This window comes from Lygodium microphyllum, unplaced genomic scaffold (genome assembly GCF_053477565.2).
Source record: "Lygodium microphyllum isolate KBCC unplaced genomic scaffold, Lygodium_microphyllum_v1.1.10 scaffold_131, whole genome shotgun sequence".
In the NCBI taxonomy this organism is placed as follows: domain Eukaryota; kingdom Viridiplantae; phylum Streptophyta; class Polypodiopsida; order Schizaeales; family Lygodiaceae; genus Lygodium; species Lygodium microphyllum.
The window spans coordinates 54,959-187,500 of record NW_028229614.1 but is presented as its reverse complement, the minus strand read 5'-3'; the positions used below and the strand labels follow the sequence as shown (position 1 = coordinate 187,500).

The following is a 132,542-nucleotide window of genomic DNA, read 5'->3' as shown; positions in this document are numbered from 1 at the left end:
AAACTATGTTTATGGTGCTCATGAAATAGTTCCATGCCCCTAATGCATGAAATTCATTTTTTGTATGCATGTAAATGCCAAGCACAAAGCTTTCTACATTCGGATGATGATTTCTAAGTCAATTATTCAAGAAATCTATGCATTAGAGCAAGGTAAAACCTCAACTTATGCCCAATCATGCACGCAAGCTTTTCTTTTCATGCAAGCTTCTAATAACTCTCCATTCATGAGGTACATTAATGACATATTTGAGCTTGCAACATGCCTTCTCAAATCCATACTCTTAATAATTTAAGCTCATAATATTAAGCAACCATTTGATATGTCTCATACACTATGAGAAACACCACAAGTGAAAAGATGAAAGTAGAATGAAGTAAGCAAGCATATAATGAGTTTGACCACTCTCAAGAGGTAATAAACTCATTATATGAACCTTATAAGTTGATCCATGGGATATGTCCAAGTAGACCACTACATACCTTGCAACTAGAAAGATAGGAATGAATAAAGCAAGCATGGAATGAGTTTAGGTAACTTTTAATGGCAATAAACTTTTTTTCTCTCAAGAGAGGTCTGATTTTCTAATTACTTGGTTCTTCCATATTTTGATAAGCTCATAATGCATCAACTAAAATATTGTGCTCCATGAGCTTAATAGTGGGATATTAATAGAATGCTCTTATCCTTTCAAGAAATTGCTCATTCTTAGCACATTTTCCTCTCATAAGGATGACTTTTGCTTTCCCTCTCCCTCTCTATTACTTGCTTACATTATTCATTCTTTCATAAATGCAAACAATTAAGAAAAACAAACAAGAGATGTGAGAAATACTCACTAATATCTCTCCATCTTCATTGCAATACAATTTCCAAAGGTGAAGCCTTTATACTCGCTTGATCCAAGGTGCAGAAACAATGGAAACTGGTGTCACTTGTACTCCTCCTTGATATATTCTTCCTTGCTTTCATGGATGAAAGCAAAGAAGAAAAATAAGAAGAGAAGAGAAAAATCAAGAATCATGAAAATTGCTTATCTCTTTCTCCCTCTCACTTTCTTATGCTCTAATTTACTCCCTCAAGCTCACACATACACATACAAAAGCTATGAAGTTGGAAAGAAGAAGAATGTAAGATAAGAAGGGCTCTCTAAAGTTTACACAACTAATAACAAGTTTCTTTTTGTTTTTTGAACTTTTAATATACTAGGTTCCACTGCATCCACTTGGAACCATTTTCTCTCTTGCCTTGCTCATCACAATATCTATAGGCCTTCACGGCTTGTTTGGGGGATTTAGATTTAGAGTATATGGCTATCTTGACATTCATAGACTTACCTTGCTATCCAAGAGATTAAGGAAGAAAGAATTCTCTAGTTCTTGATGAATCTTGATGACATGGTCAAATGTTGTTAGATATTTGATGTTGAGGTTGAGGTCTAATCCCATGAGTGGAGAAATGCCAAAAGATCCTTCTAATCTTCAAAATCATGATAAAGAAGGAGTACTAACCTATTTTCCATAACAAGATTTGTGAAGAACTTCAAATAATTGAAGACAATACTTCAATCTTTGACTATTGTTGTGTATTGAAGCTTCAAGTGCATTTCCAGGAGGAGATTGAGTCAAAAGCCCCTTCAAATGACAAATATTAAGGGGAAGAATGCTTGTTGTCTTGCACCTCCATAGCTAGGGTTTTGGAACTCTATAGCTTGTATAGGCTCTAAAATAGAGCTCAATGGCTAATATTTAAGCAAGAATAAAATATATGCTACTATCTTGTTGGTGGTTTGGGTAGCATGGTTGATGCTTGTAGGCTAAAAACATTCATGATGGGGGGAAATGTTGGTTGTATCCTAGGCACAAGGGGCATTCCAATCATAGTTTACCTTTTTATGGTTTGTCTTTTCTTGGAATGAAGGCTATTGTCATGAGCCACCCAACGAAAGCATGTTTTTTCCTTAGTTGTGGGCTACTAAGAGTCTATCATGGGCTTTATCCTTAGTTGTGGGCTACTAAGAGTCAATCATGGGCTTTATCATGCAATCATAGTTAAGGTAATGGGTAGCCTCTCTATCTTGTAGCCATGGGCCACTATAGCATCCTTATTTGCTTCAAGCACTTAGTTAATATTTCAAGGACATTAATCATTAATCTCAACTAATCTCATGCTAGTAACCCACTATTTTTCATCTCCAAATGTACCCAAACTATCAAGCCACCAATGCAGTAGAAGCCCAAGGCCAAACCCATCCTCAAAGAACACTCTAAATAGTCAACAACAAAGACTACAACTATGAGACCCAAAGCAACCCCTCAAAAGCCCATGTTTATAAAGTGTGTAGTGGTATACAAGCACAAAGAGCTTTTCATCATGCAACTAAAGCTATCTAGCCCCCATTAATTTCTCAAAATATGTAGCCTAAGTTGAATGACCAAATCAATAAGGGTGTTAAATCTATAACCCAATATCCACAGTAATAACAATCCTTATCTATTGCTCAAGCTACTCCATTACAAAAAAATGAGTTAACCATGCATAAGATAATAGTGTGTAGAAAAATTTTGGACCCATGATCAAAATAGCACTAGTTATTGTTGATTGTGGGGACACCCAATAGTCAAAGCAAGATAAATTAGCCAAGTTAAAGTAGAGTTTGGATACTGATTTGGGGTAAAGGACCAAACCCACCATCAAATTAGTCTTTCTAAACCACAACCCCTAGTTAGGGCAAAACCCAATTGTGTTTTATGCTCAATTTGCAAGTGGCAAAATAAAATTCACAGTATACAGAGCTCATTCGTGATTGAATGCTTTATCTAACTCAGCATGATAGTTAGAACTCTAGCAAGAGCCTACAAAATGATTGACACAGATATTGTCGATGACAATGTTGTCGAGGTCATGTCCCCACTAGCATGCACTTGGAAAGGCCACAAGCACATCTTTCTAAAAAGCATGTTGATCCAAGTAGATTTGGTTCTTAAATACCCTAATAAAGGAGGAAGCAAGGACCTTTTGGTACATACCACCTTACAAGATTAAGAATGAGTTTGAAATCAAGGAATTAAAGCAGAAATCTTATTAAAAAAGCCCCTTCCCCCAATAGACGAGTACAAATATCAAGTTGAAATTGCTTGCAATGGTCTATGCTCAAATAAGATGCTACACATTACAAATAATGCTTTGGATTTGATTGTTCTTTATCACAATCTAAACTCTCCATCAAAACTTCAACACTATCCTTTACTAAACAAGGTTCCGTGAAAGAAGAGATTCATGTGGCAAGTCACTTTGGTACACCTAGTTTACTATTTGACATCATAACCTATCTTTGCCTATTAGCATGTTGACCATCCAATCTAAACTCCTTATCAAAACTACAATATAACCCACATGTCTATGATTAGGTTAATGCTTAAGGTCCACGTTGAAACATTTACTTGTGTAATAAAAGCATTAATTTCATAATAGATAAATGAATTTGCACCAATGAACAAAGCATACTAACACTACAAGGAAGCACTCAAGCCATCAATTCTAATGTAACCTTGGGTGATTTTACAGTTTGCATGGGAGTGAGCCCATCTCTTACTTACTTCTTACAAAAGACAAAATATTTCTTCAACCGTAATTAATAAGTAGGAAAAATTTATAAGTGTGCCTTACAAATGAGTGGTGTCTAAAATAGTATATTAAGTTCTTTAGATTTTACATGGCATTGAAAAATAAAATTTGGCACTTTTGATCAGTCTTCTTGCTCCTCAATTGTATCTTCCAACTTGCCTTAAGTAGATTTTCTCTAAGTGCTAACATTTTATTGCTACTAAAGCTTATGCACTTAATATTTTGCAAGTTTTATTTTATTTCATGAAAAGGACACCTATATACTCCCCTATACAACTAACAAAACACATTTGGTTCTAAGCCATTATTTACACAAGCTAACCATACCTCTTGATTCACTATAAGGTGCATCCACAAGAACAACCATAATTTAGCAAATCCAACATGATGCCAACCCACAATTCACCTCTTACAAAGCAAACAAGTGAGCTTTATATTTCCTAACAACTCATTTAGTAATGTCTCTTCTTCTATATGCATGTTCTTCTAATGTTCCATGGTATAAGGCTTATTCTTTGCACCATTGGCAAGATGGGATTAAGCCTCTTGATTCAACCCCTCATACGGAGTACAAGGGTTTGTTAAGACTTGCTATTGTCAAATCATTTTCTTGATGGAGAATTTGTTGCCAATGTAGATCTTTTCTAGCCTTCTTTTCTTTGTCTACTCTAACTTCTATGGACACCATGTTCTCTTTGTTTTGATCACTTGAAGATCTCCCTTGTGGGCTTGTTAGAGTTATTGACCTAAGGTCCTTTAATGCCATATTTTGCCTAAGGAGGTTACCTACATCAATTACCAAAAGTCACAATTAACCTTGCAATTTGTACTCATTATGTTATTCTCCTTGATTGGATCCTTCTTTGAGTTAGTCACCTCATCGTACTTTTTGGTACCATATTTCCTTACATGTATAAAACATATTAGGACAAGGAAAGAACCAGAATTTGCATGTATAGCACATAAAGTAAAGAACACAACTTCACACAAAAGCTCAAATAATCTCTCATCAAGGATCTCAAGAACTTGGGGAGTTCAATATATGTAAGTTCTTAGTATCACATGCATTCAATGCCTGATTTAAAAACCTATTAATCTAAGGTGCTTTGATGCCATATTTTTCCTAAAGAGGTTGCCTAAATTGACTACCTTGAAGTTCTCCAACCTTACAATATTTAATCTCACCATTAATCTTGCCATTTGTACCCCATTAGTTTATCCTCCTTAATTGGATCCTTCTTTGAGTTAGTGGCCTCCTCATACTTTTTGGTACTTTCTTAGCATATTATTAAGTAAAATGCCATAGTTTTTAAGGCAAGGAAAGAACCCAACTTTGCATGTATAATGCATATTAGGAAAAGAAAAGAACCCAACTTGACACACAATACCAAATCATCTCTCATCAAGGGCTTCTCAAGGACTTGCTCAAGGACTTTAGGGGGGACTCAACTTGTTGGTCACACAACATGGATGCTAGTTTGCGTATATTGGACCTTGCCCAAAACTACATAATTGCCACTTAGACTTTTCCCTCAAACAACATTTGTGAAACTAGGAATGGAACCAAAATAGAACATTTGCACAAGTGAGTGACATTGGGAGAGAAAATCCTATAGGCCCTATTACTATGCAATAGATTCGCTTTGCATCCCATTGAAGAACTATCAAGAATCAAATATCTTTCTCCCTATGAGTTGTTTAGAACCTAATAAAATCCTTTTCTCAAAAACTTGAAAGTATGGCAAACTACAATGGGACTAAAAGGGTATGAAAACCATGCAAAGAAATTTTCCATATGCACTCTAACCATGAAGTAGATGAAGAACCTTATAGTGGAAAACTCGTTATACAATTATCTAGCACCACTAGGTTACATAGGCAAGGCTAGCATGACCTTATATATACACCTCAGGGTAGATAGGAGTGCCACTCGTGAGACACATTAATTTGCATGTTTCACCACGAGGCACTTGCAAATCAACTTGCTTAGCTTTGATATAAGACACATAAAGAACAAAGGTCCATAGAAGCATTATCTTCGAGTATTTGTTGTTTTGATAGATTTTAGCCCTTTGTTGCTTTTGTAGATCAAGGGAGTGCTTTCCCTATATGTGTGCCTGGCATATATGGTAAGGCAGCATGAGGTGACATGAACATGACAAATGTTTCTTGCAAAGATTCAATGTGTGTGTTTGCCACCAAGTGCACTATTAGCAACTCCAATACTTTGTGTATGTGTGTGTGTGCATGTGCACGTGCACTACATGCACACACATGCACGTGTGCATGTGTGTTGCCCCCTTCTCTCTAGACATTATCTCCTATAAAATTGAAGTATTTATTGATGAATCTACCAATGTCACTTTGGCCCATTCTTTGCACGTGAGTAATAGTTTCATAAAAAAGTGCATAAAGTGAATAACATTTGAAGTAAAAAATTGGGTGGCACATACTGTAGTGGGATCATCACTCTAAGAGACTATTGATAGGCTAGATTTCATGAATGAACCATGCAATGCACCCAAATGTGGTGGACTATGTTGAGTGAGCTCTCATTAGATCTCAATCTCAACAAGTGTAAGCTTGATCTAGCCCCTTTTCTACTCCCAACAAACATAAATAAAAGTAGCTATATCATGTTTTGGGCTTGTCTAAGGTGATTTAAAAATCAATACCAAAACGAGTATCCCAAAACACATTGTTGATACCTTCCAAAGACCAAGTTACTTTTTCATACATTTACCTAGACAACATGGATGCCCTTTTTTGTATTTAAGTAAAATCTTGAAATCCCGTTACATCTACTTAAGTAGTAGATATGATTGTTAGTTTTGAATATCAAAACAAAAATATTATGAAACAGTTGTCATAGTCAAATTAACAATCTATATATTTTATTTCATTAATTTGTGACATCGGAAGGCTTCTCACATGCTTGTAAAATATCACAATGTTTAGAAAATACTCAAAGAGTTTGATTGGTCTAGCAAAGGTTCTAGACATAAGTGTTTTTTCTAGTAACATAGAGCGAAGTTCATCTTAATTTCTACATAGAGCCAATATTTATGTCATGGAACTTGGTAACTTTATTTGTTACGACCAATTTTCCATTGCCTAGGTAATTCTAAGCACACATATTAATTGTTATAAAGGCAAGCAAATTCCTCATACAAGCACAACATTCTATGCTAATCAATGTCAACATCAAAATTTCTTTTATATTGGTAATTATCAAGTATAAGTATCTAGTATGTGGATTAAAGTCATGCAATCAAAATATGACTATATATGAAAGCAAGACTTATTGGAAAAGATTTGAAAAAGTGAGTTTTTAAAATAAGGAAATGGATATGAAAGATGCACCTACTATATCCACCTTTGTTAGATATAATGAGATTCACATGAGCTTCATGAAATGCATGACCTTCACTTTCTCAAAGTCATAGATTTCTCACCTCGCCTTTGATGGTGCCTTTGTCAATGTAAGAAACAAAGAACTAGGCGGCCAATAGAAACATGGAATGCATGTCCGTAGAATGTATGTATATGGACCCAAATGTTTACTTATAAACTAAGTAGGTCATAAAATTTACTATTGAAGTGCTTATGCATTCTCGTACCAATTGTGTGAAAACATATGTAATAGTAGTATCAAATAACCTTATCAACATCATGTCATAGTTTTTCTTTGAAAATGATGATTATATTTCATTGTACTCTCTAAAATAGCATGTGCTTGCTTAGTAACATTATTAAAGATTTATTATTTTATCAAAGTGAAACTTTTGAAGTGAAATTCATTCTATCAAAGTATTAGTTTTTGTCACCTTCGACTTCTAATGATAGAGACCACATTGACTTTCTGATGCAAAAAAAAGGAAATATTGTATTAAAAGGTCATATGTGCATCAACACAAATCATAGTCTGAATGGCTTTGTTACAAGCAAAAAAGGATGTTTAGTTCTTAGTCAAACTTTGGTAATTTGTTTACAACTTAGGACTATGAATTGAACTAGCTAACTTCCAAGGAGTGTCTTTCATCAAGAGTTGATACATTAGCACTCAAATAGAGTAATACGATGTCCCACACACATATCCATAACTTGACAACCCTTCCTTTAGCCTATGAGGCTTTCTCTTATTATCAAAAAATTTATTTCATAATACCTTCAAGCACTCCGAATAGATAAAATGAACTTTCAGTCCACTTAATATAAAGGAGGCACATTGAGGTTTCTCCAGCCTATCCTTAGTGTTAACTAAAGTAGTCTTCATATTGACAAAATTAAGTTCTTGGTCAAGCTAGCATCCCATACCAATGTTGTCTAATCTATGCTTAATTTAAAGGCTTGTAGCCTCCATATTAACAAACATAATTTTGTTAGCTGTTGTAATCCCATACCATGGTAACATTTTATGCATTGATTCAAATATAAATTGCATCTCTTTCTTGCCAATGAAACTTTGACCTCTTGCATACTTGATCACCCAAACACATGACTAGTATAAATGGTTATCTATTGAAATTTGAGAATGTTTTGTGCTGGGTTCTAATACTTAGGATTGAAGCAAGCCAAGATTAGCCAAAACTCTAGTACACTCCTAATTCCTAAAACTACTTTTGTCTATAAGCTCCCTTTAAGACATATGATCTTACTAAAGTTCCGTGTATCTAATAATTTGCTCGAACCAATCTAGCTTTCTAAGGTCTTGTGTATCTAGGCATCTACCTTCTTATTCTAACCAACTAGTACCATTACCATTAGACATTATGAAGACCTTAGTCCCTTAACAATTTGCAGAGCAAGAAGTAATAGCATCATAAAAAACAAATTCATGTTGTTTTCGCCATTCATGAACTAAATTCTACTTTATCATCCTCAATAAACATTTTTTTCCATGCATGGGAATAAAATTGGGAGGAGCCTAAATTGGACATGTTATAATCCTCTCCAAAGAAGGTTTATTACAACTTATTGTTACAAATAAGGGAGGAGTTATATGGCACCCTTCCCCATCAAAGTTATAAGCTAAAGTCTTTTGTTGAAGATTACACTAAAACTGCAGCTAGTAAGATTGACCATCACAAAAGGCCATTGCGTTATACCATGCTTCTTTCATAGTTTGTGTTATTGAGCACAAACTTAATTATGAAACTAAGGCCATGCTTCATAGGGGGATGTTTAAAATCCTTTCCATTCATTTGTATGTCAATGGCTGACAAAGCATTCGTGAAATTGCCATTTTGTAGAATGTTAATGAGCAAAAACTTGCTAGCATGTTTGTTAACCTTAAGGGGAATGACAAAAACAAAGGATGCACAGTCAAAGTATCAAAAATTATTTTCGATAAGAGATTTTTTTTTTTCAAACTTCATTATATTAATTTAGGCGTTGCTCATCCTTAAGCTACATATGTAATTCGATCCCTCTACTACAAATGAGAGAGCATGAAGTGTTTGTAACATTTAGTGAGAGCCAGTGGGCTCACTCCCATGCAAATTGTAATATCACTCAAAGTTACAATTTAGAAGACCTACAATTGATGAGAATGTTGTAGGCAATCTTTATCCATTTTCCCTAAACTATGTCCACAAAATCCATAATGCATGCACAAGGGAAAAGGGCCACTCACAACATAAGTGGAAAAGGGTAGAGGGTACCCAACTTAAGTGAGAATTCCTAAATTTAACCATAATGTAGAAAATGTGAAATTTGAATAAAGATCCCATTCTTATGTGTGCAAGTTCGAGAGTTTCCACTCTTCTTGCTTCTTGTTTATCCTCTTGCACACTTTTGAGAGAGAGAGAGAGAGAGAGAGAGAGAGAGAGAGAGAGAGAGAGAGAGAGAGAGAGAGAGAGAGAGAGAGAGAGAGAGAGAGAGAGAGAGAGAGAGAGAGAGAGAGAGAGAGAGAGAGAGAGAGAGAGAGAGAGAGAGAGAGCTTGAGTTCCTCTCATGATGGAGCCATTGTGTATCAGATTGGATATAAGGTGAAAGTGGATCAAGGAGCACCACATGGATTGTGAGTCCGCCATCAAACTTTTGGTAGCTTTTAGACTACAATGCAACAAAGGTAAGTAGGCGAGTCTACTATACCTCTTAAATTATTATATTTTCTTGTTCGCATTAATGAAAGGAGTCTAATTAGAGAAGTAGATGGCTTGGAATTGCCAATTAGGTAAGGGATAGTTGAGTCTTGAATGAGTTGAGTTGAAAGAATAAGGGTCTCCAACAAAATCACACCGTTGAGAGCACTCTGAGAAGCCAACAATAACTTATATCATATCTCATAGGTATTTTGAAGCACTTTTATGGCTATACTTAGGGTTTGAAGCTTTTGTAGCTTTATACTGCTCATGAGGTGCTGAACTTGAATGATAGAAAGGGTCTTATGAAGTGAAGAATCTCTTTGAACCAATGGTTGTTGCCATAAGAAAAGAAACTTAACAACCCTTTGCAGATAACAATAGCTTATAAAAATCACTAAAGATGCTTGAACATTGCTTAACAAAATTCTTATGGTTTCTTCTATTGTTGTCATACTTCATTCCATTGGTGCCATAAAAACAAAAACATAGCAAATGTGTTTTTTAATTCTCACCTTCCTTCTTGTTTAAGTAAATTTATGGAAATTTCCATTTACCTTTAAATAATTTAAAGTTTACATGATCTATAAAAGATGTTAGGCAATACTTGGCTTGAGATTTGTAGATGAAAGTGATAGCTTTCTAAGTATTAATGTCGTCCTTTATATCTATTTTGAGAGAGAAGTGGGAAAGGCCAAGGGGCTATATCATCAAGGGGATCAGGGGGCACATGTGTATACATTGTTAAAGAACATTATATATGTGTGTACGCACATACATTCATACATCTATGTGTGTGTGTGTGCACGTGCATGCACCCATGCATGCGTGCACATGTGTATAACATAATGATATACATATACACATAGACATACACATAGAGGCATACATGCATACACAATTTAAAAATATTCAAAGTATTGGTACCTTTGGAAGGTGAATTTTAATAGAAAAATCTTCAATCAAAATGAATATCTATATATAGAGGAACAAGATTAGGCTTTCTTTAGATCCATCTTGAACTTCATCTCCAGGCATCCTTATATTGTAAATAATGGAAGATGAATGTTGACCTTTTCTCCATAGAAGTTGAAATAATCTATAGACATGTTCTTGAACCTTATGAGTCATGGGTTATTTTGTGCATCACTTTAGAACAAAGTGATCATTGCTCCATGAGTTGAACCATAATCACAATGATCATGAAGAGATTTAATTATGTGACAAAGGGCGTCTTTTATTAATCTTTTGGTGCCATCTCAACTATATTTAGTTGTGAATCAAGCTAAGAAGGGAATCCACACATGGTAAATTTTATAAGTTCATTTTAAAAGCATAAATAAACCTACTTTTGAATAAACTATTTAAATATGCGTTGCTAAGTTTTTTGTTGTGATTAAAGGATGTTTACTAGCATGGTCATTAAATGAAATTGTTTAAAAACTGATACATATAACCATGTACAATGGTAATTTTGGTCTATGCATGCATCCTACATGCTTTAACCTAAGACTATGGTACTTTGCATTACACGAGGAAGGGTGCATGTCTGTGTGCGTGCACACGGGGACATGCGCGTGCATGCTTGCGCGTGTGTGGAGAGAGAGAGAGAGAGAGAGAGAGAGAGAGGGAGAGAGAGGGAGAGAGAGGGAAAGAGAGGGGGGGGGAGAGAGAGAGAGAGAGAGAGAGAGAGAGAGAGAGAGAGAGAGAGAGAGAGAGAGAGAGAGAGAGAGAGAGAGAGAGAGAGAGAGAGAGAGAGAGAACCTTTACTACATCAAGAGTATTAGAAATGGAAGATAATGAATGTGCAAGAAAGATCAACATAGCACTTATATTTATGAATGTTTAGAATTGGCATCATTGATCATTTGATTATGATCCTTAACATGAGATTTGTGAAACTAGAGATCCTCGTAATATGTTGGGCTTTTAGGCAATGATGGGGTTCTTGAGGACCTATCTAATTATTGTACACAATTTTGTTGATTCATGTTCCATTAGGGATTCTCCATTTTCATCTCTTGTACCATCTAAACCCTATTATCACTCATACTTTCTTCCATTACAAGTCTAACAACAACAGATGAAATTCTACTTAAATTAATAGCTTTTTAGCATCCCTATTCCAAAAAGTGACTTACTAATTGAGATCTAATGGAAAAATTGTGCGATCAAGCATTTTGAGGTCAAGCAACCATTCATATGCTGTAGTCTAATTTTATGTATGCATGCAACCATAAACACACTATCCATGCTTGGTAGTGGCATATTAGGTTGTTCCAATAGATGCACATTACATTGCAAAACACTTTTCCATGCTCATGGATGAACCTCATTGGATTGGACTATCAGCTTGCTTTTATTCTCACGATATGTGTATTGTTAGGAAGCATTGATAGAAGTCTAGCTAGAGATATAGATAATTCTCGACTACAAAAAACACTAAATCAACCTCAACTAAATAAACCTCAACAATGTGCTAAGATTTCTTACAATTAATGCTTCCAAAAGGCTTTGTTGGCGAAGATAACAAAAGGATGTTTTCCAACTCATGTGTGGAGAAAAGTGCAATGGTGTAGTTTGATTTGAAAGCTAGGCTACGTCATTTGCAACTAGTGTGAACATTGAAATTTTGCAAGGGTAATTTCCAAGGCTTTATGTAGCTTCCATTGATGATGAGGAAAAAAAATTTATATTTCATAGCCATCTTCCTAAACCTTGTGAATCATGGTTTTTTTTTTTTTTTTTTTTTTTTTGCATCATTAAGAACAAGTGGTTGCTACTCCTTGAGCCGAACCATAATCATGATGATCTTGTAGTGCTTGATAACATGATAAAGGTGTCTTCTCTTAATCTTTTGGTGCCATGTCAACTTATTTTTTTGGTCATGAATCAAACTCAAAAGGGAAGCTACACATGGAGAAATTTATAGCTCATTTCAAAACATAATTAAACCTACTTCCAAACACATTGTTGCCAAGGTTTTTTGTGTTGTGATTGTAGGATGTTTACAAGCATGGTCGTTAAATGAAGTTGTTTAAAAAACTAATACCTTTAATCATGGACAAGTGTAATTTTGGTTTATGCATGCATGCATTCTATGCAATTTAATCTAACTATGGTACTTTGCATTGCATGGGGAAGGGCACACATGAGAGAGAGAGAGAGAGAGAGAGAGAGAGAGAGAGAGAGAGAGAGAGAGAGAGAGAGAGAGAGAGAGAGAGAGAGAGAGAGAGAGAGAGAGAGAGAGAGAGAGAGAGAGAGAGAGAGAGAGAGAGAGAGAGAGAGATCACGTGATTATGATCCTAAAAGTGAGATTTATCTCCATATAATATGTTTGGCTTTTAGGCAATGATGGGGTTCTTAATGACCATACATAGTTCTGTTTATGCATGTTCCATTAGGGATTATCCATTTTCATCTTTTGTACCGTCCAAACCCTAACCGCCTTTAAGAGAGATGAAAACCATGGTTTAATACTTGTAAATATCCAAAACTATTTTTGATGAGTTTACCGTTCACTTCATCTACAATATTTTTTATTTGCACTAATGTGACATTGTAAAATGGTTTCAATTCTAGTGTATGTACATCTAGCACGAAATCTACTACCATATTATTCCTATATATGATTAAGAAACTAAAGGCTAGAAATAATGCGTTAGGAATGACTTCTTCAAGTATATTCATGATTCCTTGATGTCAATATCAAATTTAACATTTATAAAGTGCATGTGTTTCTACTTATATTTCTTCCATTACAAATCTAACAATAAAGCCTGGAACTCTACACAAGCTAGTAGTTTTTTAGTATCCCTATACCAAAAAGTGACTTACTAATTGAGGCATTTCACATTCCTCCCATTTGGTCCTTTTGGGTGACGCCATGTTAAACAACCAACACATTACATTATAATGAGATGAAACCTAGGTGCCCTTAAGGAATCTTTACTTGCTCTGTCTACTTATACTCTAATTTTATGTATGCATGCAACCATAAACACACTATCCATGCTTGCTAGTGACATATTAGGTTGTTCCAATAGATGCATGTTACATCACATAACACTTTTCCATGCTCATGTATGAACCTCATTGGATTAGACTATGAGCTTGCTTTTATTCTCATGATATGTGTATTGTTAGGAAGCATTGATAGAAGTCTAGCTAGAGACATATTGTTCCTTGAATACCTATATATGGATATAAGGAGTTGTGTGAGGACAATCCATCATTAAGATTTTGCACCTTATTTTCTAGCAGCCTTCTACAAAATGAGGACCCCTTACATGTGTTGCCTGTTGAACAAATGAAAGCAAGGTCTAGATGGTGGCATTGTGTGTAGATGACAACATATGCCTTGAGTTTGAAGAGGAAGTGGATTATAGAAATAGCTAAAGCATCTCATAATTAATTGAGAGGTGGAGTACATGTAGCATAAAAAACAAGCTTGACTAAGAGACCTAAATCACACAACAACATCACTCTTTTTCTCTCAAACTCAATCTTCTTGCTAAAATGTTCTACTACCTTTCATTATTTGAGTGCATTACTATTGTGCCTAGATGACACCTCGGACTTCATCCCTTCCACTTGATTTTCTAATGGTTTTGATGTGTGCACATTACAAGACCCCAAACTTATTATTGCATTATGCCTCATGACTTATGGATTTGTACATAGGGTAGACTCGATTTGCTTTTGCATCAAGGGTGCTATATAGGTGGAAACTCTATGCTCTTTTAAATAGAAGAGTGACTTACATTGGGCACAAAATGGTAGCCCAAAATAAGTGCCCCTCGCAACAAACAAACCCCCCAAAAAACCATACACAACATGAGTGTTCAAGTATTCATATCGCAAAAGGCAAGGCTTCAACCTCAACAATGTGCCAAGTTTTCTTATAATTAACATTTCCATAATGGCTTTGTTGGCAAAAATAACAAAAAGATGTTTTTCCAACTCACGTGTGGAGAAAAGTGCAATGGCTAGACTATGTGGTTTACAACTAGTATGAACTTTGTAATCTCACAAGGGTAATTTCCAAGGCTTTCTATAATTTCCATTGATGATGAGTAAAAAATTTGTGTACTTCATGGCCATTATGTAGTGTAAGAGGGCAAACGACTACTACAAGTTTGGATATCTTCACTTAACAAATGATGTTTTCCAAGTCTTAATTCAATCCATGGATGTGTGCATCAATATAAAGAATTTGTAGCCCACTCTTAATGCACACGTCTGTGTTGATTTTGAACACTTATATGTAAGAAAATAAAAAGGGTTGAATTGAGAAATGTTGTAAAAGCTCATATGTGCTTTAGAAGAGTTACAATAATGCTCGTGGAAAAGGATATTACTAGTGTATCAAAAGCCATCATATTCACAAAACCTATCCTAATCACCCTCCCTAGGTGGGCCTTGCAACCCTACCTATCAACTGGAGCCTCCCCTTGATAGCCTTTCCCAATTTAAATATCTAGTTCACTTTCAACAACAAAACATCTGTTGTATTTAGCAATCAATTTTCCATATAAATGTACCTTTACTTTTTACACACTCATGCTAGGGTGGGGTTTTTTAAGGCTTTTGGGGAAGGGTGGAGTGTATAATGATATAAGTATTATGGAATTATATTTATCATTGTATTTTACTGAAACTGACTATGGAAATAAGTTAAATTTATTTTATTTATTGTGGATTTTGTTTATTTATCACATGGCCTATGACTTATTGCATGAGGCACATGTGTGATACTAGTCGTAGTATGCTTGGTGGATAAATTGAAGGATACTAATGTGCTTTGTGATGTAGTGAGTGGATTATTACATAAATAGTTTTTAAGTGAATTTATATAGTAAGCACAATGTATAATAATATGTATTTATATGATATTATTTATTATAAAAAATATTATTTCTTTGTAAGTTATAAGTTTAAGCTTTTTTAATTGTCATTTTAAATGAATCATTTGTCTTTACTATCAAAATTATTTGATTTAATATATTTAATATAAATAATATTTGAATAATAGATTTAATATATATTTTATTAAAATAAACTTTTTTCATGGAATATTTTGCTAGTTTCTTGATGTGATGCATTTTCAGAAAGCTTTCCTAGCTTTCTTTACAAAAGTCGTAGGATCGTGCATGAAACATGAGAACATGGTGAAACCTTAGTTTTGTTGTTTCTCCCTCATCTGAGTTAGAATTCAAAGCTTTTGAGTCATTTTTTGGGGGGGTTTGATGGCACATTCCAAACATGATGGTGATGTCAAAATGTAATGATTTAGCACATATCATTTTCTACATCAACCATAGCAAGATATATGAAATCTCTTAATATATAAAACTCTATACTTTGATTGATATTTGTATTTTCCTTATTTCATAATAGAGAATGACAAACCATGCCTTTTGTCATGGGGGAGGTTGGATCTTATCATGTGTTTTTCTCTTGTTTTTTGTAAATTTGTTAACTTATTCAAATTCTTTCATGTTTAACTCAATTGTTTATTTCTAAGATTTAAGATGCTAGATTCACCACCTAGTCCACTTTGCAATAATAACCATGAAGATATCGAGTATATCTCAAACGTGGTCAAGTAAATGGATCGTAGAATGCAATGTCTTTTTCCCCTAGATGCATTGCTATTTTATCGTATAGGTTTGGATACATGTTAGTCTACATGGACATAAGACCGTGTGTTTCTTTGAGTTGAAGTTTTCTTTCTTACATTCTCTTTGCATTCAATTAGTATATAAGATGGTTGTTTGTATATTTGTATAGGTCATTCTCCTGCAAATTACAACTTAGATCTTAGATCTCAACACAAAATGCACCATTGACATTGAGTTGAATCGACAACAATTTTTTAAAACTAAAACATATGTGTTGATGAAAATTACAATAGAGTTTTGATCAATGCATTACTTTAGTACAAAATGCTATACAATAGAATTATGAGTCTTGCATGGTTTGCTAGTAACAATAAGGCAAGGTTTTTCGTGGAGGTTGTTTAGAAGTAGATGGTTTTGTGACATGGGAGCAAGAAGTGATTTGGGCTTACTGGGCACATGAGATGGTGTCTCATTCGTAGATGGAAGAGCATTAAGAATGTCCCTCTCATCCAAGGTGATATCTCATCGATTGTAGATCTTGTTCTTGCAGGGATCAAACGCTTGTTAAGCTTTGCCTTTGTAGAGTAATCGACAAAATTGAGCAGCTTTGCTCTTGATGAGAGCCTCAATTGCTTGTCATCTGGAGTGTGAGTGTTAGCATGACAAGATCCCCTCAACCATTACCATAGCATATGCTTATGTGCAATTTTGAAAAAAGAACATCTGCATTCTATTACCTATCAAAAACGTTTTTGATCTCATGAATGATCATAGTTTAATAGGCTAGACATTGGACATGCACATATGTTTAAATATGCCATAAGAGATGTGCAGTCTCGGGGTTGAACTCACACACTAAGTGAATTGAACCCACACTCGAAACATGGAGCACAATTAATGCTGGAATTGTAAAGCATATTCCAATGTAAGTGGGAGGACCAACGAGGCTGTAGCCCAGTTGGTTGAGGTGGATGGGTGAGTTTCTCTTCGTTTGAGGGTTGATTCCTCGCTATTGGACACTCGGCTTGGCAATACTTGCTATCTCTTGGGATGGTTCACTTTAGGCCCAGATAGAGAGCCAAAAACTGCTCGCATTACAAAACATGTTAAGGTTTTTGACAAAGAGGAAAATACAAAGGCTATATGTCAGCAGTAGTGACACCGTGATTTTCTTTGTTCTTTGGTTGACACCAACAAATCTCACGCGCAGAGTTAAACCATTCGACGCCATAAACAATCACCATCGCGTTGGAGCTTGCCATTTATCGCCATAGCCCCGCCCCGCCCCGCCCCGCCCCGCCCGGCGAGCTTTCCCTCTCAGAGAGCCAGCAGGCTTCGATGGCGAGGGCTCCGAATGGCCGTACTTCGTCCTCCGTCGGGCCTCCTTACCCCAACCGCTTCCTCGCGGCGGCTGCCTACGCTGGGTTCAGCTCCCAAGCCTCGCCCTCGGCTCACCCCCCGCGCTTCTCAGACGAATCCACCGCCGTCCTCTACGCTCTTTACCAACAGGTACGCAGCTCCGAGCACTTCCCTCCATGCTTTCCCTCTTGAAACACATTCGACCAGAAACGCACATTTTAGGAGAATCCTGGTCGGATCGGATCGTTGCAGATCGCCTAAGGCTAGGGTTGTGGAAGATTAAATATCGCGAGTGTCAGTCAATTCGAGGTGCTTCCCGTATGGGATCTGTTTGGTTCGCTGCTACAGGATGATGAGGACTATCTCTGGATCGAGGTGTTTTCTTACTGAACAAGGTTCGAGAGATCATTGGTGGGTCAGATCTCGTAGTTATCAATAAGAAGGGTGTTCTCCAGGCAGGCACATGGATAAGCCATCAAGGAATTCGCGTTTTATGGTCCCAAGGGCAATGGATGAACGGACCACGATTGTCAAATCCTTAGGGGTGCTTCGTGGGAAAGTGCATTATTGGAAAAAATTCATCCCCAAGCTATACGAATGCTTTATGTTGCGATACTTTCGTAGATCTATGTAACCAAGGATTTGATACCGGGCAACTTTATAAGCCATTGATTTATGCTCAAAACAGAGGAGTTTGCAGTGGAGCTACAATCATGTGTGGTAAAACAGAGAACTTTTTGTGCTGAATAGGCAAGTACGACTGAGTTGGAACAGGCTTCAGCAGTATGCTTCATTGCTGAATAATCAGAGGAACGATCCAACAAATTAAGTTGCTGATTTGTGGATTTGGGCAGGCAAGGCTGTGTTATCACTATCTAAATACTGTCTTAACATACCTTTTTGACCTTGAAGAAATGCATGCACAAAGCTTGTTCAAAAGATTTCAAAGGAACACCGCTGACTATGTTATATGGGGAGATCACAGATTTGGTTCAGTGATGAGTTTTCAGAGTCACAGTTGCAAAGTTGCCCACCAAGAATCAAAAGGGTTGATCTAATTACATATGCTACTTATTGAATTCATAGATGGGGTCTCGTGCCTTTCCTTTTATCAATTCTGTCCAGTGGAAAAGCCTTTCTTATGAGTTCTATCAGTAGGCAAAGCCTTTGCTAAGACCTTAATTGAAATTTGTGTTATTGCAGGCAACAGTTGGACCCTGCAATGTACCTAAACCTCGGACTTGGAATAAACTTGAGCTGGAGAAATGGAGGAGGTTATTTATGATCCTTATTAGCTCTTAACATAAATATAGCTTGCATGCACATCCTTCAACCACTGGATGAAGCTAGTGATTGCAATTTTGTCCTGATGAAGGATTTCTGAGCACCTTTTTCACAGTACTAGTTAATGAAATATATTCTTTCAATTGGTATTAACGGTTCTGATTTTTGTAAAATCTGGATAGTTTTATGATAGAGATTTTAGAATGCTCTTTTCTTGTGAAATATTTATTGAACCAAAATGTACTTTGCAATCTTAATGCCCACACCGATTTGATGAGAGCACATTGAAAGCCAAAGAAGCCAAAATAAAGATACCATACTGCACAAGCTGATGTGACATTTATCACAAGAAGATTCCTCCTCTTTGGGGATTAAGATAACATGATATTATATAGGGTTTTCTTTCCAGGCCTGAAATATATTGACATATAAACCTAAGTGAGATACATGGTACAAAACTCATGATGCTTAATGTGCCACATGGTACATACATTCTAGGGTCTAGGAAGTTATGATCCTTGGACCCTTCCTTTGACAAGGTGTGTATTGACTAAGTATAGGAAAAGTTCAAACATCTACTATCGACATTAGAAACTCAATACAACTTGATAGAGAGGTAGTCTGCTGCCATTTCAAGCTATGAAGGTTCTGATCTTGTAGGAAATTGATTCACGGATGAAGTTTGTGTGTGTGGGACTATTGTGCACTACCTAATTGTGTAAAAAGGAGCGAATTGGGCTAAGTCCAAATCAAAGATAAGGGCTTAAAACCTTCCCGGAGTAGAGCAGAAGACTTGGAAAAATCTATTAGGGTCTTGTTAGTTGGTGCTTATAGATGCAATGGTGGAGAGGTCAAGTAGATGAAGGCCTCGCAAATACAAATTGAGATATAGTTACAACCTTCAAACTTTTATAGGGCACTTTTAGGACATTTGTGTTGGTCACGAGTACACTTCTTTGTGGAGTACTTGGTTCCTTCAAAATGTTATGATACACATGGAGGCGTCTCAAGATGTAACATTTACAATTAGCAAGAATAAAAGAGTTTTAGTTCATCTTCATTTATTTCTCCAAGCCAAAGTCTTGAAGAGACAAGAAGAGAGAATGCCCATTATACACCAAGTTCATAAAAGGCAAATCAAATTGGTGAAAGATCGAATGCTTTTGTGTAGTTTGTTTAGATATCCACATTATTTTTTAGTGAATCATTAATAAATCAAGTAATGTGCAAAGGAGTGTGAATATAGCCCATGTGAAGAACATGTGAGTGTGCAATGGAAGAGAAACACGAATGAGGAGAGAGAACGGAAGAGAAAGATTGCAATGAAAGAAGAGAATGGAAGAAGAAAATCTGCACTAAACACCAAATGAAAGCTGAACACAAAGGTGGACTGATTAGTCCCTGCACGCAGCCTAAAGCATAAATGAGGGCATTGGATCCGGTTGATGACAAATGGCAGTGATGATGGACAAAGGAGAGTCCTAAATGGTGGAGTGTGCTGAAAACCTGCAGAAGATAATGACTAACCAAGTGGGTGATGGCTATTTACAGCTAGAGGCTGCCAAAATTGTTGACTGTTGTCATGATGTGCCAAAAAATCCGGTCGATGGCATAAATATGAATAAAATAATGACGTCGCCATCATAAATGCTGGCAACCTCAATCTAACCAATGTGAATGTAGTCCAAATCCACTGAAAAGGAAATGCACAAGCTAGAAACTATCCAATGAGTGTGAATACGACTAAACTGACCAAGAAAGAAATGCAGGATCTTAATGGAGATGCCTGCTCTATCAAAATACATGACAAACAGTGTAAGATCTCCTAATGTGCTCGTCTGAGCTCATAAGCAGGAGATGGCTATGCAAGGCACACATAATTGCTAATGAAACGTCCCTCTAGGATCCAACATGCACAAGAGATACGATACAAGCCATACTCACCATGAAAGGGACTAGACATTAGACTCATCTCCCAGCTATAGAGCCGAATGGGCTCACCTTGCAGCCTGGGAGCCAACAACACTCCGGGTCATGACCACATCCCAAGGGTTGGCATCCTATATCATTGGCCCATACCATCCCGGTGTATGGACGTGTCGGCCACCAACAGGCCAAGGTCCCAAGAGTGGTGATCACACAATGATGTGTACAATAGGGCCTTGAGTTCTATAAATAGGACTCGGTTGCCCTAACCCTGAAGTGCCCTTAGTTCATTCTCATTAAGTCATTTCATGACCATTGTGACCAATGCTACAAGTGCCTATCTGGATATCAAGGGATGTAACACTTCTCCCCTTATGGGATGATTGCTGTCATCAGTAATATCGTCAGGATTGAAGCGAGGAAAACAACCCTTCAATGAACATACCGACTCCCAAATAGCCTTCGCCTTTGGATGGTATTTCCACTTGACCAAATACATGCATAAACGGTTCGATGGGATCATTTAGTCCTAAGGTCAAGAATTAAGTCAGATTCGAGTGGAACATAACGAGTAGTATCCTCAAGCCGTGGGGCTTTCACAATTGGGACAATTAGTTTATCTTGTCCCAATTGTTCTTTCAAGCGACTCACATGGAACATAGGGTGAACTTGGTTTTTCGAAGGTAAATCCAACTCATAGGATATGCTACTTATCTTTTTGGTAATCTGGAACGGTCTCAAAGACAACTTATAGCACTTGCCGGTAGTCATTGAATTGGAGTGCTTCAGGACTTTAAGGTAAATCTAGATGCCTTCTTGGAGCTCTTGAGGAGTGCAGTGTTGGTTAGCATAAAATGTGAAATGATCTTGGGGGCTGTTTTAATACTTTTCCTAGCAATCGTTAACATCTCATGCATATCGTGCAGGAAATCAACTATGGATTGCATTTTTACCCCCTTGAGCTTAGTGGCAATTGGTGGTTCCAGCTCATAATCGTACATAAGCATCAATGAGCTATAACCACTAGACGAATGCTTAGCACCAATATAGGCAAACTCAATCAAAGGAAGATAATACTCCCAATCAAATTGCCTATGAGAGACATATGCATACAGAATATCCTCCTTGATTTGATTTGTTTGTTCGGTTTGTCCACTGGTTTCATGATGTTTTGAAGATGATATTGACAATTGAGTTTCCATTTTTTGAAAAACCATTTGCCATAAATGGCTAGTAAACTTAGGATCCCGGTCATTGATTATTTCATTGGGCAAACCATTTAGTCTATAAAGATGTTTGACAAAGAGACCAGCTAACTCATGGCTTTTCATGGTTGTCTTTCTGGGTATGAAAGGAGCCATTTTTATCAATCTATAAACCACAACTTAGATGGCGTCATGACCTTCATTCGTACAAGGCAATCCTACTACCAAATCCATAGAAATGCTACTTCACTTTCTATTGGGAATTTATAAAGGATACAACATCCCCGCCTGTTTGTGTCATTCAACTTTATTAAGCTGACACTGTAGGCACTCACGCACATAAGGTTGAACCGTAGTCTTAATATGTGGCCCATAAAAGTAGTGAGTAACTAAGGCCAAATTTTGGTGTATGCTAGGGTGTCTTCCTACTATAAAAAATAACAGAAGCATGCCACCATGCCAAAATAAGCGACAGTGCAGAGAGTAGGGTTTGCGAGGAGTAACACAGAGCGTGTACAACAAACATTGAGAGAGAAGACAAACTCAAAAACACAAGAAGAACATGGTGATGATGCACTGAATTGTGCTATGAGAAGAAAAGCTAATACAACAGAGACAAAGCTCAAAAGATAACTGCATTGTCTTGTTTGAACTAGGCGGCTGCACATGTGGGAATCTGCACAGTGAAGGGAGCGAAATGCAATCTTCTTGGTAGTGGGCTATCAAAGTAATCATTGGAAGGTGAAAGATAGCTATCGAGGGAGCATACCACAGTCCTTCGATGCCATTGGAGACGTGGAAGATGATCACTAGCTGCCGAGGAAGCGAACCGCAGTCCTTTGATGTTGGGGAGTGACTTGGGCAGCAAAATGCAAATCCCAGAGTAGAGTTGTCAGACACAGGGAGAGCAGCCTAGACGTTGATGCCAGTTGGATAATGATGACACCAAATGATGGAGGATGAGTTGGGCTGCAAAAACGCAGGTCCCAACTGTCAGAGTGCAGCGGTGCGGAAGCGTAGGACTGAGAGAGAGAGAACGCAGAGAGAGAGAAGGGAGAGAAAGAGACAGTGGACGATGAAGATCTGCTGTATATAGAATGCTGAATACAAAGATATACACGGGCGCAGTGTGCTGGACTGCGTGTCTCCACCTCGACGATGCAACCTGCTGTCCACCTCGAAGTCTGCTGCAGTCTGCACTGTCTGCTGTCTGAAATCTGTGAACAGAGACAGAAACTGCGCGTCACCGGTCTGTAATCTGCGTCAGAGAAGAGTGTACAGACTGCTGAAAGTGTCGACTATAAATAGTGGAAATCTGCCAGGAAATAGGGCGCCAGAAATAGGGCGCAGCCAGGAAATAAGTCGGCTGCATTAAATGCAGCCGACTGGGCTGCAGGCAGTCGGACTGCCACGTGGCAGTCCGACTGCACAGTCCGACTGTGCAGCTGCCCTGTTGGTCCGACTGTGCAGGCTATGATCTCTAACACCCCCTCTCAGAGCCTGGATAGGGCAGAAGCCTGAGGGATCTGGAATGTTGCTGAAGTAGAGCCTGGGGAAGCGCCTTCGTAAACAAATCCGCAAGATTGTCCTCCGTCTTGCAATACTCCACAGTGATGGTCGCATCCAGAAGCTTTTCTCGGATGAAGTGGTACTGGATCTCAATGTGCTTCGTCTGGGCATGAAAAACAGGGTTCCTTGCCAAAGCAATGCAACTTTCATTGTCACATCGCAGCAATGTAGGACGAGTCTGGGGGCACCCAAGCTCCTCCAACAATCTTCGAAGCCACACAACCTCGCATGTGGTGGAAGACGCGGCCCGAAACTCCGCCTCAGTAGACGAAAGGGCTACCGTGGGCTGCTTCTTGCTACTCCATGAAATAACACCTGCACCCAAAGTAAAGCAGTAACATGTAGTAGACCGCCTGTGGTCCACGTCACCGGCCCAATCCGAGTCGCTCCAACCTGCAAGTACAAGATCTGACCCATCTGTCCCTGCGGGGTAATGAATCCCTAAATCAGACGTCCCCCTCAGATACCGAAGTATCCTCTGAGCAGCCTGCCAATGCACCGTCTTAGGTTCACTCATGAACCCTGCCAAGAGCCCAACAGCAAAACATAGATCAACCCTTGTGTTGAGAAGCCAAATCAAAGACCCAATCAATTGTCGATAGCGGGGCGCATCCACCAAAGGAGAAGCTGAATGGGAAGTGGCCTTCCAGTTCGGATCCATAGGAGTAGAGAGGGCCCGACAGTCTTCCATCTCAGAAGACACCAAGAGCTCCTGTACATATCTCTGTTGGGAGAGAAAGATCCCCCTCTGAGACTGATAAATCTCATGGCCTAAAAAGAAACGGAGGAGACCCAAATCCGTCATCTTGAACGTCCGATGTAAAGCTGACTTTGTCTCCTGGACCTGCTGTGCAGCATCACCTGTGACAATCAAATCATCAACATATAGTACAAACAGCACACAACCATCCTCGGAAGTGTGCACATACAGCTGCGGATCGGCCTTGGACCGCCGATATCCCAACTGAGACTGGAGGAACGAATCAATCTTCTCGTTCCAAGCGCGCGGGGCCTGCTTGAGGCCATACAAGGCCTTCTTCAACCTGTAGACTTTCCCATCTGAAGAACCAAAGCCAGGAGGCTACTCAACATAGATCTCCTCCTTCAAATCACCATTCAGGAAGGCCGACTTCACATCCAACTGATAACAGGCCATCTCCTATGGCCAGCCAAAGCAAGAACAGCTCTAATGGTTGCCATGCGAGCTGTGGGGGCAAAAGTGTCATGACAGTCAATCCCTGGGCGCTGGGCAAAACATTTAGCAACAAGGCGAGCCTTGTGCTTATCCAAAGTACCATCACTGAGATATTTGGTCTTGAAGACCCACTTGACTCCAATCACCTTCTTCTTCGGGGGGCGTGGCACGAGTGACCAAGTGCCATTCCTCTCAATAGCCTCCAACTCAGCTTCCATAGCTTTCTTCCATGGGGCGGACTGTAAAGCCTCCTTCACGGAGGTGGGCTCTCGATCCTGCATAACACGGGACATCAAACAATAGTTGGAGCAAACAAGCTCCGAAGAATGCGCCTGGTGCCTCCGTGACCGCCGCGGACCATCCTGCGGTCCCCACTCCTCAGGAACCCCCTCGATCCCTGAATCACGGAGTGTGTCACGGGCCTAGCGAGGAGGAGGCCGAACCTCCCCTCGTCGTTCTCCATCAGCAGAAGACTCTGGAATATCCATCGGTGGTAACTCCTCAGAGGGGTCCGGTGGAACAGTAGACTCTGTGTCAGAAACAGAATCATAATCAAAAGGCACGGGCTCCAGTGGAACTGTAGAAGGAGCCCAACTCTCCCCTGGATCTCCAAGAACGGGATGCTCCTCACCCGTTGAAGTAGCCGGAACCTCCACAAACCGCACATCACGGCTAGTGTATACATCCCGCTTGACGGGATCATACAGTCGGTAGCCTTGGGACTGGGAGCTGTAGCCAACAAATACCTGTTTTCGAGAAGCCGCTTCAAATTTATCACGGTGAGCCTTGGGAATGTGAACATAGGCATCACACCCAAAGACCCGAAAGTAAGAAACATCTGGCTTCGTCCCAAAATAAGCCTCAAATGGAGTCATCCCTTCCACGGCCGAAGTAGGGGATCGATTAAGGATGTGGACTGCAGTAGCCACAGCCTCGGCCCACAGAACCTGAGGGGTTTGTCGGTGCTCCATCATGGTGCGTGCCATCTTGATCACACTGCGGTTCTTCCGTTCAAGAATACCATTTTCTTGAGGAGTATTGGTATTGGCAAACTCTTGGTGAATTCCTCTATCTGCACAAAACCGAGCAAACTCATTAGACACAAATTCACCTCCCTTGTCGGATCGCAAGGTCTTCAACTTCCGGCCTGATCGGTTCTCCTCAAAGAGAAGCCAATCCTTGAAGTGCGAGAAAGCTTCTGACTTTAGTGCCAAAAAATAGGCCCATGTCATCCTGCTTTAGTCATCCACGATCAGCATGAAGTACGAGCTCCCACGCAGGGACTCATTCCTCATAGGGCCACATAGATCCGTAGATACGAGCTCCATCGGTGAAGTAGACCGCCGCGAAGCTGTGTGGGGAATGGCATCCCTATGCTGCTTCCCCCGTATGCAGGAGACACATGGCTGCTGGCTCACCACTATATCCGGCAACCCTCGAACAAGCTGTCCACGTGACGCCCTCCGAAGATAGTCATAGTTCAGGTGACCAAACCTAGCATGCCATAACTCTGACTGTGACTATGAGGTAAGAAGAAGAGTAGAGAGGGCGGTGGAAGACTTCAGTTTGTAAATGCTGTTCTCCTCATATCCAGATGATAGAACCTTCCTCGATTCACGATCAAGGACTCGCACTGTAGTACTGTCAAACTCCACCAGAAGACCAAGGGAGCAAATCCTATGAACTGAAAGGAGATGGTACCCTAGTCCTGGTACATGCAAAACCTCTGAGGTATGGGTACCACCTCGTCCATCCGGAATAAGCTGCATCTTACCCCGACCTGCAACAGAAACTGAAGAGTTGTCGCCAATGAGAATCTGCCCACGCGATGGTCGCAGCTGGGCAACACCATCTGATGAAGGAGTCATGTGCCGTGAGGCACCACTATCAACAATCCACTCTCGAGCCTGGGGGGCCGTCATTGCAGCATCAAAAGCATTCGGTGAAGCGTCCTCAATGACAGCTAGATGTAGAAATGCAGCTGATGAGGGTGCAGCCACTGCTCCAGAATCCTTGGTTTCCTTCTTCTTGGTGTCCTTCGTGTCTTTGTCAGGGCAATCCTTCTTCCAATGGCCAGTCTTTCCACAAATATGGCATGTGGAGTCTTTGTCCTTGTCCTTCTTGGACTTGTTATCCCCCTTCTTCTTCTTTTGGTCCTTCCCCTTCTTCTGAGAGGCTTGACCTGTCAGCGCCTCCGTCTTGGAAGCATTTTGTCTCTTTAACTGTTCCTCTTGGTCCAAGACCATAGGAACCAACTCTTCCCACCGAAGAGTAGACTCTTGCCCAGAAGCAATGAGGGCAGAGTAAAATGTACCGAATCGTGGCGGCAACTGGGACAGTAGTGTGATCGCCATGTCTTCGGAGGAAATCGGCTTCCCCGCATTCTGAACCTGCATCTGTAGCTGCCTTAGCTTGTTAATGTGTTCCCTTAGCGAAGAAGACTTATTGACGGACAAGGTCCGCATCTGTACCTCCAAAGAAACCCTCTTCATTAGGGTCATCCGATTGTACATTTGATCAAGCTCCAGCCATATCTCTCGAGCCACCGTCAAGTGCTCGATGTGAGCAATCACGGCTGTAGTGCATGATAGAAAGAGAAAGGATCGAATCCTCGCATTCAGTTTGTCCCAATGAGACTGGGCCTTGGCCAACTCCGCACGAGCTTCGGAAGAGAGTTTGGACTCATCTCTTACCGAGGGCCGGTCAATCTCCTCCTGTACCAACTCCGCCAAATCATAGGACTCAAGAATGGCCAACATCATGACGCGCCAAATGCAGTAGTTGTCGCCGTCGAGCTTCTGATCTGTAGGAAGAGCCGGTAAGACAGGCACCTTCCGGTCCATAATCGCCTGGAACTCCAAGTCAATCTCTGTAGACATCTTCACCTACAATGCCTTCACAAACGCAAAAGCAGCCCCCTCTGACTGGGAAAACTCAGCCTGCTAAGGCTCTTCCGCATCCTGAACCTTCTTCACCCGCCGGAGGCGATGAAAAAGCAAAACCTGCACTTGTAGGTTGAAAACTCAAACTTCCTCTGCGTCAAACAGCAGTAAACAGCAGCAAATCCACCACCTGTACTCCTTTCCTGTGCGCCCACACTCGTTTCAGCCTTGTTCCAAGGCGCAGCCCTCCTGTCTGCCCTTAAACGCAAAAAACGCAAATTTGTGTCGCGATGGAAACTCCTCTTCAGGTTGATTCTGCGCTCAGTCAGCCCTCAAATACTGCTCTGATACCATGTCAGAGTGCAGCGGTGCGGAAGCGTAGGACTGAGAGAGAGAGAACGCAGAGAGAGAGAAGGGAGAGAAAGAGACAGTGGACGATGAAGATCTGCTGTATATAGAATGCTGAATACAAAGTTATACACGGGCGCAGTGTGCTGGACTGCGTGTCTCCACCTCGACGATGCAACTTGCTGTCCACCTCGAAGTCTGCTGCAGTCTGCACTGTCTGCTGTCTGAAATCTGTGAACAGAGACAGAAACTGCGCGTCACCGGTCTGTAATCTGCGTCAGAGAAGAGTGTACAGACTGCTGAAAGTGTCGACTATAAATAGTCGAAATCTGCCAGGAAATAGGGCGCCAGAAATAGGGCGCAGCCAGGAAATAAGTCGGCTGCATTAAATGCAGCTGACTGGGCTGCAGGCAGTTGGACTGCCACGTGGCAGTCCGACTGCACAGTCCGACTGTGCAGCTGCCCTGCTGGTCCGACTGTGCAGGCTATGATCTCTAACACCAACAGCCTCTGTGTGACAGATGAGTGATATCAAGTGATGGACAAGCCAAGCTGCAAAAATGCAAGTCCCAACAGCCCCTATGATAGACGAGTGACACCAACTGATGGAGGAGGAGCCACACTGCAAAAACGCAAGTCCCAAAAGCCCCTATGATAAACAAGTAATGCCAAGTGATGGAGAAGGAGCCAGATGGATAAGTGATGTCAAGTGATGGAGGAGGAGTTAGGCTGCAAAACCGCAGGGCCCAACAGCCCCTGTGATAAACGAATAACGCTAGGTGACGGAGGAGGAGCCATGCTACAAAAACGCAGGTCCCAGCAACCCCTGTGATAGATGAATGATGCCAGGTGATGGAGGAGGAGCTAGGTTGCAAAATCACTGGTCCCAGTAGCCCTTATGATGGACGAGTGATGAAATCATTGATGCTTGATGATAGAGACTGTGACTAGAGCCTAGGGTGCTGACACCAGGCAGCAAGGAGAAGGTTTTCAAACTCCAAAACGTAGGTGAAGGTGGAGCCTAAAGAAGAAGGGTGCTGATGCCAAGCAGATGATGGTGATGCCAGATGGAAGATGCTCCAAACGCAAGGCTTGATGTTGTAATAGGGCGCTTGAAGCAAAAGAGGAAAGGTGAAGGGAGCCGTGAGCCACGAGTCGCAATGTCCTCGTGAAGGGGTGTGAGGGCAGTGGAAAGGGTTGGTGAGAGAAGGGAAGTGGTGGTGATGACCAATGAAGGTAGTTGAGAATGATTGGAGAGAGAGAGAGAGAGAGAGGAGATGTCTGGCCGTCGCGAGAGCAGATGCTGTTGCGTGTGCATCTGGCCCTAATGCCGCCCGTCTGACTTCCGTGTCGCCTGTGCGTCTGGCCCTCACGCCGCTCGCCTGACTTCCGTGTCGTCGTTTTTCTTGTCGCGAGGAGCGCCATTGACCGTCAGCTCGCGCAGGGACTGGTAACGTTGACCTTCTGCCCCTCGTCGCCTGACTGGGATGCAGCAGCGCCCGACAGCCACTTAGCAAGGGAGCACGTGGGTGACAGCTTGGCGCCCCCCCACCTGAGTCGTCTCGAGATTGCCCTGCCTTGGGGCCTGCGCCTATTGAACGAATAGCAGGATACTGAGCCGGAGGCGCCACTCTTTCTGCAGACCGGCAAGTTTGTCAGCAAACTGTCAGGTAAATTAGGGCAAGCCCGCGCAGAACAGGGTAGCAGACACGAGCGGTAGTGCTGACTGCTCGTGCAGATCAGCTTTCGAACTGGGATTGGCATCCGTTGGGTGCAGACCCATACCATACAATCAGTCCAAGAGACAGTGGGTTGTGGGCTGTGGGGAGTGCTGGGCCCAACTCTGGGATTGTGCTTCTTCTTGCAGGCTGCTGTGCATAGCTTGGAAAGAAAGAGAGAGAGAGAGAGAGAGAGAGAGAGAGAGAGAGAGAGAGAGAGAGAGAGAGAGAGAGAGAGAGAGAGAGAGAGAGAGAGAGAGAAGCATGGCTGGTCTGGATATGGCTTTTATCGACCAAACGGTGGTAGCCGTTGGTCCGGATTCTGATACAGAGGAACCAGAGGACATGGTTCCTTGCACAGAGGAGATGCCTCCTGGTCCTGACTTTCAGCCTGCGGGCAAACGCTCCAAGCATACTTCAGAAGAGACAATGGGTCATCAGGAACGTTCTTATGCTTAGGTTGCCTCTGATTCTGTGGATTCTCAGGATATTGACTGGGAGCATTTGCTGGAGTTTGCCAACACTTTGCTTGGCGATTATGTCCAACATAATCATGAAGCTTTTTCTGACTCCAGAACTGAAGATGTTTTGGAAGCCACGGTGGACCCAAAAAATGTCTCGCGCTCTTTTTCAGTGTTTTATGACCGTGCTGTTATACTCTTCTTCACTGGCAGGATTCCAGTGCTTTTCCATATTCGCCAGTGGCTGCACCATTTACTACTGGGGGAGTGTGTTGAGGAGATTTTTGTTGGGCCCCGAGGCTTCTATGAGGTGCTGTTGAAATCTGAGAAGCAGCGGGCTGATCTCCTGTCTAAACTGCCATTGTTCTTTGATCGCCGTTTGGTCCATGTTGTACCATGGCGCCCTATGGTAGACTTTCAGCGCCTGCTTCAACGTGAATGGCCGGTGTGGGTTGAAGTGGAAAATTGCCCGGCTGTCTATTGGCCTTTGTTAAAGGATGCCATGGCCATTGTGGGCACTGTTCTGGTCCCCCCGAGCCTAAGGGCCATGAATCGTAACCGTTTGTGTATGTTATGGGATACTGCTAAGAAAAGGCCTGCATGGCTTCGTATTAATTGCTCTGGCATGCATCCTTTGCACTTTCGTTTGAAATGGGGCAACTTTGCAGGACACTGCTTTTCGTGTGGAAAATTGGGGCATTTTATGGCCGAATGCCCAGAGAAGCAACCGGCGTCAGATGATGAGCATGTTGTGCTACCTATGGAAGACATGGTGCTTGATGCTCCGTCACAGGATGCAACCCAGCCACCTAAAGTTCTTGATAAAGGTAAACAACCTGTTTCGGGTTTGGATTCCCGTGGCAATGACTGGGTAGAGGCACGTCCCAAAAAAGGTAAAAAGGTTGATGCTGGCCTGGCGGCTATTGGGCCTAATGTTTCATAAGATTCCATGCGTACGTATATGCGCAGGAAAGAAATGTTGTCTTCAGAGCACGATGCGCGTACTATGGTTCCTTCTGCTCCTCGTAATCAGTCTACTAGGAAAGTATATACAGACGGCCCAAAGGGCCCACCCGCTTAGTTGGCTTTTGATACTCGAGGGAATGTGATTACACCATGGGATCGTCGTTATCCCCGTTCCATCTCCAAGACAGTGGATATTCCGTCTACCTCTAAAGCTGGCCGTCAGAACTCTTTTGCCGTGTTAGCTGATTTTTTGGATGAGGGTGTCCTTGATATTCTAGTAGAAAAGGTTAAATCGAGGCAAGCGGTGCCTCGTTCGTGATTTTCTTTTTGAATACACATGAAGATAGCCACGTGGAATGTGCGAGGCATTTGTTCTCGCCATAAGCAACATGCCATGTGGACTGTATTGCATGAGAATCAGTGGGATGTCTTGTGTGCTGTTGAGCACAAGAGTCACGGTGAAGTAGGAAAAGTTGTGGATTGCCATGGGTTTCTCTTGTTTTATGCAGGGACACATGCCGGGCATTATTCTGGTGTGCTTATGATTGTACATGAGAAATATCAGCCGGTTCTTATTAAAAATGATGTACATGGCCGCTTTGTGGTAGTTGAAGTTTTATTTGAAGGAGAGATCTTATGGTTGCTGGGCCTATATGCTCTGAATGACCCTTTATCCCACCGGGATCTTTGGAATACCTTGAAGACCTCCTTGTCACTTGGCAGATGGGGTTTTTTGATGGGGGATTTTAATATGTGTGTTGATTCTTCACAGGCCACCTCAGGGCATTCGGTGATGGATGCTCCGGAAAGTCGGGTGTGGAATGCGTTTGCTCTTGCTGTACTTAAGCAAGATCTATGGTCTTGGCTACACCCTTCTTCTATAGGGTTTACTTTCCATTCGGCACAGTATGCAACTACATGGTCGCGGTTAGACCGAATGTACATCATGCAGGATGATGATTTTCTTCCTGAGATGCTGGAAATGGCAGTCTTGTAGCAATATGCCTTGTCGGACCATTTCCCTCTCTAGCTTGAGATACTTGCACAACCCATTGCACCTTTTATGCAATTGCTGGATAGACTCCCTTTACGTTTCAACTTCTCTTATTTGAAGCATTCAATCTTTTGGGGCTATATGCAGCAATTGATTGATAGATTTTTATTGGACTTCGCCTCTGAGGGCACTTCTTCCTTTGAAAGATTGCTCTCTAATGTGCAGCGTGTTGCTCGGCAGTATGGGATCCACCATGCCTCTCTTTGTCGGCAGCGTCGACACGCAGCGGACTTACTGGCTTTGGTTCGTTCTCTGCTGGTGGACACTCCGGATGATGAATTTCTGCTGTCACTGGCGATGCGTTTGGCTGATCTTATTAAAGAGTTTCAGTTGAAATCTTATCAGCAGGCCAAATTGCAAAATTTAACTGAGAATTTGCAAGATAGTGCTTGTCAAACTCATAAGTTCTTTCGCGCTCTGCATGCATCTCCTGCTCGAGAAAATATGACTAGACTCCAGAATTCAGAAGGTCGAATGGTCACTGACCCTCAGACTATTGTCAATATGTGCAGGAATTATTTTCTCGATCTTCTTGGTTCTTCTCAGTCGCCTTCTGACCAGGTTACACATGCACGTTCAGTCTTCTATGATCTGGTCCGACATCAGGTTCCACTTGATATGCAAACTACTTTGGAGACAGATATTTGTGAGGAGGAGGTTATGGATGTTTTGTTGCGCCTGCCTAAGGATAAAAGTCCCGGTTGGGATGGTCTCACCAATGAATTCTTTGAGAGTTCTGCTACCCAACTGGTGAAGCCATTGACGGCCATGTTTCAGTAGGTTTGGGAAACATGGTTCATGCCTTTCTCATGGAAAGAAGGTCTTATCAAATTGCTTCCAAAGGTTCCGTCGCCGTCAATGTTGCAACATTGGAGACCAATTTCTTTGATGGGTTCGATGTATAAAATCTTTTCCAAAGTGCTGGCGAATCGGCTCCACAAGCATCTTCCGGCCATTGTACATCCTCTTCAATATGGTTTCATTAAGGGCCGCAATATTCTGCATAATATCTTAAATGTGCAAATGGCTATTGACTATGCAAGGCACTCTAGTCAGGAAGTGGTATTGATTCAATTGGATCTGGAAAAGGCTTTTGACTATTTAGAGTGGTCTTTCCTTGGAGAACTTATGTCTACTATGGGCTTTGGCACTCGGATGTCCTGCTTGATCTACACCATTAGTGCTGCGGCTTCTTCGCGAGTTATGCTAAATGGTGGTGTTACAGAGCCCTTTGTCCTTGCACGCTCTGTGAGACAGGGTTGTCCTTTGAGTCCTCTCTTCTTTGCCCTGGCGACTCATCCGGTTCTTTCGATGTTATCTTCCATGGCAGCTTCTACTCAGTTGGCCGGATTGTCTCTTCCTTTTGGTTAGCACTTCGTTAGTCAATCTTTGGCTGATGACAGCTTTATGATTTATCTTGCGGACAAGGACAATATTCGCAAGGCTTTAGATGTTTGGATGCTCCTTGGTCATGCTTCTGGTCTTCGTATCAATGCTTTCAAATCAGCCATTCTCAGTTGCACGGAGTCCGATTTATAGTCATTGGACTGGAAGGGACAGGTTGTTCCCCGTGGTTCCATTGTCAGGCAACTTGGGTACCCTTTGGGTGTTGATGTTCGGCCAAAACAACTACTACAGTGGATTTCACAGAAATTGGCAGTGAAGTTTCTGTATTGGAAGTCGCAAACGTGGCCCTTCCGTGTTCGCCTCAAAGTGGCTCAGACATTTATGCTGCCAATGCTCACATATTTCTTGCCATTGCTGCCTTGGACTCCTACTACTTTGAATGCTCTCACTCGGCCCATTCGTTTCATGTTATGGAAGAAGGATTCATTGCATGCAGGTATTTCGTGGATTTCGTGGTCGTATACATGTACCCCCAAGCACCTGGGTGGTGGGGCTATTTTGGATGCCGAAACTCATATGCTGGCACTTCGTTGGTCTCTTTTTCGTGCCATGTGTGTGGTTTTCTTGAGGACCGCGGGCTTTTGCATGGTAATACACAAATTCGAAGCTCCTGGTGGCATGTTCTTAATGGAGACTCTCGGTTTTCGAGTCCTTCCTCATCCCTGCTTGTTCATTTGGTCGGCTCTTGGCAATTGGTTCTCCAGAAGGCGCGTTGGCATCCAGCGGAGGACCGCTTACATACTAACTCTTTTCAACTGGAATTGTTGGCAACCTTGAGATTACTTTCATGGGAAGGCAAACATGAGCTCAGACCAAAATTTAACCGCATGGCCCGTTTGGGCTTGACTTCAGTTGCAGATGCCACCCTTTCTAGTCGTAATGTCTTCATAATACATATCGTTTCGTGCTGCCAGGAGGCTTTTCAGAATCCCTCGTGGATACCGTGATTTATGGGAACAGCTTTTGTTAGTGCTCCAGAGCAGGCAACCCTTTCCTGCCCTTGTTGTGGATCGTCCTTGGCAGGACTGGGTCCTTGCAGGTTGGTTGAATTTGGAAAAGGCCTCAGCTAACCAGATGTACCATCTTCTGATTAAAGATCATCAATGACTGGTTACTAAAGCTAATACTGTATGGGGGTTGCGGAAATCTCAGTCTCATGGTGGAAGGCAACTGTGATGGAGGGCTGGGTGAACAAGACACCTTTCAAATGCAAGGTCTTTCTTTGGAGGGTAATGATTGGTGGTCTCCCTCTTGCCTCGGCCCTTTCCACGGCAATTGTTTCTTCTGTTTAAGCCCCTTGCTTTGGCAGATAGATCTCATTCGGCACTCGGACTTGCTCCCTCGGGAAGACTTACTTCCTTGGCATATGGCAATTTCCTCTGCATCTTTGCCATGACTTGTGTAACTCTGTCCTGGTTTTATACTGACAGTTGACACACGCTGGCTTAGAGCCATCGTGTATCTTGTAATCATGTAAACTTGTACCTTTTTTTTGTAATTAATACAATTACCTTTTACGAAAAAGAGAGAGAGAGAGAGAGAGAGAGAGAGAGAGAGAGAGAGAGAGAGAGAGAGAGAGAGAGAGAGAGAGTGTGTGTGTGTGTGTGTGTGAGTTTCTCTGATGACCTGATGGTCTGATGTAACAGAAAGTAAGAGATACAGAGAGAATGCTGACCTGATGGTTTGATGTAAATATTTACTACTTAATTCAATTATCTTCACGAAAAAAAAAAGAGAGAGAGAGGTGATGAATGAAGTGATTGTCTATTTATAGGTATAAGTTGTCTAGGGTGGCACACCACTGTGTCGGCGCCCACTGAAAAAGTGACCAAAATATGGATACTAGCCCTTTTTGGGGCTGTCAATGTGAAACCATAAATGAAGTGTGTAAATTGAGAGAAGTGGTTTCTCAACACTCCCTCTTAGGCCCAAAAAGAAAGAGGAGCAAAGAGAGAGATGATGAAGAATAAGAGGATCTTGAAGATCCAAGATATCCACCTGAAAGGTAACTTGTAGTAAGGAATAGTAGACGAGATGAATTGTAGAGCCCGACTCCACCTCGGGAGAGAAGCCACTAGCTCTATAACTCCGTGCTATTGAAGGCCTTGTCACCAAGTCACGGTCGAATCTCCAAGGCCTCGATCTAGGCGGTCTTTGAAGATCCTGGGTATTTGGAGGAGAAATGACTGCTCAAAGACAACCATCCCAAAAAAGTAAAGGATAGAAAACGAACTTTACGATGAGTAGGTGTCCCCGTTGAGGGTGGAGGTCCAAGGGCTCTCTCGGAAGGCGAATAAGTAGAAGCCCTCTTTAAGGGCAAAGAGAGTACATCCCCCTTTGTAGCCCCCTCTATGAGAGATGGAATGTAAAAACTCATGGATCACAGGCTTCGAATCAATGGATGATGAAGGAAGTGCCGTTGGTCGTGCCGAAGAAGGTATCTGGGGTGTCGAACACCTAGAGGTGACCTCTTGAACCTTAGTGGTCGAGGGTGGGGAAAGGTGAGGCTCAGGTTGAGAGCCAAGGGTGTGCAATAGTCATTGTCTCTCAGTGGAGCAGGCTATGGAGCCGAAGTAATAGAAGGGGTCAAACAATCATTGTCTCTTGAAGAAGCGGATTGTTGAGGGGACGGTATCCAACAATCACCATCTCTTGGGGGAGCGGCGGGCTGTAGAATTGCGCATTGTCGAGGTGGCATTCTTGAAACCCTAGAAGAAGTAGAAGCAACCTCCGTAGTGCATTGCAGCGGTCAGAAGGAGGTCGCGGTACCAAGCGATTCTCGTGTGGCTTGAAAGGGCTTAGTGCGCATTGGATGCATCTTATTGCCTTGAGCATGAAAATCTAAAAGCCGGTGCAAAATAAACTTTGTGGCCCAAAAGGGAGAGGTGGCACAATGAGTGCTTGGGGGAGTAGAGCAAAGGCCCATGGTGACAAACATCGGTGGGGGTTCCAGTGATACCAGAAGAGGAGCACCAGTGGTCTGTCCATTTGCACGTGGAGAAGTCATAGCACCAAAGTGTCAACTTGTAAAAGGGAGGGTTGGTGGGAGAGAGAGAGAAAGGTATCTCTGTCTCCTAGTGATGCAATGAAAATGAAGGGGGGAATTAGTAGATGATGCTAAACCCGCAACTTGTCTTTGCCTTCTTTGATGAATAGGGTCTTTAGCTCTCTGGGCTTCTACGCTTTGATACCATGTCAAAAATAATAGGCATGCTTTGATACCATGTCAAAATAAGTGACAGTGTAGAGAGATAGTAAGGTTTTTGCGGGAAGTAGCATTGAGTGTGTACGACAAACATTGAAAGAGGAGAAACTTAGAAACACAAGAAGAACATAGCGATGATGCATTGAATCATTCTATGAGAAGAAAAACTGAGAGTGGAGCTGAAGCTCAAAAGATAACTGAATTGCCCTATCTGAATTAGGTGGTAGCACTTGTGGGAATTTGCATAGTGAAGGAAGTGAAAGGCAGTCCTCTAGGTAGTGGGGTATTGAAGTAATCATTGGAAGGTGAAAGATAGCTGTCGAGGGAGCGGACTGTAGTCCGCTGATGCTGTCGGAGGTGTGGAAGATGGTCGTCAGCTATCAAGGGAGTGAACCGTAGTCCTCTGATGCCGGGGAGTGAGGCAGGGCGGAAAAGAAAAATGCAAATGCAGGACAGAGAAATAGGAGCAAGAGTAAAGGAAAAGAAAAGAGTGACATTACTTGCTGTCACTGTGGTGGGAAGGGCCACAATAAACCTGATTGCAGGTATTACAAGAAGGAACAAGAGAAAGAAAAATGCAGGAGACAAAAAGAAGGAGGAGGATAAGACAGATGCATTTGAGGCAGTCAAAGGCAAGGAAAAGGCCAATGCGGCCTCTAGTGTGGTCATAGAGGAGCTTTCGGATACAGAGGCTGATGTATTATGTGCAGTTGATTATGATACCCTTGTATGTCACATGTAGGATATGCAGATTATGAAGGCTGATGTGATTGATGCACTTTTGTCAGTTGATGATGGTGTCACTTAGACTTGGATTGTAGACTCTGGTGCCTCTTTCCATGTAACTCCTTGCTTGGAGTGTTTTGCTATGTTCAATGCAGGCAGTTATGGAAAGGTGTATCTTGGAAATAACCATGCTTGCAGCATTGATGGGATTGACACTGTACACTTGTCTTTAGACAATGGGCAAGAGCTTGTGTTGAAAGATGTTAGATATGTGCCTGGCATTAAAAAGAGTTTACTATTTGTTGGTTAGCTTGACTTGCATGGTTGTATTGTTTGCACTGTAAAGCCTTGAATGACAAGTTTCTTGCAGTTGCTGAAATTTGCAGTCACTTGGAGTTATGGCATAAGAGATTAGGCCATATGAGCCAGAAAGGACTTGATGTCCTTACCTCTCTGAAGAGGGTTGATAGAAAAGGCTGTAAACTTGACTTTTGTAATGAGTGTCAGTTTGGAAAGCAAATAAGAAATTCCTTTTACTCTGGTGTCTCTCGTAAGTCCAATGTCTTGGACTTAGTGCATTCTGATGTATGTAGTATGCCCATGAAATCATTGGGTGGTGCTGCATATTTTATCTCCTTTATAGATGATTGTTCCAAAAAGATTTGGGTTTACCTGTTGAAAAAGAAAAGTGAAGTGTTTGCTGTTTTTAAAACTTTTCATGCATTTGTGACCACTCAGATAGGTAGAAAGCTAAAATGCTTGAGAACTGATAATGGGGGTGAGTTCACATCAACTGAATTCAAGTCCTTTTGTGATTTGCATGGAATTAAGAGGGAGCTTACAGCTCCTTATAGCCCTTCTTCAAATGGAGTGGCTAAAAGATGTAATAGGACTTTATGTGAAAGAGTGTAGTGCATGCTGTCCACTGCTAATCTCCCTCATGAATTTTGGGGAGAGGCACTCAAAACCGCGGTTCACATTTGCAACTGCTCTCCAAACAGGTCCTTAAATAATGGAATCCCTGAGGAGGTTTGGTTTGGCAAATCGGTCTCATATGACCATTTATGCACATTTGGCTGTGATGCTTTTGTGCATGTTAGAGATGAGTTGAGGAACAAACTTGATCCAAAATCCACCAAAGGCATTTTCATGGGCTATGGTGATGAGGGTGAATTTGGCTACAGAGTGTGGTTACCTCAGTCCAAGAAAATTATTCGCAGCTATAATGTTGTGTTTAATGAGCAAAAATTGCTGAAAGTACTTTAGCCTCTAACGAAGATATGAAAAAAGTCAAATTTCAGAGTTTGCAGCCATCTATTACTTTAGAAAATGAGCCTCATGGTGCTGTACCACATGCTGAAATTGATGATCAGCCGGTTATTTTTGAGCCAGATATAAAGAAATACCGTAACACAGAAACATAAACAGAAACCGTACAACAAAGCATAGATTGATAAAAGAACACAGTTAGGGTTAGGGTAACTCAGAGACAATGAACACAGTGAATGAATGAAGTAATATGATTGCTGAATATACGATGCTCATGCAGCAAACACACTATGTAGTGAATGAATACTGTACCTCGAACTCTTGTATCTCAAGGATCAAGGCAGAGATAATGAACTGGAGAGTGTGTTGTACTCTGAATGGATCCTGAATCGCAGCAAGGCAGCCTTCGGATGTCGAACACCAACAAACGCAGCAGTGAGAAGCTGGATCTAATGCAAACAGTAGTGAGAAGAGAGAAAGACTAAAAACGCAGGCAGGATAGCTTACACGAGAGAGAAAGACTAAACACGCAGCTTGTAGGAGCAGGTGAGAGAGAGACTAAAAACGTAGGAAGGACAGTCAGCAGGAGAGAGAAAGACTAAAAATGCAGCCTCCAGGAGAGAGAAATACTAAAAACGCTGGCTGCAGGACTATGATGACGTGGCAGGCTGTACGATAGCAGGTTTGTACAGGAGCAACAGTCGTTTGGTTGGAATCAGCTTCAAACTGTGCGAAGAGGGCTGGAAATCGGGTGCCAATTGATGGAGACAGCAATGGACAGCTTCGATTAAGATGTCCTCCGCGAATGGGTGTGGGCAGCAAGCTGAAGCACCTGAAATCTGCAAAAACGAGATTGAGTGCTGAATGGAGGGTAGCATATGTATTTATAGAAAGTTTGGGCTTTCCCAAGTGGGTTTGTGCTTATGGGACACAGAAACTCTTTAGGATCGTGTTTCTTTTAAATAAACAAGGTTTCTTCATTAATTAAGCATGTTTTGGGGCTGTTTAAGTAAAGCTAATGCATTTTTAGCTCAACACCCCCTCTCAGGCCCAACAATAGTGCCACGAGAATAGAGGCCAGCCAAGCCCTTTTTTGGTTTATCTTTTACCTCAAGGCGTCCCATCCCAAAGCAGCCAGAGCATCGAACAAAGGGTGCGTGTCAGCTACCTAGGTGGCCTACTAAGACTACAAAGGCGATAGTTATCTTACTAAGGAAGCCCAAGTGATCACCCTAGAGAGGACAGGGCATTAGACAAAGGGTGCATGTCAGCTGCCTAGTGGCCTACCAAGCCCTATGAAGGTGGATGGAATTAGCGATGGACTTTTTTTTTTGTTTTGTTTTGTTGAGGGCTCTTTAGGTTTGATAGATTAAGTATTAAGTGAGGGTTTCAAATAAGTTTTCGTCCTATCGAGTTCCATGCCCTAAATGGGAGAGTGATAAGGGATGGTCAGACCTAAGACCTTCACAAAACAAGCATACTATCCCTACCATTATTTGGTGTCGATGACGAAGAAATTGACTAAGGTGTGTGTATAGCAAATATGTCAAGCAAGCAAGACAAGCAAAGCAAGCAAGCAAGACAAGCAAAGTAAGCAAGCAAGCTGGGAAAGACTGCCTTGAAGACTGCTATTCGCAATGCCACAAATATGGTGGATCCTAGAGTCGACCACTCCGAACAACCGAAAAGGGATAAATGCGCACAGATGCATGTTTACATGAATAGAATGCCAATGTATGGGGTAATGCAAAGGGAGATGCAAGATATTATGCTTATGCAATATGCTATGCAATAGTGCCACTGGGACAATGTCCTCTCAAGGGAATTGTTCACTTGTTCAAGTGCCCTTTTACAATCATATCTTCTTGACAGTGCGCATGAAGTTACAAATGTTCATAATACAATACAAAAGAATAAATGAATGTAATGTCTAAAAAAAAACTGTAAGTATCATCACTGTCACTATCAAGAGTAGAAGCTGTCCCCTCTCAAACTGGAAGGGAAAGAAAGTGGAAAGCACCCTCTCCTCGTCAAGTTGGAGAAGTAGGAGAGGGTGTATCCAAGCCGATCGTGGGTAGTAGGTACTGAAGAACTGGCCGGTTGACCGCTTTGGTCAAGATGTTTACAAAATTATTTGATGATGGCACAAACTCTAGGTGAATAATGCCTAACTCAACTTGCTCTCTGGAAAAGTGGAAGTGGACTCCCACATGCCGTGTCCATGGTGTGATGATCGGATTGCCCGCAAGGGCAATGACACTTTGATTGTCGCAGTAGACAATTGTGGGAGAGTCACATGGAAAGTGAAGCGCCGCCAGTAAACTCCTTAGATAGATGGCCTTGGTAGTGCCATCGAAGAGAGCTTGATACTTAGCCTCGACTGTAAAAGCTGCCATCGTCCCCTGCTTACGGCTGGACCAAGAAATGGGAGCCGTGTCCAAGGTAAAGGGATAGCCGCCATGGGAACGCTAGGTGTCAAGATCTCCTGCCCAATCAGAATCAGTGTACCCCTGCAAATATAAACCAGAACCATATGTCAGGCCATAAGAATAAGTATACCGCAAATAACGCAACACACGAAGACATGCAATCCAATGTGACATCCTAGATGCTGTGAAATACTGACTGAGTATGCTAACTGAGTAAGCTAAATCTGGCCTAGTGTGAATTAACTAAAGAAGTTTTTCTACAACAGAACGATCGCTATGTTCATTGAAGGGCTGTCGTAGGGTATCCTTCGACAAGTGGATATCAGGATCTAGAGGCGTGGCCACTGGCCGTGTTTGATTCAGAGTGTACTGTTCCACGAGCTAAAGTGTGTACTTCTGCTGTGACACTAAAATAGAGCCCCCAGAATGAACTACCTTCATCCTTGAAAAATAGGACAACAAACCAAGGCATGTCATCTCAAATGTAGCTTTAAGCTTAGCCTTGATTTCCACTATGGCAGCAGAATCTGAGCTTGTGATGAGTAAGTCATCAACATATAGCAAGTGTTGTGAAGGTATGGTCGCAAGTTGACTTGAGAGTGCAGATGCGGAGAGTTAAGAGCAGTAGGTGTCAAAAGATGATCGACCAGCGAGACAGTAGGATTGGCGGGGAGGAACATGAAGTGAACCCGGCAAACATGGAGAAGAGAAGAGAAGAGAGAAGAAACTCTGATGAATGGAATGATGAAGTTCCGAATCATGGAGTGAATGTGATACAAGGGACTAAGGGTGCCGTAGCACAAGGAAGATGATGAAGACAGCCACGAACCACGAACCGCAATGTCCCTCGAAGGGGTGTGAGGAAAGTGGAGAGGTTGGAGAGGAGGTGACGGACTGAATGAATCAGCCGTGAGGAATGAATGAGAGAGTGGCCTATAAATAGGGATAGTCAGTCTAGGATGACGCCCCTTTTTGGGACTGCAAACTCTAAACGGAAAACGCAGAAACGCAAAAATGCAAATTGCGGGTGAAGGGTTTCTCAACACCCCCTCTCAGGCCCAAAAAGGGGAATAAGAGAAGAGAGAGGTGGAGATGCAATGCTATATGCTGAAGAATGCTCATGCAGCAGGTGCCACTTGGACAGTGTTCCTCGTGGGAAAATTGTTCACTTGCCCAAGCGCCCTAGTACAAAGATGATGAAAACATGCAATGCATAGGAGGAATGTCAGACTTTGTGTGGTGTCGAGAACCGTAAGGATATGCTTGTACTTGATCTTGGGAGGTGGCTCTATGTTGACCAAGTGACCAAGGCAAGAAGATGTAGAGGAGGAAGAAGATGTAGAGGATCCCTAAGATCCAAGATTTCCATCGGAAAGGGAACGTGCAGTAAAGACCAGTAGACAGATGGAATTGGAGAACCCGAAACACAACCTCGGGAGAGAAGCCACTAGCTCTGTGCATCCAAATGCTGGAAGGAATACGAAGGCCTCGTCACCAAGTCGCAGCTGAACCTCTAAGGTCCCGATCTAGGTGGTACCTAAAGATCCTAGGTATCAGTAGAAGAGATGACTGGTCGAGGACAGCCACCCCAAGAAAGTGGAGGATGGGTGAAGAACTTCATGTGGAGTAGGTTCCCCCTCTGAGGTGGGAGGTGGAGGGGTCTCCGTTGAAGTCAAAGAAGAAGTAGATGCCCTCTCTGAGGGCAAAGAAATAACATCCCCCTCTGAATCCCCCTCTGAAGTAGATAGGGAATCCAAAAACTCATGGATCACGGACTCCAAAATGTCTAATGACGAAGAAGTGCCGAAGAAGGTATCTGGGGTGCCGAAGAGCTCCCAGAGGTAGCCTCTCGAACCTGAGTAGTTGAGGGTGGGGAAGGGTGGGGCTCAGAATGAGCAAGAGGTGGGCAACAATTGCTGTCTCTCAGTGAAGCGGACTGGGCAGCCGAAGAAGAGGAAGGAGTCGAGCAGCCACTATCTCTTGAAGGAGCAGACTGATGAGGAGACGGTATCAAACAATCACTGTCTCTCGATGGAGCGGATTGTAGAGCGGTAGGTTGTGAAAGCCACTGTATCCGAAAATAGGTGGGAGAAGATTACCGTTGACATTGCGACGATCTCCAGGAGGTTGTAGCACCAATTGATCCTCCATGTGCTCGAAAGGACTTAGTGCGCATCGGATACGTCTTATTGCCTTGAGCATAGTACTCTGATAGCCGATGCAGAACGATCTCTGTGGCCTAGAAAGGAGTGGTGGCACAAGGAGTGCCTGGTGGAAGACGCATGTACTCCGGGGGGGGTGGGGAGCAAAGGTCGAAGTCGGCAAGCATTGATGGTGTATCCGATGATTCCATAGTAGGAGCACCCAGTAGTTTGGCCATGTGTTGGTAAAGAAGCCATGGATACCAGTGTGCCTTGTTGAAGATGGAAGAGGTCAGCCACCATGAACCACGAACTGCAATGTCTGCCTCAAGGGGTGTAAGGGCAGTGTGAAGCACGAACCGCAATGTTCGCCTCAAGGGGTGGGAGGGTAGTGGAAGGGCTGGAAGTGAGCTGCCAATGGGAGGAGGATGCGACCAGTTGTAAGGGGTTGCAACCAGTAGAAAAACGCAGGTGAGGAGAGAGAAAGACTAAAAATGCAGGCATGACAACTTGTACGAGAGAGAAAGACTAAAAATGCAAGCAGGACAGCTTGTAGGAGAGAGAAATATTAAAAACGTCAGTAGGAGAGAGGACTAAAAACGTAGGAAAAAACAACAGCAGCAGTCAATATGCTGAAATCAGCTCCGAACAGTGTGTGATAGGCTGGAAAGAGACACCAGACTGTTGTAGACAGCAATGGCCAGCTTGGACTGCGATGTCCTCCGTGTTTGGGGTGTGGGCAGCAAGCTGAAATACCTGAAATCTGCGAAAACGAGATTGTTTTCTGAGTGGAGAGTGATCAGAAACAATTGTTCTGTTGTAAACAGTTGCAAACTGTGGGTGGAAGGCTGGAAACATGCGCCAGACTGTAAATGACAGCAAGGGACAGCTGAGACTGCAATGTCCTCTGCGAAAGGGGTGTGGGCAGCAAAGGGGTGTGGGCAGCAAGCTGAAAACACCTGAAATCTGCAAAAACGAGATTTTGATGCAACGGAAGAAGAAGAGAAGTGGATGCTGAACCCGCCACCAGTCTTTGCCTTCACTGGAGTGGAGGATCTTTGCCGCTGTTTGAGCAGATCCACATCTAATACCATGTCAAAAGATGATGTACCAGCGAGACAGTAGGGTTGGCGGGGAGGAACTCGGCAAACATGGAGAAGAGAAGAGAAGAGAAGAGAGAAGAAACTCTGATGAATGGAATGATGAAGTTCCAAATCATGGAGTGAATGTGATACAAGGGACCAAGGGTGCCGTAGCACAAGGAAGATGATGAAGACAACCACGAATCACGAACCGCAATGTCCTCCTGAAGGGGTGTGAGGGTAGTGGAGAGGTTGGAGAGAAGAGGTGACGGACTGAATGAATCAGCCGTGAGGAATGAATGAGAGAGTGGCCTATAAATAGGCATAGTCAGTCTAGGATGACGCCCCTTTTTGGGGCTGCAAACCCTAAATGCAAAACACAGAAACGCAAAAACGCAAACTGCGGGTGAAGGGTTTCTCAATAGTAGGGAGTGAGAGAGTGAGCACGACACTTGATGTTTGGTACAATGACTAGTGTACCACGTTTTAGGTTTTGAATATATATGAAGTACAAAGTGTAAGGGTGCGTTCACACCCGAACACAATAAAAGGCACGGTGACCCTTTATTCCCAACAACCTCCTACCTAAAGGCAACGTGCGTGAAGGTAGAGAAAATAATCAGCTAAGTCTATGTATGTATAAAGCTGAAAGACGTATATACTATCCAACCCCCATCATCTGGCGGCAATGAGCAAACCGCTCGATTGGGAGACCTTTCGTGAGAAGGTCTATAGGATTATCATCTGTATGTACCTTGACAAGCTCTATGCCTTTGCTGTTAAGTATATTCCTGATGAAGTGATATTTCACTTGTATGTGCTTTGTCTTTGCATGAAAGACAGGATTCCGTACAAGCATGATAGCACTCTAATTGTCACAGTGGAGGATAGGAACCTCTGTAATCCCAAGCTTTCTCACGAGACGTGAGAGCCATAAAGCCTCTTTGCATGCCTCTGTGGCAGCCACTTTTGCAGCCTAGATATCCAAGAGATTGCTCCTTCTGTGAACATAAACACATATCCTGAAGTAGATTTCCTGCAGTCAGGATGGCCAGTATAGTCTACATCCGTGAAACCAATAACAGATGACTTTTGCTTACCAAAGCAGATACACAAATCCTTTGTGCCCTTAAGGTATCTCATGATACCCTTCACTGCTTCCCAATGCTTTTTGCCAGGATATGCTATGTATCTGCTAACCACTCCCATCGTAAATGCAATGTCAGGACGTGTAGCAACTATAGCATACATCAAGCTATTTGGAAGCATAGGGTATCTTGGCCATTTCAGCCGTCCCATCATCTGATGTAGGGCTGTCATCTGCACTAAGTTTCCATATGGAGGCAATGGTACATCGATAGCTTTCCCTCCCTCCATATTGAAATGTTGCAAAACTTTGATAATATACTTTTGCTGTGACAAATAAAGAAGACCCTTTCATCTGTCTTGGAGTATACGCATGCTAAGAATGTGATTTGCCTCACCAAGATCTTTCATATCAAAGCTATTGTGTAGACTCTGCTTCAAGGAGTCCAAGGCATGAACATCCTTGCCTGCAAGTAGCATGTCATCCACATACAATACCAAGAGAAGAAGGCTGCCATCTGCTGCCTTTTTGGTATATAAGCAATGATCAACTTGAGAACGATGAAATCCCTGAGATTGCATGAATGTATCAAATTTGTGATACCATTTGTGTGGTGCTTGCTTCAGCACATACAAACTTTGATTGAGTTTACATACCATGTGCTCTTTTCCCTTTGCAACAAAACCATCAAGCTGCTACATATAGATTTCCTCATGCAGATCACCATGTAAGAAGGCCGTTTTGAGATCTATTTGTACGAGTTCCATGTCCTCAAATGCAACCAAGCCCAAGATGGTTCGCAAAGTAGTCATTTTGACTACAGGAGAAAAGATTTCATCAAAACCAATTCCATGTTCTTGCTTGTATCCTTAAGCAACCAAGCATGCTTTGTACTTGGGCAAAGAACCAGAAGCGACTTTCATTTTGTAAACCCATTTGTAGGGTAGCACTTTTTGTCCTTTTCGCAAAAGTACCAAATCCCAAGTGCCATTCTTCATGAGAGATTCCATCTTTGAGAGCATTGCTTTTTGCCATTTCTTACTATCTTGTCTGTCCATTGCTTCCTGGAAGCATGACGGTTTACCATAGTCTGTTAACATGACATAATCAACCACATAGTTTACTCCATGAACAAATCTACTTTGCACTCTGATCGACCTACGGACCCAATGGTCAATATTTGCTGGTTGTTCAGTCTGTAAATCTACATTAACAACCTGCTCTTCTGTAGGTACAGCTTGCTGTATAACTGGTTTAGGTTGTTCCAGGTGCACATGTTCTTACTGAATTTGTGGGACATCATGGGCAAGATCTTGTTGATCATTTACAGCATCATTCCTTGCATTTTCAGCAGGTATTTGTTGCTGTCTAATGGACATTCTTTGCTGTGCTATTGGTACATCCTCCCGGAATACAACCCTTTTGACTTCCTCTGTTCTTTCAGGCTGTTTGTGCATGCGATCTTCTCGGAAGATGACATCATTGTTGCTTACTACTTTTCTTTTCTCAGGATCCCATAATCTATACCCCATTTCACCTTCATCACCATATCCTACGAAAATACATTTACAGGACTTTGGCTCAAGTTTGCTGCGTTTTTCCTTACGTATGTGCACAAATGCCTCTTAGCCAAACACTTTCAAGTGTGCATACGAAGGTGGCTTACCCGACCACGCTTCTTGGGGAACTCTCTCCCTCCCCAAAGACCTGCTTGGTGATTGATTAATCAAGTATACGGTTGTCATAATAGCCTCTGTTCAAAAACCATGGGGTAAAGTAGCATGTGACAGCATTGTACGGACCTTGTCTTGAATGGTCCGATTCATATGCTTTGCAACACCATTTTGGGGTGGATTATGAGGAGCAGTAAGCTCCCTCTTAATCCCTTTGTTGTCACAAAAGTCTTGAAAGGCTTTGGACACATATTCCCCACCATTGTCAGAGCGAAGGCATTTTAATGTCTTGCTAGTCTAATTTTGAGCAAGTGCTAGGAATTTTTTAAATTTATCCAAGGCCTCGTCTTTGCGACGGATTGGATAAACCCAAACTTTGCGTGTGGCATCATCAACAAAGGTAATAAAATACTTCTTCCCCCCTAAAGATAACCTTGGCATTTGACATACATCTGAATGTACTAACTCTAAGGGTGAAGACTTTAGAGAAAGAGATTTTTTGTGTAACGTTTGAGCATGTTTACCATAGATGCAACGATCACATTGTTCAAAATCAACATATCTTAAACATGGTAAATAACTCAAACGAGAGAGCACTTTTATTCCAGATTGACTCATGTGTCCCAATCGGTTATGCCACAAAGAAACACTTGGCTGCTCAGTTATGGCGACAACATGGTCACACACACTAGATACGTGCCAAGGATACAGAGTATCACTTTTGGACCCCTTGGCAACAATGCGGAAGCTCTTACATGTTTTCCATTTGCTATCCCCAAAGGTAGTGTGATAGCCTTCATCATCTAGTTGCCCTGTCATGATCAAGCTTTTTTTGAGCTGAGGTACATGTCTTATATTATGCAAAACAAACATGGAGCCATGCTGAAATTCTAGTTACACACTGCCAATACCTGCAATTTTACATGCATAGTTATCCCCCAAATGGACAACACCACGTACTGCACCATTGTAGTTAGAGAACCACTCATGATGTGGTGTGACATGAAAGGACGCACCTGAATCAAGTATCCAAGTGTGAATGTCATCCTTAGAATTTGCAATCAATGCACGTGCATCCAAAGAAGAAGCTAGAAGTACATCGTCATCATTGTCATTATCATGAGTGACTACATTAACCTCCTCTATTTTCACATTCCTCTTTTTGGCATGCAGACTGCTCTTGTTTTCAGCCTTGTTGGCTTCATTGGTTTTGTTTTTACCCTTCTCTTTCTTTAGCTGAAAGCAATTCCTTTTATAGTGTCCCTTTTTGCCACAATGATGGCACTCCACATTCTTTCCACGAGACTTACTGCGTGCTTGGTTTTGAGAATTGCTCTTATGCTGGAATCAACCTCTAGTGTGCAATGCATTTGAAGACTTGTTTGCTGAGTTGTTTTGCCTATTGAGTTCTTCCATCGACAAAGAACTCTCTACATCAGAGTATAACAGCTGAGCATTCGAATTACTCAAAGCTGTCCTGAAAGTATTCCAACTTTTAGGTAGAGTGCATAGCAAGAAGGTGGCTTTGAACTCTTCATCGATATGAAAATCCAAAGCAATTAGCTGACTGAAAATTGAGTTAAACTCATTCAAGTGTACAGACATGGCTGTACCCTCTTTCATGCGAAAGTCCATCAGATTTTTTAGCCAATAAACCTTGCTGGCTGCAATTTTCTGAGCATACAATTCTTCAAGCCTTTGCCACATTGTATATGCTGAATTTAGCTTCTTAATGTTGAAGAGCAAGTTGTCTGACACTGAGAGCTCAATGGTAGAGCGAGCAAGCTCGTCTAAATCATCCCACTCGTCTTGTTCCATGTCTGCTGGTTTGATTGCCTTTGTTTTGATGGGCTTTACATGTTTTTCTGCACCAAGACATTGTAGCGTTGTTTTTGCGAGATGGCAAAATTATGGGCACCCTCAAGCTTCTTAATGTGCAAAAGATTATTGCTGTCACTCTTTCCAGCCATAATTTGCAGCCCCAATTTGACTAACCAGTCACCAAAGGCAAGTTCAAATATTACACAAGTGACCACAATGCACAAGAGTACCATCCAGCAATGAAAATCCCAAGATTGCAGAAATTTTCAGAATTAAAAAATGTCGTTTGCAGCACTCTTCAAGCAATTTCTGACACAATTAGAGACCAAGCCACTAGTTACATGTGAAATCCCCAAAATTTCACTGCAATTTCTGCTCCAAAGGCTAATCTGTTCAAATTGCATCAATTCAAGTACCCAAATGCATATAGCAAGTAGTTTTTGCACAAATTGATAAAATTTTTCAAAAGCCCTAAATTTTTCGGGTCCGGTGTGCACAAATTTCACTGAAATTGAAGAAATTTCATCCAAATGTGAAAAAACCCCAAAATTTCACAGGTAGTTGTGCACTAATTTCGCAATTTCTGAGTCAGATTGTCCACTTCTGCATTAAAATCCCTAGATCCAAGAAAAACCCGAATTTTCTTGGGCAAAGTTTTACTTTGTCCCTTTGCGTGTGAATGCCCAGTAAAATGACAGCAGAAGTTAAGGAAAAGAAAAAAGAATGATAACTAAGAGGTCAGGTTCGTGACCAGCGTGATTTGTTCAACGGTTCGCCTCCTACCACGTGAGGTAGCCCATCTGGTCATCGCGTGTCTGCCCGTCACGTCCGCAGCCTTGTCGTCGTGTTGCGTGGGCTTGGTTGCTTGCAGCGTGTAGCGTGTCGCCTACAACTTGATCGTTTGCAGCCTGGTTGCCTACAACGTTTGCGACTTGCCACCCGTCTTGTCTGTCTGTCTCTTCTGCACGTGTCAAACCTTGATGGCTGATGCCCATCTAGTCTGCTTGCCTCTTCTGCACGTATCAAACACTGACAGTTGATGCGTGAAGTTCCTACTCGCCTGTCACGCGGCTTGATGTCCATCATTAGCTTTGGGAAACTTGCACAACTTGTATGCTCTGATGCCAGTTTGTTGTGAAGGTATGGTTGCGAGCTGAGCTGAGAGTGTAGATGCGGAGAGGTGAGAGCAGTAGAGAGTGAGAAAGAGTGAGCACGACACTTGATGTTCAGTACAATGACTAGTGTACCACATTTTAGGTTTTGAATATATATTAAGTACAAAGTGTAAGGGTGCGTTCACAGCCGAACACAATAAAAGGCTCAATGACCCTTTATTTCCAACATTCATTTCCAATCATTAAATGATAAAAATGAATAAAATGCATCTACATCTCACACACCATATTTTCAAAACCCACCCATCCCACCACATTCTTCTGCTGCTTCTCCACTTCCATTCACACCATTTACATTTCCATTTCGGACACCTCATGTCACACCACACATCACACCGGGGGGTTATGGAAACATAGGCACATCCTTTAGGACCTCATCCTTCCCTCAGCCGGGTGGTGTTCCACCTACTTCACACACATTTTTGGGATCATTGCAGCCTGGGTATCCCCCTAGTCTCTCCCGAGTGTGGATCAATTGACTCCATAGTTTGCCTCCATGGGTATACCTACAGTTTGCCTACATCTGAAGCACCAAGAGAGAGCATCCTCAGAGAAACTTGAAGCTGAACACAGCAAGTCTCCAATATAACATTTGTAGGTGAGTAAATAATTTTTGCATACTGACTATTGGGAGGAGATGCCAAAGCAGCCATGAGGAGGGAGATACAAAGAAGATGAAGAAAGATAGGGGATCTGCAAGGAGAAAAGTATGCCAAAAATACGGACTCACAATGATTGTATGAGTCCTTTGGAGAAAAGAAAGCACATAGAGAAAAGAGCAATAGTAAACAAAGTGTAGTGATGAGAACAAGACAAATGGATGCACATGAACCCTCTCTAAAGTTGAGTAGTGTATCACAAAGGAAAATACGGATCAAACACAACCAAAAAACAGGTTGAAACCTGTCACTTAGCCTTGCACAAAAGCAAAAGAGCAAAACGTAGACGCTGATGTCAAAGCAGAGGCAGGAACAGCAATAAATGCAGTCATCCTACAAGAAAACAGGCTGCCTCAGCCAGGAGACACCAAAACGCTGATGTAGAAGGGTCAAAAACAGGTCCCCAGCCCTGAAACGCTCCCAGAAAACAGCAAACACAAATGGCAGTTTGCAAAACATTGATGAAACAGGTTGAAAATGATCAAAAGATGGTTGCATAGGCTGGAAATCAGTTGCAGCAGTCAGAACAGGTCCAAATAGCAGATGAAAAGTCAAAACTCAGACCTGAAACAGTGTAAAACAGTAGTAGGAACGATAATCCTGCACTCTAATACCATGTCAAAAGTGGATGTAGTAACGGAAGCGTGGAAAACTGCTGAACATAAGAGAAAGGAAAGAGAAACGTTGCAAAAGAAAAGAACACTGCACAAAGAACCCAGAAACAAAGAGATGCTTGGGAAATGGAATCCATATACCAAGATATGAGATAGTACAGAAACAATGCGAGTCACCTGCTCCTTCCCTCCACCAAAACCTATTAGATGATGAATATAATGATTATGGAGGAGTGCTGAAATAAATAGGCAAAAATAATGCCATAAATGGCAGCAGGTTGGCCAGCATTAAAATGCCCAAAATAGACATCATAAATGCCACATAAAATGCCTAAATAATCTAGGAAATATATTGGTGCCCTAGCCCACTGAATCACACACATGACTCAACCATGAATTGACATATCTACTGCAGGGAGCTGGCAGATGGTGTGTAAGGAGCTGGAACTTGGAAGGTAGCGGGCAAGAGAGAGATGGTGGAAAGGGCTGAGAAGAAGTGGTGGATAAGGCAGGGAAGTGGAAGGGGCTGTAGGTGTCCCCAGAAGCAGCAGGCGCTGGCATCACAGCAGTAATTGTGATTAGATGCTGGATTTTGATTTGGAATGTACAGTATTATTGTTTCAGGCTGCAAGAAAAATAATGTAATTTATTATGGGGGACTGGAAGTGCAAACATGAGTTTTGTACAAGTCATTGTATTCATTCTCTGTTCACCCTCTCTTTTCTCTCTGTGAGAATTGGAGTTTCTTGAGGTGTAGTGCCTGTTTTTTTGGTGTTACACATCAAATGTAACCGTTATCATTTATTGTTTATTGTGAGCACACATAGTTAATGTGGTTCTAGTATCTTGATTGTGTATATATGAGATTTTTTGCTGGCTAAATCTTCTGAGTTGTTGCCTGTATTCAGTTTGATCTGTTTACTGAATGCCATGTTTCTTTGGCACACTTAATCATTGTTATTCATGTGTAGCTGGATGTGAATAACATGGAGAGTGTGAGTTATGTTTTTCATTCAAATGACATGCTTATTTTTAATCTCTTGCAGTTGGGATGCACTCCCTAGCATGCCCTCGATTGAGGCAATGCGGCTTTTTGTCAAGATTTTAGAGGTATGTCTTGTAAACATTGCAGTTAAGCAGGTTGGAAAAATGTATTTGGCTTTTCGAGAATAATGGGTTAGGGCTCTTATAAGCAAAATTGCATGAATGTGTAACAGGAGGAGGACCCAGCCTGGCTTTCTAAGGTGCAAGATCAATGGCCTGAGGTGATTGCTATGTTTTGATCTTTATCTAGGTCCATTTATGTACTCAGTTATACATGCTAAAGTAATTGTATGTATGTGGAGGTGAGGAGTTTTACATGTTTAGCTTGAGACTACAACTCTAAAGATCAGCATTGCAGCTAAAGCAATTGTATGCTTGTGGAGGTGAGGAGTTTTACACGGTTACCTGGAGACTACAACTCTAAAGATGAGCAACACAGCGATGTTGATGCAGGACTCATATTTTGGTGCAGTAATGCGGGTCATTATGTGAATGTGTGTGATAGGGTGTAGATCAATTGGATCTGTGACTAAGTTGCCGTCATTTGTTGTTTATGTCTTCTAACGGCTGCAAGTCTTAGATAAGATGAGCAGTGCTGTGATTGTGATGCAATGTGAGTGGATCTTGAAGTTGGTGCTTAATGTGCTTGTAAACCATCAATGCCCAGAAGGATGCAGGGGGAAAGTAACGTACAAGGAATTTCGGTTGCTGAGTATTTGAATATCCATAAGAAGATTGCTGATTTGACAGCTACTTGCTTCTTAGCTTGTGTGGCAGTCTCTTATCTTTGCAGACAACAGCCTTTACTAATTTCTTTTTCCCATCTCTTGAAGGGATGGATATGTGTGTACTCCTTGGGAGACACAATTGTAAGTAGCTAGGATATGGTTAAAAGGATTAATTTCTTGGGTGGGTGCTAGCTTGACCTGCTTAGGCATTTGTGGCCAAGTTGCTTAGGAGAGCTACTGGCAGTGGTCTAAACTAGGTCATGGGGGAACGTTCAAGGATGTTGTACATGGTTGTGTGGTCATAAGTTCTCAGTAGCTAAGGGGGAAAGAATGTTGTTTGAATGGTAAACAAGTGTAATGTTGACTCATCACCAGGATCACATGAGAAACAGATCTGAAAAGCTTAATTAATTCTTTTCTTAGAGGTTTAATATGTGCATGCAAAGATTTTCAAAGAGACCTCTAGAGAAAAAGTTACTTAAATATGAGACAGGAACACTTGCATGCCCCTTAGGTTTTGACAAATTCAGTGTTAGATTCTGTGTAAGTGAACCAGCTATCTGGTTTCTTTACAGTGTAATATGGGACACATTATGAAGATGGGGTTAATGATTGAACTATTGTGTAGATTTCCTTTTCTCTAGTCTGATCTGATCATTGAGGGATAATCTCACCTAAGGGGGGCAGTTCTAATCTCTTAAGTAAAAAGCGGAACTAATTACTATCATGACTAATGAGAATGTGGTTACAAAGTCTTAGGGTCAAAACGCCCATGCCAGCTAGTATTTGACACAACTGACTGGCCAGTTTTCTAAGATGAAGTGGCTAAAAAGGGACGTGGATCATCAGTTTGCGCTAACTGGTCTAAGCCAGGGTAGGGGGATAATCCAAGTCTGTGAGAGATGATTCATGAACATGACAGCCATGAACAGGGGAGTCAGAAAAGCTTGTGGCAGGGGATATTCATGTTACATTCTCTGTCCTTGATTCTAGCTTAGTCATCACCATCATGCTTGAACACAGTTAAGAAAGAAGGGGTTGCTATTCCGATGATGTATGATCTGCAGATTTTAGTGAGTCTCATCCTAGCTAATTGCAAATAGGAGTTTTGTATGAGCTTCTTTTGTTGATCATTATGCACATTGTTTGATCTGACATGCAGTCATTGCATCATCTTCTTGTATTTGTAGGAGCCTTCAGTTATAGAGGTCAAAACCAACACAGGAGAAGGTATTCCATTGCCCATACAGACAGACTCATTATCTGAACAAGAAAGGATTATGGAAAATGGTGAGACAGAAGATAAGGATGTGTTAGTGGAGGGGATAGCTGCAGTTTCTATCCAGAATAAGTGGGTGACTCCTCAAGTATCAGGCCGTAAGCCATCACCACGCTATCAGGTAATTGAAAATTCTTCCTTAGAATATGGCATATTGAATCTGTTGGATCCATTTGTAAGATTCTTCCTCTATGGATTCTTCAGCATGCGGCAGCAGTGATTCGAGACAAGATGTATATAGTTGGAGGCAATCATAATGGACGATATTTGAATGATGTGCAGGTATTATTGAGTGCAATGCATGATGACCAGTCTGATTCTTTCCAGAGTTTGCAAGCATGGTCTAAAATGAAGCTGTATTACCAAAGCTTTAACAGCAGTTTTTAGTGACGTATTGTCTTCATTCCAATAAGTATACGTAGTTGTGTTCTTTTGTTGATCTTCTTTAGGTGCTTGACTTGAATTCTTTGATGTGGTCAAAAGTGGAGCAGAAGTCCACTATGTCCTCTACTTCTCCACATGGAGAATCCCATTTGCCGCCTTGTGCTGGACACAGCTTGGTTTGTATTTTAAGCTCTGTGTTTGTAAATTCTTTGGTTCTTTTCCAACATTTGGCTAAATTGTTTGGGTGACCTCAGGTCTTATAAATTTTGCACAACTAATTGCCAACTGATGTATTATAAACAAATTCAACTGGTTTACATGAAGAAATTGCATCCAATGCTTTTAATAGTTACTATTGTTGCCAGATTCAACGTGGTAATAAGCTTCTTGCTGTTGCTGGACATTCTAAAGATCCTTCTGACACAGTGTTAGGTACTGTGGAAACATAATTGTGTAAGACTGGTTTTGAAATAGTTGAGTTTTATGTCTTATAACATAGTCTTTTTGTTTCAGTGCGAGCATTTGACAGTGAAACAAACTCGTGGTCACTTTTGAAGTCCTACGGAAAAGCTCCTGTATGGATTCTGGCCATCAATGTGTTGTGTGTTTATGATTTTGTGCAATCACTTTTTCATGAGGTTTCCTTTACCCAGGCTGCACGGGGTGGCCAATCAGTTACCTTGGTTGGTTCCAATTTAGTGATGTTTGGGGGAGAAGATTCCAAGCGGCGCCTGTTGAATGATCTTAACATTCTTGATCTTGAAACAATGACTTGGGATGCAGTGGAAGCTGTGTAAGACAACACTATCCCTGAGTTTGTGTGTACACATATGAGATCCCCTTTCCCTTTTAATATTATACTTAGTCTTTGTTCTAATTTTTCAGAGGAACACCACCTTCTCCACGTTCTGATCACACAGCTACAGTTCAAGCAGGTCGCTATCTCTTTGTATTTGGTGGAGGTTCACATTCCACCTGTTTTAATGATCTCCACATCCTTGACCTCGACACTGTAAGTTGATACAAGTGTTCTCTATTTGGATTCATTGAGGATGTGGCATGTCTTGACTGTTGAAAAAAACAATGTGAGGTTTATCATTTTTGAAACATCAAGTTGTGAACATTAAGTTGTTTGGGTTTGTTTGTAAGCCATGGCTCTTATTTACTTAGCACCTTAGCTTTCTTTTATGCTTTGTCACGTGTTATTAGTTTCAATAAGCAAACGATTAGTATGCTTAGTTTCTGCAAGATTTCTTAATCATTTACTACGTGTGCATGTGGAATCTCTTCTTAGATGGAGTGGTCACAGCCTCAGCCACAAGGAGTAGTGCCAACTCCTCGAGCTGGACATGTTGGTGTCACAGTTGGTGATGATTGGTATATTATTGGAGGTGGAGATAATAAGAGTGGTAAGCTGGACATTTATTTAGAGCTAAGGCATGCACGTTCAATTGGAACTACATTGTTTGTATGATGGAGTGTGCTCTTTTTTCCGTGTTAGAGAAAATTGTTGAAATCTGATAGGTTTCAAATTTTGAAGCCTGTGGCACTCTCTTACACATGCGTGCCACATATATCTGCATGTGCACATTTTGTTGTAATATCAGCATTCTATACCTACAATTTACAGAGGACTAGTCCTGCAACTAGAGAGATTCTTTGTATTATTGCCAAAGTAGTCGGAAATAGAACTGTTTGGTGCCGATCTGTATATTGGTGAGCATGACTTGCTGATCTGTATTATGGCAACCGATTAATAACATCCAAAGGCTAGTGAGTCCATGTTAGGAAAAAGTACATTTTAAAATATTTGTTTGTGCTTTAAGCTTTTTTTAGAGAATCTAAGCTGTACTCCATCCATTTGCAATAAAATTTAAAGAAATAGTGCAAGGGGCACCGGTTTTGGGGCCAATAGGTTGTCCATTGTCCAAGATTTAAGAGGTAAAGTGTGTATTTCAATTTATGTGAATTAATCACCTGTTGTAATTATTGTTCAATCAAGTTATTACCACCCTATCTGAGGAGGAAGGGTGGTTTCAGCTTTCTTGGATTTGTCTTCCTTCTTCATGTCCTTATTCTTGTTGTAGCTTTCCCCGGTAAGAGCCTTCAACTGCATCTTCGAAGGATCAAATGTCTTGGATTGCTCCTCTTGATCCAACTCCATAGGTATGAACTCTTCCCATGTAATGTCATAGGAACGTCTTGAAGTGATCAAAGAAGAGTAAAATACTCCATATTGAGGAGGAAATTTTGACAACAACGTCACTGCCATACCTTTGGACAAAAGTACCTTACTAGCATTTAGAATCAGCATCTGCAATTGTTGGAGCTTGTTGATGTGATCGCATGTGGAGGCGGATTTGTTTGGGTCCATAGTTTGCATGCGCAGTTCCAAAGAAACCTGCTTCATAGGTGCTATCTGATTGTAGAGCTGATCTAACTCCAACCATATCTCATGAGCACTTGTCAAATGCTTAATGTGAGCAATCGTAGTTGCTGTGCATGAAAGGAAAAGGAATGAGCGAATACGGGTATTCAACTTGTTCCAATGTGGGTGAACTTTCTCCAATTGCTACTTCTCCGTTTGAGAAAGAGTGGAAGTTTCTTTGATCTCTAGACAATCAATTGCTTTAGTCACAAGCTGTGCCAGATCATAAGACTCCAAGATGGCCTCCATTATTACATGCCAAATGCCGTAATTTTTTCCATCAAGCTTTTGATCCTGTGGTAGAGTTGGCAGGACAAGGGCCTTGCGGTCCATAATGGGGTGAATTTCCATGTTTGCTTCGGAAGACATCCTCTATTGCCTTCGAATTGCAGCACACAAATTGGGTAAGCCCCCCTCTTATTCTGATAAGACAGCTGTGGCTAGGACTTTTTTGCTTGTCCATGAGCAAACCTAACTATTGGAGATGATTAAAAACTCAAATTTGCTCCAAAAGGCTCAAAATGCAGCCTTCTCCATGCTTTGACAGCTCTTCCTGCATAAACAAACAGCAAACAATCCTTTTTTCGTGCATGCCTTGGCTTGCCTTAGCCTTGAGCCTTGACTTGATGTGCAGTCCTTCCGCCTGCACTCATATATTGAAAACACAGCCTTTTTGTTGTGCCGATTGTTAAAAGATGTGGATGTAGAGCATGACAAAAGCTATGGCGGATGAAAGATGAAGACCGAACTCATGATGACATGGACAAGTAGAGACAAACTGTTACACAAGTGAATTAGGTTCCAAGATAGAAGCTTGGACTCATAAACACAATCTTGTGTAGGACAGGACAACGAAAGTACAAAGCATCATGACATTGTATTCATTTATTTTAAAGTGATAGTGTACAATGCTTTATAGAAGTTGGGTTGTTCCACTCTCCTCACTGTGCATATGGGATTGAATACAGCTCTTCCTGGAGCATACATCATTTGTCTATTTCTCAACACCCCTCCTCAAATAATGAGTTCCTACCCTTGCTTGCTTTTGTCCCCCGTGCATGTAAACATGGACCAGGAGACTAGCTCTTTGCCAGCCTAGTCAAGTTAAGGCTTAAAACTTTACATCTTGGTAGGGTTTGTTACATAAGTAGATCCACTATGGGAACAAATTCTTTAGAAAAATTTGTCAGAGTTGTTGATAGTAGCGGAAGCATCTTCTTCTTCTTCTTCATTCATAAATTGGTTTTGGTGGTGGTCATTCTGCATCTGTTGTACTGTTCCCTTGTGGAAACATTCACTGGCAATATGGCCAATCTTACCACAATAATGACAAGTCATTCGACTTTTGTTGTCGGTGTTGAATCCTTGACCTCTTGCTTTAGGTCTAGTAGCTGCTTTGGTGTATAGGAGATTTTCCCTTGAGTTGGTCTCTTTTACATCTTTGCTTTTAAATTTACTTTCTCCATCAAGCAGTGAGTGCTCAATGTCTTTGAGTGAGAGACTAGGAACATTACTTAGGGTGGATACAAGGTTTTCATATGGATCCTTATTTACACTTGCAAGCAGTACGGCTATTGCTTCATCTTCATCAATATTCTTCTTAAGAGTTGCAAGCTGGGTTTTTAGGGTCTTGAACTTGTTAATGTGTGTGGTCATAGAAGCATTGTCTTTGATATCTAGTTTATAAAACTGCATGAGTAATTTTATCTTTGAATTCTTTATTTGGGTACCAAACATCCTGTCAAGTTCCTCCCAAGCAGTTCTAGCATCTCTAATGCTAGAGATATGATGTAGCACATCATCACTTAGTCCTCAGGCAATGATGCCTAGTGCCTTGTTATTCATGTTCTTTCATTCTTTGGTTTTGAGCTGGTCTTCTTCAACGAATATATCTTCATCATCTTCCTTTTTGCTATCTGCATCATCTTCAAACAGGTCCCACAAGTCCTTTTGCATAAGGTGATACATGGTCTTCTTCTTCCAGGTATGAAAACCTTCACCATTGAATTTAGCTATTTGCTCAAGCTCGGCCATGTTGATAAGATTCAATTAACCAGCAAAAAGGTTGTATTTTAATGTGTCAAGAGACACAAGAAGATTAGTGTCAAATTGACACTAGTTGAGTATCAATGGATACTAGTCGGTACTTGATCTGCTTTCTCTCACGAACTTTGTGGATGACTTCTGAGCGTCCTCGGGCACTTCCAGAATTGTAATGAACTTCAAAGAGTGTTGCTTAGTGATTAAAATCACTATTGATAACTGCAGTGAGAAGAAACGGTGAAAAATATCAAACTTTGAAGCTTTGGCTATGGCTGCCCACAGGGATGATAGTTAGGGTTTCACTGATTGTGATGGATAGAGGGAGAATTTTGGGAAGCCCTTTCAGCTTGAGAATGTCCACTTGGGGGCTTCAAATGCCCCACAAAGATCTAGAGGATTGCGCATCGTGCTGGTCGCTGGGTCAAGTTGATTCTCTGCCTGCGAATTCTGCGCCTGTTTCACGTTTTCTTGCAATGCTTGGTCCTGTAGAGCATAATGTTGACTTCAGATGTGATGGGAAGAAGTATCTTCAGTCAAGGAACAATCTCTTGAAGAGAGCAAGGGCTGAGGTGCCTTAGTTATAGCTCACACTACTTCCTCCAAGGTCAATAGGTATAGCAGTCTGCACACACAGCTAGGACAGCAAGCAGTAGTTTGTGTAATGTTGGAGCTATAGTTGCCCAATGTCAATGATTGATGTACCAAGAAGAAGCTCTGGAAGCAGACAATCAGTTCTTCAGAAGGAAGCTCAGTAAGATTTGGCCGGTAGAGAGAGATATGAGAGCTTCAAGCAGGCAGGGTACTGCTGGCTATGGCTGTCACAAGGTCAAGTGGAGGAGTGGGAGATGAGGTCCTGGGCTGACTGATCTCAAGCCGAGCTAGATGAGAGCAAAATGGAGCTATGCCATGCCCAGCTGCGCTCTGATACTATGTTAAAAGATGCGGATCTAGAGCATGACAAAAGCTATGGCGGATGAGAGATGAAGACCAAACTCATGATGACATGGACAAGTAGAGACAAATTGTTACACAAGTGAATTAGGTTCCAAGATGGAAGCTTGGACTCATAAACACAATCTTGTGTAGGACTAACAACGACAAGACACTTTACTGAAAGTACAAAGCATCATGACATTGTATTCATTCATTTTAAAGTGATAGTCAAGTACAATGCTTTATAGAAGTTGGGTTGTTCCACTCTCCTCACTGTGCATATGGGGTTCAGTACAGCTCTTCCTGGAGCATACATCATTTGTCTATTTCTCAACACCGATTCCTTCTCTTCAAGTTTCTCCAAGCTTGATCAGCCTTGAACCTGCTCTAATACCATGTTAGAGTGGTATAGTGTGGAACAGTATGCTCGGACTGACAAACATGCTGAATGTGTACATGTACGCACACACATACACACAGATTGTAAAACGCTGAGAAAGAGAGCAGAAAAATTTGAGCACAAGGCTGTGTGCATATCAAAAGCTGGAAGACCTCAACCTGCAGACACTATAATGGATGGGAGCAGTCTGACGACAGGCCTCAAATAGGCCAGGGAGGAGAGAGAGAAACCAGTCAGCCTGTTCATATCAGGCTGACTGGATAGATCCTGTCACCTGCCATGTGGCAGGTCTGTTGGGCAGACCTGCCTGATTGCTGTGCCCTGCCTGCATATGCCTGGAGGGACCCAGCCTGCTGCCAACCTCTTGCTCATGAAGGGCGCTGCTGCCTGCATTGGAATGGCCTGCCTGTCTACCCGTCTGCCCGTCCGTCCGCCCATCCGCAATCCCAGTCCAGGAATTGCCCATGCTAACAACAACGTGTTTGTTTGTGCATACCAGCACTGAATGCCACCTTCTACCTTCCAAGCTTTGGCAAAAGGAAGGGGATTGTCTTCCTTGTATTCTAGCTTCATACATAGGGCCTTACTATCCTCTTTGGGTTAAGAGTCCTCTGTTTGCATTATATGCCATTGACTTGCACATCTAGGTGTCTTGCTTGTCTCATCCTTTCTTTCTGGAGAGTGGCAGCGACATTGTGTCATTCCTTCTAAAGGCCGTCTTTTTCCATGGTCTTTTTGATATTTTTCTTCACCACTTCCACCAACCCTTGCTTTGTGGTTTCAAGCTTTACACCAATGTCTTTAGTGACCGTTTTGGAGATTTCCTCCTTGATGGTGTTGATTGTGCCTTCTTGTATTTCTCCTTCCTCTCGATTGTTGCTCTTCAAGGCTACTTGAGGGCTTTTTCCAGGTTGTCTTACTTGGTCTCCATTTTGTTCTGTTACACACACACACACACACACACACACACACACACACACACACACACACACACATATATATATATATATATATATATATATATATATATATATATATATATATATATATATATATATATATATATATATATATATATATATATATAGAGAGAGAGAGAGAGAGAGAGAGAGAGAGAGAGAGAGAGAGAGAGAGAGATATATATATATATATATAGAGAGAGAGAGAGAGAGAGAGAGAGAGAGAGAGAGAGAGAGAGAGAGAGAGAGAGATTTTTTGGAGGTGCCCAGAAGGCCTGATGCAAATTTTTCTATAGATTGATTCAAACTTCTTCATGAAAAAAAAAGAGATTTTGGAGGCCATGTTATTAAGTCTTTTGAGTTGTGACAGGCATTTCAGAAACCATGGTATTAAACATGTCAACATTAGTATGGTCTGTAGCTACTTCTGTGGAAGGCAAAACATCAATTGCGAGTGAGGTACATGTTCTTCATATACCTCTTCCATTTTGAGGGTTTATTTTGCAATCTCGACAACACTTGTGTAGACACATGCACACATATTTGTACATTTATGAACACAATTTACCTACATAGAATGAAGTATGCATTGCATATATGTGGGCAGAAGTAGTTCTGATTGTTATTAGGTGTCTGTGTATGGATAGAGATGCCTGTATATCTGCAGTCATGTTGTATCATTTTTGTGTGCTTGATGCACACAATGTCTGTAGTTGTATGCTAACACAATATCTGAATAGCTTGTCTGTTTTTTCTGGTTATTGGAAATCTGATGAAAGTTGGCAGCTTAAGATACTGTGTGAAAGAATTTCTGAGTTTTTTATGGATGTATCAGGGACTTAGTGTGGTTTCAGCTACAGGCAATGGTGAAGATGCACTGATTGCTTTTGGTGGTTACAATGGGCGGTATAGTAATGAAGTATGCACAAAGCTTGCTGATTTTGAGTCATTTGAAATGTTACCAAATTGGATCCAATTTCACACTTCATTTGTTCTTATGAGTTATCAGGTTCATATCATGAAGACAAATCAGAAAGCAAAATCACAGCCCAGGTTACTGGAATCACCAGCGGCTGCAGCTGCATCTGCTGCTGTCAAAGCTGCCTATGCTGCTCCCCAAGTGCCGTCAGCTAATGGTAGTAATGGTCTGGACTTGCTGGATTCCTCACAAGAAAACCGAGTAAAAGAGATTGTTATGGATATTCCCAAGGCAGAAAGCATGGTACCACTTCTCATGCATTCATGATTTCTGCTATTATGTTTAGATAAGAATTAACTTGCAGTCTACCCAAATCCCTAATGGGCATGGTACTTTTCTGATGGATTTTAAGCATTCTGGATGACTTCAATGGTTTTTTTGTGCCTATCAGAATGATACTCATGAAGAAATGAGGGAACATTTGGCAAAGACTTCAAAAGTCATTGTGGATCTGGAGACTGCTGTCTCTACTCTGCAAGCTGAGAATACTAGGCTCAAACATGAGTGTGCTACATCCCAATCCACAAATTCAGAACTGTCGAAGGTCTGAGCTGCATTGTTTACTTTTCTCTGTTAATTGTTTCTCTGGAAAACAATCAAGCAGCAAGATCAGGCCTTAAGAGTAGTTTCTGGGGTCCTGCAATCGCCTGCTTCTATATAATGCTTTTTAGCTGTGGTGCTGCTGTGTCTATGATCTGCTACAACACGATTGTCCAGCCTCTGATATGTGTGCAAACTTGCAGGAATTGCAGTCTGTGCGTGGACAGCTTGCGGATGAACAATCTAGATGCTTCCGGTTGGAGGTATTGTTCTCTTTACCTTCATAGAACTTCGAGCTCATGAGAGGGACTGGCAATCTCAAAAGAAAATCTGATAGTGTAATACTGCATACAAATTTTTTTGGGGGTGTGTTGTATTATGTGCATGTCATTGTCGATGGTGGTTCTTTTCGGTGTGAGCAATGCACATTAATACCTTCGAGGGCATTGATGCTCCAAGAACAGAATTCGTGTATGCAAAGTGGAGCAGCATCATCAGGCCTAGACCCTCTTACAACCAGCTTTTAACATGAATTTCTGTTGGATTTCTTGTGAATAGACCAATTTTGTTGTTTGATTGTGCCTCTATGGCCAAGGCCCGAAACTGTAAGAGTTGATTTTATTGTACATCTGTGGGATCTACTGGTCCGATTTTGCATTCACTTTTAGACCTTGCAGCTTATCTTGCTAGTTAAGGGATTGCCTTTCATCGAACTGGCTCTATTCTGTCAAACTGGATAAACATGTGTATTCCCTGTTGGACCTCTTGGTAGTATTGCTGCTAGAACTTTTCAAGCATGCAATAAATTTTGAAAGCAGCCATGTCTCTGTGGGAACTGTTGATGCTGAATCCTGATGTTTGAAGTTTGTACTGGATGGATGCATAGTCCTGCACATTCCAACAGGATGCAGGAGATCAGTTCTATGCTTCATAAGGAAATAAATTGTGCAGGACAAATTTCTGTGAAGTTTTTGGTAGTTGTCGGGTCTGGGGCTCTCACTTTCTAGGAGCACTTCACCAGGAATGTGTCTTCTTCAGCAGCCAATAACATAATTATCAGAGTCAGTGAAGGATTCCTCAGGTTAATTAAGATTATGAGGGCTGGGTGCTAGCTCCCAATCGATACAGCCTTATTGTGCATGGGATGCCACCAAGCTTGGTAAGATGGCTATGTTACAGAATATAAAAAGGGATCTGTGCTGATGTATGTCTTAATATATTACCCTATGTTGAAAACATGTAGATTGCAGGTTGCACCACCAGCAAATGCACTCGTAGAAACATAGTGCCAAGAAAATAAGTCTACTTCACCACAGGACATAAGAATGAACGTGTGAATGTCGAATGATTGTAGTGGGAATTCAATTCCTTCATGCCTCTATGTGCGAATAAACTTTGATTGACCTGGTGACCAAGTCGCAGGCTTCATTTTTCTTCATGTATTTGGTTTTTGCTTTGATGAGTGCACGTGCTTATCTCTTACTGGTAAACAAGAGGGCATTGCTCTCTCTCTCTCTCTCTCTCTCTCTCTCTCTCAGGCACGTATAGTTGGTCTTATGTTGACCTCTCTCAGCAGGACTAAGACAGGACAACAATGTAATTCAAGCCCTAAAGATGTCTTGTATATGTTCAACCTTTAAAGATCATGTTTTTGGTACCCAATATTGTGGGTAAGTTTTTCCTATGGTTGGTTATCCAGGTGGATTTGGCAGAACTCAGACAGAAGCTGCATTCTATGGAGCAACTGCAGAAGGAGTTGGACTTGCTTCGACGGCAAAAGGCTGCATCTGATCAGGCAGCAGCAAGTGCAGCACAAAGGCAGGGCTCTGGTGGCGTATGGGGCTGGCTTGCAGGAACTCCTCCAGCTAATGGGAAGCATACTGAGGCCTGAACTTAAGAACTTGGCTTGCAGGAACTCCTCCAGCTAATGGAAAGCATACTGAGGCCTGAACTTAAGAACTCGCAAAAAAGACCTCAAGTTCATTCCCTGATTCCCCTGATGTTAAACCTCTTGGGTGCAGCGATTACAATATGTGCAGAATTTCTTTGGTCAGAATGTACAGCTGCCTTGCTTGGGCAGTCCAGTGATGAATGGCATTTATAGGGAGAAATCTCTCTCTCTCTCTCTCTCACCAAACCCCCCAAACCCCCCCGGCCCCCGGCCCCCTCCCCCTCCCCCCACCCTTTGGGGCGTTTTTCCCCTTCCCACTTCTCTTTTCCTTTTCGTTCCCCCTTTTATTCAAAACATACTTTGAGAGATTGTAGAAGAAATCGATATCATGGCTATTGAAAACAGTGGTGTTATATGGTATGTGCACTGTGATTCTGCATGAGTGTTCAATTCAGCTGCAGCAATTCATTTTATGCTGATTTATTTAATTGATTCCCATGTTGGTGATAGCAAACTCTTTTGAAAGGTTCATTATATGTGTGTGTGTGTGTGTACTATTTTTAGAAGTGCAAATACCTAAATTGTGACTTTCCTAAAGCTTAGAAGAGGCCTTTGCAAAGCTGAGGAGCCAACTTCATGTACTACAGCAGCCTTTTGAGAGCAGGTATCTGAAAACAAATTTAGTGCAGGTATGTGAAAATACTTTTGTGAGAATCTCCTATATCAGAGCAATTTTCAGGTTTTCCAGTAAGTGCCAAGCACATTTGGTTACAACTTTTGGTCACGTGAAACCTCCCCCTTCCCGTTACGGACCTTCACGGGACTTCAAGTAATAACCTATCATGAGGCATAAAAAGGCACAGTGGAATGGTACACAAGATATATCAATAAGGAATCTTTGTATTCATAATATCGAAAGATACAACATTGATGCACATCTCAGGACTACACCCTCGTTACGCCGCACATGTGAGGGTTCACCAATGAGTATAGGGAATCACATGTCGAGTGAAAACCAAGCCGAGCTCAGAGTCACTACTACTTCCTATATAGGTGTTTTTGGCTTCTACGTCATGGTATAGCTACAAAGCCCATACCCTTACACTCACCCTTGTTTGGTCTTAACACAACTTATGTTATCAAGGTGGTCAGTGTTTGCCGGTCTAGGATTGACTCATTAGCAGGTTCTTAACGTATCCTTTAATATCAAGTTGGTCAATGTCAGTCGCACTACGAATTGGAGGACTTAATACAACTTATCCTATCAAGCTGGCCAGGGACTACCCATTTAGACTTAGTTTTTTTATTGTTTTTTTATTCCAGTCCACCCTCAGCTCAATTACATTTGAGAAATGGAAGCTTCATAGTCCTAACTTGAGGTTGACTTCACACTTATGGCTTTGCATGCCAAGCTTTGTAGGTGCGATTCTAAGTTGTCGCGCTGTTGGGGTCAAGGTGTGGTGGTGCGGTTGTTGCCATGTTGTGCCATGCCTTAAGAGAGATAGTCCATTGCGTTGCTCCTTGCGCCGATCCTCCCTTTCTTTGTGCCGTCGCCTTGGGTCTTGGGGACTTGGGTGTCTTGGCTCGTTTGCGAAGACGCTTTGCCTGCATCACCGAGTCAAGCACTTGGGCTGTTTTCTCTGGCCTCTTTGTCGGATCTTTTTTGCTTTGTACTTAGATAAGTTGGTTGATTTAGCTTGCCTTCTTGCACGGAAAGTGTGGTCTTGGTACATGGCACCCCTTTGGCTCTTCTTAGCCTCATTTGGAGTTGAGATCCTTGGCAGGGAATGGACTAAGTTGTCACACTTAGATAATATTGTGGTTTGCAGAAGTGGAGGTATCCTTGAAGTTCTTGGGGTGACGCCCATATGTGTGGTGCTTGGGGTGTCATCGATCCATAGGATTGGGATGACAACTCCTTGTACTGCTTGCGGTGTGATTGTTGAGATCTCAATCTTGGTTAGTATTGAGTATGGTCCCACCGGGTTCTAGTCCAAGACATTCATCTTAAGAGTGAGTTGGAGAGTTTTCCAAGGCTCAACTAGCAAGGTTTCCTTCCATGGCACAAGTTTTCTTGATTGGACTATCATGTGAGCACTCCCTAATGCTCTCTCTCTCTTCTTCGAGGCTTTGTCCTCTGACTCATTTTGTCCAAGCTCAGAAGGGTTTGCCTCTTTGGGCTAAAGGCGTAGCCAATGACTCCATTGTTGAAGTGCACTTGGTTTCGACATTGATCCTATTTGGTTGGGATGGGATGTAGCCTTGGATCAAAAGCTAGGGTTGCTTCGTCCTTAGCCAGAGTTTGAGTTTGGGGGGTTTTGGAGGCATCTTCATTCTCATCTCTCATCTTGGCTCTAGTGGCCTGTCTCCATTTCTTAGCATTTGGTTTCACTTTTTTCTTTGTCTCATTCTCATTCTCATTCTTCTCTATCTTTTGCTCTTCTTCTTCCTTCTTGTCTTCTATCTTTTCTTGCTCTTCTTGCTCTAGCCTATCTTTTTCCTTTGGCTTCCTAGCTCTCCATATTTGTTTCTTCAACTTGCTTTCTTCGTCTTTTTCTTCTTGCTCAATCTTTTTCCTAACTTTCTTCTTCTTGTTTTCTTCTATTTGTTTTCTGCTATCATGGTCTAGCTTCTCTTCTTTTAGCTTCTTCTTAGCTAACTTTACTTGTTCTCTCTCTTTTCATCTATTTTCTTGTCTCATCTTTTCCTTGATCTTATCTTTCCATCTAACAAATCTTTTTTTCTTATTTCCTATCATCTTCTTCTATCTCATCCCATATTTGCATGATTCTCTCCTTCAACTCTTTTCCTAGCCTATCATCATTGAACTGTGAGGGTTTGGTTGATTCTTGTTGGGATTGGGGTTTTTTGATTTACCATGTCTGGAATGTGATTCCTTAGTACATATCCTAGAAAACATACAATTAGTCTTTGGTTGCTTGGTTTTTCTTGCTTTTCTTTTAGAGTTCATTTTCAAGGCATGGATATTAAACTTATCAACCTCTCACAATTGGATGTTGAAATTGTAGTGCTTATGTTTGTGCCAAAGAGCTTCTACAATTGGAATGAACATTTAGTCTACATTTAACGAAGAGAAAGTCACAAGGTTGAGAAAAAAAAAGTAGCATGTCCTAGTACCTTAAGCTACAGTCAATACTTAGAAATTCTCTTACAATCAACTTGTTAATTTATATCAAATCTCGATGCTTGTGACAATGAACTAGCTTAGCCATTGAAGATGATTCTATTGCAAAGCTATGAAGATACATAATCAACTTATATATTGTTTTGTTTAGCATGTGTTAGCAATCTATTCCATGATACTAGTCTTTTGAAAGCACAATGCACATTGTAGCCCTTATCCTACAAAAGTGAACTAGCTTTTTTACCCCTCTAGGTCCTCCAATGGTCATATCACCATGAAGAGAGAGATTAGAATGACCAAGTACATTGGTAACATGTGCTCAACATACGCGCATTTGTGGATTTTTTAAAGCATGCGCACATTAAACATCTACAAATGCATGTGTACTATAAACAAAGATGAAATTTCATGATGAAATGATATTTTAATGGTTGAATATGCATGTAATGTGTGCATATTCTAAAAACACCCATAAATGTACATATATTATGAAAACACACACACAACATATACACGCTTAGACATACATATGCACATGTGCAAATACATACTCTCATGTACACATGCACACATGCCTATACGGGCATAAACATATGAAAGAAAAAATGGAGAGCAAGAGAGCGGAGGGAGGCTAGAAAAATCTAGGGAAGAGTGGAGAGACTACCAAAATGTAAAGGAGGGGAGGAGCAAGAGCTAGGGAAGGAGGGAGACTAGAAAAATTTAGGACACACACACACACACACACACACACACACACACACACACACACACACACATATACATATACATATACATATATATATATATATGTATATGTATATATGTATATATATGTATATGTATGTATATGTATATATGTATATGTATACATATATATATATATATGTATATGTATGTATATGTATATATGTATATGTATATATATATATATATATATATATATATATATATATATGTATATGTATATGTATATGTATATGTATATGTATATGTATATGTATATGTGTGTGTGTGTGTGTGTGTGTAAGCATGTATGTATGTATGTATGTATGCACACACACACACACACACACACACACACACACACACACACACACACATATACACACACACATATATATATATGTATATATATATATATATATACATACATACATACATACATACATACATATATATGGATCTAGAGAGAGAGAGAGAGAGAGAGAGAGAGAGAGAGAGAGAGAGAGAGAGAGAGAGAGAGAGAGAGAGAGAGAGAGAGAGAGTGTGTGTGTGTGTGTCTTCCAAGGACAAATTCGAGCTATGAGTCCAATCATGTACAATGTCGATTGTCATTGGACATAAAAAATAATGATACTTGTATATCTAGTTCCACCTAGTCAGGATTGGTGGGTAGAGTATGTTATACATCTCGAATGAAATAGTATGAGGGTAGCATTTGGGTTGGGTCCTCAACTTTGTCAGCTATTGCTCATGTCCCTTGCGGATCTCCATCGCTCTCTAATGTAGTATGTGTCTGGTACCCCTCTATTTGTGGGTGGCGTGCTACTCTAATCTCCTCAACTCTCTAGGTTGTCACTCCTCTCTATGTGGGTGCTGTGTGGGTGGTTGTTAGATTTGCTCAACGCCCCACCCTCATAAGGTGCCACCAATGATCCATGGTGCTCAAAGTTTTAAGGCCTCCATTATGAGGAGAAGCCATATGTGAGCTTGGATATTGGTTGAGTCTTGACTTGTATGTCAGGTGAGGTCTATGTGACAGGATGGCAAAAAGGTGACCGTTGTGGGTCTAATCTTTAGGTTAGGCAGAGTAGTTAAGCTGGTAGCAACTTGAGGCACATTGCATCGAGTTGCGAGGTAAGGGAGTTATCAGGGGTCCTAGCCAATGGTAAAGGGAATATTACTTGGAATATTCTCTACTCAACTAGTGGAGGTACACATGGACACATGGAAGGTCAACAGACACATGGGCACATGGAAGGTCAGTAGACACAGGTGCATATGGAAGGTCATCATGACCCCCTTCATAGGCTATAAAAGCTAAACCCCTTCACAATCATCTATCATCTATCATCTATCTTTCACCCAGTCAGAGTTGTTCCAGCTAGCCTTAAGCTCTTCACCTATCTTTTGTTTAGATCGCCATCTAAATGTCACAGTGGAAGTGCATAGGTGGATAGAGCCATCTTTGTATTAGTTGTTTCGAGCTAAATAAAATTTTCATTCTCCTCTTATCTGTGTATACTCTCTATCTCTTTCTCATATTTTGTTCGCTGTATTGTGTAATTTTTACAGTGGTCACTATTTGGAAGAAATTGACTAGTTGTTAGAGCTCCCCTCTCTGTGTAATGTCTCCAACTTGGTAGGAGTGATGTGCAACAAAGCGTTTGAATCTCAACTAGGAAGACTGGTCCAAGTGGCGTTGATATATGCAGACTTCATAACTAGTTTGAGCGAGGTGTCTTCTCCAAATAGTGTGGGGTATCTAGCTCGAATTGTGCTATAGACTCTACATTTGCAGACATATTGCTATGTTGTATGTACAATTGATAGAGGTCCTATCGCATGACCGAGTTCCTCTGTGTGTGGGACTAACTGTATGAGAGAGAGAGAGAGAGAGAGAGAGAGAGAGAGAGAGAGAGAGAGAGAGAGAGAGAGAGAGAGAGAGAGAGAGAGAGAGAGAGAGAGAGAGAGAGAGAGAGAGAGAGAGAGAGCATAAAGGAGAGAGAATGGATACACATATACACATGCATACACGTATGTGCATACACACACATGTGCATACATACATGTACATAACATATAGACATATTCAGTAAAAAGAAGAAAGGTAGGGGACTCTAGAAAAAAAGGAATGAGATGAGAGAAAAATGATCAGAGGGGGAGAGAGGACACACACACTTATGTGACCATACAAATGGAAACAAAAATATTACACACACACACACACACACACACACACAAAGGTGTGTATGCACACCTTTTCCTTTCCCCTCTTCTTATTGTTCTCTCTCTCTCTCTCTCTCTCTCTCTCTTTATGTGTGTGTGTGTGTGTGGAGAGAGAGAGACAGAGACAGAGAGAGAGAGAGAGAGAGAGAGAGAGAGAGAGAGAGAGAGAGAGAGAGAGAGAGAGAGAGAGAGAGAGAGAGAGGAAAAGGCATATACACACGCACATATATAGAGAGAGAAGAAGAAGAAGAAGAAGAAGAAGAAGAAGAAGAAGAAGAAGAAGAAGAAGATAGGAGGGACAAGAGAGCGAAAAATAAAGGAGAGATAAAAAGAGAAAAAGAGGAGGGGAGAAAAATAATGAGCTTATGAGACCAAATAAATAAATATATGCATATAAGTCATACACACACACATATATATACAATTGGTTTCTTTATCTCAACCACCCATGAACCTTCTTGCTACATGAAATATGAATTTAAGTTACAACGTCCCCTTTTTATTATTAACAATCGTCCTTCCAACGTTGGTTGGGAGTATTGAAAGAACCTCAACGTGAAGTGTATAGTTTAACACACACACACACACACACACACACACACACACACACACACACACACACACAAATATACATATAAAAATGAATATAAATATAAAATAAATTAATTATATGATATTTATATTTTTACAAATATAATGACATTATAAATATATGTGTATGTGTGTGTGCATTGATTATTGATAATAAGATATAGATATAAATATCATTATAATGATGTATGCTAATGTATATAGTATTAATATATATAACACGTACATCTATTAACTTATTGATAATATGATGTGTGTGTGTGTATAAAATCCATAAATACATTAATATATATATATATATTCAATATGTTACAATATATTATTCATATATTCAACACACACAAATAAATAAATAAATGATAAATATATAAATATATATTAATGTATGTATAAAATTAATATATATAATATGTATATGCACTATAATGGTATTTAATAATAAATATATAAATACTATATAAAATAAAAAGTATTATAAATATAATACATATATTTATATTACTATAATGATTAAAATATTTATAATACATTAATTATTACACACACACACACACACACACACACACACACACACACACACACACACACACACACACACACACACACACACACACACACACACACACACACACACACACACACACACACACACACACACACACACACTTATTACATTAATTATATGAATGTTTGTGCGTGTGACCCCACCCCCGCCCCCCCCGACGGCCCAATCTCCCTTGTGCCACCAAAACTCAATTCATGAATTCCTAGCCCTTGAAATGCCAAACCAAACCTGAACCCTAGCTCTCCCCAAAATGGTGATCCCTCTCTCAAACCTAGGTATCCCATTCAGCCACCGTAACTTCCTTCCCTCTCATCAATTCAAACCCCTCAACCCCTAAATTGCTAGACCACTTGACTTGACCTCTACATGAATATTAATTAGCTACCAACAAATACTTAATACTCCCCTCTCTAAACAAATGTAATGACATTATTTAATCATTCTCATGATAGAAGTATCTAAGTTGACAAATATATTGCAATCAAATACCATAGAGAATTCTTACGATGGGTAAATGTGTGTGTGTGTGTGTGTGTGTTGAGGATAAAGGCACATGTGCTTAGCCGCTCATGTATTACTACACTGCCAGTACCCACACACCTATACATTGCAACAAGTGGCAGTGCCCATTGTTGTTACTTCGTTCTTTATTCTTTCAGTGACATTTGAATAAAGAGAAGGCTAGTTACACATTGTGACTATTAGAGTTTCCACATCTTGTGTATGTATGCCTGTCTCTCTCTTGCTCCTTCCACCATAGCTCTTACTTTCACTCATGTGCTTCCACTACTCTAGGCTCACTCCCTTCAATTGGTATCAAAGTCATTGCAGTGACATTGAGGAGATCTTCCTCTTAAGTTTACTTCAACCCAAATTTGAAAAGCTTTAGCTCTTCAACAATGGTAGCCATGGCTTCACCTTCACTGGTATGCATTTGATCTTTCCTCCCTCCTAGCTTACTTCGGCTCCCTAAGGCTTGTTCCAGGGTTGCATTGGGCTTTATCCCTCGTTATTTGAACCTCCAAGGTTGTCCACATCATTAGCAATAGGGCCACCATAGCCACTGTGATTTGCGCTTGATGTGCTGCCTCTTCTTTGACATGGTGCCCATCTTCTCCAGCTCTCCTATGGCATTTAGCACTCATAGGCACTTGGGGAAACCTCTAGCACACCTTTCGACATTGATTACTCAAGTTTTGGAGCTTCCAACCTCCATTACTTGCTGTCATATACAACAACCTACTAAAATATAGGTTTGAACAGGGTTTTGACCATCAGTGGAGCTCACTCCAATCTTTACTGATGCTTGTATGCATATGTATTGATAATGGGATGTTTAACAAATGTCTTGAGGTACTAATGGTTGGATTTGAGCTTGCATTGATGGCCAAGTTTTAGCAGAGATTTGACTTTGTAATGTGGTGGACAACAAGCTTTTCTCAGGGAACACTAGATGTCTGTTGCTCTTGGATGTCATCTGGGTGCTTCATACAAATGTATTGATACTTATAATTGGTTTACACACTCAAATATGCTCTTGGATGCTCTTGAGCTTGATTTTGAGCTTGGTAACGTTCATCTAGATTGTGGTTACTTGCCTTGGTTGCTTTAGTGGGTTATCCTGTTAATGGGTTTGAAGACTGTATTGGGTTTTATGCTTTCGAATGTATGCTATATGGATCATGGATGTATGAATGCCATCACCATGATCTTTTGAGCTTTGCTTGCTCATTTGGCATTCGGATTTTGTTTAAGTGGAAACTATTTGGCTTTATGTATTGAACCACATTTTGCACATAGGGGCATTTGGTTTATGCAATTGAGCTTGAGCTTATTCTAGTGAGACAATGGGACTCATTGTGCTATGTACATGCTCTCTTGATATGTCTTGGATGTGGCTACCCTATCATGGGCTGATTTGGTATCTTGGCTTGGACCTGGTATTTATGTCTGTCAGGGTGTTGTCAATGGTATTTATATGCTTCTAGGTTATGTATTGAGATTTTCTCAATGGGTTATGCATATGGCAATTCTCTTCATTTACCTTTGAGGCCTACCCTGTGCATGACGTCTATGCCTATTGTATGTATGGTTATTTTCACACTGCAATTGTGACAGTCTTTAGTGTGCGGTTGTTAATGGCTTCTTCCTTCTTGGCTGCTCATAGTTGAATCTTATGCATTCTATTTGAGGGCATTCACTTGGGCTTAATAGTTACTTGCCTGCAGTTTGTGGATAGCCTAATCCTTTGGTAGTATCTCTTGTGTCTTGCTTGATTTAGTAGTGGTTTTGGGCCTGATTTGTAGGGTATTCACAACAGTCCATTTTTCCCTTCTGTGCACTTTCTTGGTCTCATTATGGAAAGTGGTTCTAGGCAATAATACTATCTTCATTATTGAGAAACTAGATGGGACCAACTACAGGTATTGGAAGATCTAGGTATGGCAAGTTTTAGTGCAAAAATTGTTAATTAAACCACTCAAAAAAATGGGGGTGCCAAACCCAAAAACATTGTGGCTAAGGATTGGGATGAACTAGATGAGTTATGCAAGTCCACAATCATTTGTCACTCTCTAAGTAGGTTCACTACAATGTTTTAATTGAAAATTAGACTGTCTATGAGTTTTGGACACAGATTAAGAATCTTTATGACAAGTAGAGTCATGTCTCTCAAATGTATTGGCTAAAATAGCTGATAGACCTTCACATAAAGAAAGGGACTTTTACGTCTGCACACTTGAATGAGCTTCACTCCATCATTTCCCATTTAGCTTTGCAATAGGAGATTGAGTTCAAGGATACTTTACATCCTTTATTTTTGCTTGGTACTCTACCTGGGTAGTGGGACACTTTTCGTATGGCTGTTTGTGCTAAGGATGGGCTGAAATTGCAGGCTATCGAGAGTGCCCTCTTGACAGAAAAGGTGAACAAAAAGAATGTGGATGCTTCTCTATGTTACATGCATTGAATGTGAGAGGTCGACAGGATGGAAATGGTCATGGTTGAGACTCTAATCGGTCTTAGTCTAGGACACCTGGACAGCCTTGCAGTAGGTCCCATGGCCATAAGTTGCATGTTACTTACCATTATTGTGAGAAAGCAGGTCACATTTGGCCCCGGTGCCATAAAATATACAAAGACAAGCATAAGGAAAAGGGAAAGAGTAAAGTGCAGGAAAAGAATGATGATGACAACATTGTGCCTAGCAAGTCTAGCATTAAGACTAAAGAGATTAATGTGGTGTAGCATGATGTATCTGATGATCTTATGTTGGTAATCTCTTCTTTGGATGCCTCCCAGCCATTAGGGGAGATTTGAGGTCTCGAAAATGCCCTGTAAGCCATCCTAGAAAGAGAAAATATTTAAGAAAATAAAAATTATATTTTTAAAAAAATTATATTTTTAAAAAAATTATATTTTTAAAAAAATTATATTTTGATAAGTAAATATATAAAACATCGTTAATAAGTGATTATTGTGATATTCTCATGGTTACATCAAACCTAGAAATCTAGGCTGCCATAAAGGTGGCAAAGGATTGTCAAAATGAAGATCTTACTCATCCTCATTAAAGTGAAAAAAAATTCTAAATTTGAATTTTTTTCAATGTTTGATCACCTCCCTCCATTCTCACTCTCTTCTTTCTTTCCCCTCCTTTTACTAGTTTCTTCTCATTTTCCTTCTTGTTTCTACTTCACATAGTTTTTCAATCCAATCTTCTAATCACATCCTTAGCTATGGATTAGTCACCCAATGATCTCTGTAGCTCTAGTAAAAGACCTCTCCATCTTATTCATATTGAGCTCAATAGTGAGTGTGAACCAATACATAAGAGAACAAAATCCATTATCATTACCAGAGTCTATGGAACATATACTTAAGTTTGAAGGAAAGAAGAATCATGATCTTTGGTTAGATGGTAGGCTATATCCCAAAGATCCTAGCAAAAATAGCACTCTAACTTGCTATAATAGCTCTTCATTGATGAGGTTCATTGGTGATGGTTATAATGGGTTTCTAGGTTATACACTTAACTTGGTTGTAGAAAAGGATGTCCTGAGATTGGAGAACCATCTTTTATCAAAACATAACAATGAGTTATTGCAAAAGCTAGAGGGCTATCAATAGGGGATTCATTTGTTGGAGAAACACATTAAATCTTATCAACAAAAGCAAATTGTTTTAGGCCGTTGAAATCGACAAAGGGCTCTTAAAAATATTGAGAGTCTCAAACAAGGAGGAGGTAGTTATAGTAAAAGAATCCAAGAAACAAGTTGCATCTTTTTCACTTAAAAAAATATTAAATATGGCATGTTAAATAATTATTTGCATTGATTTGTGATGTTAATTTTGTTTAGGTCTATTCTTCAACTGAATGCAAGTGAAAGAGAATCTTTAAAAGCATCTTAGTTTTATTATCATCATCTTCCTTCAGTAGTTTCAAAAGATATTTTGGAGAAGAAGAACTCTAAAAAGGCAAAGAAACAATGCTTGGAGTTATTTATAAAGGATAATTCTTTGGATATTGAGTTAGTGCAGAAGATACTAGATAGTATTGGTATCAATCGAGATGCTTATATGCAACATTTTCATCTTTTACAATCATATATGAAGCAAGGATAGGTACGCAATTGCATACTTCCAAGGCTATCAGTCTTATCATTTAATAGAGAGTGAATAATAAAGTGATGGAGATTTAGGGTGAGCTTTTCCATATTAAGGCTAGCTTCAAGGGTAGGAAAAAGGAAGTTGTATGTAATGAATTTAACAATATTTTCCTTGACTTGCCTACTCTACAATGTTTAATGATCAAATTCTATGACTTGTGACTAGAAGAGGCACAAGGAGTGGCTAGATTTGTGGTTAAACTTGATGAAAGTGAGATTTTGAAATGCACAAAATTAGAGATTGCTAAGCAGTAATCTTCTTTGAGATAAAAAAGGTGTTGAATATCATTTAGCAATACATATCTCTTTTTGTTAAGGAGGTAAGTTGAAAATGTTGGGACACAATCAAGAGGACCTTCTTCAATCTCTGCACTCAACTCTATCTCCTTTTCTTCCACTTTTGCAATATTCACACTTTTAAACAAAGCAATATCAAATCCTTGACTAGTTAGTTCTCAACATCCTCTTGAAATATTTTTTCCTTCTCTTCAACCTCTTTATCTTTACTTGTAATATCCTATGTCTTCTTCTCTTGTATTGTATCTAAAGAAGAACTATCCATATACTGAAGATATACAAGAAATCCAACATCCTTGTGGAGAAGAAGACATTGATGAAAAGGGCAATTCACTTCCCACTTCTTGAATTTCTAATAAATGAGGTTAAACCTTGTTTGCAAATTTGTTCTAGCTACATTGGTAGCTTCACTATATCATTATAATGGAAAAATCCCTCAATCTCTAGGCCTTACACATGTCTAACTCCCTATAATCATTTAGTTTGTCATCAAGTTCTGTCAAGAGCTCTTGCAAATCGAAGGGAACTTTGAGCATATCTCTAATGTTGTTGAATCTGGATGAATTTCCAGTTGCATGGAGGAAATCAAAGAGCTTCTCATCACATGTAACCTCTAGATCCTCTTCATTCCCTCTAGAGAATCTTCCTTTTAGTCATCTTGAGTACACACACAATGAAATTTTGAAACAACAAGAAAAGTTTAGGAATATAAAGAATCAATCTACATTTGCTTACATCCAAATAAGAAATTTAGATTTATATAAGTCCTAATTCCCTTCAAAAAATAAAAGGCCTTGACTTAAAATGACTCAACAAAAAGCGGCAATACATTTTTCAATCTACATCACTTGGAATATGCTCTAAATATGGAGATTTGTGAGTTTAGGAGACTGATGAAACATGAGTTTATTAGCCAAGCAACAACCGTGGCATCAGTTTTTGGGTTTCACCCAACATCTATGATTTATGAGCTGATGAGTTATGAAACATGATTATAGAGGTCAAAGGAGCTTTCTGGAATCTTATTGCATTTGATCGGACAAAATACACCATTCATCAATGGAAAAAATTAACACAAAGTAACGATGGACTCCTTACTTGTACATGTTTAAAATAAATTATTCAATCATTTCTATTGCTTCGTGATATCTTAGCTTTGATTTAAAATCTTCCCGACTTCTCGCAAAATGGAATTTGATATCCCAACTTTGATTTAAAATCTTCCCGACTTCTCGCAAAATGGACTTGAAGAACTCTAAAATCATTAAATAGAGAAGATCTCAAGCAAAAAGACCCAAGGATCGTAATTCAACATTTTTTCGGATTGACAAGGACTATAGCCACCCGTCACGGAAGTTACCGCGTGAACGAGAGTTATGAGCCATATTAGGCATTAGTGTTAGTGTCCATAGTATGGATGGTCAAAAAATATTATATTTTTGGACAAAACTAGCATATTTTTGATTTTTGGATATTATTTATTGTAAATATCCTAAAAAGCTATGAAAACTTCTAGAACAGGGTGTCATGTAAAAAAAAGCGTGGTTTTTTCAGTTAGGTTTGGAGATTTAATGCAAAAAGAAGGATTGGCGAAATCTTGCTAACACTCCAAACATGGAAAATGAGTGATTTGGAAGAATTTTGAATAAGTGTCCTAGGATTTTAACCCCCCTTTCGGAGCCAACAAAACCATCAAATTTGCAGTTTGAGCATTAGATTGCATCTTGGAAGCTTCAGATTGCTGATTTTGCCAAGACCCCCTCCATAAAGAGCTCTTCTTTTTAGCCACAACTCTTCTTCTCTAATTTAGCTCTATAAATAAGAGGTATAGGGAGCCGTTGAAAGCAGTTCGAACAAGAGGGAAGAGGCCCTTCTTAGGAGTATAGAGCAAGAGGGAGTGGGGCAAGAGTAGCGCGAGCATGGGAATTCCTCGTCAAGAAGATAAGGAGGATACTCCGCGAGCTCTCGAAATCAATTCCTCCATCCTTTCTATCTTGTTCCCCCCCTGTGGAATTAAGACTCTTCTTGGTGATTGCTTTTTCCCTTGTCAATTAAAATTCCATCAACCCCCAAGCTCCTTTGCCAAATTTTCATTTTTGCGATCTCGTGATTAAAGACCACGACCCCAAAGAAGAAAGATACGAAGGTCGCATAGATAGGACCAATAATGTTGCGGACACAATTACTACGAACGGAATGGAGAGTATGGGAATTACAAATGAAGCTGCAAATACCATCAACCAAGCACCCGTCATGGATCTTCAGGTACTATTTTTCTTATATAAAAATAACTAGCAGGCCTTTATCCATGAACATGCATGTGTAAAATAAGATTTTATTCGATTCTTGCATATAATTTCTTTAAGGAATTCTTAACTTTTTATTCCAGAGGGCAACTTGGGTTTGTACAAGATGAACCTAATCAAGTACGAGGAAGGTACTACGTCCCTAAAAGATTTAATATTTTTGATTTTTTTTGTGTTGATCAAATGAAATCTCTGATGGGTAATCACAAATGCTAATCCTCGGTATATTAAAGACCTTGAGATGCAATTGTCAAATGATACTGTTTGTAATTAAACTAACCAAGATTTTCTTTTATTGCGAGCAAAGACCCATGAAACTATAAGCGAGTTCTCCTCAAGTATGAAATTCTTGCTTAAAATTGGTCTAAACTAATCCCCAAGGAAGACAAAGTCCAGGAAGACTATTGGAAGGTATTGCCACTTATGCTGATTTGTCTCGAAGTTATTTTATCACTTATGCTAATTTGCCTCGATGTTATTATTTTTGGAAAGAAAAGATTTGTCTTGGAAATAAACTTGTTAAAAGTTTATGTATAATGCAATTCAAAATAAGATGTTTGTGATTGTAAGGTAGGTACTGATCATTCCTAAAATCATCAGGCTAAAAGATGGATGATTGAGTACGGATCATCGACTGAGGCAATATTCCAGTGAACATAGATTACTGACCAAGGCACTATTTTTGATGGTGCTAGACCTTCCCAAAGGCTAGCATGAATAAAACCTACTCCAAGGGTTTTTTTTTTTTTTTGGTTTCATGTTAGTGAGTTTAGACTAATCATGACGCGAAAGGTCTTGTCGTAGGGAACTCTAGTCGGTAGGAGGAGGTGAAGATACCAAGGGGCTCTTGTCATAAACTCCTTAGGCTCTTACAAACTACCAACTACCCTTTGATTTCCAAATTGTGTATGGAAGTTTCAATACTAGTTGGGGAACATAACTTGGAGAGAATAATACATTGAATAGAAAACATTGTAAATGTCATTTTTTTTCTAAAAGGAACTATTAAGAAGGAATTGCTTTACTCTGTTTTTGTGTCGTGAATAAAAGACATGTAACAAATTTGTATTAAGAGATAATTCAAAGAAGTCGTTTTTATATGTTGAACCTAAAGTGGTAGGTAATTAGATAAATAAAACTACTCTCTCGAGGGAAGGGGGAGGATGGACCCTCGGATCCAGACCTATGGTTGGTTGGCCTCGGTAAGCTGAGAGATTTCCTAAGAAGGAATAAAAATTGCACTTGATGGACCATTAGAAACTAGAAATATTGAATCACATCACTTTAGAATCCACTAATATTAATTAGTTGCTAGTAATAGATTTGACCAGACTCGGGTCGATCCTCGTGGGAGCAGCCGGAACTTCCATTGCGGGGTAGATTCAAGCTAGCCTAGTTAGTAAACTTCGAGGGTTTTATCAAAATCCCAGACGACACTTCCTAGGACATCTCTTGATGGGCTACTAAGAACATACCGCTAAGGAATAGCTTGGGCGGCACGTTACATGCTTCTAGTAGAATTAAGAATAAATCACAATGATTATGCATAAGAGAAATGACCAAGAGCAATTTGCTACCTTAGAAATGTATTGCTTTGTGAGCATGAATTGGTTTCGTCAAGAGCACGCGTATTCTTGGCTTACGATGTGTAAGGTGTATGGTTGTGGGAGAGTGAAAAAAATGTGTATAAGAAAAGTTCGTGTATGCAATAGCTTGAATTGGCTCCACAATGTGTTTTTATTTATAATTGGTCACCTTGGAACTCGCTCAAAAGGTACCATACACTAATTAAAAAAGGCTATATTTAAACTAAAAAAATAAGGCTAAGAAATCTTATCTCTCATTTGAAAAATAATGCCATAAAGTGCCATAATGCCTGGAAAGGTCAGTGACATGTGGCACAAGTTCTAAGGTAACAATGATATACTCGCCACATGTGTCGAATAAGTTGCTCATTATGCTTTGAGAAAAGGCCATTTTAAAAAGAATTTTGGAACCACAAAGCAAATTTTTGAACCATTAGGGTCCTTCATTTTTATGACTTCACAAGTGCGAGAGGGAGCTTCATCACAATGTAAAATTTTCCAATACCCAACACACAAGGAAAGATTTTATCACACACAAGGTCTCATAATGCAATTGAGCTAGCTAAAATACTACTTTGAGGAGTGGTTTGATGAAGTATTTTCTATACTCTTGGGCTAAAAATAAACATATTCTCTATAGTTATGTAATTTTTTCTTTGACAAATCATGGCTAGTTGTTATTTCTCTATAGTGATGTAATTTTCCTATGCTTTAGTTAGAGATGGTTCTATATAAATTTTCATTTAAGAATTTTTTGTGAAATAAAATAAAATAAAAAAATATTTTGTCATATGAAACACAAAAACAAAGGCTCTTTGTCTAACAGGTAGATCTTCATTTCACATTTCATACATCATATTTTAGAATCTTATAGTTTTGAGTTTTTAATTTTTTTTATAGAGATTTCAAATGGCTAGAACTAAGTCTACTACAAGAAAGTAGAAAGTTGATCTTAGAGGCCTTGCTTCAAGGATCCATCAGTCCTCCAAGCCTTCTGAATTTCCAAGAAAATAAAAGCCAAGGAGAAATTTTTCACAGCATGTTAGATGTGTGAAGGAGATTAGAACTATAATGAAGGCTCTCAATAATGCAATTCCAAAACTGCCCTTTCAAAGGCTTGTTAGTGAAATTTGTGACAAGCATAGTCTTGATAGTTTTAGATGGATGATCACAACTCTCAATTGCATCTAGGAGGTTGCAGAAGATTTTTTGATTGAGTTTTTAAGAGATTACTATATCTATGCTGCTCATGCACATAGGCTTACACTTATGGATAAAGACATGATAATTCTTAGGAGGTTGAGATACAAATTTTCAAAGGTCCTTGAGCTAGTCCCCCTTATTGATGAGAAGACTTTCAATATTTTAAATGTGTCTCCATATAGAAAAAAGAAAGGTGATCCAAGTCCTAGGTTAAAGATGTCACCCATGAAAAAGACACAAGACAACATAAGAAAGAGAAAAAGGCCACAATAGAGCAGGCATATAAATGGAGGGAGTATAGAAGGAAGAAGGCAGAAGAAAAGGAAGCAAAGTAGCTACCATCTTTTAAAAAAGAGCTATCTATCCTTCTTGAAAGGGCCGATCTTGAGGGCTTCAATGTCTCTTGCTTTTTACTTGGTGATATTAACAAAAGATCTGATATGATATTTTTTGACTATGATTGTGTTTAGATCCTCAAGAATAAAATGAGAGAAGTAAATGACTCTATTGCTCTTGCTGGGATGAGGTATATTATACCAAAATTTATTTTTACTTACTATAATTTTTTAGCAATATGTTTTTCATGTTTATGCTCACTATCTCCATTCCTTTGCTAGGTGTGTAATGCATGAGCCCCCCTTTGATATATAACAAAATTGAGGTTCTTGATCCATCTATGTCATACTATACGAGGAGTGAGCTTGATGCAAGTGCATTTGATCATTAGTTCAATCCAATTGACTTTGATGCTTTGGAGCTCCTTCTAATTCCATACAATAAAAAGTAAGTAATTTGATATTCTATTAGATTTTATGAGATTTTATTTTGCTAAATTATTAAAGTATGATTGTTTTTAGTTCTCATTGGAGCCTAATTAGAATAGAGCGTGTGGACAAGCAATATTTTCTCATTAATTCTTTGAAAGGAAGCCATGGAAATGCTAAGTTGTAAGTTATATAATCTAGAGTCTCCTTGATATTTTGATCTTGTTTCTTTGCAAGTACTCTAAATATTTTGATTTTTTTTTTTGCAAGTACTTTAAATTTTATTATCTTTTTGTTATAGAGTTGTAAAAAGATTGATTGTAGTGCTAGAAAAAAAACCTCCCATGCCTTCTAATTTACTTACAACAATGCAATGCAAACAAGTTGTGGTAAGATTTTGATTAATATGGTTGGAACATAATAAGAAAATTTATTCTATACACCACTATAAACAAGTTTCATAGTTTTATTTTATATATTTGGTTGTAGTGTCCTCATTATGATGATAGTCACTCTTGTGATATCTTGAGAATAATTAAAAATGCTAGAAGATTGGTTAAGTTTATTTATCTCAATGATGATAAACTTGTAAAGGTAATGTGAAAGACACAACTTTAAGATAGTGGTTCGTTGCAAAATAGTCCATTGATGATAATAATATAGTCCATTGTAAAAAATAACAATGAACTAAAAATCTTTTCTTACAAATGTATGATAGTTTTCAAGGGATTGCTATACAAGTGAGCATGTATGGTATATAAGAGTAAAGGTTATGAAGTACATAATGGTCAATTGTATGAAACCAAGAACGGATAGTAGTGGAGGCTTCGACAATGAAGGAGAGGAGGTGTATGTAATTGCAACAGGTGAAGCTATGCCTTTAACACCTAAGGCAACCAAAGCATCAAAGAAAGGAAAAAGGACTCCTAGAAAGGATCTCCCTTCTCCTAAATAAGAAAAGTCCTAAAAAAGAAGAAGTAGCTTTGCCTCATTGCTTGTAAACCCTTGTGTGTATAAGTCATGGAGATGGATGATGAAAATTTACCACAAAATTTGTACATGTATTTTATATTGATAATAAAGAGATATTTTCTTCAATATGTTTGCATTGTATATTTTTCTCTCTCCTCGAATAAGAAAAGTCCTAAAAAAGAAGAAGTAGCTTTGCCTCATTGCTTGTAAACCCTTGTGTGTATAAGTCATGGAGATGGATGATGAAAATTTGCCACAAAATTTGTACATGTATTTTATATTGATAGTAAAGAGATATTTTCTTCAATATGTTTGCATTGTATATTTTTCTCTCTCCTCGATATCTGCAAAAAATATGTTACAAGTTTTTGTTAATTAGGATATCAGATATATACCTAAGTAGATATAATATGATATAAAAACTTACTTGTTTGCTATTAAGTTGGAACACAAATGAGAATGGTAGTTCAATATCTTCATTTTGTAAATCTATCCTCACTTGATGTAGCGTACATGATGATCTAACATTTAGGATTGCAATAATGTTCTCATTGAACCAAACATCAAGATCCACTATAGGATATTTGCTAAAATGATCAAGATTTTGGTCTAAAGCAACCGAACTACCACGAACATAATGCCATCTACTATAATAAAAGCTAAGGATGAAATTTTGAGTAGCAATCATATATTCAAAAGCTATACAATCTTGATCTATGTTACATATAATTTTTCCTTTTTGTCCTACTAGTGTCCCATTCTTCATCAACAAATTTTATGGCATGATCATATGTTAGTCTCTTTACTGAAAGCATGGCCTTTGATATTCTTATCAACATTAGAAAGGAAACCAATAAATATATTAATAGATATAAATAAAGTAACTTTGCTTAGCCTACTTGAGATGTTAGGTTTTAATGTTCTCTATATCTCAAAAAATATTTTACATCTATAGTCCTCAACACTAGTAGAAGGCCACTCAAGTCTTGAAAAATCTGACAAAGGAAAGGATAATATTGATTCCCATTGGTTGTTTTGCATGGGGACAATATAAGAATGGTTATAAAAGAATGTTCCATTCTCTACAAGCTTTATCTTCTTTCTACCTTTGTACAATTTTTATCCAATTGAACTATACATAACATCAATAACATCAACAATAGACTCAACCAGTTGCCATTCCTCAAGATTAGAGGGGTAAATATCTACAAGAAAAAAAATATTATAATGAAAAACCTTGAACTAAGTTCAAGAAAATAAAGAATTTAAGAATCAAATTCTTACAATTTGGTCTATGCATTGGAAGATTTCAAGTTTTAGGTTCCAAATATAGCTCTCTATGCATAAACACATGTTGCACCAGTACCTCTTTTATGCTATTCTTATTTACTCCAAGCTTGAAGCCTCGGATTCTACCCTTTGAAGTAGAGATGAACGAGCTCTCATATCTTCGTCTTTTTCCATGTTTTGCTTGTTGCATGGTAATCCAATTGCCTTCTCAATGATAGTAGAAATCCATCTTTCATCTATTTGGAATGAGTTAAACACTAATATGGATATGATTTGGCAGCTTCTTGGATGCATTGTTAAATGTTGAAATTTTGTATCCATAGCAGAGAGAGAGAGAGAGAGAGAGAGAGAGAGAGAGAGAGAGAGAGAGAGAGAGAGAGAGAGAGAGAGAGAGAGAAAGAGAGAGAGGACTAGGCTACCACAAAGGAGGGAAAAATACGAGAGGAATAAAAGAAAGGAGGGAAAAAAATGAATGCCAAGCCTGTTTCTAATTTAAATTTAGATTAAACCAATCATTATCATTGATCCAGATATATCATTAAATAAAAGTGACCGAGACTATATACCATTAATGCAAATAATGTTATGATCACGAATATAAGAGGCTATAAATAGATATTGATAATAAAAATTTGTTTTATATATATATATATATATATATATATATATATAAAATATAATTTTTTACATTTTTAAAAATAAAAGTTCTGTTTATAGAGGCTTTGCTCCTATTGGTTTAGAGCACTCTCTCTATTTTCTAAAATACATTTTTGAGACGTCAAAACTCCCCTAATATGATCGATGCTTTGTTAGGATATACTCAGTGTTAGTTGATAAATTCGAGGGCTTTCTTTCATGTGACCGCTCATAGAGAGTGGTTTCACTTCTATCATAGTATGACTGGATCTGTTTGTTTGGGTAATGACCTAACATTTGAGATAGTTGGTATTGGTGATGTCCAGCTACAATTTGTTTGGCTCAAGAAGCATGTTCACTCTTCATCATGTATATTATGTATCGGCTCTCACAAGGAGTCTTATCTCTACTGGGTCCTTGGATGATATAGGTTATGTTGCCTCTTTTGGTGATTCCTCATGGAAGATTACTTATGAAAATCTTGTTATCGCACATGGTGCTAAGTCTAATACCATCTATCCCTTCCATGTATTTGGGCCAGTTGACCGTGTTTTGGCTATGATTATAGTTCCACATGTATCTCTTTGGCATCATTGCCTTGGACACATGTCTTTGAAGGGAATGAAAATGCTTACTAGTTTTAATATCTTCTATCCCTAGACTATAAACGTTTTGAGTCATGTGATCATTGTTTATATGGCATGCAGACATGTAGTATGCATGAGAAGTTTGGCATGAAGTGCATGGGTGAGCCTTTAGCTCTTGTTCATTCGGATGTATGTGGTCCCATGCCTTCACATTCATTGACAATTACTCACATAAGGTCTAGGCTTACTTTATTAAGCAAAAATCAGATGTCTTGTCTACCTTTCAACGTTGGCTTGCTCTTGTTGAGTACTAGTCTAGTTATAGAATGAAGTGCCTAAGGTTAGATAATGGGGGTGAGTATATCTCAAAAGATTTTGAGCAATTTTGCGATGAGTCAGGGTATTAAGCATCCAACTGACCACCCCTTACACCCCTCCCTAGAATGGGATTACTAAACACATGAATTGGATGATTTAGGAGAGAGTCCACAGTATGCTTAACCAAGCATGCTTAGCAGCACAATACTTTTGGATTGAGGTAGTTACTACTGCCATACACTTGATTAACTAGTCCCCTTGCAGTGCTATTGATTGCCATGTTGCAGAGGAGGTATGGACTAGGAAACCTCCATCATATGCTTATTTGCATATCTCTAATTGTGAGGCATTCTACCATGTTTCCAAGGACAAGTGCAATAAGCTAGATCCTACTGACATTTATAAGATAGATGTAAAGATGATTTTCCTCCATGAGAAATTGCATGATGAGATCTATATGCAGCAACCTAAGGGATTTGAGAAAAAAGCTAGGGAATACCTAGTGTGCAAGTTGAGAAAGAGCCTTTATGGCCTTAAGCGAGCACCTAGGAAATGCTACCATAAGTTTGATGCTTTTATGGATTCATAGGGATATAGCGGTAGTCCTATGGATCTGTTATACATGAAGAAGGCTTGTGGTTCTATGCTTTTGGTACTCTATATGGATGATGTGCTTATTTGCTGCGAATGCTCATGATGAGCTGGATGCCTTGAAAATTTAGCTCAAGAAGAGCTTTGAGATAAAGGACATGGGACATGCCTCGCATATTCTTGGGATGCGCATCATGCATGATCGTTCTAAGGGGCTCCTTTATCTATCATAGAAGGAGTATCTCTAGAAAGTCCTCAAGTAGTTTCATATGTAGGATGGTAAGTCTATTGGCTGTCCTCTACCTTCTCATGTGAAGGTTAGTTAGGTCAAATTTTTGGAGTTTGATCAATAGAAGGGTGAGATGGCCAAGATCCTTTATGCATTCGCCATGAGTAGTTTGATATATGCCATGATAGCCACTCATCATGACATGACATTTGTATTGGGAGTTGTGGCACACTATATGGCTACATCTAGCAGACAATATTGGGATGCTGTAAAGGGTATCATAAGGTACCTAAAGGAAACAACAACTATGTGCATATGTTGTGGGATACACTAACTTTGATTATGGAGGACATGCACATAGTAGGAAGTCCACCTCCAGCTATGTCTTCACCTTTATTGGAGGTGCTGTTTCTTGGATATCCAGGATGCAAAAATGCATGGCTCTCTCTACTACCAGGGCTAAGTATGTTGCAACCATTGAGGCTTGCAAGGAGGCCCGTTAGGCCATTTAGTAGTAGACCTTGGTATCATGGATGTGGTCCTTACACTAAATTTTGATTCAATGAGTGCTATCCAGTTAGCCAAGAATCCAATCTTCCATGTGAAGATGAAACACATTGAGGTGTGTTATCACTTCATTAGAGAGAGGTCATTGAGATAGGCCTGTTGACCTTGTCACAAGATCTCAATTGACCAAAATCCTATGGAGCTACTCATGGAAAGTCTCTCAGCAAAGCATTTTGCCTTCCTTAGGAAGTTGATGGGCATTGGATGAGATGAAATTTTTCCTCATCATGTTGTACTTAAGTACGTTTATACTTTGTCACTTTTTTCTCATTCTCTTCAGTGGGAGGTTGTTGGAAGCAAAGGTGCCTTTGCCTAGCTACTTGTGTCTTACTACATTGATAGTATCCACACACTTGTACATTACATGTGGTAGACATCCATCATTATGACTTCATTCTTTACTGTTTCAGTGGCATTTGAATAAAGGGAAGGTTGTGACTATTGGAGTTTCCACATCTTGTGTGTATGTCTCTCTCTTGTTCTTGCTCCTTCTACAATAGCTCTTGCTTTTGCTCATGTATTTCCACTCTGAGCTCACTCCCTTCAGTGTGTGTGTGTATGTATGTGTGAGGAGAAAGAAAAAAAACTACTAAGTATATAATTCATGGGTTGTCAAATTCAGGTAATGTTGTAGCTCAATGTGTGTGGATAATATCATGCCATGATAGACTCCATTTGAATAGAAATTTGAGAAACTTTGAGAAATAAAGGGTTCTCTAGAGATATAGTCAAGAATTGATTGTGTTGATATTGATATTCTACTCCCTATATATTAGTGAGTGCCACATCCTTATATTGCATTTTCATGCATTCAACATTGCATTAGTCTAAGTTTTCGTAGCTTTCAAAGATCAGCTTATGTTACTTATATCAACCTCTCATGAACCGGTCTTGCCACATGAAACTGCATCTTCAAACCCCGATGTGAAGCACCAGTAGAATACCAATGTGAAGTGCCAAGAGAATCTAAGTGCAAAGCACCTAATACAAAAATTCTTGAGAATGCACATTCATCTTGAGTAGTGATGCTCCTTTTTGTGCAATCATCTATCTTAAAAGAAAAATTATTGATCACTAAACAATATGATTATGTATAGCTTTATTAACAACTAAAAAACCATAATGTCTACATATTTATTATGAGATGTCTAGTATATTCTACATAGCATGGATATGCCTTTTCACTCTTGGGTCCTTTGAGCTATGGTTATGACTTGCATTCTAGATGGTACTCCAAGTTGCAGGATGTGACATCCGTTTTCACTTCTTTATAGGGTATAATTACCATGCCACTTTGTCCCATATAGTCATCTAAGAAATGGTGGCCATACATCTGTGGACATAGTTCATAAGGTTTGAACTAAGTTGAAGCTCAATGCTGTGCTTAAACTCACCTCTGGCCATAGATGGCTATGCTTAGGAAGAACAATGGTTATGCCATTTCATGATAACCCGAGCAATGTCCATGGTTTCTATATAAGTTGAGGATCCTCCCGGAATTCCTAGACAACATAATGACAAGTATGATCACATTGAATTTTTTATGCAATTTAGTGACCTAAACCTAGAAAGCATTACCTTTAGATTTGGAAAACAATCCAAGAAAAGAGTTACTTCCTTGTGCTTCTTAATTTTTGAACCCTTGATTATAGCTTGGAAAATGTTCACAATGCCTTTATATTTTAATTCATACAAATGAGAAAAAACATATGTGAGGCAACATGCAATGATGAAGTAATCTTGTGCGAGGCAAAGATCCTCTATCTTGTGATGCAAAAATGTTGTTTGTATGTCCACATACTCCTAAGAGCATGAACCTATGTGCATGTGGGATACACATATAAAGATGCAAAGAAAGCTATTGCACGTATATGAAATCTAGTGAGATTTAGAAAAATATATTACCTCTCGATCACACCTAGAACTCAACTCAAGATACTCTGTGTTGGACTTTAGTGTTTTACTTGTGTGCTCTTCTAATTTGCATGCTCATCCAAGAAAAGATGGAGGGAGGTAGTTTTAATCTTCCAGCTTTTGTTCCTCCTCTTCTAATGCACTTGCATTCCTCTTCTTAATGGATGCTCATATTTTCTTGCTTTTTTGGCTTGCCACACATTTGAAACTCCCTTTCTAGATAATACCTTGTCTAATATCTTTGCTAACACTTTCTCGGACCATGCAAGCAAAGCATCTTCATCAAGGTTTTGCATGTATTTTCTAAGATAGTAGATGCACTCATTGTGAAACCATCCCTCTCTCAGACATTGAATCCTTAGGCCTTGATCTTTATCACATATAGCTCTTTAGTATTCCCATGAATCCTTGCATGCACAAAAATAGCTTTATTCTTTTTCATCACTTATATACAAGATGTTTAGGGTTTCACACATTGGGCATCTTGCCCACTTCATGCTTCATGACCAATGTTGAGGGTCGAACTGACTTGTTCCTTTGAGTTGATTTTTTGTTGTTTCTGTGAGTTGAATGTTTGACTTTGAGTTTTACTTGATTGATTTTTGTTGAGAAGGAAGTTTTTTGGAATGTGTTGGGATAGATCAAGTAATTTTGAAAAGCTTATGATGGTTTTTGGTTGAGATATGATATTCTGATAGGTTCTATGATGTATTTGTTTGGTCTGTTTTACCTCTGTTTTGATATGTTTTCTTTTTATTTGAGAGGTTGGGATTGTGAATGAGTCTTTTGAGGAATAATTGAAAATATATTGAATGATTTTGGATGGTTTGAAGTGGTTATGGTTTGAATTGTATAGTTTTTATACCTTTTGTTGACCCTCTGTAGTAGTGTTATCTTTGTCCCTATTATGTAAACCTCTCTTTGCTTTTGTATCTCTTTTGATGGATGGATGTTTATCTTAGGGAAATTTTTGCAATATTTAAAGAGTAAGAATACAAGCTTGAAATAGCTCGAAGTAGCAGAATAAGTAGTTGAAGAAGACTCGAAGTGAAGACTACAGTGATAATGATAGTAGTGAGCTCTCAAGGGACATTGTAGTGCCTCTAGTGACTCTTCATATCAAGAATACATCTTGGGAGGGGTATCCATGACCAAGAGAATATTATCGAGGATTATTCATTGTAATTCCAATGTACCATTGAGAGAGAGCATATGTGAGAGAGATAGAGTATGAGATATAGCCAATTTTCCATGAAGAAACATTGTGATTATGAGAGAGATTATGAAAACTATGAAGATGAATACAATGTGATGAATTCCATCCAAAGTTAATGCTTGTTTTTCATCATTGCGGCTCTTTGATGGTTTGTATGAAGAATATGAAGAATGCGTTGAAGATTATTGTGATAAATCCGTGGGAGACTTGCTATATGGTGCTGCGTGGAGATTGGTGTTGTTTTTCTTCTTGTGGTTGCTTAAAATATAAAGAACATGCTTATTGGTGTGATAAGATGAATTTTCTTGTAGTAGATTCTCTATTTTCCTTGGTGTTTCTCTTGAGACTCCATGTTTTTGGTGTGCAACCGGGGAATACTGCCATCAACAAAGCACAGATACTTACAGGCTAAAAATGGAAGAAGTGGCATTGTTGAAGAGGAAGAAAAGCAATGGAAAATTGTAGAATTCTTGCTACTATTGAAGAATTGAAGATCTTCATTGCCAAAGCCACTTTCTACAAAAAGTGCATCCCTCAATGGTAAAAACATGCAACTAAGTTGATGTGGGCTCTTTGTGTGACAGACTGATCCCACTATCTTCTAAAGCTATAGAAAGTTGTATTGCTATAGTCAACAATTTCTCATAAAACTGAAGAGTGAAGCAGAAATAGAGAGAATTCCTATCCATGGGAGATTTAGCCTTCATTGAGAAATTTCCAAACATCATCAAGTGGAAAATTGTGAAGAAGCTTTAGGAGTCTTAGTTAGTTGAAGTTCACAAGAATAAGAAGGGAAAAGAGTTGAAATTTGTTTGTGGATGCTCAACAAAAATATATGTGGGATGCTTGGTGTACATATAACCTTCCATTTGTCCAATTAGCAACCTACTGGAAGCTAGTAGATAGAGTGTTCTCACAACCTATAGTATTTAAACCCTTCAAAGATGATATTATCAAGACAATGGCATTATAGCGATCCTCAAGAGAATGAACTTTGATACCTTCATAACTGAATATCTTCCTCTCTATAGTGGAATGGAAGTTGCATTCATAGACATTGAAAAGAAGGGAGTAGAAGAAATATTGGCAAGAGAGTCCTCTAGAGAGACTAAGGCCTTCTAATTCTATTATGTTGAGTAGAGACAAACTAGGTGAAACTAACTCCCTGATGAATGACACAATCAAGAGGCAAGCACTAGAAAGAATCTAGAGGTATGTGAGAAGAGAGAAGGAAAAAATCAAAGTCAAGAACAAGCTAGTAGCAAAAGCCTCCTTTGATGCCCTTGTGGCACTCTTTAAAGAAGTCCCAATGGCGAATCAAGGTCCCCTTTGTAGCTAGATCCGCCGTCCTAGAAATATTGATGACAAGCCACTGGATGTAGTCACATTGCCAATTTTTCAGAGAGAGTATAATGAAGACCCTGATCTTCATATAGCTGAGTTCATGATAGTGTGTATAGCCAACAATGCTAGAACCCTTGAGAATTCGTTGGCGATATTCCTTGCCACTTTCAAAGGCACGTATTTCAGTAGTACGAGAGATAAGCAGCAAGAACTTTTGGCATATGGGACAACTTGAAGGTAGCTTTCCTCACTAAATTTAGGTGTGAAGGTTTTGAAGAGTGGATACGAGAGGAGTTCATAACTTAAGTCAGTCCTCTGGAGAATGGGTGGAAGCATATATCTCTAGAATGGAATCCATATTGGAGAGGTGGACCAACCATAACTTGGATAAAGGCATCCGAAAGGGGGTTTTTCTTAGAGGCCTACAACCAGAAGTTTGTAAGTTTGTGCAGTTGAGAAGACTAGTTAACCTACAAGTTGAAGTGGAAGGTGTGAGACTATATGATGAAGTTGAAGCAAGGCTATCAATGACCTCGGGAAAAGGAGTCTTATCTCCTTCCATGACAGGAATGGTATACCCACCAAAATGTGATCCCAGGGATTGTTCCCTACCCCTACGCTTAGTTGCAATCAGTGTCACAGTATAGTGCACCGAATTCACAGTGGTCGTAGCTAGCACTACCTCAAATGATGGTTCAACCACAATGATAGTGCCCTCAAATAGTTCCCTCAATGGCAACTCAACAACAGTGGAGCCCTACCAATTGGAACCAATAATACTAGCAGTCTCAATAGGAGCATTGAATCAGAGTCAGAACAGAGGACTCTTTGGATCAACTCAACTAGTTTATACAGTGATTACAGAGGCTTTCAAAAACCCTACTACGAGTACTCTAGGAGAAGAAAATTTGAAGGACTATTTGTTTAATTCAGTTGCAAGAATTAAGAAAGAGATGATGGATGTGATTACTAATGAATAGTTGTAGACACTAAAGGTGAATACCACCAACATATCTAGTCCTGTAGGAGGGAGAAGAGATGTGATGAGATCTAATACATGGTGCGGGAGCTGCCATTAGGCAAGACATTTAGCCACTTAATGTATCCAAAAATCAACTATCCTTGGAGCCTCATGTTTGTACTATTTAAGGAAAAGCTACATAGAAGATATTTACTCTTTGAAGGAGATGCATGAAAAAAGGAAGAAGGAAGAAGAAGCAAGATTCAACTTGTTAGAATCCAAGATGGCTACCCAAGATATTAGACCAAATTCTAGAGAGTTGGGGCCTAATTTTTGCCCAAGGAAGTTTTCCTCTCAAAGTTACAGAGGTTGACAGTCTGGTGGTGGCTAGAGATCAGAAGCGGAGTGTTACAGATGTGAAGAAAATGGACATATCTCACCAAATTGTCCAAACCCTAGAAGGTCCATGGATTATAAACCCTTGTGCATTCAATGCAAAGAAGAAGACCATAGTGTAAAAGACCTGTCCTAGTCTAGCTCCTACAAAAGCCAATACAACTGATAACCAATAGAAGGCCCAAGAACTTGCCTCCAACTTAGTGGAATTGGAAGTGGATGCAATAATGTATGCCAAGAAGGGAGATCCCATCGTTCCAAAGGAGAATGTTTTCTCTACCAAAATTGTGAAGTTCAATCTACCAAAAGAGAAACAAAACAATACAAAATGGAACAGTGAAATATAGAGCAGTCCAGTACCACAGAAGGATATAGAGATAGTTACAGAAGCAAGACAAGATGTCTAGGAGATAGAGGATGCAAAAGTACCCCTAGTGATAGAAGAAGTATAGATATTACCACGACTAAAGGAAAGAGGAAAGATGAAAGATGAAAGTGGGTGTTGCCCCATTCCTTAGTCGGTTGGAGAAGCCCATGGATGCCATCAAAGAGCATAACTTGGTCAAAGACTTGGACACCTTTAAATCAAACCTGACAGTTTGACAATTACTGATGCTATCCCCAAGTAGTGTTGAAAGAAATACAAAAGCATATTGACAACAAGAAGACGTGGCCTAAGAATTGCTCCTACAGTTGACACTAAGTCCAATAAAGCCCCAAAGCTTATGAAAGAATTGGATGTGGCTAATGCCTTCTTGGATCTTGGCACCCTAAAATTAGTGTCTGGATTGAAGGATGTTTTATAATAACAGATGCATTGATTGATGGCAACTCATCAATGAATATAATGATGGATGTGAGAATGAAGGATCTAGGCCTACGAGGCATGCAACCTACACAATGGATTATCAGATTAGCAGACGAAAGAAGAATTAAGACTTTGGGCATTCTCCCATTCGTGACAACAACCCTGGCATGAGAGACTATTAGCTAACTTATCTACTAGTAAAACCAAATTTCTACAAGACCTCATACCCTCTGCTACTAGGAAGACCATGGCTTTTTGAAGCATAAGCACTAACAAATTGGTTCAAGGGAACCCTTACTCGAGGCAGAGGACCTAACAAGGTGGTAATAAAGTTGTATGGCCCACAAAAAGGAAATAAATCTCTCCATCAAAGCCTTAATAAACTCCTCCAATGAAATTAGAGATGGTATACCACTAGATGAAGAAGCTGTCACATAGATATTTCCCACGAAAATAGAGGCACGGTCCCTGAACAATGGGCACTATAAGCCAACTCCCGAAAGAAGCCTTTGTTGATGGGTTAATACATGTTGCCTGAACCATGAATGACTTTTGAAATTACTTCTGATAGTGAGATAGAGACATGAATGCATTATTCTCCCTATTATGTGGCCATAGTAGAGCCAAAGATAGAACAAGAGATAGAGATAGACATAGAAGCTAAACTAGAGGGAAAAAGTAGAAGCAAAAGATACAAGAGAGAGTTCGTTCTTCTCCTATGGAGCCCCTACTACAGAGTAGAACTAGAGTCTAAAGAGGACGATGATGGAAGTCAAGATGAAGATAATGAAAGCAACATGGAGCAATCTATACAACCAAAGGAAAATACAAACAAAGAGGAACTCCCAAAGGCTTCAGAAGCTAAAGCTCCCATGCTCTTCGACAGAATGCTTTTAGTACCCTTTGGATTGGTCAATCAATCACACATATGCAAAACCTTCATAAAAAATGGATTAAGCAAAATAAGCCTTCTTCTAGCAGTGGCTCTTGTCACCCTAAGTTACCCTTCTTAAGAAAGGACCATGATGATGCGCCTTACCAATGAACACCAGTCCTACAGGCCAAGCAAAACTCAGATGGTTCATGTTATATGACATTCTTAGAGGCATCCTTAGAAGATGAGTCCTTGAGTCAAGAGATAATGAACTCTCCTAAAGCAGCCATGATACCATTTTAGCATCCCAAAGAACTATTTGAGTCCTCATGGAAAGAAGAACTTGCTTCAAGTGGAGTAATAGACAAGGAGGCCATTCCCTTGAAGGAGTTGGATCTATACCTAGAAGCAGTTCATGGGACTTTCATCCACAAAGTGGAAAGTGAAAAGAAATTAACTTTTGTGGATATAGATGGTACTGAACGTCACCTAAAGGTGGGTATCAGTCTTCCAGAAGATGACTTGTCAATCCTACATGATCTATTGATGGAGAACTTAGACATGTTTGCCTGGTCGTATAAAGATTTAAAGGGGATTAATTCCATGGTGTGTTAGTATCACATCGACTTAGAGCCTGATGCCAAACCTGTGAGGCAAAGATAGAGGTGCATGAATCCAAATTACTCAGTCCTACTGAAAGCCGAATTATTGAAGCTCCTTGAAGTTGAGTTTATCTATCTAGTGGCCAATAGTGAATGGGTTTCACCCATTATACTAGTACCCAAGATGAATGGAAAGCTACGAATATGTGTGGACTTTTGAAAGCTAAATTTTAAGACAAAGGAGGATCATTTTCCTATTCTTTTTACAAACAAAATGTTAGACACAGTGGTGGGACATGAGCTATATTCCCAATTGGATGGATTCTATGGATATAATCAAGTCTAGATAGCAGAAGAGAATCAATCCAAAACAACCTTCATAATGATATGCATTGCAGTCATAACTGGCTTAGCCTAGAAATGCTATCGTAAGCCTGCATGGCTAAGCATGATGTGTATCTCTCCTCGATAGGCCTATTTACGCACTTAGGCATGCCATTTTGGGGAGGGATGTAAGGGGCGGGGTCAATTGATGCTTAATACCTTGCTCATCATAAAATTGCTCAAAAGCACGTGAGACATACTCACCCCCATTATCTGTCCTTAGGCATTTCAGTTTATGCCCAGGACTATTTCTCGCCTAAAGCAAGCCAATGCTGAAATACTACCAAGACATTAGACTTCTACTTTACGGGATAAGCCCAAACCTTACGTGAAAAGTCATCAATAAATGTAATGAAATACTTCGCTCCCTCTAGTGACTGATAGGGCATGGGCCCACAAACATTAGAATGCACAAGAGCCAATGGCTCACCCATGCATGACATACCAGACTTCTTATGTGAGTTCCTAGTTTGCCTGCCATATAAATAATGATCACATGATGAAAAGTCAGAAGAGTCAAAAGGCGGGATATATTGCAAAGCACAAATCATTTTCATTCCTTTAAGAGACATATGCCCCAAAACAAGCATGCCAAAAAGATACATATGGGATAGAACCCACTGCCAAAACATGATCAAGAGCATAACCAGATACAACCAAGGGGTAGAGGCCACCGGACTTGGCACCTCTTACAAGTACAAGCCTACCATGAGTAAATTTCCATGCAGAGTCCCCAAAACACAGATGATATCCTGCATCATCAAGCTATCCAACTAACATAAGACTGTGGGTCAATGCAGGTACATGGCATACATCATGCATAAGAAAAGTGCTGCCAGAGGAAAATTGTAGCATAACATCACCTATGCCCACAAGATCAAGAGACCTGTCATCACCAAGATGCATAGAACTAGAAATAGTGCGGTATGTATGAAACCAGTCTCTGCAAGGTGTCACATGAAAGGATGCACCTGAATCCAAAAGCCAACACTGTGCATACATAGAGTGAGTGTCAATCATTTGTGAGGCATCACATGAAGAAGCTACAAGAATATAAATCTTCATCAGATTCCTTGAGCTGCATAACATTAATTTCCTCAATCTTTACATTGGACTTTGTAGGTACAATACTACGATAAGAGGACTTCTCCTGCACTTTCTCTTTCCCCTTTTCCTTGTGCCTTTCATTGTGCAGTTCATAATATTGTGGTCTAATGTGGCCCTTTTTCCCATAATTATGACATGTAACATTTGCATTCTTGCCACGGGATTTGCTACGTGATTTCCCACAAGACTTGGAGCGGGATATCTAGGAATCCCGTCCACGGCCATTGCCACTACCACTCTTTCCATTTCCATCCTTCCTGCCTCTTATTGTCAATGCATGAGAGACACATGATGCATCCAAATTCTTTCTATTTATCTCTTCTTGAACAAGAGTACTCTCAATATCAGATATCTTAAGTGTAATGCAGAGGCACACAAAGAAGTATGAAAGATATCTCGAGAGTCATTAAGAGTGCCAGGCAAGAACAAGGGAGTCACATGCTCCTTAAAATCAATGCCTCCAAAACCAAATGTTTTATGATAGCATGGAATTGGCTCAAATGAGCAGACATAGTCACATTCTCCTTCATGTGGAGATCCATAAGCTGTTTTAAATAGTACGTCTAGGAAACAGGACTTTTCTTGTCATACAAGTTCTTAATTTTCTCCCAAAGATCCCATGCACTCGGTGATTCCTCAACTACATTGTAGTGTACCTGTTCTGTGAGAGACAATATGATAGTGGACTTGCACAATGCATTAATCTCAAGCCACTGATCATTAGGTATCATTGTGGGTTGCTGCCCATTCAATCTCAGTGGTTTAACCTGCAACTTTCTACACCAACACTTGCCATATTTGGTGTTTCCAATAGCCACAGTTTGTACCATCCATTTTAGTGATGTTGAATATAGCATTATCCATGGAAGAACTAGCCATAATGCAAGCTAGAAACAATGCAGATAGTCAAAACAACTCATTGTATACTGTTGTAAACAGCCAAAACCACGAGCAAACTAAGACAAAATGGCAAAGTACAAGTGATTAATGATGCTCCCTACCAAGTACTATCAATAGTACATCAAAATGCTATGATTCAGCCCAATAAATACATAATAGTCTGCATAAAATAGATTGTTGTAATAAATGATAGCAATGAGTAAATGAGAGCAAACTGTGAGCTAATAGAGATCCAATGACAATAGTGACTTGCCAACTCCAAGCCTGCATGAAGCAGGCATAGCACATGCACTATGATAGCCAATGAACATGAACCAAACACCCAAATGTGTCAAGAGATTCTGTCAGTACAACCAATACATCCGCTGAGTAATAAGTAAGATGTACACAACACTGGCAAGACCTGACAAAGGTTGGTGTATGCTCAATGAAGACGGATCAAATCAGCTCATAAGCATCCAAGAGTAGGCATGGAAGCATCTACCCAGCAAATATCATAGTCAAGGACGTGTAAGAGATCCCGGTCTCAAATCTCAAGTAATAGCTCAAATGTATAACCTGCAAGCTCTTGTTAAATATAAGATTATAAGCATAAAGTTGCCACTGGCACAAAAGTTGATGGCAAATGAGCAACCAAGCTTAGAGATAGCATGTAAATGCATAAGACATCTCATAGCCAAGATCGCACATCGTGAGAGCACCAAGAGTATGTAAGCAGTCAAGTATCTAATCGCATCTAAGTACATCATGTACGAACCCATTCAATCTTTGACAAGCCACAAAACATCTAAAAGAGGTTCCAAAGTATCCAAGTACAAGCCCAACTAAAGTTCCAAGTGGCAAAGAAGCTCAAACAATGTAGGTAGCATGCATCACTGACATATGCTTCAAAACATGTACCACCAACGGGTAGACCATAGGTATAACCTCTGTCGTCACAAAGCATGCCAGTGTAGACCAATGTGAAGTAAGTGCCAACCAATACGGAGCTCAAACAAGGCTCAAAATACATTTCGAAACCTCAAGACATTTGCCAACCTCTATTTGTATCTAAATAGTCATAAAAAGCATCCGAGAAGCACCTGAGACCAATAGGCATAACATAACCTGAGTTAAATAGCTTCAGCCCTGCTCTATTACAGTGGTAAATTCACTATCAAATTGATCATAAACAGGGCCTAAATCAGCACCAAATCAATGGCATATCATATGCATAGCTTCCCATAACATTCGTGCATGATGCAGGTACCAAATGGCATCAATAGCTAGTACCAAGCAAACATAAACATAAAATGCTAATGTAACACTATTTGGGGCTGCCTATGGACTGTTATGATAGTCTTGGACTGAAGCATATCAGACCCAAATGCCAATGCCAAGATCATGCCTTTAATGCCATGGTTGAAGTATGCTCCTATGCCTCAAATGAGACATTTGTGTAGTGCCAATGGCCTAAAGAGGTGTTGGAGATGAAGGCCATGTTTTTGACAAGCTAAAAAAATGGTGCAACATGCTAAAATTACATTTTTGATGGTGCTGAGGGAGATGGGCACTACTTGATGGTTAGAGAGCTTCTACGGCTCCCAAGGAAGCTTCCCAAGAGGCCTCAATAGGTATAGAAGAGAGAGAGCTCAGTTCCAAACCTTCATGGGCTAAGCCATGACTACCCTATTCTTCAAACCCTATGGACTGAAATAAAGAGTGGAATGAGAGCTCCAATACCTATAGATGAATGCCGTAAGGTTGCCCAAGAAGACCCAATGCTTGTCCAAGAAATATGATACCAATCGGAAGCTCGAAAGGTGTGGTTATGGCTGCCAAGAGTGAAGATAAGAGTGTAGGTATTCGAATGAATGCTGAAGGAGTGCCTAACCATGTTCAAGACTTTGAAGAACCAAGATTTAATACCAGTTGAAAGGTGAGAAGGATCGAGCAAGAGGGCACAGAGGTGAGAGCTATGGCGTATGGAGCAAGAGCAAGAAAGAGAGAAACTCCAAACGTGGGAACTCCAACAGTTGCAATGTGTGACTGGTCTTCCCTTTATTCAAATGTCACAAGAATAAAGAATGAAGTGACAATGATGGATGCCCGCAGCCTGTAGTGTGTAGGTGGAGGTACTATCACTGTAGTAATACACGGGCAGCTAGGTGGAGGAACCTTTTGCTCCCAACAAACTTCTATGTCTATAGCCTAATCTGTGAGCATTGGGGGTACTTGGAGCAATACTTTGATCGATACTAGGAGTATGAAATCTCCTCAATCCCGACAAATGTCTTCGGAGTATCTTTAGGAGTTCTTTTGGGTCACATTGTCTTTGCAGAAGGAATAGCAACAGACCCTACCAAGATTGAGAATATTGCACCTCTAATAGCACCATCTAACCTCAAACAATTGAGGGGATTTCTAGGCCATGTAGGCTATTATAGGCAGTTCATTGCACATTTTGCAACAAAGGCAATCCCCTTGCATAAGCTCCTGTGGAAAGATGCAAAGTTTACTTGGACCGTTCATTGTAAAGAAGCTTTTAACACTTTGATGTAGTGTCTCATTGAAGCCCCCATCCCATAACCTCCTGATTGGAACAAAGGAATTCCATGTGCATGCTGATACATCTATTGAAGGATTAGGTGTAATCTTACATCAAAAAGGCTCCTCAAAGCTAGATCAACCTATCTACTATGCAAGCCAAAAAAGTAATTGATTGAGAAAGGAACTACACAGTGATAGCTAGAATGCCTAGGGTGTTTGCCTTGGAGAAGTTTTGATACTATTTGCTATTGGCACACTTTAAGTTTTATGTGGACCATGAGGCATTGTCCTTCTTGATGAATAAGTTAGATGTGAAAGGCTGAATTATGAGATGGATCCAAATGTTCCATGAGTTTGACATAAAAGTGGCTATTAAGTCTGCTCGCTCCCATGTTTTGGCCGATCATCTATCGCAGATTCCTTGGATTGAAGAAGAGGAGCAAGATGATCCAAAGCTCCCTGATGCTTCCCTATTTCTTGTCAAAATAGTAACCCCATGGTATGCAGACATTGCCAACCTTTTAGGCACACAACGGTACCCTCCCAACATCTATAGTAAAGAGAAGAAGAAGTTGTTATTGGAATCAGTCCCCTTTACTCTAAGTGGTACTTTGTATAAGAGAAGTAAAGATGAAGTGCTCAGGAGATGTGTTGTAGGAGATGGGATCGGGATAGTGCTAAAAGCATGCCATGATGAGCCCTATGCAAACACTTTGTGGGAGAAGCGACAACCAGAAAGGCTCTGCTTGCACAAGTTATTGGTGGCCTACATTGCATAAAGATACCTATGACTATTGCAAATGTTGTGATGCTTATTAGTGGGTGGGAAAACCTACTAAATCTAGTGATATGCCACCACATCCCATCCTTCCATTAAAGATATTCAAGAAGTGGGGCATCGATTTTGTGAGCCCAATTGATCCTTTGACCAAAAGGAAGTAAAAAACCAGTACATCTTGGTATGTATCGACTATGTGACGAAGTGGTGCGAAGCCAAAGCTCTCAAACAAGATGATGGCAATAGCATGGCCCTATTTCTGTACGAGAATATCATCACTCGCTTTGGTAGTCCCTTAGAGCTGGACAGTGATGACAAAGACACTCACTTCTTGAACAAGATTATGGAAAAGCTGATAGAGCTTTACAATATTCACCATTGCAAGTCCACACCCTACTATCCTAGAGCCAATGGCCAAGTTGACGTTACCAATCATATCCTTTGGTCGATCCTGATGACAAGGAAAATTGTTTCACATCATCATGATTGGGGCAATCGACTTATAGAGGCCCTTTAGGTGTACAAAACTTTCCATAAGGCTACTATAGGACAAACACCTTTCTAGCTGGTGTACAACACGAAATTTGTCTTCCCTATTGAGTTAGAACTCCTATCATTGTGAGTGGCTATCATCAAGCACTTGGAAGATAATGAGTCACTACAGCACTGCCTTCTACACTTGGAATGTCTAGACAAAATATGACGACGGATGGCCTTATAATGTATGGAAGCTACACAGGCTTGACAAAAGACTTACCATGACAGCTTTACTAGGCACAAAGAATTCAAGAAAGGCAACCTAGTCCTCGCCTATGATTCAAGATTTGGCAAGTTTTTAGGAAATCTCCAACAACACTTGATGGGCCTCTACAAGGTACTTGATGGCAACCCTAATGACTCTGTCCAAGTGTAGGCCATGGACACCTCTGAATATCGCTTCCTAATCAATGGCTATCACCTAAAGAAGTATTACCCTTACTAGGGATCCTGACAATCACAACTGATAGCCCCTTCCTCCCTTGCGCATCGATCGATAATGCCTTGCATACTACTACTAATAGCCATCCTTATCCTTTTGATGAGATGGATGACACCTTATATCTCCTTAGTTCCACCTCCTATCTCTACTCTCCTACGTTCTTGTCTAATCTCACAGATGTGGATGGATGGTTCTACTAAGTAATGTTCTAGTCCCATGAGAAAAAAAATTGAACAAAAAGAGAAAATAAAAATTGAGTATGGAAGAAAAGGACATTGGTCCCTATCATACTGATCTACTCTTTGAGAAAAGGTGGAAACACCCTCAAGAGTAGGAAACAAAGAAAAAAGAGAGAGAAAAAAACCCTTATGGGAGAAAAGAAAGAAATTTCTTGTCATAACGACCTCGTTCCAAGAAAATGTGGCAACACTCTATAGTCGACACTAGCTGATTCCTCAATTGAAATTTGCAGGATACAGTATTTCCCCTTTTCTTTTCCAAACACAAGATGCCTCTCAAATTCCTATCTTCACTCATGGCCCATTTATTGTTGATTGTGTTTTCTCTCCTACTTCTCCTTGTCCTGTATCATCTATCACACTCCTTCCACTTTTCCAGTCTATTTCCTAACCCCTTTTCTATCCGATCTAGTAAAATTATCCAAATCTCCGTCGTTAATCTTTTTTCTTTTTATGATTTTTCTTATCCATCACTTCATCCCTTGGTACTTGCTCCACTTCATCCTTCTAAATATTTTATTTCTAGCCCTTCTCAATTGGTTAGTAGCCACTTTGGCTTTGATCTACATATACAAAGATGATGGGGGTGGAGCCAAAATAATTCATTGATATGATCTTAGATTAGCTGGCATGTATTTCTAGGGGATTGACAAAATTCTATCTAAGCTTACCAGAAATATTTGTAGTTTGCTCAGACTCATCATCAATCCACTGATCCTTTTGTTAGATTGACTACTCACTTTGCTTGGTACCTAGTGTAATGCATTGACACTCTCATAATGATTAGAAGCAAGTCCCCAAGCTATGTTTGAATGCCAATGTGGATATCGATCCCTGTCAATTAGATATCTTGTACTTTCATACCTTGTGTCTTTCGAGCAGATATCTTGTCCTTGTGGAGAGGATGTGCCATTTGCAATTCTTTCAAAATCCTCCCAAGGTATTTGTAGATGAATCTCTTTCTATGGATAGGTTCCAAAATCATCAAGCCTTTAAAGGGAACATCTTCATTGATGAGTTCTTTATGGATGTACTTGGTGGATTGAGCTTTTAATGAAATCTCTCTTCTTCCATTCTCCCTTGATGGGTTGTCGTTCACATTTGTCTATGTGTGTGTGTGTGTGTAATGTGTGTTAGTGTATGGATATGTTTAATTTGTGTTTATCTAGATCTATGGTTCAAGAAAATGGGACGGATTTGAAGATGTTGATTTATAGATTTGAATCAAGTTTTGAAGACTTGCGAAGGATTAAAAGACCCTCTTTATCCTTTATTAATTTTTTTTGTTTCTAGTGTGGCAATTAAGAATTGATCTATATGTTAAGGTGTTTTCCTTTCATCAATCTGTTTGATAGATCCAAGTTATTTTGGAGATTGATGGGGTTAAGGTTTATTTGTGGATGCTAATTGATTGATATTCAAGAAAGTATTATTGAGCTAGTTTTTGGCCTTAGTATTCTTTCTTCTTTCAAGGTTGCAACGACGCTCCTTGATTAAGCATGGGGATATGTTGAGGGCTGAACTAACTTTTTTTTGGAGCTATTTTTTGTTATTTTGGTGAGTTGAATGGATGACTTTGAGGGTTTATTAATTGATTTTTGTTGAGATGGAAGTGTTTTGGAATGTGTTGGGATGGATTGAGTATGTTCAAGAACCTCATGATGGATTTTGGTTGAGATATGATGTTCTAATAGGTTCTATAATGTTTATGTTTGGTTTTGATAACGCCTGTTTTGCCTCTGTTTTGGTCTGTTTTCTTTCTATTTGAGAGGCTGGGATTATGAACGAGTCTTTTGAGGAATTATTAAGAACATATTGCATGATTTTGGATGGTTTGAAGTGGTTTTGGTTTGAGTTGTATAGGTTTTATGCCTTCTGTTAACCCTTTATATTGTTCTATAGAGCCTATGTCTCTCTTCTGTAAGCCTCTATTTGCTTCTGTATCTGTTTTGATGGATGGATATTTATCTTAGAGAATGCTTTGTAATCTTGAAAGAGGAAGAATACAAGCTTGAAATAGCTCGAAGAATTAGCTGAAGAAGATTTGAAGTGAAGACTACAGTGACAGTGACAGTAGTGAGCTCTCAAGGGATACTATAGTGGCTTTGGTGACTCTTCATATTAGGCATACCTCTTGGGAAGGTTATTCAGGACCAAGAGAGGATTATTCATTGTAATTCCAATGTACCATTGAGAGAGAGAGAGAGAGAGAGAGAGAGAGAGAGAGAGAGAGAGAGAGAGAGAGAGTTATATTAACGTCTTCTAAAGACCAAAACTGGCCTATGAGACAAACTGTGATACAACTGATGAGGTCCAGCTATCCAAAATAAAAGTGCTGAATGAAAAGCTAAAAATTGGAAACTGAAAATACGGTGCTGTGAGTGTGATGTGTCGTGTATGTGTATGTGTGTATGTAGCTCTGGTACTCCAGATAATGGCTACAAAAGGGGAACAAATGTCGGCTGTGATAGGGAAACAACTGTCGGCTGTGATAAAGTGGTGTGATGTGTGTATGTAACACATGCAGGGAGATATACTATCCTGGGATGTAGTAGCAGTCGTCGAAGTCGCTAATAGCAGGTGATCCCTCCTGGATGCAGGATGTGGTACATCGGTGGTGGAGAAAGAGCAAACTGGAGATCTGAGATCCAATGTGTCGAGCGTCGTCGGATCTCAGTCTGCTATCGATGTAGATCAAGAATCCTCCAGATCTCCTATCGGTGTGGCTGTGGTGTCCGAAACCCACGGATCCTCGTGCGGCGTCGGGTACGCTGGTCCTCAGCCTGCTATAGTGTGAGCTCGGAGGTCTGGCTGGAGGCTGGTACAGTAGCTCTCACTCTGTCTGTCTGAAAGAACTGTGTAATAGTCGTCTGGGTGGGCCCCTCTCTGACTGGGACCCGCTGAGAGAGAGAGAGAGAGAGAGAGAGAGAGAGAGAGAGAGAGAGAGAGAGAGAGAGCCAAATTTCCATGAATAAACATTGTATCTACATGAGAGAGACTATGAAGACGATGAAAAATGAACAATCTGTGATGAATTCCATTCAAAGTTGATATTTCTTTTGTGTCATTGTGGTTCTTTGATGGTTTCTATGAAGAATGTGTTGAAGATTTGTTGTGATAAATCCGTGGGATAATTGCTATATGACGTTGCATGAAGATTGGTGTTGTTTTTCTTCTTGTGGTTGATTTAAATATGAAGGATATTCTTGTTGGTGTGACAAGATGGATTTTCTTATAGTAGATTCCTCGTTTTCCTTGGTGTCCCTCTTAGGGCTCCAATCGGTCCTTCTCTAATTGCATGCTTTTTCTAAGATCCATGAGCCATCCTACAATGAAAATTAAATAGAGAAGCTTGCTTTTATCCTTGGGAGGCTATCAAAACTAGTACAATTCGCATGAGAGTGAGCCCGCTCTCTTGAAATAATAACACAAAATAATAATGCAACCACCACCTTGTACATTACAAATGATGTCACCTAAATTATTGTAATGCAATTTGAAAAATATAATCATTTTCAAAATAATTTTGACACCTTGCACTTTTAGCTAAGTTACACCTTTATCGATATTTGTGGCTAACATTAAGTGACTAAAATTAAGAGACTAGACAGAGCTATAACTAAGGGAACCACATTGAATATGGTTGTGTGCACACCTTACACTTGATTTGGAAAGGAAAAAAAGTATGCTTAAGTGCATGAGGGCATGGATAGGACAAACTAAGTTTTTGATTGAAAATTTCTAGATGATTAGATCTAAAACAATGGAAAAGAAGAAATTTACCTAAGAAGACTAGAGAAACCCAACAACCATAATGAAGAAGGAACAATTGTTGAAGGACATGTTATGAGAGCTAAGAGAAGCCTAGGTAGCTTTCATGCTATAGCCCAAACTTTGCGTGTGAACATGTGTAATAGATTTATTTTGGATGTATTTATTAGAAAGATTTAAATATTATTTTTGGTTGTAAAGCTATTTAGAATTGAACACATTAGTGAGTTTGGGAATCTCCCAACTTTTCCCATCTTTTGAATACTAAAAAGATGGCACCCGGATAACATGCCCATAAGTTTCTCAAAACCATATGATGTGACCTATCATTGGAAAGCACTTGAAAAATGGAATCTATTGAGCTACAGAGTACTCGATTTGGAGTTATAGTGTTCAAGTTATGACAAATCCAAAGATTTGACCACGTGTCCCAAACTTATGGGAAATTCCCATATTCCCCAATATGGTGTTATTGGGTATGTTAGATTTATTTTCCCAAAAGATTCATGCAAGAAAAGTAAAAGAAAGATCTCAAAAATATGAATTCAATGTATTTTGAGCACAAAAACTTGATTCAAATTTATAAATACATACAAAAGGGAGGTGCTAACCCATGCATGGGGAAGATTGTACCCAATATTGTGTCATGTATGATTTTTTAACTTTCCTTCTCTCTTCTCTCTATTTTCTTACTTGTTCAATTTGTGAGAGAGAAAAAATATCAGGAGTCTACTACAAAATATGGGACTTATGTGATCTTCAAGCGACTAAATCATAGATCTGATGTAAAGAAAGCTGCTTGACAAGTCCACTATTATGTAGATTGGGACTAATGTGGCCAACTCACGGGTTACAGGACTAGGCATTATGCCCAATACCAATGGTCAAGTAAAAATACCCTTGATTTTCAAGTAAATAGAGAACAACAAAGCAATAACCCTCATAGTTTCATAGAGCAATTTAAACAAGCCTACAAGGCAAATAACCTCAACTCAGACTCAAAGAAGACACAAGCCTTTATGTTATGCCTAGATGATAAGGGGAGAACATGATTCATTCAATCCATGCTATGCAAAAAGACACAACAAAAGGCCATTGCCAATGCCTTTGTTAATGGAATGAGTATATGAAGCCACAGCAAAAAACTCATTGAATCCTTGCTATGCAAAGAGACACAACCATGAGGCCATTGCCTAGGCCTTTGTCAATGGAATTTAAGACAAATGAGTATATGAAGCCATAACCAATAAAATTGTAGATAGATCCAATCTCAACAAAGTTCTATAGGAGGTCATGTGGATTGTAAGCTCCATTGAGAGAGGAATTGAAACAAGAGAGAAAGGATAGTTTGTGAGTATAGAGTAAGAAAGCTAGCATAAGCATTCCCAAACTTTTCGTTTCTAATGGATCCATCATAGGGAGGGGCTCATTGTGTTGCCTACTAAAAAATGTTGCATGTACTGCAAAGAGTGCAACATGGCTTCACAAATGGACATGCAATAGCGTTTAAGGAGAAGAGTACCCTAATGTGGAACACAAACTTGAGGTAATAGAGAAAGTCAAGAAAGGATACAAGAGGCTTATGTAGGAGAACGAGATCCAAAAGCCACATATAACATGAGTGCAATAGGACTATCTAACATAATACAATTGTCACAACATGGCCCAAAAAGAATGGCTTTGGACCCAATCAAACAAAGAATGAACCAAAGTCTGATTGACATAAGGAAAATTCATAGCAAAAGAAGTGACAGTTTTTAGTACAATGGGTAAAAATTTGGCTTCCTTGCAACATTAGTGTTAACCAAGATAACTACGCCACTAGGAATGCTATTAAGAAATAGTCCTAACCTTTGTATGGCATTTAAACTTTGGGTACAAGGAAGAATGAAGCCATACAAACCTAGTGCAAAGTAATAGCACCATTTTTGAAGCACCAGTCCCTTCTCCAAGGGTATTTGGAGTCAACACATTTTGGGAAGGAATCAAAGGCATCATGCTATCCTTCTAATGCAGGCTCTTGGTGAGACTTGTCATAGATATGGGCACAATAGTTAGCATTATCAACAACTAGTCTGTGCTTGAGGCATGGGGAAATGAATCAATTGAGAGTGTGCACTTTGACCTCATAGTAGCCAATGATTACAAGGTCCCCGACCATTCAGAGTGTTGAAGGATTGGCCTCTAAAGATTTTGAAGATTGTTTCATAGTCAATTTCATGGTTATGAAAGGTGTAGATTATGAACTACTACTTAGTCACTCATGGATGTGAAATACCAAACTCATTGAAGATTGGGTAGGGGCAATAGATGCGAGCACTTAGAGCTTAGAGTAGGAATGCAAAGTTGGAAGACCATGCTTGTTAACTTGGATGCCATCTCTAATATGCTCTAGAGAGAAAAGTTGTAGATCTATAACAAGAACCCTTAAAAAATACATCCCTTACCCCAAAATGAGCAACATTGGATAACATTATTTTCTGTCTGTGCTTGTCATTCCCAAAAGAGGGTGAATATACAAAATCCTACAAACAAATAAGTCAATGGAGTGGAGTATAGCTCATTGCACACATGGTTAAGCTTAGCATTATTGGACTAACGATAATTATCTTGATGATAAACTTAGAACCATCTTGACCTACGTTGGGGGGGAGGGGCAACCTCGAGACTAATTTTCTCGTTTTTGAGGAGCTACTTTAACAATAAGAGTGGAAATAGTCCAAGCTACATCATGCACTATTTGACTATTATAATAGACTAGTGGTATCACTTATGGGACCGAATGATTTGAGGATGAAGAGTACAAGATTGGGGAGGATTTTTGTGAAGATGAAAGAGAGGAAAAATAGAATGATGAGTTGCAAGAGTATGACTTTGGATGGTAAGACAATACAAATTCTAGTAGATCCCACACCTTGAAAGGTTAAAGGATTACTAGTAGACATAGGAGAATGAGAAGGAAATGATAGTTGTAATGACTAGAGCACTTGGGGATCCTAGACTATCAACAATCAAGATATGAGCCCATAGACCTCATCATTTCTCTTAAAGTCCTTATGATAGAGGAAGCCAGGAGCAATGATAAGGACTAAAACCACAAAATTTCCTTGAGAAATTCAATCAATTCAAGAAGGAGATCACATAGTTGTGATTCTTGGGACCAAAAGGGAAGGGAAATCTAGTGAGACCATCAATAGACCTGTAAATGTTAAGGAGGTGAACCTTGCTAAGGAAACCCAAGCCTATGTACATTGCTAATGAACTTTTGGATGCACACCGACCTTAAAGGGATATCAACATACATGCTCATGTATATGATACCAAGAGAACCCTAATTTTCCACAAAACAAAGAATTTGCCTAATGAACCCTAGATATGCACATCTTGTATGGGCAGAATTATACAAGCGTCTCAAGGTAGGGTTCATCTACAAAATAGAGCATATGAATTGGGTGTTATCTAGAGTAATGGTGCTAAAAGAGAATAGTTAAATTTGAGTATTACAGGAAGGTGAACATGGCTACCAAGAGGGACCACTATCCATTGCCATACACCAAGCATATGATTGAGTGAGTGGCAAGCAAGGAAACATATAGCTTCCTTGATGGGTTCTTTGGCTACAATAAGGTGTGCAAGTCCAACTTGATGTCCACTTTTTCTATGGAATGGAGAGTGTTCATTTATATAGCTATACCTTTTGGGTTCATGAATGCATTGGACACTTTTCAGAACTTGATGTGTATTATAATCAAAGATAAATTATGCAAGTACCTCAAGGTGTTCACGAATGGCCTTTGTGTTAACTCAAGCTAGAAAAAGGCTCTCATTAATGCACTTATTTTATGAGCTCTAGACACCAAGATCGTGATTGGGGCAGTGCTCTTCCAACTTGATGATCATAAGATGGATTTTGTTGCAAGATTTTCCAATAGGAAACTCACAAAATATAGATGAGTTGCTTCATAAAGGAACATGAAGAGCTTGGCATGGTATGAAGGAAATTTGCCATATTTTCTATCCCCTCCCTTCACCTTCTTGATGGACCATCAAGCTACTATTCTTAGTTAACAAACCTTGTGATGTTGACCATATTGCTAGCTAGTCACAATTGTTATTGGAATTTGACTTCAATGTAGTTGTGTGTAAAGGAAAACAATGTTATATGGGTGACCACATGTCTAGGTAAATGAGTGGAGAGAAAGTGACAAGGATTGATAACAATATTCTAGATTTCCACTTGTGTATATTATCTCAAGTATGATACATTATAGTTGTGATGAATTACATGAAGAAATGGGCTAAGGCAAGAACCACATGTAAGAATGATGCCCAAATGATAGCCAAGTCCCTATGGGAATAGATCATATCAAGACTATCAAAATTTTTAACCTACCAAGGAACCTACTTTGTTAATGATAGCCAAATCCCTATGGGAATAGGTCATATCAAGATTATCAAAATTTCCAACCTACCAAGGAACCCACTTTGTTAATGAATTGCTAGAGCACTTGCTCTCCACATTTCTACTTATCCATCAAAAGTTAGCTTCCTATTACCCATAAGCCAATATTCAACTAGAGGCCATGAATAAATTTTTAGTTAACATATTGACAAAAATAGTTTTTGGGTCACGAGGCAATCTAGACAATAAGCTCATGGTAGAACTTTGGGATTATCAAATTGTGTATAAGATAGCCACAGGTCAAGTGCCTTTCAAGTTGATATACAATATTGATGTAATCATGCATGTAGAATTCTTAATTCGTGATTTGTGCATAGTGAAATTGCAATATTGGAAAGGAAACAAGGCTTGAACTAAGCATTGCATTGAGATGGAGCATTCTATAGAGACTAGACTCTTGGCAGCCGACGTTTGATTAAGGGATATCTAGAATGGATTGAAAATTTGAATCTTTGGTGTGTCTATTAGGTGTTCCAAATAGCGGCCATACAAGGACTCTTAGAAGTTGCACCTTTTGACATGTTATACATGCACTTCAATGTCTTTAAATTTGTGGCCATGAGCCACTCCACTTTATATTGTCCAAACCATCCTTCAACACTTAGTTCATCCCCTACTTGTTGAGCACTTGTCATCTCATGTATAGAAGTTTGTTGAAACACCCAGTGCAACACGTTAAAATCTTCTGTGTCAACCTAAAATGCTCCACCAAATGCCTTTCTTTGATTACATGCTGAAGTGCACTAAGCCCTCTATGCCTTCATCACCCTTGCTACCTAGCAAAAGAACCCTATTCATCAAGGAGATAGAAAATTTCTCGATCTTCTCACCCTTTACAATATTTGTTTCATCCAACTTGATAACCAAAATGGAAACCCCATTTGCTAATGTATGCTCTTGCATGTAAAACTTGATCATAGCTCTCTACAAAGTCCTCAAGCCAAAGAATATACAGTTACAACTATTATACTTTAACACTCTCCTCTTTCCAATCTATGATGTAAAAGGGATCACCAAGGACTTCCAAGACTCTTTGGTTGATGTTGTGTCTTGCTTGTTGAACTGAGAATGGCTTTGGAAGTAGAGACCCATGTAGTATCCTTTTCTTCTTTAATATCTCTTACATGACTTTGTGCATCTAAGTGTAGCTCTACCTACTAATCCCCACTTTCTCCAAGGTGGTTTGGATCTCCTCCATGTCCAAGAAAGATCTTTGCAGGAACTTTCAACACATTGTTCCTTGGCTCTCCTAAACCTCTTCTTAGTCACCAACACATTCCCTGTAGCTTTGGGAGGAATGATGTTACTATAGGCTTGTGATGCTCTCTCCATGTTTCTCTTTGCTTTGTCCGGATGGAGAATGGCCTTGTTGGTCACAACAAAAACGTCACACATATGAGCATGGATTCATAATACATCCATAGAATGAGCACTTGTGTTGGACTTGATGCTCTAGAAATGTAATAGAAGAATACAACTAGTTTAGCAGCATGAGTGACCCATTGTTACCATATTGTTGCTATTATTCTCTTGCAACCTCCACTTCTGAGCTTGAATGTCCTGATATTCTTTAGACTTCTTTGCCTTTCATGCAATTAGAGTGTTGTTTCCTTCTATGTGGCTACATGTAGTCGGATTCCAAGAATTCTTATTTTTCCTTGGCTCTCCTCTAATACTTTCCTCATTGCATCTATTTTCTAGCATAACAATTGGTTCTCTAGTTTCAAAATGCTAGAGTGGCCTACTAGATTCTAAGTATATGCTAGAAGTCCTTGATGACCATCTCCAATAAGCCTCAATAATGAGGAACATGAAGAGAATGGAGGGGTGCTTCTTGTCATATGATCAATAGGATACAATTTGCCATTAGTCCATAAATTGATGTTATTATTGCCCTTTGATCTCATTTCTTCCAACACACTCTAAATACCTTGTTTCTTTTGCAAATAGGGGCATACTCATTATCTAGATCAATATAGAGGTGATATAAACATTTACGATTATCCATGCTTGCAATCAAGTTGCAAAGAGTTGATCCAAGATTGTGATGGATGTGATTTCGAAAAATAAGATGTGATCCAAGTTTACAATGAAAGTGGTTTACAGTCCCTTGAAATAAAAATTTGAAAATGAAGAGGGTATATTTTGAGAGAGTCATTGACTCTTGAAGGGAAGTGGTGAGGCATTAAAGGTGACAAGCGCATGTGATACCTTTGAGGTTCATCCAACAATGAATGATAGACAATGAAAGTACTAAGGTACAAGGGTAGACATTCCTCGAGATTGTAAATTTGTTTCCAATAATATTTTTAATGAATTTTTGCCAACACAACTACGGTACCGGATATAAATAATACATTTCTAAGTTGTTAATATACTTGTTTTACTTTCACACGAGACACATTAGGCCCATACTATGCCGCACTAGAATGGATTATTGAAAATGATAAATTCATCGCAAATATTCGAAAGATGGAGTTTGCAAAGTGCATGTATCAAGGGAAGTTAATTGCACCTAGTTGCATATGGCTTATTCGTTAGAGAACTTACAAGGAAGAATTTGTCAGGGATTATGAATGGCATAATCGTAAAAAGAATGACATTAAGAATTGTGCATACAAGTGTTAAGTAAATTTTGCATAGAATCACTCTTTGATCCCAAGGGGGAGAGCGAATATGTGATGGAATTGTTATCACATCTATTCTTACACTGTTTGAAAAAATGCAATTGGTTTTGTGGGTTGATCGAGCAACACCCTAAATGCTTTTACAATCAACTATTTGTTGGATTGTGGTTTGGATGATTATTCCAAGTGCTTGTGATTGATGGTAAATTCATGGTAGGGGTCTGTGATGACAAGTTGTCATGGGAATAAAGGAATGTTTTTTGAAAGATGATATTAGGGCTGAATGCCTTGTTTATACTTGACTCCTTATTTAATTAAGAAAGGGTTCTTTGAATGGGTGGATCACCTCCAAAATCATAGCGCGGATTAACCCGAAAAGGGCACTGCTCGATTCAGGGGCCAAAGGTCAAGTGGTGAAAAGGCCAACCACGAGAATAGTGTTTCACTCCTAGGCAGCTTGCGGGTCAAATGGAGCTCTGGACACCCCTTGCTAAGTTCAGAACGGAGTTTAAGAGTGTTGTGGTCCCAACGCCTGTGGCATTGGAAGATCCTATTCTAGATAAATGATGGAAATTATGGTACCATGTGATTTGGACCGGGTACTTCTGCAGGGCAGAAGGGACATATAATTTCTCTTGTATGGGCAGGAGACAAAGATTAACTTGAAGATAAGTTAAGGAACTTGTTTGTCAAAAGGACTGCTTGCTCTGTTTTCGTGTCAGTGCTATAAGTTACGTGAATGAACCTTGTTCCCTAAAAGGCTTAATTAAGGAACTTGATTTTAAATGTGAAACATAAATGCGATAGAACCCAATTAGATAACTAAATAATGCCTATTGAGGGAAGCGGATGGGTGACTGGTCCATCCTACGGTAGGGTGGTCCCATAGAACTAGGAGGCTTCTCATAAGGTTTTATCGACGTCCAACCCTTAGGTATTGTTAGGTTAGAACCCCGAGTCATGCCGTTTTAGGGGACCAGAATGGGACTATGCACCCTATGGGTAGGGAGGTTGAGTGGTGCATCCCTCTCATTTTCCATTCTCTTTGAACCAAGTGCGGCATGGATTTGCTTCGACTTTGGTATCTCTGTGTAAAGTAGAATGTCCATAGAACTTGATGCTAGAATGAGAGACCTTGACCACTAGGGACCCAAGTTTCAGATTGATTCTAGCGGGGTTCGGCTGGGAATGTTTTGTTGCGAGGCAGACTCAAGAAACCTTAGGTGACACCCCATAACATTCCATGGAAGTGTTGGGTGGTGACGCCTAGATTCGTCTCTCAATGGACTACTAAAAATGTGCCTCAACAACCAATAGGTGGGCACGCTACAGTTGGTATCAGAGTGAAAATTTGTAATGAGGTGTGATTGATTAATGTATGGTTTGTAGACATATCCTAAATAGAATAACGGAAGTGGTATGGCTTGATTGTCATGCACCTTTTGCACACCCATGAATACAGACATGCAAGAGAGAAATTTTATTCTCAAGCAGATTAAGGCACCCGAGTTTGGTGGAAAATGGATAGACGTTGCATCAGAGGTGGAGATATGGATTGAGTCGATGGATGACTATTTCTCTACCGCAGGAATTGCCTCTGCCAACAATCAAGTAATGATAGCCAAACTTAAGTTAGTGGTTGGCCAAGCTCAGATATTGTGGAAGCAATGGTGCAAATATCAAGGTATTTTTGAAGCCACTGTCACTTGGGCTCAGTTGAAAGATGCTATACGTGGACGATACCTTCTGCCAACCTACTAGACTTTGAGGATGAATAAATTCTTCAAGCTAAAATAGCTAGATATCCCCAAAACATAAGTACTTGAAATCTTTTGATTGGTGCCCTTGGTCAAATGACTCACATGGTGGCTTAGATAAGAAAATCCTTATAGTAGGAACCATCTTGATTATGCATAAGTTTGACTATTGTATAATAACATATATATGAAGCATGTATCATGCCATCATGCTTTTAAACTAATTCGTGAGATTAGAAAAGAGATGCTAGACATGCGGAGAGATAGGGCACATTCGTAGGAGATATCCCTACCGTCGGTGCTTCCACTACAATGAGCTAAGGCACATCCAAGAAAGCTGCCCCAATTTAAGTCCAGAAGATCTTAAGCCTCCAAGAAAACAAAGCTACACAAGTATAGTCTTTGGATATATAGAGGAATTAGATGAAGACAAAGACCTAGAACCCACTATACCTCTTCAGGATGACTAGAAATCCTAGAAATTTTATCGATATATAGTTTGTATTGGCCTAAACTTGACTCTTTAACTACAGTTAACCTGAGTAATAGGAGTTGCATCAATTGTGAGCCTAGAACATACAAGTGACCAAAGATACTTTAGTAAGAATGATAGTTATAGCTTGCAATGAATTTCTCTTAAGTGTTCTTCTCAACTAATATAGATTGGGTCTTACCAGAAAAGTATTCTTTAGTATTACAAGCAAAGACGATTGTCCATGGATCTCAATCTAGATCTAAAAAGAGGACAATTTGGAAATAGAGTTTCCGAGATAAAGGACCACTTCGGTCCACTAAAAGGATCCTGGGGCAATTTGGTCTAAAGAAGAAAATCTTGCCAAGGACAATCAAGAATCTTGTGACCACAAGTGATAAATTTTTGTGCTATTTCTATTGCAAGGAGCTAGGTCTTTTTGAAAGGGAATGTCCAAAGCACCCCAAACAACGATGCTCCTAGTGCCACAACATTGGGCATATCCATGTCAATTGTCCCAATAGGACTCAAAGAGAACTTGAAACTTACAAGAAATGAAGTTGTACAAGCTTCTGTGATCCAGAACTTACCAGGAAGTTATCAAATACTTAGAAAAAGCCTAGAACATATTCATGAGATGTAACTACAATAAACTTTTCTCTTGTAATCCAGACTCGGATATATCAAATACAATAAGTTGTTGTTTTAAAAGACCGCATGCTTATGAATGAGTGGTCAGAGTGTCGCAATGAATGCGTGATGGGTCTTACCCCATACGTTCCAGAATGAAACCACCAGTTATCTCGAGATGAGGACATCTCAATTTCTTAAGGAGAGGAGGATGTAATATTTCCACACAATTAAAAATTAGTTGGTTAGTTCGAAAGTTAGTTAGTCAATTAATAAGTTAGTAAGGTTACTAACTAAAGACTAACTAAAGTAAAAACTAACTAACATTAATAATTAATGATTTTTATTTAATTAAAATATATATTAAAAAAAAACAAAAGGTCATAATTCGATATTTTTCTCGGATTGACAAGGACCATAGCCACCCTTCACGGAAGTTACAAAGTGAATGAGAGTTATGAGCCATATTAATCACTAGTGTTAATGTGTATAGTATGGATGGTCCAAAAATATTAGATTTTAGGAAAAACTAGCATATTTTAGATATTATCCTAAAAAGATATGGAGATTTCTAGAACTAGATGTCATTTAATAAAAAAGAAAGTGATGTTTTAGCTAGTTTTGGAGATTTTATTTTAAAAAGGAAAAAAAAAGATTGGCAAAATCGCGCACGTCACGATTGTAGTTTACAAGCAGTTTACAACACTTCGAACATGGAGAAAAAGAAGGAGTGATCTGAAAGTTTCTAATCAAGTGTCTTGGAGTTTTATCCCCCTTTTGGAGCCAATGGAACCATTAGATTTATGATTTGAGCATCAAATTAATGATTTTTCCAAGATCCTCTCCACAAAGAGCTCTTCTTCTCAGCCATAACTCCTCTTCTCTTGTTTAGCTATAAATATGAGGCATGGGAGACACAAGGAAGCATAAGGAGACCCCATGAGGCTGAGAGAGAGAGGTAGAAGGATACCCCTCCAGGAGATTGTGAGAAGGAGCTTGAGAGAGAGAGAGAGAGAGAGAGAGAGAGAGAGAGAGAGAGAGAGAGAGAGAGAGAGAGAGAGAGAGAGAGAGAGAGGTTACCCTGAGAGGCTGCAAAGGAGAGAGTTAGCTCAATTCCCCCTATCTTGGTCTTTGATTGAGCCACCTTCTCTTATGCTCTTCCATCTCAAAATTCATTCCTCCTTCTTATCTCTTGAATCTATTCGTGGACGATGGTCCCCAAGTGAAGAATGTCGCGTGCGGATGGCAATACCACAACCAACAACAAAGCTTCGAGCATCACTGCCAATACAACTATGGTACCATATATAAATAATACATTTCTAAGTTGTTAAGCTGCTTGTTTTAGATTTCCATGAGACACATTAGGCCGTACTATGCCACACGAGAATGGGTTATTGAAAAAGATAAATTCATCGCAATCGAAAGATGGAGTTTTTGAAGTGCATGTATCAAGGGAAGCTAATTGCACCTAGTTGCATATGGCTTATTCGTTGATAGAGAAATTACAAGGAAGAATCTGTCAAGGGTTATGAATGGCATAATCGTAAAAAGAATGATGTTAAGAATTGTGCATACAAGTGTTAAGTAAATTTTGCATAGAATTGCCCTTTGATCCCAAGGGAGAGAGTGAATATGCAATGGAATTGTTATCGTGTCTATTTTTGTGGTGTTTGAAAAAATGCAATTGGTTTTGTGGGTTGATTGAAAAACAACCTAAATGCTTTTATAATCAACTAATTGTTGGATTGTGGTTTGGATGATTATTCCAAGTGCTTGTGATTGATGGTAAATTCATGGCAGGGGTCTATGATGACAAGTTGTCATGGGAATAAATGAATGTTTTCTGAAAGATGATAGTAGGACTGAATGCTTTGTTTGTGCTTGACTTCTAAATGATTTAATTAAGGAAAGGTTCTTTGCATGGGTGGATCACTTCCAACATCGCATCACGGATTAACCCAAGAAGGGCACTGCTCGATTTAGGGGCCAAAGGTCAAGTGGTGAAAAGGCCAACCACATGAATGGTGTTTCACTCCTAGGTAGCTTGTGGGTCAAGTGGAGCTCTGGACAACCCTTGCTAAGTTTGGAATGGAGTTGAAGACTGTTGTGGCCCCAATGTCTGTGGCATTGGAAGATCCTATTCTAGATAAATGATGGAAATTATGGTGCCATGTGATTTGGACTGGGTACTTTTGCAGGGCAGAAGGGACATATAATTTCTCCTGTATGGGTAGGAGACAAAGATTAACTTGAAGATAAGTTAAGGAACTTGTTTGTGAAAAGGACTGCTTCCTCTGTTTTCGTGTCAGTCTATAAGTTATGTGAACAAACCTTGTTCCCTAAAAGGCTTAATTAAGGAATCTAATTTTAAATGTGAAACATAAATGCGATAGGAACCAATTAGATAACTAAATAACGCCTATTGAGGGAAGCGGGTGGGTGGGACCCCGACAGATCTGTCCTATGGTAGGGTGGTCCCACAGAACTAGTAGGCTTCTCATAAGGTTTTATCGACATTCGACCCTTAGGTATTGTTAGGTTAGAACCCCGAGTCATGCCATTTTAGGGAACCAGAATGGGACTATGTGCCCTATGGGTAGGGAGGTTGAGCGGTGCATCCCTCTCATTTCCCATTCTCTTTGAATCAAGTGCGGCATGGATTTCCTTCGGTTTGGGTATCTCTACGTAAAGTTGAATGTCCAGGACTCAATGCTAGAATGCTATCAGGAGACCTTGACCACTAAGGACCCAAGTTTTAGGTCGATCTTAGTGGGTTTAGTCGCGAACATTCTATTGCGAGGCAGACTCAAGAAATCCTAGGTGCGAAACCCCGTAACATTCCATGGGAGTTCCGGGTGGCAACACTTAGATTCGTCTCTTGATGGATCGCTAAAAATGTGCCTAAACAACCAATAGGCGGTCACGTTACATATAACCACACTTGGCATTGTGTGGTTCTCAGACTAGCCGCCCCACGAGGGTCACAACCAAGCGATAGGAGGAAAGTTCACTACTGGGATGGGGCTTTCTCACTTAGTGGTGACCCATGTGGGGTTCACATGGGTCACCACTACTGGGATGGGGCTTTCTCACTTAGTGGTGATCCATGTGGGGTTCACACCACATGCAGGATACCACCAAGTGATAACGGGTCACAACTCCCTTGAAAGGTGCCTGCTTTGCACGGTGATGACTCATTTGGAGCCATTCACATATGATGGTGATCTCCTCAATATGATTCCCCAAGATACTATAGTCAATGTTAACATTTTTGAAAGCTCACAGATCACCACCAATCACCACCTATAACATCATATCACACTTGGCACTTGTGGCACTCACCCTCACCACCCACGATGAGGGTCACCACCAAGCCGTGGGAGGGAACTCCATTATTGTGATGGAGCTCCCTTGGTTGGTGGCGATCCATGGGGGGTTTGTTTAGAGCACACCAAGGTCACCACCAAAGTGATAACTCCCTAAGATACCATAATTAACATTGACATTTTTAACAGCCCGAAGATCACCACCTATCACCACTTGCAACATTGAGGGACCACATAGTCATAATGTAATCATACAATCTAGTGCCTATGTGGAGAATGAGGCCTTTTGGTTCTTTGATTGTCTTGTACTATGTGATAGTTCTTCTAGTGCATATTACAATAGCATAAAAACTGAGCCTGGCCAACTAGCTTAATTTTGGCTATCATTGCTTGATTGGTAGAAGCAGTTTCCGAAGCAGATAAATAATCATCCATTGACTCAATCCATATCTTCATCTCAACTACGATGTCTATTCCTTCTCTATCAAACTCGCGTGCCTTAATTCGGTTGAGAAGAAATTTCTTCTCTTGCATGTTAGCATTTTGTTGAGATGGCAAGCTCAATACGTGCGGACATTGATGATGGACCGCCTGGCTAGATGGGTCCACACGTCTACACTTAGCACGTTGGTGGTCATTATGATACTCACATGGCCACTGACTTATCACTTATTATATTTAGTTTGTTACACCTACCTACAGCTGGCAAAGACATAGCGCCAGTCGATTAGTGTACTCGGTTATGCACTGTTTGACTTAGTAGGCCACTTTCCTTTATATTGTATCTTATCTATACTTTATGTACATTGTATAGTGTGTGGAAGAAGAAAAAGAAACCAGCAAGAAAACGTTTTGGCCTCCATCTCTCTTCTTGTATTCTTGAGTGAGCTTCCTCTTGTGTATACAGTGTGTATTTGGTGCAGCATCTCAAGAAAGTCCCCCCACCACGCGATTCTTGACATGGTATCAGAGCCATGCCAGTGAGAGAGGTTTATTTTGAAGGTTGAAGTGAAGGAGAAGAAGCAAGGTTCAAACAAGCAAGCAACGGGTAAGAAGCTCTCCCATTCTTCCACTCTCTCTCTTGGATAGTGCCTGTGGAGCCACCGGAAGCAGGGTCCAGCAAAAAACTTAGATTGCTGTGAGATTTGGTGTGCAAGCAGAGCACTATATATTCTGCAAATAAGCCCTTTAGGGCTTGCCCGCAGTTATTTTGGGTGTTTGAGGCCATTTCAGGTCCCGTTTTAGAGCCGCAAGGTTGCGGACAATAGTTTCAAGGTACACTGTGATTTCGGCTATATTGACCGAAAGTGGGTGCATAGGTTACAGATTGCGAATTTGTAATTTTTGAGGTGTTTGAGGAAGCAAACATAAGGTTTATCTGCAAATAGGTTGCAAATTACATGTACTATTGAGCAATCAGTGAAAAAGGTTGCTTACTGTAGTGCTGTGCACGTGTTATGAAAGATTGCAGAAGACTAGCTTGCTATGTTGTATCCTTGTTTGTGATAATGGCAAAGAATAGTGGAAATCCTATTATTGAGAAGCTCGAAAAGAACAAGTACCCTTCATGGAAGTTCCGTGTGATGAACTTCCTCATTGGAAAGGGCCTCTATGAGTTTGTTTCAGGCGAAGAAAAGGAGCCAGAGCTGGGTATCCCTCCTACTGCAGATGAGTTAAAAGCATGGAAAGAGTGGAATGCGAAATACAAAAAGATGATGTATTGGCTATCCGCAGTCATTAATAATACTGTGCTGGGACATATCAGGAATGAAGAAACTTCACATGCATCTTGGACAATTTTTGAGAGTATGTTTTCAGTAAATACAAAGGTACGAAAGATTCAACTCAAGCAAGAGTTGAATGCATTGAAGAAAGGGAAAATGTATGTTGATGAGTGTGTGTTAAAGGTGAGGAGCATTGCAGATGCTTTAGCAGTGACGATTGATACAATGTGTCGGATGATGATGATTTGGTTTCATCCACTCTGAGTGGCCTTAACAATGAGAAGGCATGAAAATTATTTGTTACGTTAGTATATGTATGGAAGCCATTTCCAGATTTTGATGAACTGATCTCTCTCATGATTACTGAAGAGATCAATATGCAGGGTGATTCGTCTGAAAGAAATGGTGAACAGGTCCAAGCATTTTACTCAAGTTCAGAAAGGCAACGTGGTAGATCCTCTTTGAGAGGCCATGGTATGGGACGTGCTGGCAATAACCAGCAAAACAGGTTCAATCAACAGTTTGGTGAAATGCAGGTTTCTGGAGGCAGAGGAAACTTTAGAGGCAGGGGGAGCTCTAGAGGAAGAGGTGGATGGCAGAATAGAGGTTCTGGAAATTTTGCTATTGTTTGCCATCAGTGTGGCAAAACAAGCCATATTGCAGTCCATTGCTATGTAAAGAAGGATGATATTCGCAGTGGTAAATTGTAACAAGGAAACTATGCATTGTCTTCATGACAGAATGAAGACAAAAATGAGCGTCTGTTTGTTATGCAGCATATGATGAATGCAGTTATAGGAAAGGGGACACATGATGATGTATGGTATGTCTATTTAGGTGCATCTAATCATATGACCAGTCATATTGAATGGTTTTGAGAGATGCAAGACTTACAAAACCCAGGTTATGTGCACACGGGTGATGATTCATGCCACCCAATTTCACACATTGGAAAGGTTTCCTTGTCCTTGTATGATGGCCAGACAAAGAGTCTGACAGATGCATTACATGTGCCATCAATTACAAAGAATCTAGTATCTGTTGGCCAAATGGTAGAGCACGGGTTGCAAGTCCGATTCAATGCAAAATGTTATTTTGTAGAAGACTTTAATGATAAGTGCAGGTTGGTCGCAAAAGGAAGTAGAGTTGGTCGAATGTTCACTTTAGATGCTGGAATTCCTGCAATGGATGCTGCTATGTATGCTAAAGGAAAAGGAGTAGTTGCAAATATTGAAATATGGCATAAACATATTGGATATGTAAATGTGCAAAGGCTGAAATTAATGCAGTCCAAAGGATTGGTTACATGCTTGCCTTCTTTTAGAGTTGCAGAATTGCATAAAGTCTGTGAAGCATGCCAGTTTGGTAAACATGCAAGACAACCCTTCTCGCATGATAGAGAAGTGATTAGAAAAATACTTGATGTAGTGCATACATATATTTGGGAGCCTACACATAATGTATCTCTTGGTGGCAGCAAATACTTTGTCACATTTATTGATGACTGTTCAAGGAAGTTATGGGTATACTTCATGAAGGAAAAAAGTGATGTGTTTGAGCACTTCAAATCTTTTAAGGCAGCTGTTGAAAGAAACAGGCTTAAAAGTAAAGTGCTTGAGATCAGATGGAGGGGGAGAGTACCTTTCTAATGAGTTCAGTGGTGTCTTGAGGACTCATGGGATAAAGAGGCAATTTACTTGCAGGTATACCCCACAGCAAAATGGTGTTGCAGAAAGAAAAAACAGGCATATTGCAGAAGTTTCATGGGCATTAATGGTTGAAAAGAATATGCCCAAACATTTTTGGTCTGAGGCTGTCCATACTGCTGTTTACATTATGAACAAAACTCCCACAACTACAGTTCATGGGATGACTCCTAAAGAATGCTTTACTGGCAAGAAGCCTGATGTATCGCACTTGAAGGTATTTGGATGTGTTGCATATATTCATGTGCCAGATGAGCTATGGAAGAAGCTTGATCCAAAGGCAGAAATGTGTTTTTATTGGATACTCTTTAGAGTAGAAAGGGTATCGCTGTTATAACCCTGTCACAAGTGAGTTCAGAGTGAGTAGGGATGCTATCTTTGATGAGATGGGTAGCTGGTATGCACCTATTGGTGATGTTTTGGATGATGATAATGATCAAGAAAACTATGTGCAGAAAGATAAACAAGAATCACGGAGTCTTAGTGGACTAGAAACATCATCTGGTACTACACCTATAGTGAGCCCTTGGTCTGGGAGACTAAGGAGTAGCCCCACACCTTCAGGTGGATCTATAAGTGTTGCAGGGAAGGACAAAGGAAAGAAGAAAGTGTTGGATGGTAATGATGCATCTACCAGTCATTTGGGATTTGAGGGAGATTCTAGTGGTTCAGAGAGTTTGGATGATGAGCTTGGCATTCCTTCAGTCAGCCAGGTGTATAGAGAGCTCATAGTAATGTAAAGGCTCCATTGAGTGATCTAGTGGTACGCAGATCTAGCAAGGTCAGATACCGTGCTTATAGATTTGGGTTTGAAAGTTATGTAGCTCACCACTATGCTTATATGGTGAAACTAGATGAGGATGTTGAGCCCACTTGTTTTGAGGATGCTATTGGTCATGCTCATTGGGATGCAGTAATGGATGAGGAGATGGCTGCATTAGAAGTCAATAAGACTTGGGATTTGGTACCCTTACCTAAGGGTAAGAAAGCTATTGATTGTAAGTGGGTTTACAAAGTCAAGCATAATGTAGATGGTTCAGTTAGCAGGTATAAGGCTAGGCTGGTTGCAAAAGGCTATGCTCAAACATATGGCATAGATTATGAAGAGACAGTCAGTCCAGTTGCTAGAATGGCAACTGTTATATGTGTGATTGCCTTGGCAGCAACCAAAGGTTGGAGTTTGCAGACAATGGATGTTAAGAATGCCTTCTCGCATGGTGAATTGCAAGAAGAAGTGTATATGGAGCAGTGAGCAGTTTATGAGGATTTAGAGCATTCCACATGTGTGCAGGTTAAAGAAGGCGCTCTATGGGCTCAAGCAAGCACTTAGAGCATGGTCTGATAAGATTGGAGAGTATCTTGTCAATATTGTATTTTGTATTTCTGATGCTCATCACTCACTTTATGTGAGAAAGGGAGATGCAAGTTTGGTCATCATAGTCATCTATGTGGATGACTTGATTATTACAGGTGACAGTGACAATGGGATTGCTGAAGTTAAGGACTTCTTGAAGAAGAAGTTTGAGATGAAAGATTTGGGTGAGTTGAGATACTTTCTTGGTATTGAGGTGATCAGATGTGATGATGGTATATGGCTGTCCCAAAGGCAGTATGGCTTGGATATATGTTATCCAAGTATGGTATGACAGCATGTAAGCCTCTTTCAGTACCATTGGAGCAAAATGTGAAGTTGAGTGTTGATGTTGGGGATGAGATAGAAGACCCTACTATGTTCAGGAGGATAGTAGGGAGTTTGATTTACATGACTATCACAAGGCCAGACTTAAGCTATGTTGTTGGCCTTGTCAGTCAATTTATGTAGATGCCTAGAAAGCCTCATTTGGATGCAGTTTGACGTATATTGAGGTATGTGAAGTCCACTTTGCATTATGGACTTTTTTATGATGCATGTAAGGACGTATAGGTCTTTGGATACACAGATGCAGATTAGGCTGGTAGCATGTCAGACAGAAGATCTACAAGTGGATTCATGTTTTCCCTTGGTAGTGCAGCAGTTACATGGAGCAGCAAAAAGCAACCTACAGTTGCTTTATCGAGTACAGAGGCTGAGTATAGAGGTGCTACTATGGCAGCATGTGAGGTGGTATGGTTGCAAAAGTTGTCAGGTGATTTGGACGTGCAGGGAGATAGTCTAGTTGTCATTCATTGTGACAACATAAGCAACATACAGCTAGCTAGGAATCCAGTGTTCCATGCTAGGATAAAACACATTGAGGTACACTACCACTTTGTGAGAGAGAAGGTACTTGCAGGAGAGATTGACTTGGTATATGTCAGCACACAGGATCAGATAGCTGACATTTTCACAAAGGCATTGGGTGTAGAGAAGCTTCGAAAGTTCCGAAGCTTACTTGGAGTTGCAGAAGTAGAGTTGAGCTTGAGGGGGAGTGTTGAGATGGCAAGCTCAACACATGCAGACATTGATGATGAACCGCCTGGCTAGATGGGTCCACACGTCTACACTTAGCACATTGGTGGTCATTATGATACTCACATGGCCATTGACTTATCACTTATTATATTTAGTTTGTTACACCTACCTACAACTGGCAAAGACATAGCGCTAGTCGATTAGTGTAGTCAGTTATGCACTGTTTGACTTAGTAGGCTACTTTCCTTTATGTTGTATCTTATCTATACTTTGTGTACATTGTATAGTGTGTGGAAGAAGAAGAAGAAGAAACCAGCAAAAAAACGTTTTGGCTTCCATCTCTCTTCTTGTATTCTTGAGTGAGCTTCCTCTTGTGTATACAGTGTGTGTTTGGTGCAACAGCTCAAGAAAGTCCCCCCACCATACGATTCTTGATACATTTGTGGGTGTAGGAGGTGCCTGACAATCAAGTCATACCACTTAGGTTACTTTGTTTAGAATATGCCTACGAACTTTACATCACTTTTATATTATTACAAAGTTTTGCTATGATACAAACTGTAAGGTGCCCGGCTGTCCAGACATGCTTTTAGCAGTCTATTGAGAAACGAATCTAAGCATCGCTGCTCGGAACTCCCATGGAATGTTTCGGGTTTTGTTGCCTAGGTTTTCTTGAATCAGCCTCTCCCAACGGAACGTTCACCGTTGAACCCACTAAGATCGACTTGAATTTTGGGCTCCTAGTTGGCCAAGGTCTCCTAATAGCATTCTAGCGTCGGATCTTGGACATCCTACTTTACACAAAGATATCCAAGCCAAAGCAGATCCATGCCGCACTTGGTTCAAAGAGAATGGGAAATAAGAGGGATGCGCCGCTCAACCTCTCTGCCCATAGGGTGTGGTCCTATTCTAGTCCCCTAAAATGGCATGAATCCGATTCTAACCTAACAATATCTAAAGGTCGAACGACGGTAAAATCTTGTGAGAGACCTCTCCGTTCTTTGGGACCACCCTGCCATAGGATGGACCCGTCGGGGGTTCCGCCCACCCGCTTCCCTCAATAGGTTGATTTTTCTAATTAGGTTTTACCACATTTATGTGTGACATTTAAAGTCAGCTTCATTGATTAAGCCTTTTAGGGAACATGCCTCGTTCGCATAACTTATAGCGCAGACACGAAAACAGAGCAAGCAATCCTTTTACAAACAAGTTCAAACAAGTTTCTTAACTTATCTTCAAGTTAATCTTTGTCTCCCGCCCATATAGGAGAAATTATGTATCCCTTCTGCCTTGCAGAAGTAACTGGTCCAAATCACATGGCACCACAATTTCCATATCTTTCCGTCCCAGCTGAAGATACAAAGAATTCCACGAGGGTATTCTGCCCACCAAGATTCCACCCTTGTAACTAGGATTTAGGGTTCCAAGATCCCATCCTGGGTCATGAAGGAGCTCGTTAGATTCCAAGAACAATGCAGGATTTACAGCCATAGCCCCCTTTGGCACCCACATTTCCTACTGCTGCCCGAGACTATCCCTACTGACAGATCTTTCGCCTACAAAGCCGGTCCAAGCCTCTCGTAGTGATAACCATGACCCCCTTGGAAAAGGGTCTCGTCGCTAGCTTGGGGGTAGCCTAGTGTGATCCTTCCTTAATTAAATCCTTTAGGAATCCAACACAACAAGGCATTCAATCCTAATATCATTTTCTAGGAAAACATTCCTTTATCCCCATGGAAACTTGTCATCACAGACCCTTGCCATGCATTTACCATAAATCACAAGCACTTGGAATATCATCCAAACAATAAACTAACAACCAATTGAATGTAAAAGCATTTAGGATTTTGTTAGATCAACCAACAAAAATCCAATTGTATTCTTGCCAAACAATGCAAGAATAGTCGCAATAACATTTCCATTGCATATATGCTCTTCCCCTTGGGATCAAAGAGCGATTCTATGTAAAATTTATTTAACACTTGTATGCACAATTTTTAATGTCATGATTATGCCATTCATAACCCTTGACTGTTTTCTCCTTGTAATTGCTCTATCAACGAACAAGCCATATGCAACTAGGTGCAATCAAATTTCCTTAATACATGCACTTTGCAAGCTCGATCTTTTGAATACGTGAGATAAAATTTATCTCTTCCAATGACCTATACTTGTGCATCATAGTATGGGGCCTAACGTATTGCATATGAGAATTAAAACAAGCATCTATCGATTTGGAAATACATTACTTATGACCAGAACCGCAGTTGGATTGATAGTGATGCCTTTGCCCAAAGCTTCGTTTCTGGTTGTGGGATTGCCATCTTCATGCAACATTCTTGCCATCGTCCGCTAGTAGATTCAGGAGGTAAAGAAGGCGGAATAGATTTGAGATGGGAGAGTGTAAGAGAAGATGGCTTATCGAAGACCGAGATAGGAAAAAATTGAGCTAACTCTCTCCCTTGCAGCCTCATGGGGTAACTATTCTCTCTCTCTCTCTCTCTCTCTCTCAAGATTTCTCTCACAATCTCTTGGAGGGGTATCCTTCTCTCTACCTCTCTCTCGTAGCCTCTTGGGGTCTCCTTATGCCTCTTGTGCCTCCCCATGCCTCATATTTATAGTGAATTAGAGAAGAGGCTTGTGGTTGAGAAGAGGAGCTCTTTGTGGAGGGGGATCTTGAAAAAATCAGTGATTTGATGCTCAAACCATAAATCTAATGGTTCCATTGGCTCCAAAAGGGGGGTAAAACGCTAAGACACTTGGTTAGAAAGCTCTCAGTTCACTCCTTTTCTATGTTCGAAGTGTTGTTTTCTGTCTGTAGACTATGATCGTAGCGTGTGCGATTCTACAAATCCCTCTCTTTATTTTTTTCTTTTTATAAAATCTTCAAAACTAACTAAAACATCCCTTGTCTTTTCTTTTAAATGACAACTAGTTCTAGAAATCTCCATTTATTTTTAGGATAATATCTAAAATATCTAGAATATGCTAGATTTGCCCAAAATCTAATATTTTTGGATCATCCAAACTATACACATTAATACTAGTGATTAATATAGCTCATAAGTCTTATTCACGTTGTAACTTCCGTGAAGGGTGGCTACGATCATCGTCAATCTGAGAAAAATATCGAATTTACGACTCTCGATTTTTAACATATATTTTTAATTAAATAAAAATCCTTAATTATTAATTTTAGTTAGTTTTTTACTTTAATTAGTCTTTAGTTAGTAATCTTACTAACTTATTTATTGACTAACTAACTTTCAAACTAACCAACTAGCTTTTATTGTGTGGAAATATTACACAAATGTGCCAGAGCTATATTCCCCTAATATATGTCCTTTGTAGAGCTAGGAGGTTGTTTGTACAATAGTAGTTGGAGTAGATCCTTTTGCCCACCCACTAGGAAACCTTGAGTTTGCTTATAGCATCACCATGCCATAACTGAGAAAATGTCCTTCCTTGACTTTGTTTTTGGTGACCTCACAATAGTGGCATCATCCCTTTCCCTACTTCTTTGCCGACAATTCTTTGCAGCATTGCATTGATGCTAAGACCAACATCCATGGGGTGCACTGGCTCAGAGTCATCGCATCTCGAGATGCACCATAGCCTAGGGCTATAGAGCTGCTCGCACTACATGTCCAAACTATGAGCATGGTTTTTCTAAAGAGAGAGAGAGAGAGAGAGAGAGAGAGAGAGAGAGAGAGAGAGAGAGAGAGAGAGAGAGAGAGAGAGAGAGAGAGAGAGAGAGAGAGAGAGAGAGAGAGAGAGAGAGAGAGAGAGAACGCTATGAAGAGTGAGTAGGTCATGCATGCAACTTATCAGTGGGGAGGAGAGAGAGAGAGAGAGAGAGAGAGAGAGAGAGAGAGAGAGAGAGAGAGAGAGAGAGAGAGAGAGAGAGAGAGAGAGAGAGAGAGAGAGAGAGAGAGAGAGAGAGAGAGAGAGAGAGAGAGAGAGAGAGAGAGAGAGAGAGAGAGAGAGAGAGAGAGAGAGAGAGAGAGAGAGAGAGAGAGAGAGAGAGAGAGAGAGATGTAGAGTCATGACCTTGACTCATCCCTCTCAGCCCCGCCATATCCACAATTAGGTGCAATTGTAATTAGTAGGGGTCTATGATACTTCATCCCTTAATTTTAAATATTTTAATCCTTTCCTTTCTTCCCCCACCCAAAAAAAAACTCTTCTAGCCAAGGGGGTCATAGGATAGTAGTTAGTGCATGGGTTGATTTTCACCAAAGGCATGATTGTCAAGTGACTAAAAATTGGTTTATTCTACACATAATTCACCGAAGGTATGTGGTTTTGTGCCACCAAATTGTTCTTTCAGCCTGGTACTTTCATTTCCTATCATTCATTGATGAAAAACTTGGAAGATGTCGTATGCATCACTTTCAATGCCTTGCCATTGCATAGAAATTGCCCTTCGATGAATCTCTCAAACTCTTCCCTCTCTATTTTCAAGACTTTGTTTCCAAGGACTCTAAATGATATCAACATTGCAAGTGTGGATCTTTGCCTATAACTCAATTGCAAACATGGCTGTAAACGTCTATATCATCTCCATATTAATTTGCAAGAAGAGTATGAAACCATTTAGAAGAGAAACTAGGTGTCTATCAACACACCAAGTGCATTGGAGGCAATGAGATCCGATGGTGGAAAGAATATTGTTCTATGGACTTATGGTAGGTTGTATCCTATGGATCCCACAACAAGAAGCACCCCTCCATTCTTGTAGTATTCCTCATTGCTAAGGTTTGTTGGGGACGACAGTAAGGCCTTATAGCTTATACATAGAATCTAGCAAGACATTCAAACATATTGAAGCTGCAAAACTAGTGATTACTCTAGGAAAGAGCTACAATGATGAAACAATTGGAGGAGAGCCAAGAAAAAATGGGGAGGCTTGAAAGCCACCTATGTAGAGCAAGGCAAATGGAAACAAAGCTTGGGAGGCATGAGAGGTAGAGAAGTTTGAAGAATATCGAGACTCTCAAGCCTGGAAAGAAGCAAAGATTGCAGGAGAAGAATAGCAACAATATGGTACTAGTTGTTCACTCTCCCTAAACTACTTGTATTATTCCTTACTCAGACATTATTGTTATAATTGATAGGGCCATTCTCCATCTGGACAAAGTAATGAGGAACGTGGAGAAAGCATCGAAAGTTTACATCAACATCATTCCTCCCATAGATGTAAGGAGAATATTGACCAGGAAGAGGTTTAAAAAGGCCAAGGAGTAGTGTGTTGAATAGTTCCTGCAAGGGTCTTGCCTAGACAAAGAGGGCATCCAAAGCACCCTAGACAGGGTGGGGATTAGTAGACAAAGCTACACCCAACTCTTCAAATTTATGTGAGAGATATTGAAGAAGAAAAGAGTCAAGGGGTCTTTGCTTCTAAATCCATCTTTAGTTCAATAAACAAGACACAACATCAAGTAGTGAGTCTTGGAAGTCCTTGGTGAGCCCTTTCATATCATAGACAACTATCCTAGAAAGTAGAGAGTGCTAAAATATGTCAATTATAACAAAATATTCTTTGACCTGACGACATTGCAAAGAGCAATGATTAGGATTTACATGCTAGAGCATGAAAAAGCAAATGAATTTCCATTTTTTTAAATCAAGTTGGATGAAACTGAGATTGTGAAGAGCAAGAAAATGGTGAGAGTTTCTATCACCTTGATGAACAGGGCTCTTTAGCCATGCACCAAGGGGGGTGAAGGCTCATAGGGCTCAGTGTACTTTAGCATGCAATGAGAGCAAGACATTTGGTAGTTGGGAGCATTTCAAATTGACATGGAATATTTTCATGTGTTGGATTGGGTGTTTCAACGAACTTCTATACCCGAGGTGATAAGTGCTCAACAATCAAGGGAGGAACTAGGCGTTGAAGGGTTTGGACAATGTAAAGTGGAGTTTGGCCCTAGAGTTAAAGGCACTAAAGTGCACGTATAACGTGTCAAACGGTACTACTACTAAGAGTCCTTGTATTTACTACATGGCCATGGCCAAGGAGTGCAAATCTGCTTGTTGGAACAAGGCACCCAACAAACACACCACAGATCCAAACTTTCAGACCATTCTAGATATCCACTTAACAAGGGTCCACATATCCACATTGCATGCCTTGTGTAGAATAATTTTGAAAATTGTGCATATGTACATTGGATTTG

The 132,542-nt window shown here is 40.1% G+C and overlaps 1 protein-coding gene across 1 annotated transcript; it reads left to right on the top strand.

Moving 5' to 3' along the window:
- The first annotated feature begins 17,471 nt into the window (after positions 1 to 17,471).
- Positions 17,472 to 65,672, top strand: LOC148008439 (acyl-CoA-binding domain-containing protein 6-like). The gene is made up of 18 exons (XM_087674211.1): positions 17,472 to 17,845; positions 18,899 to 18,969; positions 52,638 to 52,701; positions 52,809 to 52,856; positions 54,554 to 54,763; positions 54,847 to 54,924; positions 55,092 to 55,202; positions 55,392 to 55,458; positions 55,540 to 55,601; positions 55,680 to 55,819; positions 55,912 to 56,038; positions 56,321 to 56,435; positions 62,160 to 62,248; positions 62,625 to 62,708; positions 62,799 to 63,011; positions 63,160 to 63,312; positions 63,512 to 63,571; positions 65,008 to 65,672. Exons 1-18 carry the CDS (start codon positions 17,675 to 17,677, stop codon positions 65,197 to 65,199), a joined length of 2,055 nt encoding a protein of 684 aa, XP_087530337.1. The 5' UTR covers positions 17,472 to 17,674; the 3' UTR covers positions 65,200 to 65,672.
- The last annotated feature ends 66,870 nt before the right edge of the window (positions 65,673 to 132,542 follow it).

What these genes read in the sequence shown, in the direction of transcription:
- LOC148008439 (XM_087674211.1), top strand. Translation starts at nt 17,675, where the DNA reads ATGGCGAGGGCTCCGAATGGCCGTACTTCGTCCTCCGTCGGGCCTCCT. An exon ending in TCTACGCTCTTTACCAACAG is followed by an intron (nt 17,846 to 18,898) that starts GTACGCAGCTCC and finishes GTGTTATTGCAG; the next exon opens with GCAACAGTTGGACCCTGCAA. An exon ending in AGTCCTACGGAAAAGCTCCT is followed by an intron (nt 55,602 to 55,679) that starts GTATGGATTCTG and finishes TCCTTTACCCAG; the next exon opens with GCTGCACGGGGTGGCCAATC.